The sequence below is a fragment of the Myxocyprinus asiaticus genome, chromosome 36 (assembly GCF_019703515.2).
Source record: "Myxocyprinus asiaticus isolate MX2 ecotype Aquarium Trade chromosome 36, UBuf_Myxa_2, whole genome shotgun sequence".
NCBI lineage: Eukaryota > Metazoa > Chordata > Actinopteri > Cypriniformes > Catostomidae > Myxocyprinus > Myxocyprinus asiaticus.
The window spans coordinates 11,529,402-11,650,496 of record NC_059379.1 but is presented as its reverse complement, the minus strand read 5'-3'; the positions used below and the strand labels follow the sequence as shown (position 1 = coordinate 11,650,496).

The window sequence follows — 121,095 nt, the reverse complement described above, 5'->3', positions numbered from 1 at the left end:
TTATCCCAAAAGCTTCCCATTTGTACAGCGTGGCATGGCTAGTCATAAATCAGACATGACTGGACACGTCATAAACCAGGCTTGAATGGATAATGTGGAGCACTAAACAACACGCTGTAGACCACAAAACATTAATTAAACCGAGACTTTTCTACTTTAAAGCCTTAAGGTCAAAAATCTCATAAGGCCAGACAGCCATGATATTCTAAACAGCACTGATGCAGAAAAGATAATGTTTGCCATTACTGCAGCATCACCAGTAACTGGAATGATTTGACAGAAATGATATAGATTCATTCATATTAGAACTATAAAAGTGGAAAGAGAAGTCTAGTTTGTTTTTATTATAGTAAAATCAGTTTTATAGATTTTAAATGTGTTTAGGCTACTGTTTTTTTTTTTTTTTTACATAAAATGCTATAGCTTTTGTATAGTAGTTATATTGACTGACAAGCCATCCATTGTCTAACCTACGGTAATTCTTACAAATGAAAAAGTTAAATCAAGGGCTTTAAAGCCTGGACCAAATTATGGACCAAGCTATCAGTTCCATCAGTTCCACATGTAGAAAATATGTTCTTTGTTCTCTGCTTTTAATTTTATTTGCCTTCAGATATTGTCGTGGCAGATTCTCCAAAACAGCCATCGAAGCACAGTCGAGTCAAAGATTTCTGATTCCAAAAATAGTCTTTATTATAAAAATAACAAAGCCGAGATGGTTCATGAAGCATCTGAAGTTACATTTTAGAACATGCCTTTTTATACAATTTCTGTTCTCTTTGAGGATGGCCTCTTTGTCCAAAAATTAACTCATGATATCATCCAATAATATCATCCAATAATATCATCCAATAAAATCTTACGCCTTGATTATTTATGTCATCACTCCTTCTAACAGGACATTCTGGCTTAACTTACTTCAGTGGTGGCAAAAGCATAACTATTTTATTTTATATGCATAAAACACACTGTAATCTCTTCATATGGTTACATATTTTATATTAACTAACAATCATTACTTTCTGCATTAATTTGATTAGTATATTAAATGATTTCCCTTATTTCAGTTTATTGATCACACACAACACATCCCTGTGAGAAGTGTGTGTGTGTGATGCCACAGGTGTTCCTTCTTTTTTTATCCTTGAGACTTCCTCTTGACGCATGCTTCTCGATTCACCCCAATACGCCCTATTTCTCTTGACGCATGCATCTCGATTCATCCCAACACTCCCAATTCCACAAATTGTCTGCATCAAATCATACATCGTCGGACTCTGTTCCATTAAAAGCATTAACTTATTATTCCTTGACACAGACAAATCATGCATTGTCTGACTCTGTTCTATTAAAAAAACATTCACAGAAAGGGCCTTACAAGGAGACACAAAGAGAGACTGTAACTCTCCCTAGAGAAGCTAAGCTGCATTTTTCCATTGATTTGCACTTTGATTATTAAACTGATTAAATGATAATTAAATCAATAAATTACTATTTAAGTATCTAACATATTGAATAACATTCATAGTGCAGTTATTCGTAGTACATTGATTACATATTATAATTTTTAGATCATTGCATGCTGTATACATGTTAATACAATTATCAAAATGGACTAACTGAATGATTAAATGAAAATATACAATAATATTTCAAGAGATTACTTAAATTAACATTTAAAACATAAAAATCCAATATTTCCATTAGAAACACAGTCCCAACTCACTAAAATGACATGAATTCATTTTATTTATACAGTATTTAGTACAATATTTCTATTAAATGCATTAAAGCTGCACTATGTAAGATTTTTTGGTTTAAAAATGAACAAATTGCCATTATTGATTATGTACATGAACAATCAGTGTTACCTTTCCCTGATTCACTATGGTAAGCCTATACAAATTATTTGTATTTTGAGCTGTTGGGTTGGATTTAGTGTGAAATCGCTGGCTTATGTCGTTCATCCTTGCGTCATTACGTCATGTCCCTAAACACAGTAAAGGAGTACTGGCTGTCATGTGTTCCGGCAAAAGAAACTGCTCCGGCTACAATTCAGTCTGTCACACAGTTCAGGACAGCATCACAGCAGTCTGGATGGATGTTTATCTGTTATCCATTTGGTGAAGTTGTTTACCTGCTATAATGCTTGGATATGTTTTCTGGTAGGGTTGTTGAAGCTAAGATTGCTTGTCATGCTTTTATGAATCGAACATTACTCATGTGTTAACCAATCACAATGTATCTATGTTGTTGGGGGAAATTACTGTGACATGTTTACTAATATTTATGACTTCTGAAATTGACTTCTTGTAATTGTTATATTCTGTATTTAAGCATATTATTTTCATGTTTAATAAAGTATATTTTATCCCCATCATCACTGAATCCTCGTTTTAGTTTACGCTGTTATAGTGTGCATTGCATAGACGTACTATTGTAGTATTACAGTTCACTTGCATTATCGACTGAGGCTGTAATATAAAAATAATAAAGTCTTCCACTGAACTTTTATTAGCCATATCATGAGTTTCACCTCTTAAATTGATAAGTGTAATACAATACAAACATTAATAGTAGATAAAACACTTGAATAGTCATATGAAAATATACTGGTAACTGTTGGTGATTGAGGAGATTCCCCTGTTCTCTATATAAAAGTGCTTTGAGTGTAGTGTCAAAAAAACACTATAAGTGTAAAATTCATTCATTCAAAACATGTAAATAAGAGTGTTGTTTATCTTCATCAAAGCAAGTAATATTTAAGTTTTAAATGTTTAATCATATAACATAATATCAACATGAAAATAGCACGTTTTGTCTCCAGCTCTGAATATCTCCCAGTCATGATCACACACTGGCGATGTCCAAGTAACCTCAAACCGTGAAATTCATCTGCTAGAATAGCAATGCCAAAACACAGCTGACGTAAAGTGTTCTTACGCAAATTGCTTGCAACTTTAAGTTTCAACCACAGATGTCGATAGAGAGCACAAAGTTACGTAGTGCAGCTTTAAGTTATTTTAATTAGCTTTTCAAACTTAAATTTGCAATCATGCTTATGTTCACATTTATTAATAATGATCATTTTTATGAGAAAAAAATGTTGTATAGGTTGCGATAAGATAGGGGTGCAGAGTGCAAAGTTGTAAGGGGGCCCCAAAAATCCTAACGGCCCCCCTGAGTGTAAAGATTGACATCATACAGTAGAAGTCTATCAACATATTGTCCAAGAAGAATAGTTCATCTAAAACTGGTCTAGTCATTGCATATTGAATTGAATCAATAAATACTAAAATATATGCACAAATTTACTAATCATGGATAGTGACATTTACCACTGGTTTTCCTGAGGTGGTTTTGATTTGACATTTTTCTGCATAGCTATACAAATGCCTAATTCTGAGCAATATGGACCCATCCCAAAGCTTAACATTTAAATACACATTCATTCTGATGTACTGTATAAACATTACAAAAGTACAGAAAATGTGTTAGTGCTGCTCCCATTCTGTCAGTATAAAATAAAGTGAAATAAAGCTCCCTTTTCCTCTCCTCTTTCATATTCTTTAAATCCAACCTCTTTCATTTAAACATCTTTTTACACTTATTGTGAACCATAATCCCACAATAAAAAACCTAATTTCCTACTCATATTAATACACAAAAGTACACTGGAGACGCTGAATGGGCTACATTAGCTGCTATCACATCTATAAGGAATTTGCTCTTGTAGTCATAAACCTACTGAATTCTCTTTATTGTTTCTCTTCCCACTCAGAAGAGCAGTAAAAGGCTCTCTTTGCTCCTGCGTCTGCCATGAGGCTGTGTATGCAGCTGGCACACTCTCATTGTTTCCACTCTGACTAGAGGGAAAAGCAAAAATCCACAATGTGCTGCTATGAGAGAGAATGAAGGAAAATAAATAAATTAACGCAATGGTTGGAAAATCTCATGGTAAGTTTGTTGGCAACGATTCCATCATTTTGATGACATCACCTCTCTGGCTGTGGCTGCGCAGTCCCTGTGGATTCATGAATTCAAATGTCTCAGTAGTTTATTTTATATATATATATATATATATATATATATATATATATATATATATATATATATATATATACTGTATAGCTCCTGTTTATAATTTATATGTATAAATGACCTCTTCTTAATGAAGATCATATAGTTTCTGGTAGAACCAGCTCAGTGTCTTGTTTTACCTTAAAGGTAATGTATGCAGACAGGGACAACCATGAGTAAGCCATTTATAGGTTGATACCCCCAAAAAGTGTAAACAAATTTGTTTAAGCATTCCAAAAATCCGGACATAGGAACACTGTCTTAGCCAATGGCTTGAGTTTGGGGCTGGAATATGTTTGCCAGATAAATAGCATGGGGGAAGTGTTCACGATTTTTGCAATTCTGTTTGGTGACAGTAGTGGCACAGAAATTACACACTTTACCTTCACGCAAGACACACTTCACACAAGACACACATCATACACAGGTATAAGACTTGTTATCTCTGCTGAACTATTTGGTTTCAACAAAAGTATCTCACCATATCTAACCAAAATCAAGCACAAGCTGCCTTTCAGTTGTTGTCATACAATGTCTGAGAAAGAAACTCGGCGTAAACAGTCCACTATCAGGGTAAATAGGGGGCAAATAGGTCACCACCTCCACCTCAAATGCTGTATGTAGGCCTACTGTTTGCATTAATAGCCTTGATCCTTCTCCATTAGACCACCACTAATAGCACTTTACTTAGTGATTGTAGATACTGTATAACTTGCATGTAATTAAAAGTAGGGTCTGCCTAGGTTTTTTCAGAGAGCAATACAAGAGAATATCCTGTTCATACTTTATTTCCATTTATTTCAGAAGTTGAAATAATTTAGCTAAAAGCTTGCTATTGATGGTGTGCATTTGAAGAAAAGAAACTTTGTGACTTAGTCTGCCTTTGTGTGAATGACGGTGTGCGGCACAGACAAAAGCAATTTAGTGTCTGTGGCAATACTTAACAAGGAAACTATGTAAAAAATGTGTAGCTATGCGGTCTCCAGAAGGAGTGTTTTTGTGATTTCAGCATTCCTTGAAAAATCTGCAAATGATCCGAGCAATACAAAGGAACACCAAACTTTCTTGTGATTGCCAATTTGTAAACAGTGGCCACTTTAATCTAAACTTTAAATCTTATGTGGAATATTTGGAAAAAGTTGCAGTTTACAATCTGACTTTCCTTAACAGAACACTACATGTTCCAAAAGAGATGTTCCTGAAGGAACATAGTAGGGTTATTATCTCAGTTTGACAGTTAGATCAACTATCACTGCTGTTGTTATTCTTTAATGATTTCCAATATTTAATTGACAGTGAGGGTACAAACATACAGTACAAGTGAGAAGGGAATATGCCAAAATCATGTTAAAAACATTCATTAACATGAACTAACAATGAACAATACTTTTTTAGCATTTATTCATCTTGATTAAATCATTTAATGCACCATGAACTAACATGAACTAACAATGAACAATTGTATTCTTATTAACTAACATTTATAAAGATTTATAAATGCTATAAAATATATTGATCAGTGTTTTTTCATGATACTGTATAATGCATTAACTAATGTTAACAAATGGAACCTTATTGTAAAGTGTTACGAGATAAGACTATCATAAGAGCTAAATATATTTATTCAATGATAATGTGGACTATTACTTTAAAAATAATTTGTAAACATTCTGAATCCTAAATATAGATGTAGCCTACTAAAAATAGGCAATAATAATTATGTATACCAGGTGAAAAGAAAAGGTTAAGTCTAATTATATCCTAAACAAAATAACGAGGTGCATAAATGGCATGTTTAAAAGCATTATTTCGGAGTATGCAAGTGTCTGAATAACAATTAAACAAAACATGTGGGAAGGAACAAAAAAATAAATAAAAATAAAATAAAAATAATCATGTATTTTTGGTTTCAGGTGGGTGAGAACAGCAAACCTGTAGCATTCCAGTCCAAATGCATTCATTTTATTTCTTTGCAATGAGAAGTGTCCAAGAATTACATATTTATTACCGTACTTGTTTCAGTCTCTCAAAAGGATGGGGAGACTCCTGCTGGACAGAATAATAAAAAATAAAAAAAATTAAAAAAAAAAAAATTTAAAAAGGGGGAAAAATTAAGAAAAGGAAACATGACCGATGAGATAGATACGCTACATAAAATATATATAATTGTAAAAGCGTCACACTTTTACCACACTTTTAGTTATGTAGTTCCATTATAGAATCCTTCCGCAGTTTTGAGTTCTTTTGATGCTCTTTTACAGCTTTAAAGACGATGGCTGTGTTTCAAAATCTACTAAGTTTCCTATATAGATTGCGGGTATCACGTATGCGCGCGCAGCATTTCTGGGCAATAATGGCGCGAGCCGATACTGTCTTGTTAGGCAGCACACTGAGTTTTCATACACAGCCAATGTGTGTGCAGAGTTTATCGTGAGTGGAGCATAAGTTACCTGGAGGTAAATAAACAGTGCAATGGTGCAACAGGCAAGTGATGTGGAGTGATATACTGTAGTAGTGGAAGACAATAGCGTGTTGCAGGATGGAGGCGGACGATTATGGTAAGATTCAGTTGCTTTCTTCATGACATGCCATTTGAGTTTCACAGAAAGTACGAGTGAAAAAATGTAATGCAATTACAGATTACGACAAAGTAATGTAAACATATGGTGAATGGTGACAGTGACATGACATAACACCATGTCCAGACAGTGTACAATAAGTTAGGACTCTTGTCTGTGAATTTTTTAAAACGTTTTTAATGAGCCAATTATTTTTTGGCATTTATATATGTCCCTGATTGTCTCTATTTGCTTGTTTTTTCTTTGCTAATGTGATTCTTTCAAAGTTATTGTGTGTGTCAAAGTGTGATTTGCTCTCTCCTTTTTTATACGTTATTTCGGTTTATTTGAGGCTGAAAGGACGCTTTAATTACCACAGAATTGTGATATCTCATTCACTATGCTTCTAGTTGTAGTGGATATGTCAAGGAGATTTAGTTTGACTTTATCAGCCATTTACGATAGCTACAAAAGGTTTTTATTTTAACCACAAATGCTTCAACATGTATACATTGTAGATTTTGTTTCTACAGTATGTGGTGCATATAGTGACATATTTTTTTCCTTTTTAATTATTTATTTTTTTTTTTTTGTTAAACGTCAGAGTAGCAGAAATGATGTTACAGGATTTCCTGTGTGAAAACAACAGACACCACAAATAGAGCTTGTAATAGGGTGGTTAAACGCAGGTGTCTGTTTTTGTACAAGGGTGAATTCTTAACGTAAACTGGGAAAAGTGACAACTGTATAAAAGCAATGAAATGTACAGTGCTCTTGATGTTTATACCAAACAGTTTTCTTGAAGTCTAAACTCATGGTAACCAGTAAATGAAATGAATTCTTGAGCAGCAGGAACTGCACCCCACCCACTTTAAATTCACAGTTGCAGAGTTCAACATTGTCTTTTCGAAGGTGGCTTGTGTCACATCAGAAATGACTACTTATCATTAGATTTTGTCAATGTCACCACTATGAGTTGACATTATATATATCATTACAGTCACTTTATGATTAGAAAACATTTGGTGGTCTTGATGGTGGTCGCTGTGTGAATAATTACAAGTATCACTCAGATTTCACTTTTCAGTCAATGGTATTTATTTCAGCGAATGTAAGGTGAGCCTCTTTTATCCCACTATCCACTGTGCCGGTCAGTTTATATAGATTTATATGTTTGAGATTGTGTACAGTCAGCAAATAACGACCCACTTACTGTACATTATCCTGCTTATTACAGGACTAGTTATCAAATAAGTACATAAATGGACTTGAAATATGAATCTGAGTTGATATTATTTAATTAGGGGAAGTGACCATATTAAGCCCACGTACCATATAATTCCATTTACTGTTTTATTTTGAAATATAAAAAGACAGAAAACAAGAGAAGAAATTGTTGTTAAAGAGGAAATGCAAAAAAATAAAAATTGAGGTGTTTATTTTGTAAATATGTGAGGCTTTTACATTTTTAAAAGCATAGTGGGCTTATTAAGAACACATGTGGGCTTAAATGGTACACATGTTTCTTATAAGCTTACTCCGGACTTTTCACGTTTGTAGTTAAATAATGTAACTTAATTTTGTCAGTTTATGACAAAACATAAAATGAGTGTCTAGATGAGAGATTAATCTTTGATTTAATATTCGCTTTATTGGAAGGCTGTTAACATTTACATAAGAAAACATGTAAAATTTAGATTTGGGTGGGCTTAATTGGGTCACTTCCCCTATTTAAGAAAAAAGACACCACAGAGTGTTATGTCATGAAACTAGCAAAGTTTAAGAAATTGGTTGCCAGGGACAGCAGTCAAATTTACAGTTTTGTGGTCATTATGCAAAAATATTTTACCGCAGAATGCCACGATTGTCCAGAACAATAGCAAAACACTTTATTACACGGGTCCCTAGTATACTTGATTCTGATTGGTCAATGGTGCCATCTAATGCCATCTAGAGTAAAAACTGCACATTCCAAATAGGTGTAGCTAGGTGTAGTAAATGGGGGCGGAATCTCCAAAAGAGGGCAGGGTTACTCCAGAAGGGGATTGGGCCAACTCCAAAAGGGGGCAACACTTTCAGACACGGTTAGGGTTAGGGGCTCTGTATTGACCTGTTTCAGTGACGTCACTTTTCCCTGCAGCCGCCATATTTGTGACCATCAACGGGAGGAAACAATGGCTGTGAATGGAAAAACACCCGAAAAATGATATCAAGAAAAACATCAAAAATTGCTTTTGATCCATGCCAAGTCCCAGGAAAAGTTCACACAGGTCTGAAGACAGCACAAATATTAGCAAATTAAACTTCCGCGGACATACAGTACTGAGCAAAGTCTTAGGCACATACGTTTCACAAAAGCATTTGTCTTAAGATGGCTATTTATATCTTCAGCTTTAGTGTGTCAATAGAAAATATAAATGTTAGACTCCCAAGCATTACTTTTACAAATAGAAATGATTAGAATAGAAGAACAGGGAGCCCTGCAACAGATGTCATGGCCCCCACAAAGCCCCCCACTGAACATCGTGTCAGTCTGAGATTACATAAATAAACAGAAGCAATTGAGACAGCCTAAATAGATAGAAGAACTGTGGTGAATTCTCCAAGAAGTTTTTTAACATCCTATCTGCCAACAACCAAGAACAACTGTGTCCAGGTGTACCTAGGAGAATTAGTGCTGTTTTAAAGGCAAAGGTGGTCACACCGAATATTGATTTAGCTTTTTTTATGTTTACTGGACTTTGTATGACATTAAGTGATAAATGAAAACTATTTACGTCATTATTTTTGAAGACATCCTCACTATGCAACATTTTTCACAAGTGCCTAAAACTTTTGCACAGTACTGTATAAAAATATTTTATCCACGATTCATCCACGGACGCAGGCGAGTCTGATGTGTGACCAGCAAGTACAAATGCCCATTGGCACATCATTGTAAACATCTCTCATTCAGAAGTTACAAATGTTTTTGTGTTGTTTTCTGGTCTGATTTTAGTCACAGTATTAAAAAATATCTGTGATGATCCCATCTGTATGAATGTAAGAGCTTCTTTTAACTCCTGAAGAAGGTATTTGTCGCATCTCACAGCGCAGCACAATATGGATATTGGTCACAAACATGGCGGCATGGTCATACAGTGATGTCACATGGAACAGGTCAATAGATTTTTCATTTGGAAAGTTGTGGAAACGTTAAAGTGGTGTTTTTCTTTTGATGTTGGAGCAAATGGGTAGGCAAAAATTATATTTGCCATGGTCTCCTTTTCACTGCTATCAAAATTTACACTGCAATAGTTTAATTCACACTGCAACGGCAACTTTTGTTTGAATAAATCCTCTCTACTTTTCTACAATTTAGCAACCTTGGTGTCTGATTACTAAAAAAAGCATTGTATAATATTAGTCTTAAATGGAAATCAATGTGTGATGCATGATTCAGACAGCATGTTGAGGCAGAGTTATCCTAACATCAGAAGAGGTGGCAACATGTACAGATTTATAGCAGTTGGCTTTTCAGTGATGTATTCTTAGTTAATTAAATGTAAAATGTACTTCTTCTCTTGTCACATCTCACTGCCACGGTCAGCTTCTAAAACAATCCTTTATCCACTGCCCAAACAAACCTTTGTATATGGACAGGTATGTGGGACTGGGATATGTCTGTCATTGCCACAGTTACTGCTGCAGACGTGGCAAAGTGTCACATCCAGGAAGGAGCAAAGCTGCACAGGAAACCTCTGAGTTTGTCCTCAGTTTACCTCTCAATGCAGTTTACTCCTCCCAGTCAGTCTGTTGCTCCAGTTAGAGATAGCGAGAGACTGAAGGGAGGTTTGTTTTTCTTGTAGTTCTTCCTGCAAGAGTTTTTGCTGTCTATGCATTTTTAGGTTTACTTGTTTACAATGGCAACTGCTTATTTTTAAATACATTTTAAGGCCGACCTGAGTTACTGTAAGGATAGTACTAAAAAGTACCACTTTTATGTGCCTTTCTGCCACCAATTGCAGGCTTGCATTAATACACAGATTAAATTAGTTTTATGATGTTGGCATAATGGTATGTTGAATCATTTAAAATGATGGAAAGAAAACAAAACATACTGATGTAGGCTGATTTAGTAATCCAGATTAAGTGCAAAAGAAATGACAGCTAGGTTGATGTTTTGGTTTGCCATCTTAAAGGTATAGTTCACACCAAAATTATGTCATCCTTTACTCACCCTCATGTTGTTTCAAACCTTAATGACTGTTTTTTCCTCTGTGTAGCACAAATGGAGATTTTAGGCAGAATGTTTGCCTCAATCACCATTCACTTTTATTGTATGGAATTAAAAATGCAATGAAATTGAATGGTGACTTAAGATAACATTCTTTTAAAATCTCCTGTTGTGTTCAGTGGAAGAAATAAAGTCATACAGGTTTGAAACAACATGAAGGGGAGTAAATGACAGAATTTCCATTTTTGGGTGAACTATCCCTTTAAAAACATATTGTGCGCTAACATAAAATGTCCATTAGGTGGCATCTAACTCCAAGGAATATCAAGTTACTCTTGTTCAACAGAAATGCAGATGTGCAATGCCAGATTTGTGGTCAACAAATACAGGTTTTTAAATAGCTAATTCATGAACCATTACTCCAAAATACAGTGTGTGGTTAAGGGGGAAAATTTCAGTGTTGAAACAGAAAGTGCAGGGACAAAGGAAAATTCTGCATTTCCTCAAACAATGCATAAAACATAGTAGAACCAGTGAAAACACAATATTTTAATTTCAATAAAAGCAAAATCAATGTAGACTTCAAATTTTGAATGATTTAAAACTCATAAAAAAACATAACAATTATGAATGGGGACTTGGCAGATATTCTGGTGAAAAACAAATTTAAAAAAAAATGAAATTCAGACAGAGTTGATCAAATTGTGTGACTGTTTAGAATCCTGTTAATTATGTCAGAAGTAAGTCACAGGGATAGCACACAAATGGCACAGTTTCCTTAGCCCAAAACACTTTATTTGATGAATGGATGGATTGGATGATGCATGGATTCATGACAGGATTAAAAAGAAAGGAAACTGAGAGTCAGACAGATATAATTATACCTGTGTATGCTGAATTTGTTCCTAGTTGGCATAGTGACCACTCTGTGGCATGATGCTTGGGGTTTGTTGGCCAGTAAGTGTGCTTTTAAGTGCTAAGGACCTCTCATGCTCAAGTGCAGACCATGTCACTCACAGCACTGAGTACACACAGCTCTCCAACAGAGGCTAGCTTGGGCTTATGGTACGTAGGCTGGTTTTTGAATATCATCTGGCATTCTGGCCTGCTGGCTTATCAGGGCACAACTCTAAGGATTTTTTGTACTGGCCTGATTGGGCCAGTGCTTCAGATTTTTACTGGCCCCGCCAAAATAGTTTAGTCATGCTGTCATACAGCTTTTGGCCATGTGTAGTGTTTTCACACACAGGATCAAAGATTTAGTCACTGAGTTAAAGATTTGATTATTGGCTGAGTGTAATAAACAGATGAATCCCTGAGAGAGGAGACTTGCTACTAAATTGGTTGTGACTGTATAATATACAGTAGGTAGATATGCCTAATCTATGAATTAAGAATGTGGATATAAACATAAAATCAGACAACCCAAACAAGACCAACACTGACTGATATACAAAGCACAAAAAAACAAAAAAAACAAAATAAAAAATAATTCCTGTATGGTCCAGAAATGAGACATGTAGCAGGTGTTTTATGAGGATGAAATGAAGTAGACTGTTTTAAATATTCATCTTCACCCTGCAGCTGAACAGCTCTGATAATAATATCAAATGCCATTATCATGTCGAATTAACATTTACGTTTTGAAACATCACCTAATTAAAGATATACTTACATTTTGGAAACTGAGCAGCTCGTGATTTTCAGGCACGTGTATAATCAGGGTTTAACAAAGTTTATTATGTCTCATTCTGTGCTTCATCTCTAAAGGCAAATGAATGAGAATATGTGTTTGTTTTTTAGTGGGAATAAAACTAGCGCTCTGTCCCTTTATGAGAGCACATGCACGTTAAACAGTCTACGCTGCACGGAGAGAGATGATGATGAGACATATGCACGGAGAGACATGGATTTTCAGTCCTATAGAAAGAAACTGTTGATTTCTTGTGTTCCAATTTGTGGATTACTACTTTTCACCAACATGTAAAAACAAACAATGTGGGGATTTCGTGCACTATGAACACGGAATGTGCGGGGACAGGCCTACTTAAAATGTTGCGCAAGACTATTTTCTTGACATTGGTAATAGCTGCTGCTAAGACAATTGGAAAAGAGCGAGGACAGTGCTAGGAGAGTGCGCTCAGTGTCTGCATGCTCTTATGCGTGCACGCAACTGTGCCTTGGTGCGTCCGGTATATTATGCTCTCATGCATCTTTTAGAGCTAAATAAATCGCACTTGCTCGCTTACAATACTTTGTTCGCTCAGTGTAATTTTTGTGCTCTCTCGCTTTTTGTTTGCTTGCACTAATTTTATAAATGCAGCACTGGCACGATCGGGCAAGTGAAAGTTCTAGCAACTGGCCCGAATCTCTCTCATACTGGCCCTGGGCCATCGGGCAGTCCTTATTGTCAAGCCCTGCTTATAGTCTTGCTTACCCACCTCCCATTCCGTAGGTTTGAGATTGAATTGTCAAAACATCACGCATGCCTTTCGTGCCACATCAAACAGAAAATCTGCATGCATTCTGTAGAAGAAAAAAAAGACTGAGTGCAAATATTACAACATAGGCTTAGGAAAGTCATTTTCATTAGCTCCTTTTGTATATTCTGTGTTTGTTATAATTTCCTGTGAAGAGAATTGATGAGGTTGCTGTTTCACTGTGGAAGTGAGAAATAAACAGATGTTTTATGGTGTGTCCCGAAATGACATGCTTTCCTTGGCTTTCACATTCTCACTCATAGTCTCTTGCAAACATCTTGGTTACTTTTGTAACCTCCGTTCCCTGATGGAGGGAACAAGATGTTGTGTTGATGTAGTGACACTAGGGGTCACTCTTGGAAGCCCCAAACACCTCTGCTTTTTTGAAAAAAGGCCAATGAGAATTGGCGAGTGGAATTTGCATGCCACTCCCCCAGACATACGGGTATAAAAGGAGCTGGTATGCAACCACTCATTCAGGTTTTGTGCTGAGGAGTCGAAACCAGGTCCCGGCCATTTCAGCGGGTAGTTCAGCGTTGTGGCAAGAGGGACACAACGTCTCGTTCCCTCCATCAGGAAAGTAACCAGGACATTCCCTATCTGTCACTCACTGGGGGGGGTGTAACTCCCAAGGGGAAGACACTGCGGAGACCACATCCTGCCCAGAGAAGGGGGGTGGGGGGGGTACTTCAAATGGAAATACATCACATGGTCTTACTGAGTTTTGTCGGAAGTATGTCATGTGGAGAGTCGCATGGTAGATCCTACCCAAGGGGGGAGGAGTTTCTACAAGTATGGCGACCGGAGCAGAGGGCCCTCTGCTCAAGGAATACGTAGTTTACCAAGAGGGAAACGATTTTACAGAAGATATAACACATGGGGTTACCTATGGGGAACCACCACATGCGGAGCACCTACCTCAGTACAGGGTCTTACCAGCGCACTTACTGAGCCGGCAGCAAGTTTCTCTGCAAACTCGACTGCCACAGGGCTAAGGAGGAAGTCATCCAGGGATCACAGTCTGTGAACACTACTGGGAGTCAAGAGCACACGTCTTCCCCTCAAGGTAGGGGAAAGGCGCTATACGCAAGCGGTACACCCGGCCAGCTGTCCCGGAACTTACCTTCTTGTGCCTGCCATTACACGGGACGAAACCTACTCAACCCGGAAATTGTAGAACCTCGCAAGGGTGTTGGGTGTTGCCCAGCCCGCTGCTCTGCAGATGTCTGCCAAAGAGGCGCCACTGGCCAGGGCCCAGGAGGCCGCCACACTCCTGGTAGAGTGCGCTCATAACCCCACAGGGGTGGCACGTCCTGAGGTTGATATGCCATAGCAATGGCGTCAATGACCCAGTGGGCGATCCTCTGTTTGGAGACAGCGCTTCCTTTCCGCTGTCCAACAAAGCAGACAAAGAGCTGCGATCCAAATAGATGCGTAAAGCTCGCACCGGACACAGCAGCGCCAAGGCTGGGTCTACCTCCTCCTGGGGCAGCGCTTGCAGGTTCACCACCTGATCCCTAAAAGGGGTCGTGGGAACCTTGGGCACATAGCCCGGTCGGGGTCTCAGGATCACGTGAGAGTAACCCGGACCGAACTCCAGGCACGATTCGCTGACAGAGAACGCTTGCAGGTCCCCTACCCTCTTGGGTGGAAGTGAGCGCAGTCAGGAGGGCAGCCTTCAAAGAGAGTGCCTTAAGCTCAGCTTACTCCAAGGGCTCAAAGGGAGCTCCCCATAGACCCTAAAGAACTACAGAGAGGTCCCACGGGGGAACGAGGCGCGGTCTAGAAGGTTTCAACCTCCTAACGCCTCTCAGGAACCTGATGATCAAGTCGTGCTTCTCCAAGTACTTACCATCTACTGCATTGTGATGAGCCGAAATAGCGGCTACATACACCTTCAAGGTGGAGGGGGACAGCCGCCCCTCCAACCTCTCCTGCAGGAAGGAAAGCACCGATCCGACTGCGCATCTCTGGGGGTCTTCCTGTCGGGAAGAACACCACTTAGCGAACAGACGCCACTTCAAGGCATACAGGCGTCTCGTAGAGGGAGCCCTAGCCTGAGTGATCGTGTCTACCATCGTGGGTGGTAGGGCACTTAAGTCCTCCACGTCCCGTCCAAGGGCCAGACATGGAGATTCCAGAGGTCTGGTCATGGGTACCAGATGGTGCCCCGTCAATGAGAAAGAAGGTCCTTCCTCAGGGGAATTTGCCGGGGGGGCTGTCACGAGGAGCGTGAGATCCGAAAACCATGTCTGGGTGGGCCAGTAGGGTGCTACTAGGATGACTTGCTCCCTGTCCTTCCTGACCTTGCACAGGGTCTGTGCAAGTAGGCTCACTGGGGGAAACGCATACTTGCATAGTCCAGGGGGCCAGCTGTGTGCCAACGTGTCTATACTGAGAGGTGCCTCGGTCAGGGCGTACCAAAGCGGGCAGTGGGAGGATTCCCAGGAAGCAAACAGGTCTACCTGTGCTCAACCGAATCGACTCCAAATCAGCTGGACCACCTAAGGGTGGAGTCTCCACTCTCCCCTGAGGATAACCTGATGTGACAGCACGTCCGCTGCGGTGTTGAGGTCGCCCGGGATGTGAGTGGCTCGTAGCGACTTGAGGTGCTGCTGACTCCAGAGGAGGAGACGGCGGGTGAGTTGTGACATGCAATGGGAGTGTAGACCGCCTTGGCGGTTGATGTAAGCTACTGTCGCTGTGTTGTCCGTCCGGAAGGCGAGCAGTACTGCCAACAACTCTAGGCAGTTGATGTGCCAACGCAGCCGCGGGCCAGTCCAAGAGCCGGCGGCTGTGTGCCCGTTGCATACGGCACCCCAGCCCGTCTTGGATGCATCTGTTGTAACCACAACGCGCCTGGAGACCTGCTCTAGGGGAACCCCTGCACATAGAAATTCCAGGTCGGTCCAAGGGCTGAAGAGGCGGCGACAGACCGGTATGATGGTCACGCGATGTGTCCCGCAGCGCCATGCCCATCTCTGGATTCGAGTCCGAAGCCAGTGCTAAAGCAGTCTCATATGCATCAACCCGAGCGGTGTGGCCGCCGCTGAGGATGCCATATGCCCCAGGAGCCTCAGAAAGTGTTTCAGTGGAACCGCTGTTCTCCATCTGAACGCATTCAGACAGTTCAGTACTGACTGTGTGCGCTCGTTCGTGAGGTGCGCTGTCATTGAGACTGAGTCCAACTCCAGACCGAGACAAGAGATGCTCTGAACCGGGGAGAGCTTGTTCTTTTCCCAGTTAACCCGAAGCCCCAGTTGGCTGAGGTGCCAGAGCACAAGGTCCCTGTGTGTGCATTGCAACTATCGAGAGTGAGCTAAGATCAGCCAGTCATCGAGATAGTTGAGAATGCAGATGCCCACTTCCCTTAGCAGGGCAAGGGCTGCCTCCGCGACCTTGGTGAAGACGCGATGGGACAAGGACAGGCCAAAGGGGAGGACCTTGTACTGGTACGCATGGCCCTCGAAGGCAAACCGCAGGAAGGGTCTGTGTCGAGGTAGGACCGAGATGTGGAAGTATGCGTCCTTCAGGTCTACCGCCGCGAACCAATCTAGATGTTAGATGCTTGCTAAAATGTGTTTTTGCGTCAGCATCTTGAACGGGAGTCTGTGAAAGGCCCGTACTCGCAGGTCCAGGATTGGTCGCAACCCACCGTCTTTCTTTGGTACAATGAAGTAAGTGCTGTAGAACCCTTTCCTCATCTCAGCTGGAGGGACAGGCTCTATCGCACCCTTGCGCAGAAGGGTCGCTATCTCCGCACGCAAGGTAGCGGTGTTCTCACCCTTCACCGAGGTGAAGCGGATGCCGTTGAACCTGGGCGGGCATCTGGCGAACTGAATCGTGTAGCTGAGTCAGATGGTCCGGGTCAGCCATCGCGACGAGTTGGAAAGCGCGAGCCATGCACCCAAACTCCGGGTGAAGGGGACCAAGGGAATGATCATGTTGGACGTACCGGTGGGTGGGACTTTGCAGCGGAGCGGAGCTCGAGGTGCCACGTCGAGGGGACTCGAGCCCCGTGGCCGTGCTGAGTCCAGCTCTGAACGAGAAGTCGAACTCGCGCTGAGATGAGCCGCCGGTCTCGTGCGAGAGCCCGATCGGGGCAAGCGAGTGTGCTGGGGAATGGGAGGTCCATTGGGGGATACCCGTGGTCCCATTGATGTCCCCAAATTGCCCCCAGTGCTAACCGACGCGGCCTCAAACCCTTAGATAGAAGGACCGGTGCGGGGAGCCGCTGGGGTGGCTTGATTAAGAAAGCCGCGACCGCAACGTTGCCATGGTCATGTTCTCTCAAAGAGGACATGACTCATCCATGAACGATGTCTCCGCATGGGCAGTGCCCAGACATGTAAGACAGTGATCGTGGACGTCGGAATCGGAGAGATAACGACCGCAACCAGGAATAACACACAAACGGAAAGGCATCTTTAAAAAGACGCATCTTTAAAAAGACGTTCCGTGTGTTTTGCACTTTCAGAAAGAAAATGTCCTACCGAAGTGCCCAGGGGCGTTCTCTGCAAACCACAGATGCAGAGGGGGAGAAGCCGCTGAAATGCGCTGTAAAATCCAGCAGAGAGAGGTGAATGAACTCGGCGGATGAATTCAGCTCAATGAATAGAACCGCTCGGCTCCGAAGAGAAAATCTGAATGAGTGGTTGCATACCAGCTCCTTTTATCCCCGACTGTCCAGGGGAGTGGCATGCAAATTCCACTTGCCAATTCTCATTGGCCTTTTTTCAAAAAAGCAGAGGTGTTTGGAGCTCCCAAGAGTGACCCCTAGTGTCACTACATCGATACAACGTCGAGTGAGTGACAGATAGGGAACAACAACATTATTGCAAATGTACTCCAACATACATGTGTGTGATTTGACTTTTGATTAGTGACCTAGAAATAGTACAGAATCATAAAAACGTATATTAATTTTATTTAATAAATTTACTTTGTTTTGTAATTTATCAAAATCCTGAAGCTTTCCAGGAGGGGCTGGGTATTGATACAGATTTCCCAATTTGATTTGATTCCGATTCACAAGCTCTCAATTAGATTACAATGTCCCTTTTGCTTTCATATAAAAGAAATTCAAGATGCTGGCTACCACCCGTGGGATCGCGAGTCTGAATCCAGGGCGTGCTGAGTGACTTCAGCCAGGTCTCATAAGCAACCAAACTGGCCCAGCTGCTAGGGAGGGTAGAGTCAGATGGGGTAACCTCCTCGTGGTCACTATAATGTGGTTCGCTCTCAGTGGGGCGCATGGTGAGATGTGCGTGGATGCCGCGGAGAATAGCGTGAAGCCTTCACACGTGCTATGTCTCTGCGGTAACGCGCTCAACAAGCTATGTGGTAAGATGCGTGGATTGATGGTCTCAGACGTGGAGGCAACTGAGATTCGTCCTCCGCCACCCGGATTGAGGCGAGTCACTAAGCCACCACGAGGACTTAGAGCGCATTGGGAATTGGGCATTCCAAATTGGGGAGAAAAAAAAAAGTCCTACATATAAAATAAATTCTTTTCCAGCTAATGCTGTTAATTATACAGGGGGCCTTCTAACTAGGTACATTCTGAAAATATAATTTTTTATTAAAATAATTTTAACTAATCAGTTTTTCATAATTTTGGTTACATTTTGGCTTTTTAAAAATGAACAAATCCATGTTTTCAATCAATAAATAACCTATTACATTTCATATATTAATTTTTGTGACATGTTTATTGTTTAATTTCATAATTTGTACTGTTTACATGTATTCACATTGATTTGTTGAACACATGCTAAAACCGGTACTGTCTCTTCAACAATGCTGCCATCTCTGTAGAGCATCTGCAAATGTGCGCATGTTAACGAGAGAAACTCTAACGGCATTCTCACCTGAGCTATGCATAATTAGAAACGTTTTTGTTGTTGTTGATCAAAAACTGACATTTTTCAATGACAAATTGGTCACGTAGATGTTGTCTTTGGACACGCATTACATAGAACAACTTTTACTCTCAACATGCAGTGAAAGGATTTAGCTGCTGAATACTCCACCACTGTACCACACAATCACTGGTGTGTGAAATCTAAACATTCACCAGCCAGTTGCCAAAGACACAGGCCTACAATTTTGCTGCATAGTGCAAAATTTGGTTGCAAATGCAAATGATTTCCTCACAATGTTGTGGAGGATTGCGCATAGAGTAATAGATTGACAGTGGGGTTTAAAAATCAATGTTGAGATCGTTCAAATGAAAATTGCAATACATCTAAAAATGTATATTTTTACCCACCCCTAATTTAAATGTTTAAATTAAATTTTCAACATGGTCTCAGATTTTTGCACCCCGCTGCATGTTTCAATATAGTAGGGATGCACTGAAATTTCAGCCACTGAAAGAGAAAAAAATCCCACCAAAAATCTTGACTATAAATATTTCCCAGAAACTGTTACTTTCACAGAATGGGTTAGAGAGGTGTGGACTTAACACAGGGTAAGGATGGGCTTGAATAATAATCACAAAATAAACAGAAACTACCCCGTAGGGGAAAAACACAATTCCACAGCTGGCAGGAATTCAGTGGCAGGGATGGAGAAGTGAAGCCTTGAGGTCCAGGCTCCAAACAGGAGCCTTCAGGAACACAAGACCGGCCGGCCAGGACCACTACAATCAACAAAAGAACTGGCATAGAATAGAAAACACAAGAAGATTAAATAGGGAAGGAAATCAGGAGGGTAACAAGGGAAGGTTGGTGAGGCAAATAAATTAATAACAAGGAGGCGGGGCCAAGACGTGAGACAGGAGAGCACATGGCAAACAATCCTGATGGAAGCCATGTGCTCACACTAAACACAAATGACAAGACAGAAGAGCAAATGGCAAATGAACACAATCATAAGCCATGTGCTCAACACAAACACAGAACATGGATGTCAGGATTCCGTCACCAACCAATAAACATGACTGACCAAGGTGACAGGATCCTGACAGTTACTTTAAAATCCAGTAACTGAAACCCTTGCAGGGAGAAAAAGCATTGTTGATGTTGCACATTAAAGTCCACATCCCCAGAAGTGAACTGATCACTCTCTTGGTCATTTGCACATTAAAGGGTTAGTTCACCCAAAAATGAAAACTATCTCATCATTTACTCACCCTCATGCCATCCCAGATGTGAATGACTTTCTTTTATCTGCTGAACACTAACAAAGATTTTTATAAATAATATCTCAGCTCTGTAGGTCCATACAATGCAAGTGAATGAATGCCAAAATGTTTAAGATCCAAAATCCACATAAGGGCAACATAAAATTACTCCAGACGACTTGTTAAACGACAGATGTTAAATGAAAGCTTTTATTGCTGCCATTTGAGCACCAATGCTGGTTGGCTGACAATCAGTGCTGTATTGAAAATGGCCTTTTATTGATGACTTATGGAGCTCCTCTAAACTTATCTTCCCTTGAAATTTATTTCAGTTGTCTGTCATCCAAAACTTATAAATGTTATCACTAATGTAACCTGTCCCCTAATGTAAAATGTTCCCAGAGGCTGTGGGGAACAAATCTATGACTAAAGTGTTAAGTGACTCATAAATTGATCATATAGGTGGTCACTGACAACTCAAAGTTCTTCTTTATTTTTGTATATGCTGGTATAAGGTTTGGCGATTTATATTGATTATTCACAATAAATGTATGATTTTTTTTAATGCCGATACAATTAAGCAACTTTGTAAATATTGCAATGATTTTAATGGTCTTGTTATTTGGACATTAATTTCACAAATTTCAAGATAGTCTCATGACAATCAACAAATAATTGATTACTTAATAAACAAATTTGATTACTCATTCAATATTTATTTATGTCATACAAATGACTGTATGTTCATAACCTGTAATACGCTTCCCTTGTCTCATTCCAAACCTGATGTTTTTCTTTCTTCTGTGGTTCACAAAAGTAATTGTCCTATTAAAATCATGCTTATGCTTAGGATTTGAGTAAGGATTTACACTTTAGGATAATGTTTGGATTAGGCATTAAACTTAGAAAAAATCATAATAACATTGTTCAGTGGTTTGTTTGTTTTTTTCTCTATGGGAGTAAAAGTCTAGTAACTCATACAATTTCACCATCTAAGACAGGTTGAGAATGGGTTGTAAGTTTCCTAAAGACTGAGTCATTGCCTTCCTTGTCTCATGACTCATGAGTATGAGAGCGATATTTTAATAGCATTTCTCATTTAAATATCAATATCAAAATCAGTGTTCATTGGTAAGTTCGATGCATTTCCGTTAATAATTTTAAACTGATTCAATGAATTGATTCATTATTCATTCATTTGATTAATTTGCGTCATTACTCAAAAATGTTTTTTAAATGTTTTAGCATAAAAAGTAGATCAATATTGCTACTTCTTACTGTAATGTACAGCTAAATATTTGTATATATAAATTACATTTATTAAATATTTCTTTAATTCTTCCTTACAGTCCATTTAGTGAGAAACAGTGTGGAAATACGGCATGACTATTTTTAAATACAAATATTGAGTTTTTTAAAATTTTTTATAGCTATATCGCTCAGTCCTGGTATATTTGTGTGATTCCATTCCCATCTTTGTTTTTAAAACTTGTGTAGTCTCAGTTAATTAACAGAACAACCAGACTTAATGCTGGAACATATGGTTTGAAAGAAAGTGTTTGTTGCAGAATTACGAAGCAGAAAATTTTCTTGGAATATTTTTTGACTGTAAACACAAGCATCTGACCATTATGGTTTTTCAACAGAATCCAGCCTTTCAGTTTCACAGTTCTTTATGCCAAATGAAAAGACAGAATGAAAGACACCAATGCTTACAGGACTGTGCTGATGCTGGGCAGGCATTTATCTGGCCGCTTGCTCTTCCATTGTGCAGACAAACAGATTCTTGCCAAAATCCTGACTTTGCACCTCCCTTCTACTGTTCCTCTTCTATCAAGGCATTTTCAGAACTACATGTGAGAAAAGGTAAACAACATAGTTGACAGTTGACAACGTTTTGGTCTGATTTTTCTGATGCATAAACCAGACTCATTCTGTATATTGACTGATTTCATTAGTGTCTAATAATGATGTTGGTTTGCTCTGTAACCGCCTTTGGTTTGGGTCAGTTATGTAGCTGTCAAAGAAAAGGACTTTTCATTGTTAGATCTTCTTATTCAGTATTAGCATGTCTGCAGACTTCTGCAGACTTGTCTTGGTAGATGGTTTTGGCATTGAAAAACGGTCTCAAGGTCTTGATTTTGGGGACTCAACTCACTAGGGAAACTCGCTGTTTTTTAAAAGTCCCTCTGACTAACCTTTCAAATACATGTTATTTTATTTTGCCCTTTTTTTCCTTGCAGCAAGCTGCACTCCATGTCTCAAATACACATTTAGAAAAGAACGAAAAGAAAGAATGGTTCTTTATTACTCTGTAGTCTCTCCAGTCACAGCAAAAGTACAAGAATGTGAATTGTTTGTTGATGAAGTTGTGGAGACGGAATGATCCTAATAGGCTCAGCTATGTTGCTCTTCCTGATCAAGAACATCCATTGGTGACCAAAGAATTTTTGGATGAAAAGAAGAGAAGAGAAAAAACAAAGTACAAAGTCTTGCTAATTTAATTAGTAATGGTGTAAATTCAGTCCTCATATGAATGATCCACATTGTGCCCTTGAGCAAGACACTTAGCCAAAGGTAGCTTCTGTAATGCATGTGCTGTAAATCACCTTGGATAAAAGCTTTAGCTAAATATCATATTAATCATTTAAATTTCATTTGTTAATTGTATGTTGTCCATTAACAAATTGCTGTTTTAAATGTCTCTCAAGATGTGTAAGCATCTGGAACAGCCAAAGAGATCAGCTGAGAACTGATTTAGTAACAATACTTTCTAGTAAATGTTACAATATTTTATCATTAAAAAAAAATGTGCTTCATGTGGTAATCTAGTTTTATTTCAGAAATTAATCTTAACTAGTTTTATTCCAGTCCAAAATATTGTTTATTATTGCTAAATCAATCAGACTACATTAGTTAAAACCAGAAGTCATTTTAAGGGTCAGGTCTGGTAGAAATTGTACCCAAATCAAAGTAACGTTCTGCTTTTATTTATTTATTTTTTACATTGTACTTTAAAGGAAAAGCACTTAACCAGGGAGAGAAACAGATTGTAAAAGAGTTTTAAATTATAGTGAAAGACTTTATTCATTTAGTTAATTATCCCTTTGTATTTTGGAAGTCTGATAGGGATGGTGTGATAAATGAATGGGTGGAAAGGAAGCCGAGGAAGGGTGTGAATCAGCATAAGAGTGACAGAAGATAAAAAAACAGAAAATTTAGGTGGGATCTGGAAAGTATTTGGTTTATACTTTCCAACAGGATCTCCTAAAAGTCTCCCCTCTGTTTAGGGAAGTTCCCAAATGGTTTTGTTGGTACAAAACATTGTCAAATCTAATGGTTTAATACTTACTGTTTGAAGAACAGAAAGTAGCAATTTGCACTGAAAGAGGGATTACTAAAAAGAACCTTTTTAGAAAAAGAACCAGCGTCACACTAGCAGACACCACTTGATTTTGGCAGAGGGTGTCACACATGCAGACTGTTTTGCTGAGATCTCGTTCTCTTCAGTTGGAGGTATGACACACTTGCGATTAAGAATGGTGGAGGGGTGACAGACATACTGACTCACCGTAGCTCTCTCTCTCGATTCCCTGTCACGTGGAGCTTGCTGAAATAACAACACGAGTACCACGTGAGCATAAACAATTGTAAAAGAGTGATTGAGGATGTGATTAGTGGAGTAATATTACCTATGGGAAAAATGCTTGGTGACAGAATCACTATATATTACAATCAGTGTGATGATATGCAACTGAGTGCAATGAAAACGTTCAGATCAGCTTGACGTCTTGTCAGTTCTTCAGTAAAAGAAGAAGCTCATTGTTCACTTGAAGAGAATACAAGAACCCACTCCGGCGGCAGAAAGATTTTTTTCTGTCATGTTAGATCCTTTTTTCCTGTTGCTGTAACCATTAACTCAGAAGGGAGTCCTCCTGATGGTCAAATGACTAATGACCTCCCACTGGCAGATGCTAATGCGTGCCTCGTCACCCTCTGCCTGGCCGGTGATTATGTTAATGAAGCTCACACCTGAAAATCACTGGAATAATCGGCTAGTGTGGTGCCGCTTAGAGGGAGTAAGAGACATGCAACAAAGGATCAGAATAGCCTACAATCTAGAAAAGCCTTACTTTTTGACAGTCTGAGACTTTTATTTTAGGGTAACATTCTGTTCCTGTTTCATAACTTGACACATGACCGGCAACAAGCTAGAAATTTTCATCAGTCTTAGGATTCAGCAGCCTTATCACACAAAAAGTGTGCTTATTTTAAGGAGAGAGTCAAGCATGTCTCCAAGAAACATTGTACTTGCAGTTCACATTCTTATTAAAGACATTTTCTCTTGCTTGCAAAGTTCTGCATGTTGTATACTGTATTTGTGTTACCTACCTAGTTATTTTCATATTGAAAGACTTTTCTCATCATATAAAATTGTTGCATCAAATGTCTACAAAAGCATTCCATGATGACTTTTACTTCTAGAGACAAGCAATTACTGTAGAGATAGCCACATGCACAATCACACTAAAAAACACCCATACAACACAGATTTGGAGATATTGAATGCAAACTGATGATGTATTTCAGAGAGTCCGAAATGAACACAGTCTAAACATTTCTGCAGGCATACATTTATAGTTTGGGGGTGGGTGATCTCATGATTCTCCATGAGTAAACATATACATGCCCTTGAAATCCACGCATGGCTTAGAAGCCCAAGATTGTTGAGCTCTGACTAAACTGCCCTCCGTTCTGTTTGTGGGAGTGAGTGGGGAGGTGTTTTGGGAGGTGTTAATGAGCTTGTGCTTATGTCTATGGAAATCATTCTATACCAAGCTATTTCAGTTCCACAGACTTAGAATAGAAATCAGAGATACTTATGGTGAGTGAAGGAGAAACACTGGGAGAGGTTAGAAAGAGAGGGAGGAGAGACAGAGTTCAGACGAGAGAGTGAGTAAGAGAGCTTGCGCACATCGTAGTGAAGAGATCAGTAGGAAGAGAGAGCAGCGCTGATGGATCTCTGTTGCAGTTTAAGGTTTTTGCTTTAGAATCTGTGACTTCTTGTTGGACAGTACAACACAAAGAAAAAACAAAAGAAAATTAATGATAAAGACTATCATTACATAAGTATTTACCCGAGTTTCTACTCAAGTTCTTCTTTCGGACAAAAAGGAAGCAGCTTTTTGTGTTTTCTCTGCATTCGCTCACAGACACTTCTCACATTTGCTCACTCTCACTCAAAGTGGAAGAGGGATAGGTTTTGTGCACAGTTTTACCGGTGAGCTATGGGGACGGTGAGTGAACTCTGTGCCTCCAGCTTCCAGGCATTCCTGTGTCCCACGGTTTGCCCGCCCGCTCCAGCAGGTGGGTCTGACTTTATGTGTGCATGTGTTTGTGAATTATAGTACGTCCATTTGTAAATGTCAAATCCTCTGTTTATTTTTTTATTTTATTGTTTTGCTTAGATGTGCTCATATTGCTAGGTCATGGTTTCATAATGAACCATCTGAGGTCTTTCTGACTTGGTTGTAGATCTACAGTAAAATCATTCTGTTATTGAATGTTTTATCTGCCTAGCATTGTTGCTGTGGTGATAAATAGTGTCCCTGGATCGTGGAAGTGTTTGAGTGAGAGAAACTGCCGTCAGAGCTCATGCAATGTGGCATGTGAAAAGAATCCTTTGTTTTGTTGATGGAAAGTTGTTGGTGGTTGCTGAGCTGTTAGAAATAGAGTTCTTGTAGACACAATTACAGCTGCAACACTTCAAAGTCAGACACAAGGACACAAGGATCCTTTAGGTCAGACCCCATTCTGGAAAAATCCACCTGTTACCCACTGAGCTTGTCATCTTCATAAATATCATCAGTGTAGGGCTGCTCGATTATAGCAAAAATCATAATTGTCGATTATTGCCCTTGATATTGTAATCGCGATTATTAATGTTGATATAAATATTAAATTACCGTGACATCACAAAGTAAGCAATCGTGTGGTTCCTCAGAGTAGCAGATTTCAATGGTGGATATGAGCTGCGCTCCAGTTTCTTTTAAGCATCTTTTAAGCATTAAATATTGTAATAATGTTTATTAATGTTAGGCCAAATGAAAATGATTTTAAATGGATATCTATAGTATAGAATAAATTAAATTATTGCTAAATTACTGCTTAAATTATTAGTCCACATACTGTAATTAATATGACATATTCAATATTCAAACATATTAACAGCCTATTTAAATTGACCAAGTTACTTACTGCGTTCAGTAAGCCCTTTGGTAGCAAGACGGGACCATTCATCCTGTTAGATCTTCAATGGTGATCTTGTTCATGTAAGATCATCGTTAGATAATTTTTGGCCTCAGTGGTTGCACTTTGGTAATTAAAAACAGTCATTTGTGATCGGAGTTTGTGCGATCGTGAAAATGTTAAATCTACTAATACCAGCTGCGTGGCAAATGGGTCTTATTACAGCAGACGCGATAACAATGACGGTGATTCCTGAAATATGCTATTCTTTATGTTGGCTACACCTCCAAAACAAACTTGGAACAGTTAAGCTGAATTACTTTATTGCTATTTTGTACTAATCAAATTCACATTGGCCTACTTATTAACATGACAAAACAAAACTGTTATTACATTTTTAATAAACTGTACACAGAAATCGAGCAACGTGACAAACTCTCCCATTACACTGACTGCTGTCACTCACTGCATCTTTACACTGTTTGAGACCTGCATTTCGATGCAAGCTCACTGACACTTCGCACGAAGTTCTGCACTCTCGCGAATGCTCTAATTAAAAACAAAGCTGTCTTATCAGCATTATAAATCAATTATTTACACCACGTCTATGCCTTGATTAGAACGGGAGTGTTTTAGTTTTGTCGTGTTGCTCATTTGCAGTGTATTTAACATCTACGTTCAAAGCGAGCGGTGCAATATGCAGTGAGTCCAAAATAATTCCAAAGTGCTTTTCGCTCTTGTTCTACAGCTTCTTTTCGAGTGTCAAGTGATGTTTCTTCAGTATTCATTTTCGTGTGCCACCGTGAACAGAGGTGGAACATAAAGCAAGGATCTGGGCATTCAGACAGTTGTCATCACTGATAGGATGGAGGACAAATTTAAGCGGCTCTTATTGGTCATTGCCGTTTCATTGGTCAACGGACATGTTAGTGATTGGTTAGAATACTCAACCGCTGCAAAAACACGTTGTAAATAGAAACCATTGATGCAACAGGAGCAGACTTCAATTGAACGCTGTAATCGTCTGTTTTCACGATTACATAATCGTGGCAGCCGTAATCGTAATCGCGATTAGTTTTTCAATTAATTGTGCAGCCCTACGTTAGTGGCATCATAATGACATCCTGGGCTTAGTCCATTTGTGCTATAACTTAATGCAATTGTTTAGTGCTGTAATACGCACATTGTCATCTAATTTTGTAGTTTTCTATTGTTGTTCCTTATAGTTAATTGATCCCTTTTAATTTTGTAGTCCACCTGCGCTGTTTCTTCATGTATATAGTCCTGCATTCCTCTGTTTGTGTGTGTGTGTTTGTTTATTTGTTTATTTTAACACATCTCTTAGTGTGTATACATGTTTGTTGCTCATCAGTGCTTGGTGTGAATTAAGTGATAGAGCTGATAAGACAAGACAGTTACTAGGTGATGGGGGAATGAGGGGGAGAAACTCTGAAAGACAGAGTTTGAGAGAAAGATGGAGGGGGTGATGTAGATATGATTGAAACTTTATTTGTTTATTTTGCTCTTGACATCAAAACAATAATGACATCAAAACACAAATGCAATTAATAATGGAACTTATGAAAATTAGATATGTTTTGCTTTTTATGCAATACACAGTATTTTTCATCCCATTTGACAAAACTAAGTGAAATAAATCCAAGCAGTCAAATCACCCAGCAGCCATATCACTCTGTGGCTCGAGACTGGTTACCCACTGATGCTAAGCAGGGCTGAGCCTGGCTAGTACCTGGGTGGTAGTCCTCTGGGGGAAAACTAAGGTTGCTGCTGGAAAAGGTGTTAGTAAGGCCAGCAGGGGGTACTCACCCTGCGGTCTGAGTGGGTCCTAATACCCCAGTATAGTAATGGGGACACTATACTGTGAAGAGGCACTGTCCTTTGGATGAGACGTTAAACCGAGGTCCTGACTCTCTGTGGTCATTAAAAATCCCAGGACATTTCTCGTAAAGAGTAGGGGTGTAACCCTGGTGTCCTGGCCAAATTCCCCCCATTGGCCCCTTATCAATCATGGCTTCCTAATACAACACCAATTCCGAAAAATTTGGGACAGTATGAAAAATGCTAATAAAAACAAAAAGGAGTGATTTGTAAATTATATTCACCCTTTGCTATATTGAAAGCACTACAACTACACATTATATGATGTTTTACCCTGTGAATTTCATTGTTTTTTTTTTATGTACAGTAATTTCAAATAACACGCTCCAAAAAAGTTGAGACGGGCAATTTAAGACAAATAACAATTTGATGAGTTGAAATAACAAGGCAATGTGAAACAGGAGATGTTAAACAGGTGAGTCAATCGTGTCATAGTATAAAAGGAGCCTCCAAAAACAGTCTAGTCCATCAAGAGCAAGAATGGGTCAAGACTTGTCAATTTGCTAACAAATCCTTCAGCAAATAATCCAGCACTTTGAGAACAATGTTCCCCAAAGACAAATTGGAAGGATTTTGGCCATTTCACCCTCTACAGTGCACAATATAGTTAAAAGGTTCAAGGAATCTGGTCAAATCTCAGTGCGTAAAGGGCAAGACGAAAACCATTTCTGAATGCGCGTGATCTCTGATCCCTCAGACATTATTGTCTTAATGGATATCATGTACCATTTGCCGCTGCATCCTCAGACGCAAATTAAGACTTTACTATGCAAAGCAGAAGCCTTACATCAACACTGTCCAGAAGTGCTGCCGGCTTCTCTGGGCTCTGTCTCATCTTAGATTAAAAACAGAACAGTGGAACCGTGTTTTTTGGTCTGAAGAGTCCACATTTCAAAAAGTTTTTGAAAAACAAAGCCATCGTGTTATCCGGGCCAAAGAGGAAAAGGGCCATCCAAGCTGTTATCAGCATCAGGTCCAAAAGCCAGTGTCTGTATGGGCCAGGCGTGTGTCAGTGCCCATGGCATGGGTAACTCGCACATCTGTGAGAACACCATGAATTTTGGAGCAACATATACTGCCATCCAGCACCGTCTTTTTCAGGGATGTCCTGGAATATTCAGCAGGACAACTTCAAACCACATACTGCTACTACATAAGTGCATGGCTGTGTAAGCAGAGAGTGCGGGGCTAGATTGGCCTGCCTGCAGTCCTGACCTGTCTCCAATTGAGAATGTGTGGCGCATTATGAAGCACACCATACGGCAACGAAGACCCCGTACAATTGTATGGCTAAAGAGCTACATAATGGATGATTGGGGGAAAATTCCACTTTCTAAACTTAACAAACTTGTATCTTCAGCCCAAATGCTTAATAAGTGTTATTTGAAGAAATGGCAATGTTTCACAGTGGTAAACATTTGACTGTCCAAACTTTATTGGAGTGTGTTGCAATCATCTGATTTGAAATGACTGTACATAAAAAAAGAAATAAAAAAAATCACAAGTAAAAACATCATATAATGTGTAGTTGTAGTGCTTTCAATATAGCAAAGGGTGAAAATAATTTACAAATCACTCCTTTTTGTTTTAATTAGCATTTTTCATACTGTACCAACTTGTTTGGAATTGGGGTTGTAATTCCCACCCATTAATTGGCTGTATCACTCTACTCTCTCCTCTCCACAAACAGCTGGTGTATGGTGAGCATACTGGCGCACTATGGCTGCCGTCGCATCATCCATGTGGAGGTGGTTGAGGAGAGTCCCCTGTTCACTATTTAAAGCCCTTTGAGTTAAGTGTCAGAAAAGTGCTATATAAATGTAACATTCATTCATTCAAGAAGATGCACATCAGAAAAAAACAAAAGCCTCTGTGTACCGAAACACTTTTTATTTGCAGAGCTTAAATTATTTAAATATTTCGGTTAAATTGTCATTTAAATGGAAATTTTATTGATCAGAGTTTGCTCTTTCATAGCTCAGGAGACTTAATGAAGTTCTCAGTTGTGTAAGTGCCAAATTTGTCTCCGACATTTCTTTTAAAATTACGTAGGAGAAATAAAAGTTGACGCAAATGAGACTATACAATTAATTTGTATAGCATAGCTCAGATAAGTTGTTCTTGAAAGAATTCAGTAAGGGATGTTTGAGTTCAAACTGAAAAATCTGTTTTTGATTACAGATTTCTGTGTCTGGGCAAAATCTGAGCACAATTTGAGACTTTTTAGGAAACATGTTAGATTAATGAATTGTTTTTTGTTTTTTTTTGCTCAGGAAAAAACTCAGAGAGCAGGACACATAAACAAGTCTTCATTTGCTCTCAGTTTGATCTTATTGCTGTGTAGCAACCAATCATTGAGATCTTGCTAACATTTCTTTCCTATGGGCAAAAGCATTGACACAGTGGTTGGTGCATGTGCTTGTGGCAGCTGTTGCTTGTACAAAAGTAGTGAAAAGCCCATTAGTAATTGATTTTAAAAGGTCAAGCTCCTCTAAAGTACTACTTTTTTATTCTTTGTATTTATAAGTTTATCTTAATGTCAATCCTATGATTTTCATTGCACACACACACACACACACACACACACACATACACACACACACACACACAATGCGATTCAGAAGCCACAGGCTGGGTTCTGGGCTCAATGATTACCAATGCTAATTTTGATGAGTCAATAATTCAATCAACATTTCTCTGGATGAGTAGTGTTTATCATCACCTCCTCCACATTTCTGAGACTCTGTTTGCTGCTAATGAACAATACTTTTAAAGAGAGGATTTCATGTCTGTGTATTTGTGATGCAATTACCTTTGTTCATGTCCAGAAAGAGTGTTCTTGTAACACCTCTGTTACTCACTGTGAAGCAATAGTCTAGTCTAAGCAATTGCACAAATACAGACACGAATGGTTGTCTAGTGCATTACAAGGATCCTGTTATATCTGTAGCAGGAACAAACCTAGGTACATAAATCCCCTTTTCCACAGACATGGATCAGGGCTGGTTCATGGGCCTGTGCAAACTCTTGAACCATTCCGTTTAAGCAGGAATCAATTACGTCAGGGGGCATAATAATGTGTTATCACCAGGTACATTTTTCCAAACCACAACAGTTTGGCTAGCTACCATCCGCAGCACTTCTTCACTCTTTATTAACAAAAACGTAAGACATAAAAAACGTTTAGCAGTGGTCCATGGAGGAAACCAGCACTCTACTTGCAATAGGGTCTAGATATGGCAAGAAATTATGAATCGGACGATTGACCAAATCATGAACAAATTTTAAAAAACATAAACAGTTTTTATGCTTTTCTTTTTCTGTCTGTATGAATTTATTGAAAGACCTGGCTGCTTTAGTATCTGCTAAGATCTCTCTTTCACAAACCTTTAAACACATCACTGAAGATTTAGTGAGAATTACTAAATGTGGCTCCAGAAGTTATGTTCATTATTTGTCAGAGCAGAGTCATGCCTCCCACTTGACACCCATTCATATTGGTCACCTACTTCAAATGAGTTCAGAGATCTCTGCCCTGAGCATACAAGAATACAGAAGCAGATCAAAGTGATTTTCTGAAGTATTAACCCATTGCATATGTGAGCAACGACAACTGTAGCATAAACATTGAAAGAGAGATCATGTTATGTGTCATGGACAAACTAGATCTGTCTTTATATGACAAAATGAGTCAAATGTGGAATGAGAATTTAAAAGAATATTCCGGGTTTAATAGAAGTTAAGGTCTATCGACAGCATTTGTGAAATAATATTGATAACCCAAAAAAATTATTTTGATTTGTCCCTCCTTTTCTTTAGGAAAAGCAAAAATCTGGGTTACAGTGAGGCTCTTAAAATGGAAGTAAACGGAGGCCAATTCGTAAACGTTAAAATGCTTATTGTTTCAAAAGTAAAGCCACAAGACATAAACAATATGTGTTAACATGATTTTAGTGTGATTAATTCACTTACTTACTGTGGCAAGCAGGGCGGGGCCGAGAGCCGTGGGAATGGAGCGAGGCCGCTGGTGCGATTGCTAATGAGCGTGTCTCACGGAGGAGCTCCGGGAGGATAAAAGGAGGAGTGACAACAGTGAAGGACGTGAGAGGACCAGGCATGGACTATATACATTGTGTTTTGTTTATGTTTGTGCGGCAGTCGTCCGTGAGGGGTTCCCGCCTCCTTCTTCCCTGAACTACTAACCTTGTTACACTTACCTTTTCTGTGTAAAGTTATATCCAATTTTACAACTTCGTTGCTATGACGACATACAGTAACTCCATAAGCCCTAAAACTTCTGTAACTCAGTGTTTCCTAAATCTTTGTATTAATTTGTGTAATTTGTATTGAACCGGGAATATTCCTTTCATTTACTCGCCATCATGTCGGTCCAAATCTGCTACGACTTTCTTTATTCTGCGGAACACAACAGAAAAAAAAAATCAAGATCTCAAAATTAAAAACAATAACAGTTAATTGTGACTCACTTTAAATCTTATAACAGCAGCATCCAAAATTTAATCAAGCGCTTACATACATCAAAGATGGTGGCTATGAAGAAAACATCAAACCTCATTGGTCCTTGTGCATCTTGTGACCAAATGTCATGATGTCATGTTGTCATGTTGTGAGATAGTAATTGACATTTGGTCATGAGATGCACAAGGACCAATGAGGTTTAATTATATCAACGGAGACATCTTACTTAAGAAGATAACAAAAAACTTGACTAACATAATAAGTTAGCCTCAGGGAAGAAATATATGTATATGACCCCTTTAAGTAACATTAAGTAACCCATGTACATTTCTGTTAGACACTCTTGAGTTTGGATAGAGAGTATGAATACTTGAGAATAGTCAAAGAGGAGAGAAGAGAGAGGATACTGTAAAGTGGTGATGGAGAGGATTGTGTGAGAAGATAGAAGTGTGATATGAGTGAAGTGACTCATTTTTGGACTGTGAGCCCATGCCATCATGTTGGTGGCATGTCACGAATGCTGCCCACTCATGGAGCTCCCTTGATGCTGGTGTGGTGGCCCACTAGTTTATCTGAAGGAGTCACCGTCTGTGATAAGAAACAGTGAAGAACAAAACAAATCTTACTTACATCTTTCTCTTTCTTTACAAATATTTTCTATGTATTTAATTTTCTTACTAGTTGTCCAGAGCCTCATATCTATCTGTGTCTCTCCAAAGAGAATGACCTGTGCTCTTTTCTTTTTGCACCTGCTTGAGAAGGGATATTTCACCCAAAATTTTTTAATTCTCTCATTATTTACTAACCCTCATGCCATCCCAGATGTGTATGACTTTCTTTCTTCTGCAGAACACAAACAAAGATTTTTAGAAGAATATCTCAGCTCTGTAGACCCATACAATGCAAGTGAATTGTGGTGTAGGAATTGTGACGTAGTTAGTTTAGTCAGAGGCTGTTCGTTTTAGTGGGAGGGACATTCTTATTCTACAGAGCAGTTTATTGGAGAAAATATTGGATACGCCCATGAGTGCAAGATGAGTCATCAATATTTTTGTTCCATTTTCCAGGAAGAGACATTTAAATGCGTGCATCTCGGAAACATATATTTTGTCAACTTTTAGGAGTAAAAAGTTAACAGACATGGACAAAATGCCACAAAAATCTTAATTTTGTACTTGTGGGGGCTTTTGAGGGAGGTCTGTCTTTGACCATCCGACGGACCAGCGCTTTCCACCCTGACTGTGGTGCAGTTGTGCCCTAATATGTGGAATAGTTGACTTCTGAAGCTGCCTCTGCCATAGCAGTGAATAATTACATCACAAAAACAGAGGCAGCCTCCAGGGTTTCTGCCACTGTCTGTTGCTGTGCTCTGTTTCAGACATGGCCTTTATTGGAACAAACTGTCAACATCCCAACTTGTGCTACGACTATGTCTGAAATGAAGGTGGATACATTTCAACTCTCTCTTGTGTGTGCATATATCAGGAAGGCTCAACTTTGACAATAGCTATGCAGAATTACTGTTACATTTCTTGTGGGAAATGTTTTCAGCATCACTCTCAAGGATATATGCTCCTAATGGCAGTGCTGTCGTGTCAGACTCCTAGGGACGTTCAGATGGATTTGTTGCCATAATATCACAAATGATGTAACTTACTATTCATTTAACCTGCCCACTTCTGTTGGTCAGAATACATGTATTTGGTGTCTCAGTGTCATTATAGAATTTTAAAGGGACAGTTCACCAAAGAATTTAAGTTCTGTCATCATTTACTCACCCTCATGTGTTACCAAATATGCCTTTCTTTCTTGTGTGGAACACCAAAGGAGAGGTTTAGCAGAATGTCAGAGCTGCTCTCTTCCATACAATAGTAGAAAGTGGATGGGGACCAGGCAGACAGATCTCAAAGTGAATTCAGAAAGGTTAACTTTTCTTGAGCTAAAGTAGGTCTGTGCTTAGCAGAATTCAAAGCATTGCCCCCAGTAGACCAAAGCTTGTGGCACGAGTAAGCTCCAGTTTCCTGGGAAAAATGCCCACAGAGGGGCACCAAAAGTGTGTTGTTTTTAGCTTTAAATTATGTTATATTGTGAAGAAGAATGCATATTTTATTAACTCTACCCACAAACACTAAACTGTACCATCAGTGGAGTAAAAATGTAATGTTAGAGGGAAATTGGAACCTCAGAATCTCGTTCATCACTGATTATGTGTCTAGTTTCAACATGGGACAAGAACTGGAGTGTCCAGTCGGTCACATCACAGGAGAAGGTAAACTGCAAACCACTTGAACCAATGCAAAAATGTCTGATGGGAGATGGCGCTTGTCAGTAACTCGGCACAAAGAGACCAATATTAGGGAACTGATACTGAATTCAGAAGCAACATGATGCCTTTCCCATGTGGTCATGTTGGACCAGGGACTGTCAAACTAAAAAAGGACATAAAAGTACCATAACAGCATCACAACCAGCGGAAATTTTGAAGTAAATGTAAGCACTGCAGTTGTAAAAACCCTAAACAGACAGCAAGATAAATTCAGCAAATGTATTTGAGTAATTGACATGCAATACTTTTAAAAAGTTGACATGTTTGCAGTGTTAAATGCTATACTCCATCTAAAACTAAACAGCATTTTGCTAATTCTGTTTTTAAAGGAATTGTTCACCCCAGAATTATCCTCTCATCATTTACTCACCTTTATGCCATCTCAAACTCATTTGACTTTCTTTGAAAGATTATAAATTTGAGATTATATGAAGGATATACTGTATGATGTGTGTTTGTCCATACAATGCAAGTCCATGGGGTCCAAAATTTCCAAGATCCAGAAAGGACATAAAGACAGCATAAAGGTAATCCATACAACTCAAGAGGTTTAATCAATGTCTCCTGAACCCATACGATCGGTTTTGGATAATATACAGGCCAAAATGTAACCAAAATATTTTTGTCTATTTTAAGACCAAAATATTACACTTCCTCGCGCTTAACACATGCGCAGGCCACGTGTACATGCGTGTGTGCACTGCTCCGTGCATGTCAAATGCAAGGAAGTAGAATTGAGCTTTTTTCATGAATGCGCCAAGGAGACTGCAGATTTCAAGATTTATAGTGAGAATAATCAAGATTTCAAGATATATAATGGGTCCATTTCTCACCCAAAACCGATGGTATCGCTTCAGAGGACATAGATTAAACCACTAGAGAGACTACCTACTTTAAAAAATATATTTGTCACACCATTCATTTGCAGGACCATTGACATTAAATTAGTGAAAGCAAAAAGGTGATTAAAAATGTTGAAGAAACATTGTGACCACAGAACCTAAAATCTACATTTTCCCTTATTTAAACCTAATATATTATGGAGTTATATGTGTGCCATAATTTTGTGCATGCAGTATGATATTTTGAGAGCACAAAAATGTTCTGTGTGCACAAAATTATACTTTGAGCATGCAAGATTTTATTTTGAGCTGACAAAAATGTTCTGTGCGTGCAAGACACGGCCGTAACATACACTGAGGGGGACAAGTCCTCCCCAATAATCAGATATGGCCAGATTGTTCCCCCCAATAACTGATATCCTTGTTGCTGTTCTGCTGCAGTTCATTATGCACCACTGTCTAATTGTCATTAAGTTGTTGCAGGAATAACATAATGGTTTAAAAAAGTTTAATTTTTAGTGTGATGAGTAGTCTAATAGCACTTTTCCACTGCACGTTACGGTTCGACTCGACTCTGCTCGCTTTACGTTTCTGAGCTTGCTTTTCCACTGCAGTTTAGTGCCACCTCAACGTGTGTGAGGGTTATAGGCTGATCATCATAGTTGTGCCGCCTCTACTGCCGTGACATCATCTTAAACTTAACAAACATTACTGACCATAAACAATAACACGACCACTAGCTGTTAGCTACTAGCTCATTGTGCTGCATAAAGCAGTTGTTGCATAGTGATTTTACACAAGTTTAACAGTTAAATTGGCCTGGTTGTTTCAGAAGCAAGCTTTCCAGTAGCTGGTCAACTAAAAAAAGTGAAGATTTAAAGCAGAATATAGAATTAACGTAACAAAACTTACCATCCTCCATCGTGGACTCCAACAACGGCGAGTCCAGGGCACTCTCCCTCCCATTGCTAGCGTCCATTTGGTCGAACCACTTCCACTTTCTTCTGTTTGAACCACTCCGGCTGTTGTGGTCCTTGATGGTTCTGTAGTCACTTTTACGTTTTTTTTTTAACTTTTCCCTACACTGTTGGTAGGTCCAGTGGTAGCCGTGTGCGGCCAACAGCTGAAACTTTTTCATTTCGCATTGTTTCGTTCGTCGCTAACGAGAGGAACGTCTGTACCTCATTTATTGACCACGGCGATTTCTTTTTACAATTCAAAAGTCGCGTGAACAAATGATATTGCTGTCGCTGTTGCTAACTTTAAAACTAGTGGGTTGATGTCCCATGTCGCAAATCCAGTGACGCTGGTAGTGACGATTCTCTCTGACCAATCAGTGATCTGCAGGGTTTTGACGTCACATTTAGTATCGGCTCGGCTCGCTTGGAACCTCGACCGAGGTGGTACTAAAAAAAGTATCAGGTACCAGGTACTATCCACCGTGGAAAACCCCCAAAAAGCGAGCAGAGTCGAGTTGAGTTGAGCTGTACCGTGCAGTGGAAAAGCCCCATAGCACCGCTCGTCAATGTCGTATCAGATCAATGAACGTGGGACTCAAATTTAAGAAGCTGAGTGGGAACCTCGTGGATTATTCCAGCGCTGTGCATCAGCAAGCAGTTCAGGTTAGTGTCATGTGAGATGTAACTAACTAAACATGCAATATTTGCCCACTATTTTATGATTGATATGTTGTACCGACCGACAGTAAATTCCAAGGGTGCAAAACCATTTGGCAAAATTCACCGTTTTGAATTGACAATATGTCATTTACAGTACGTGATTCGTATGTCATTCATAATTATGAATGTAAAAACATTAACGGTGTAATGTTTTCAGCAAATGTGTGTATATAGTAAAGGAATTGAATGAATGTGGTAATTTGGCAGGATTTTGAAGTAGCTTTTTAGAAAATTCACTTGACTTTGTCTAAAAAAATTATCTATAAAAAACAAAATAGAGCGTTATCACCATAAGATTAGAACTAGAACATTAGACCTGTGATTTGTGGCAAGTACAGAGACATATATTTTTAATGCAAATATTATTAGGTAATAATTTAAAATCAATGTAAGATTTTCTAAATAATTTCTATATGTCTTTAATTTATTCTGAATTTTGAACAGCATCTCCTAAGAGTTTTCTTTTAAATTATACAGTTTTTTGTAGTATGTCCTTGTCAGGCCTGTGCTCAAAAAAAGAGCCAGCAGTTAAAGTAGTTCACCTAAAAATGTACTTTTACTCACTCATTTACTCACCCTTATGTTGTTCAAAACCCATATGCGGTTACTTTTTATTGGAACTTACAAATAGATATTTTAAGCAGCTCTATTCCATAGAATAACAGTTTATAGTGAGCAGGAGCTGTCAAGCTTCATAAAGGGCAAATATTATAAATCGTTATTAAAGGTTCAGTATAAAGACATCATAACAGTAGTCCATATAACAAGTGCACTATATTCCAAGCTTTCTGGGGCCATACAACAGCTTTGTGCTGTATGGACTACTTTTATGGTATTTTAATAATGATTTTCATTTCTTCTGTTTGGACCTTGACAGCAGTGGTCAATATTAACTGTTTTTGTGTGGAAAAGAGCAGCGTTAGGATTCTTGAAGAAAATATTGTGTTAATATTCTACTGGGGGGAGAAACACCATGAGGGGCAACTTGTGGGCAGTAAATAATTTTGTGTATTTTATTTTTGCTAGCCAGCTGACATAGTCATGTCATTTTACAGATTCATCAGTGATGAAAAGAAATTCAAGTTATATTCATCTTTTCTTTAAGACAGCACAAAAAAGAAAGAAAAGATGACTGAAACAGGCAAATTGCTAGCAATGCAGACACAGTGTTTGTCTTGAACTGTGTGAACTTAAAAAAATACCTATATCTTTCAAAACCAAACATTATCAAATTTTGGACCTTTATCGCATTTAAAGCCTTTATTCAGAAACGTATTGCATTCGGTGCCTTTTCTATCTTAAAGGACCAGAGGCCAATTCAATCTGTGACCTCAAAACCTGTGAACCCCCACCCCTAAAATGGTTTGGTCCCCCCCAGTGTTCAAGACATGGTTACGGTCTTGGCGCAAGATGATATTTTGAGCACACAAAAAGGCATTTTGCACGTGTGAACTCAGTTTTGTGAAGCAATGTATCTTCTTGCAAAGATTAATTCACTTTGAACAAACAAAAATCAATTTTACACTTGAATAAAGTTTATTTGAATGTGAATTTGCACAGAATTCTGAAATGTACGTAACTCCACTGTTTTTTGCGTGTGCAAGATCTCACTCTCTCTCTCCTCCTACCCACTCTACATTCTCTCATAGCTTTGACTGCTTGTTTGCTACAACAATGTCACAGCATTATAATGTGCCAGAATTTCAGCCAATCAGAGATGAGGTGGTACATTTTGAATGGCTGGCTAGACCACAGATCATACCAGAGGTGGGAGCAAGTCACACATGTTCAAGTCACAAGCAAGTCTCAAGTTTTTTTCATCAAGTCTCGAGTCAAGTCTGAAGTGGAGTGCAGACAAATCAAGCACGTCAAGTCAAGTCAGTGACTCACCTCAAGCAAGTCAAGTCCAGTCCTGATGAGTTTCAAGTCAAGTCGAGTCAAACCACAGTACTAAAATAAATAGAGGTTCATTTTTGAAATAAATATTTATTTTTGCTCTGAAAATATGAACTAATATACATATCTTTACATTCATTTTTTTATATGAATTGTATATAGTAAATTGCATTAATGAACATGCACGGTATTTTTATCGTGGGCACTTAAAAATACTGTGAATACTACTAGATACTTTATTATCCGAATTGTTTAGATTTTTTGAATTAACCATTTAAAATGTATAACACTGCGTGTATGCTGTGTAAAAATGCGGTCAGATTTTCACATTAATCTAACAAAAACGGTCGACGGGCTGAATGAAAATGCAAATTCGCTCTCTGACAGTAGGTGGCGCTTATGGAACAGCAGAACTATAGCTGTTACCCTGGTAACGCCTGTACACAAAGCAGCCCTGCGCTTATAAACACTACTTTATTAGGCATTATACGGACAAAAGATGAAAAGAAAATGCCATCGAAACTTTTCTGAAGACAGTCAGTTCCCTTCAGAGATACATTTATATAAAATAGTCAAAAAGGTATTGCATTCAAGGGCTTTATTTAAAGTCTTCAGAAGTCATAATCACTATGAAAGCACATGGATTTCGTCACGAGACATTCTGTATATTTTATACTACTTGTCACGTTTTAAATAAAGTGTTGAGACTGCAAATCTGCCTGTTACGTTTTTATATTGCCAACAAATGGTTATGGTATATTGTTGACTGTTGAGAAGGTTTAGAAAAGGCACACACATTTAGAGGCAATGTTGGGTAATTTCAAACTTGTTGCGCTACAAAACATGAGATTAATCGTGAATCATTTTAATTTACTGACAACCCTCAAACATTTGAACAGTAATTTTACATATTAATCTTTCTGGATAATGATTTACTTACCTTTCCTTGTGGTTTTTGAAATGTCTGGTGAAATTCGAGGTTGTGGTGGTTGTATTGGATATTTTTGCGTTGCATATTGTGCATCTGGCAAATCTTTTTTTATTCACATCGTCCAATTCGAAATCTTTATATCCAAAGGAGATTATTTTGGGAACTCGAAAATCCTCTGTCATTTTGGCGTGTTGTGAGCGCAGCGTTAACCTCGCAGATGCAGATCAGTGGTGCTGGCCTGCTTACAATTTTGCATATTAATTAATTGATGTCGCAATATTATTTTAAACACATTTCATTACTGTTTATAATAAGTTATTGAAAATAATAATAATAAAAAACATTCAAGTCATTGTCGAGTCATGCAGTTCAAGTCAAGTCTCGAGTCGCTGGTTCTCAAGTCAAAGTCAAATCAAGTCATTTTCTTCATTTAGTCAAGCAAGTCACACGTCCTTAAATTTGTGACTCGAGTCAGACTCGAGTCAAGTCATGTAACTCGAGTCCCCCATCTCTGGATCATACTGCTAATAAAAACAAGAAGAGGAGAAGTGGATAGTTTTTTTTCAAGAAAGGAAATGTGTAACACACTATGACCACATGAAAGCAGCTCTTTTGTTGACTTAACTGTTTCTATTTTAACTTTATGTCATATATTTTTTAGACTGTACACTGCTAGTAGGCTTACTAGCTAGCTAACTACCTGGCTAGCTCTCTTAGTATGGTTCTCTTGGCTAGTATGCTGTTTTTATGAAGTTTAGGCATTCTACCACAACCCTTCTGGCAAAACTGATGAAGGAGAAGAAAGGGAAGAAAAGGAAAAGAGGCTAATTATGTCTCCTGTCATAGTTTGGGGTTGTACAGTATATTGAACCTCAATTGTTTGAGACTGCAAAAAGTTTTAAAAAATAGAAAGAAATCCTTAGCATTGCATGATCCCAGGATACTATATTTTGAAAAACTTACATTACAGTAAATTAAGCCTTACAGTATTCCTGGTATGTCTATAATCCATGGGGTAAATATCTTTTGTAATGAAATAAAGTGTGTACTGAACTTGGAGCATTCTGCCTGCTGGCTCTTCTGCTACATTTACACTGAGATGTTCATGGTTAATGTAGCTACCACAACTGTCCAATCGCAGAGTGCTTGTAAGCAGCTTCTAATAGCCAATCCTAACGTAGGAGGCGGGACTTGTCGAAATATAGTTGGAAAAGCAAACGAGCCGTCTAAAATTCTGAGCGCACACAGAAGGCATACGAGGAGAAAGAACAAGTGAGATCTTGCACATGCAAAAAAAAATATTAATCTTTGAAAGAAGATACATTGCTTTACAAAACTTGAGTTCAAGCGCGTACAAAATAACTTTTTGTGTGCTCAAAATATCATCTTGTATGTGCAAAACATTTGTGCGCTCAAAATATAATCTTGTGCACGCAAAAAAATTTTGTGAGCTCAAAAAATAATAATGCGCGTGCAGAATTACTTTTTTGCGCTCAAAATATCAACTTGCACGCTCAAAATATCATCTTGCGCGCACAGAACATTTTTGCATGATAAAAATATTATTTTGCATGCTCCAAATACAATTTTGCATGAGCAGAATTATAATATACTTATATCTATACATATATAATGCCATTATATGCTAATCAGAGGTGGGTAGTAATGCGGTACATTTACATGTTACTTGAGTAACTTTTGGTGAAAAATTTACTTTTATGAGTATGTTTTATGGTGGGTACTTTTCACTCTTACTCAAGTACATTTCGGATCCTGTCGTTACATTACTGGTTTTAATTTAATAAGTGTTAATAAATGCGTAATTTGAGATTTTTGAATGGGATTCACAGCTGCACGCTGTCACTGGAGTCGCATTCAACACTACAGAAGCAAGCGTGCAAAACAAACATTTCTTCACTCCATACAATGCCTTCATTTTACACCAAGACAAGGATATAATCAAAGATTAAAATTGCAGCTCAATTTGTACTGCACATTTGTTCAGTCATTTATGCTATTGTTATTTCCTTTCAAATACAGTGTCCATGGAAATGTTTTTTTGCTCTTAATCTTTCTCCATGGCACAAATGTGAGGAGGGATATCTCAACAGGTTTCTTATTTTATCGTGCAGCTGCTGTGTTTGGTCTGACTTTTAGTTCTGTGCTGAAAACAGAACAGCCCATCAGGGCAGGACCTCGTGATGCAAATTCTCTGACCTCAGTCATCAGTGGACAATTCTGAGGGATGATGTCACACACAGACGTCTTAAATGCTGCTGATAGGTTGCCTGGCCAATGCCATTCGTTCTCAGTTGCTAGTGGCACAGAATGCTGGTTTCTTATGCGATACTGGCAGTTTAATGGGATAGTTTACCCAAATATGAAAATTCTGTCATCATTTACTCACCCTTAAGTTGTTCAAAACTCTCTTTCTTTCATGGAACACAAAAGGAGATGTTTGGCAGAATGTTCATTTCAGTCACCATTCACTTTAATTGCATCTTGTTTTCCATATAATAGTACGAAGTGAATGGTACGATAACCTTCACAAAAAATACTGTGGTATCACGGTGCCTTGCTAAAAATTATTAGAAAAATACAGCAACGAGCCGTCTGACTGGATGATGGCCCAGGATGTGATGTTGGGGCATTTTTCTGGATGAATAAATAAATATATTTGAAATCTTTATAGTTTGTTAATGCAGTCCCTAACATATTTTTGAAATGCAGGCAACATTATAAATTATAATGCATAGGCCTATATTAAAATATGAAAAAAAAAAAATTCTGGTACTTCCCATTAGTTGCATCTTGTGAATGAAGAAAAAACAAAGAGAAGTGAAATGGATAAAATTATGCATACGTTTTTTTTTTTTTTTTGTACTGTTTTTAAATATAATAATAATGTTGCTTTCCAGATGAAAAGATCTAAAACAGACATCTCGGAGACATACGTGTGCTATCTGGGGTACAATACGTTAGAAGCGCTCTCTGAATCATTTGGAGCGGTTTCTCACACAGGAAAACTGTATTGGGATATTTACAGAACGCAGAACAAACAGCGCTGGATACAGTGGAAATTTGCTTACAATCAACTGAAACAAAAGGCTGCATTTTTGAGAGGTAACTTTGAGAAACTTCAGCTAGTGCTGTGTCATGTGAACAAGGGGTTGTTCAAACCAAATGTCTTTTTGTGGCACTTGTGCTGTTTTTCAGTCGTATTCCATGTAAACATTCGCTAGATCTCTCACGGAAGCGCTGCTTTTTTTAGAAGCCGAGTCAAGTTAAAAAGAGCTTCTTCAATTGATAAAAATGCATCTCGAGAATGCACCTGCATTCTTCTCTATTTGTTGAGGTGTGTTTGGCTTTTTTGTAGCGCACTGGTGTGCTTTAGCCAGTAGTTGCAAAAATGCTTCTCTCAAAGTCACCAGAATTGATAAATGGTTGTATTAGGCAGATTTCTGTGCGTACCAAAATCCTGCAGGTGCCCATGGTCAAGGCAGTTTTTTAAAATGTCAAATAATGTTCATCTTTCTCATCTTTTTTCTGTTAATTGTCACCACAACGTTAGGCTACATGTCTCTTTTTCTTAAATGCTCCAACACAGAGTGCCTAATGTTAGTTTGATTGCTTGTGTGATGTGAGAAAATAAAAAATTTTTGTCTACCTGATGTAGTAGATCTGTTTTAATGTGGGTGCGGTTCGGATAACGGTCATTATGTTAAACGGGTCGGGTCGGGTACGGAATTAAATTAGTGCTGCTGTCGGATAATAGGTTGGGTGTTCTGTTAAGTACTGCTGGTGCAGGGCGGGTGCGGGTTTACAAAACAGAACCCGAGCAGGACTCTGCCTTGAATTATTAATGTCAACAGTTTGATAACTGTCTCTTTTTAAAACCATGGTACACCGTGAAACCGTGACACCGTTACATCCCTAGTTGGCATTAAAAAAAGCATTTAAGTGGTCCTAATTAAACGGTACTTGAAATGTCAAATTTTGGAATCATAACTCAAATATTCGTTCTTTAAACTTATGCTTCGTGTGTAGAGTGTAGAAAAATAATAACTGTCTTTTAAAAATGTATACAGTTTTAATTCTTAGGATTGTTGTTGTTTTGTTGTAGCAGGTCACCATTAGGGTGAATAGTGTTCTCTATGGTGAACTTTAATTTAATTTAAGCCATTCTTCTTTACTCAATTTTACTCAATTACATTACAAAAGTGCAGATTTATGTGCACTTAGAAGTACTGCAGAGAATCCAATGTGCCACATTGCTAACTGAGATTCCAGTCATAATTTCCCTCATACTGCATAAGATGTGCTAAATCTCAATTTAAATAATTAAATAAAAACTTGATTATAAATAATTATAATCAAAGATTAAATAGCTAGTTATAACTAGTTACAAGTTACTTAAAAAAGTAAGTTTGGATTACTTGAGCATGCAAACCGATTGCCTTAAAAAAATCTAAGTAAGTTCAACTAATCAGATTTTACAGGGTACATTTATGCCACACTAGAACACCATCCCCACATCTCATCCACTCAATCACCAAAAACGAAGACTTTAGAAAACACTCTTACTTTGGAAAACGATGACGTTAGGAAATTGAAAAATTATCTTTCAAACAAAAACGTATTAGTGTGGATGTCGCTTTACACCCTGTCTACACCAGGTGCGTCTGTCTACACTGGACGCGTTGACACGAATGTTCTAAACCATTTACTTGTGTTGTTGGCAGTAGTAGCAGCAGCGCGTGCAGTGCAAAATGGAATGGGACACCTGTTTACTGTTGGTGTGACGGATGCGCCGCAACCGATGCTTCCAGCGTAGACAGCATAATTGATTAGAATGGGTTCTATTGCTTTTGACGCACCGCTCGCCTCTGCTGTAGACAGGGTATTATACCTTGTCCTTGACGCGTAGAGGCAAATGTTCTAAAAAGATTAAGTGCATGGACAATCAGCTGTAAGCTGTAGTGTTGATGTGATGCAGTGTGGCATGACAGTCACAACCATTGTACAATGCAAAAAAAATCTGAAGTTGACAAAACTTTAAAAATTAAGGCAACCATGGGCCTGGGTAGCTCAGTGGTAAAAGTTCGCTAGTTCGAATCCCAGGGCATGCTGAGTGACTCCAGCTGGGTCTCCTAAGCAACCAAATTGGCCCAGTTGCTAGGGAGGGTAGGGTCACATGGGGTAACCTCCTCATGGTCACAATTAAGGGTTCTCGCTCTCAATGGGGTGCGTGGTAAGTTGTGCGTGGATCGCACGCGTGGACATGCTGTGAGTCTCTGCCACCTGGATTGAGGTGAGTCACTATGCCACCACGAGGATTTAGAGCACATTGGGAATTGGGCATTCCAAATTGGAAAAAAATAAATAAATTAAGGCAACTAGCTTTGGGGCTTATTAAGTTTTCTCAACTTCAGGTCAAATTAGTTATATTGAGCCCAACAAACTCAGAAACAAAAGTGATGTCTACACAATGTCCAAGTTCAACTAGCTTGCATTTTTAAGTTTAGCTGAGCATAAATAGTGTTTTCCAGGTTCAGAAAATTGAGTGTTTGGGACAAGATATTCTTTGTTAAGCAAACCTCCATTTCTACAAAAGGCCATGTGTCAGCCCCACTAGAATACCTCTTAATTGAGCTACCTTAAAAAGTAGTGTAGGTGATCATTGCTAAAACATTCAAAGAGACAAGTCAACCTAAATTTGAAGAAACTTGACCAAAGCGAACACTAATCACCCTAATGGTGACTTCAAATAAAATCACAACTTTTTACACCAATACATCATTAAAAACACTAAATAAAGCAAAAACCATCTATTAATTCTAAACAATAACTAGTTGCATGTCCTCATAAGTTGCCATGCTTTGACCAAATGCACATAAATAAATTCAACCGCAAAAGATTATGGGTATTGCCTTCAGACAAATTGCTTCTCCAGTTGTCAAGCTCAGTAGCAGATGCAACAATATGAAGTTCATAGTGCTTAGCCTAATAGGGTTCCCACATTAATTTTCAGGACCTTTCAATGACTTTAACAGATGCTCATTTTGGAGAAGAATTATTCTGCCACAAATGGCTACATCAGGGATCAAACTGAGCATGCTCAAAAGCCTTTGTATGTCAAGTTGATCACACTGAATCGCATAAAAGTTGACGTAATTGATTTTTTTTTTAAAGTAATCTAATTTTTTTTAAATTATTATTATTATTGTTTTTACATTAGATAGTTCAATAAACTTTTAAAATTAAGTTTGTCTGACAAAATGAAAGTTGGATTTTTTTACAGCATCGATTACATTGGAATCTATTTGCTTTATTTATTTATTTTTTATCCCCTTTTCTCCCAATTTGGAATGCCCAATTCCCACTACTTAGTAGGTCCTCGTGGTGGCGCGGTTACTCACATCAATCCTGGTGGTGGAGGACAAGTCTCAGTTGCCTCTGCTTCTGAGACAGTAAATCTTATCAAGTGGCTCGCTGTGCATGACACCGCAGAGACTCACAGCATGTCCACGCGTGCGATCCACGCACAGCTTACCACGCACCCCATTGAGAGCGAGAACCCTTAATTGTGACCATGAGGAGGTTACCTCATGTGACCCTACCCTCCCTAGCAACTGGGCCAATTTGGTTGCTTAGGAGACCTGGCTGGAGTCACTCAGCATGCCCTGGATTTTAACTCGCGACTCCAGGGGTGGTCGTCAGTGTCAATACTCGCTGAGCTACCCAGGCCTCCAATCTATTTGCTTTTGACAATGCGTGTAGCGTTGTCGCCCAGTGGATTGAACTCAAGGTCTACATTTTAAGACAGGTGGAGACAGACCAAAATAAACAGTCATTATACTGTCTCACCACTCTCTATCTCTCTCTCTCTCTCTCTCTCTGTCTCTTCTCTCTCTCTCTCTGAATCTCTCTCTTCTTTCCTCATTTCTTCTCTCGCTTCTTTTTCTAAGAACACCCTGTACTATGCAAAGGATACTCATTACCATTGCACACCTGTTCCAAAGCTAAGAGAGGGAGAGGGAACAGGTGAGGCAGTGCTTTAGTTTAGAGGGCAAGGATCAGAACGTTTAACTACTTCATGAAAGAAAAAAAAAAAAAAAAAGAACTAGCAGAAAGAAAAGTGCAGACTTGGGAAAAACACATTCATAGAGTAAAGTGTTGGTTGGAAATGCCATTTTCCTAATCTCTGTATATAATCGTTGATTATAATGGTCAACTGATTGGGTTTTTAATGAATGATGGTAAACACTATAGATAGCAGGGTGGCTGATATAATGCAGATATATGTTAAATAATACAATTTAATGATGACACATGAGACATACACACAACTGTTGAAATTAAATGAACATTTCTTTCAAACAACATTTACTAAAAATTAAATTCAAAAATATTTAAATTCAGAAAGTGGATTCATGGTTCCTCCAACTTTAGGGTTTAGAGTTACAGTAACTTAAAACTAGTAAGAATAGTAAATACAATTTGAGATAACTATAAGCATTTACAGTGTAGCAAAGTCAATGCGATTTCAAATAATAACATATTACTGTAGATGTGGCCTAAAAGGCAGCTGCCTATAAAGGCAGTTGAGAGCTCACTATGTTTTGGAACAGAGCCATTGTCTAAGTTTAGGATAATTTACAGTCCGCCAGTCATTATCTCAACAACAAAAAAGTCCCAACAGGGTGGTATTACTGTACATACTTTAATAAGTATGTATTTAAACTTATTTCTGTTTACTAAGATGAACTTCACCTTGGTACATAATTTACTTTTGTCTCCCTGTATGAATGAATGACTCTTCTAGGATTTTGTCAGGATGTTTACTCTGTATAACTTTAAAATCCACTACTGTGTCATTTTCACAGAGCACAGTTCTCTTTCTTAATCAGAGTACAGTGTAATCAGTACTATTGTAGTCACTCAAAGGTACCCAAGGGATGGACTGAACTTTTTTCCTCACCACAGTCTTGGCAACTCTTCCTCTGTATAAGAACCTGCAGTAAAAGCTGAAAGGATAGGATAAAAAAAAAAAGTAAAGGAAGTATTTATATGTAGTCTTGCTGACTATCAGAAAAGCTATTGTTGATGGTGTATGCTCAAAGCCAGAAGACAATGGGAAGGCTGCTTGTGTATAAAAGATATACAGTATATCAATTATATCATATATATATCGTTAATTATCTTAATTATCTCAAGACATTTTCTGGTTTTCGTCCCTAAAACGCTCTTGTGAGTGGAACTACTTTCTTCCGCCACGGATTCAGCGTCTTGCTCTGATACAGCTCAAGCCTTCATTGCTAGTTCGAAAACGTCACTTCAGAACTAGAAACGGAGGATTGCGATGCTTGCGCTGCTTTACTGGAGCACTTACTGGAGTAACAAGTTAGTGTGTTTGTGCATGTGTGAGAGTTTGTGTGTAAGTTTGTTTTTGATGGATCAAAAGAGAGAAGCTCAGAAACTGAGCGAGATCGCCTGTGGGATTACCTTTATTTGTTGCAGCTCTCGTCAGAAGTAACATCACTTCAAAATCGCCAAGTTAAGCACTTCTCAGCAGAAGCGAGTGTCGCCATATTTCCGATGTAAACCTTAACAACTGTTTTCAACCCTACTGAAATGCCAGTGACTGACATGATGGCTCTATTTCTCACTCTCGAGTAAGTGTGTGTGCTTAATGCGTATATGTATGTGTGTCCACGTGTGTTGGAGTGTGTAAAGAGATTGGGAGGTGGAGCCTGAAGGTGTTTCCCACAGATATTTCAGATAATATAGAAACTGTTGTATTGATAAAGTGTATCTTGCTTTGACACAGCTCAAGCATTCGTTGCTAGTTTGAAAACGTCACGTTAGAACTAGCAACGTAGACGCTGCTTTTCAGCATTGGAGTAACAAGGTAGTGTGTGTGTGTGCGTGAGCGAGCGAGCGAGTGCAAGAGAGGGGGAGAGGTAGCGTGGTGCTTTCCATTATAGCTTTTTGTTTAGGGCGAAATACACTGAAACATAAAAAGTTTCACATATTAAAAGTTATTTTTGGATAATAGAAACTGTTGTATTGAACAAGTCGCGGGGATGCGGCTCTATTGGTTTGTCGTGCAACAAGTCTCAATGTGTGTGTGTGTGTGTGTGCATGCGCATGCATATGTATGTGTGCGGGGGAGACGAGGGAGTTTTCAACCGAAATTGAAATAAATATAGGGTATTATAGACATTGTTTGACGTTCTTAACCAATTTACTTTAACTAATGTCTTTGTTTTATTTGGTTATTTTGTTGTGGTAGTCTGTAGGCTTTTTGAAATAACTGAAATTCCAGTGCGTTTACTGGAAAATAATTGCACACCTTAGAACGTCCATCAACCAATCAGGATCAAGCATTCAACAGACCTGTGGTATAAATTCTGACAATTGTTTCTCTTATTTTCGTGTGTGTGTGTGTGTGTGTGTATGTGGGTGAGACGAGAGCGAAAGAGAGAAAGAGAGGGAGCCCAAGGACGCTTTTCAATCGAAATTGAAATAGATTTAGGATATTATATACATTTTTTTGTCATTCTTATCCGATGTACAGTACTTAACCAATGTCTTTGTTTTATTTGGTTATTTTGTTGTGGTAGTCTGTAGGCTTTTTGAAATAACTGAAATAATTTGGCGAAGTGATATGGAACCGTTATGTGGTCAAGACCTGGAACTACTTCATCGCCGTGCGTTTACTGGAAAATAACTGCACACCTTAGAACGTCCATCAACCAATCAGGATCAAGCATTCAACAGACCTGTGGTATAAATTCTGACAATTGTTTCTCTTATTTTCGTATTGTGTGTATTTGAAAGTTATTCAGTCTCAGCTCTGGGATGTTTGTGGGCTAAAGTTACAGGACTATGGAGTTAGCCTGGGGGATTTGAGTAGTGTGATTATGACAGGGGAGTAGGTGGAAATGATATTTAAATGTATTCAGGCTGTCTCGCTAAGGATTGTGATTAAGTCTCACATCTGCTTTGCCTTTAACAGACGACTCTCTGTGTTAACACTGGCTTATGCTGGTCTGGGAACACACACCTGTTGTACTGAACTCTTCCTCTCTCTGATCTCATTCGAGTTAAAGTCACCACTATGTCTTCTTTGTAGGGTCTTTATTTTTGTTAATTGCAATCTATAAATCTTTAACAGCATACGCTTGACTGGGTGAATCTCACAAACTCTTTGAATAACAAATTAAGATCGAAGAAACTATATTTTTCTTGAAGAAAATGAAGCCTAGTTTTAGGACCTTAAGCATATTTATTTATTAGGAGCATCAGCATTTTTACAAGCATTAAATCATGAAAGTATTTGTTGTACTGCCTTTAATTTATGCTGATAAAACAAAACAAAAAACATTGTTCTGCAGTAATAAAAATCAAATGAAAAACACCACTGAGAAAAGGAGTGGCACCTGTTTGTTGCCATTTATTTCAGACATAAAGGATAGACCAGCAAAGGATACAAGGTGACAGAAAATTACAGAGAAAAAGATAATTTTCCCAATATGCTGGAAATGCCAGGCCTTTGTAAAATTGCATAGTGCGAGCACTTATGTTACCACGGGGTTGGTTATTGTGCTATTTTTGTGTTTGCTACTGTTCTTTGTTTTTTTGCCCTACTTCCCTGGATGAATCCTGCTGTTTTATTTCTGCTGCGAGTCCAAAACTCAGCACTCAGATCTGTGAGGGAAGGTGTGTTATTAAACAAGTGCAGGGAGTGCAGAGAGGGAGGGAGAGAACATTACTGTTTCTATTGTGATTGAGCAGCTGTCTCTCTCTTGCCTTCTTTTATACAGAAATAACTTTAATAGAGTATAATAGAGCCCAGATAGAGATTATTATGAACCCATTAGCCACTATAAAAAATCATGGAAAGCCACTGAATTCAGTAATATGTTCATTATATTGTAAACCAGTGCTAATTTTGTAGTGCGTAATTAAAGTTTTCCCATAATACAACACTTTCAGCCCCATCTACAGCATATAGAATACAACAATATTTTATTTGAAATTTAAGCAATGGCAATGTATTAAAACTTTTTTGGGGTTAAAGTTGCAGTAGAAATAATTTTTCCCAGTGCTCAGTCATTATGTTTTGCATAACTGCAGCGCCTGTTAGTGGACTGAATATGACACTGCAGAATCTTACATTTTACATTAGGGATGTTTGTTATATTTAACAGCAGGCCTACTTTACACTACACCAGTGGTGAGATGATCTTGTAACTCATCTTGAAAACATTATCCCTGTCCTCTCATCCAGCAGGCATTTGAATTCTCCTTCATTTGAGATGAAAGTGATTGTGTAATTGGCCCTTTGTGTCATCTGCTCATGTGACCAAGATTGTGTCTTCTCAATCAGTCTTTTGTGTGTCAGTATTCAGAATAAATGTGTGTTTGTGTGTGGTTTTGTAAGTTCTGAAAATTCTTAAAAGAATCCATAAATGAAAATTCTGTCGTCATTTACTTACCCACATGTTGTTTCAAACTCGTATGCTGTGATAATTTTTCTTTGGAACACAAGGAGAATTTTCATTTTTGGGTGAACTATTCCTTTAACACTTTCTCCATCAGTGTGTATCAAGGGGACATTACAGGAGTTGCTGCAGTGAAACCTTGCAACGTCATAATGAGTGTTGGACTTTAAACTTGGTTTTGTATGTGGTTCAAGACCAGTCAAGTACGCAAGCTGCATGTGAGATGAGAGTGTCATAGAACTGACACAAAATGATGTGGTTGCTTCAGAAAATGTGCTTTTCATTTCTCATTTTGTTTTTGGACACTATCGGTTAGATTTAGGTGTTGGTTAAGGATGTCTGATTTGTTAACTAGTTTAGGTTAGGGAGGTACATTGCACTTATTAAAACTAATCTAATATTCACCTTAAAAATCTTGTCTGATTATAACACCATTTTACTCTCTTTTGGTGCCACCTGCTGGACAGTTCACTGGGAAACTACAGCCAAACGTGTGAAAAGGCAAGTCATTTTGTATCGCAAAAATACTAATGTTCATGAGACTGGTTCAAATATTAGTCCAATTTTAATTAGATTATTATTATTTTTAAAGGCTGACATAAATTATAGTGCACTCATAAGAGTTATGAGATCCTAAACGTTTGACACTAAATATGCTGCAAGTTAGTAAAGCCGGGCGGACACGGTGCGAGTTCTGACACTCTGGAAGTCGTGAGCCCCTGCACACGTTATGAGTCAGTTTATCTGATAATCGTACAGATGCAGTAGTACACGACACGACTTAATGACCTGGCGAATTCTGAAGCAATCGCACTAATTTTTATGCTATTTATCATTATAAGACATAAAGCCAGAGGAGGACATTGCTTTCATTCCTTGTAGCTTGGGACTTAGAAATAAAAAAGAAGACTGGCATGGCCAGGGGCTGCATTATCTAAAAACTATATATATATATATATATAATTATTACAAATACTGTCCGACATTTGACAGATTCAGATTTCGTAGGGAGGCTGTGTGATTTCATGACAGCATACATCAATCATTGTATGAAAATTTTTTAATTATAAAAATACTTTTCTCTTTCTGCTACTCCATCTGCTCTGAGAACTTAGCAGCTTCATACATTATAACGGGAGTGATACAGTTGTGCTCAAAAGTTTGCAAACTCTTGGAGAACTGGTAATATATGTACCATTTTTAAAGAAAACATGAGTGAGCAGGCAAAACACTTTTCTTTTATTTCTTATGGGATTCATATTCAACTGTAGGTTATAACAGAATGGCACAATCATAAAACAAAACATGGCAACAAAGAAAAAAATGAAATGACCCCTGTTCAAAAGTCTGCATACCCTTAGTTCTTAATACTGTGTATTGCCCCCTTTAGCATCAATGACGGTGTGCAGTCTTTTGTAATAGTTGTCTATGAGGCCCCTAATTTTTGCAGCTGGTATAGCTGCCCATTTGTCTTGGCAAAATGCCTCCAGGTCATGCAAAGTCTTTGGTCGTCTTGCATGAACTGCACGTTTGAGATCTCCCCAGAGTGGCTTGATGATATTAAGGTCAGGAGACTGTGATGGCCACTCCAGAACCTTCACCTTTTTCTGCTGTAACCACTGGAGGGTCAACTTGGCCTTGTGCTTAGGGTCACTGTCGTGCTGGAAAGTCCAAGAGCGTCCCATGCGCAGCTTTCGTGCAGAAGAATGCAAATTGTCTGCCAGTATTTTCTGATAACATGCTGCATTCATCTTGCCATCAATTTTCACAAGATTCCCTGTGCCTTTAGAGCTCACACACCCCCAAAACATCAGTGAGCCACCACCATGCATAAATTTAGTTCTACTAGAAATAAGATGCATGCTACAGTTGTTAGTACTGAACATATCCGGCCGTCTCGTTTCATTGCAGTGGTTCTACATCCATTTGTGGTTGCAGGGAGCATCCAGCCACCGAACAACATGGTCCACATTTTAATAATGACATTTTATGACATTCGTGTTACTGTTAGTATCTTCAATCATGTTAACTCACTATAAATGAAATGCCTTCCGCTGTTGTTTTGAATGAGTTTGACAACTAGTCGGAAATGGTCAAGGGACAAAGACGTCACTTCCTTAAACCAACGAATAGTGCTTGTAATGGTTTATATTGTATGTGGCAGACATTTGTCTTGGAATAGTCACTTTTTTTTCTATTATACACCAAAACATGTTGTTATGTTATTGTTCTTGTCAAAAAGAAAATGCCACTCGATAACCCGAAGTTCTTTAGAAAAGTGTTTTCTTTCATTCCAAATGTATCACAGACTGATTTAATTAATCAGTTACAAATTATAAAAGTTGAATTGGAAAAAATTACACTATTTCAGAATCTCTTGGTACAGGATCCTTTTGCTTTAATGACAGCCTTCATTTGAGCCAGCATGAATTTGTTCAAAACACTGATGGTTCCTTGTTATCTCAGAATGGATTAAGAGTGTTTCAATGAGCATTTTATGTGCTTCAATGGAAGCAACAAAATCTGACCATTTGTACAAAGTTAACATGGTCAATTTCACAAATTGTCTTACATTTAATCATTTAACATTAATGACTTAGAAATTGTGCATTATCTTATATATTCTTTTTCTTTTTTTTTTTTTGATTTTTTACTTTATTATCATTTCTAGGATTATATTAATTAAAAAAAAAAAAAAACAACAAAAAAAAAAAACAGATTTTCAGTGTGGTCTCTCAGACACCACTGTATATAAAAAATTATTATTTATTTTTTTTTACTTGAACATTAAAGATTGGTTACACCAAAGTCACAGAAGTTAACCATCACCATCAGAGGCTGACAAATAATCAATACTGTTCTTTTATTCACGTTGAGTTGTGTGTCTAGGTACACCAAAGCAAACACAAGGGGGTTTAGTTATGGCAGGTACAGAACTTGAGAACAGCATGAATAGGTATCACTTTGTCACAGTAAATCTCAGCTACATATTTTAAAATCTCAGAAACAGCAAAATCTTACAGGGAGCTTTAATCTAGATGGAGCCAGTCAGAAAATCTGCCCTAGCCAGGTGTGCTGCAGTATAGGAGACAAGTGGAGCCAGTGTGTGTTGTTGTAGCACCAGTAGTCATTTTGCCTTGACAAAACTGTTACCTTTTATACTAAATCACTTTATTGTTTATAAGTTTTTGTGCTCATCTTCACTTTAACCTGCTGACTGACTGATGCTCTAACGATGCTCTAACTCAGTGGTTCCCAACCTAGGGGTCGCGACACCCTATAGGGGTCACAAAAGCTTCATAGGGGGTTGCCAAGCTCTCTCTATTTGAGGGTTACAAGAAGAAAAAAAAATTTAATGTATGAAAAAGTTACAATTATTTTTGTAATAAAGTTCAAATAGGGCCATTTTTGAGTATTTTAATAATATTTAATTGTTTATGAGATATACTGTATGAAAAGACAAGATGTCCTGTATGTCTAACATAGGCTGTTTTTTTTTAAGAAATAGTAGGTAAGGACACAGGGGTTTGTTTTTTTTAAGACCCGGCAAAATTGCTTGTTCTATGTGTGAGCAATGAATTAAGATTAATTAACTAATCAAAAGAGAAGAACAACTATGGCAAAGTGACAGGGTGAAGATAAATACATAAGTGGTAAAAAGAAAATGAGGGTTTATTCAGTTATATTTATTTATATATTTATTTGGATTTATTAGTATTTATTTGTATTGACTTTGGTTTAATTGAGGCAATGGACAAAGTGTGAATAGAACGTGTGATTTGTGGTGAAAGACTTGCAAATAAAACATGAATGAATAGACTGGGCACGCGATTGTGTGTGATATAGCAGCATATATTCTCCATTTATTTTCAACATTAACAGATTGGCCTATTACAAGAGATGTGACACATTTCAGTAAATTGTACTGTACTCTTTTAATTTAACCTCTGATATTCATATATGTTTTTTTCATGCTACGATGGAGAGGAGAGGAGGTCGTTCAGGATTTTGAGTGTTAAAATAGGGATCCCATGGCAAAAAGGTTGTGAACCACTGCTCTAACGAGTTAATTAACTAACTAACTAACTAACTGACTTCTAACTGATGCTCCCTGCAGGACAATCACAAGTCATTCTTGCAATTTCGACAAAACCTTATCTATGTCAGCAAGCTAGATAATGTTAACTTGGTGACATATTTACAGAATTCAGCAGAATTCATGAAACAAATGTTTCTGTTTGCAAGGCATATAAACACATGTACTTGGTCAATAAATGTAACATGATAGGGCAAGTGACCGTAACCTGGCATGAAACTCACTCAAACTGGGCCCTTATTGTTGAGCCCTGATTTATTGGATGATTATCTTTAAAGAAGATGTCTTGTCTGTTTTATGTGTAAGTGCTGTTTTTAGTCTGCTTTATGACATTTGTCAGCCCACACTGCTCAAACTCAGTGTTTATTTTACTGGTAAATACCAGGCTAGGCTGTCATAGGGGAGCATCTGGCGTTGTACTGTCCCTACTCTCTTTTGCACACACTAACAGACACTAATTGTCATATGCATGATGTATTCAGTTTCAGAAATTGAGGTTTTTGAGAAATGCATGCAGTTTCCTATGGTACGTTGAAAACAGAATCAGTTTCACAACCCCAGGTGCTGCCTGCACAGGTTCAGGTTCATTTTGAATTCACATACAGTATATAAAACTTCTGATGAGTTTCTGTTGGAACTTACCTGTCTCAAATTGGTTCCACTTTGTTCTTTAGCAGTCTTAAGGGGTCAGTAAACAGCCAAACAAAGGACTTGTTCACATAGTTCTCTGTCAACCAGTCCTGAGGATAATCAGCCATTAGTCATGGTTTAGATCTTAGCACTATCCTGTCTGGGGGCACAAGAAGAAAACAAACCTCTACTTATAAGAATAGTTGAAAAGTTGATTTTAAGGCCCCTTAAACATCCTGAAGCTGTGAATGTCTTTCTTTCTTTCATTCTTTCTTTCTTCAAATTAGGTTTGTAAGGTTGTACAAGTTTATATTTGTTTATCTGTTTATTATTTGAAGAACTGTAAAAACCCATATTCAACTGGTTCGTACAGTTATTTCTGTAATTATTTTCTCTATAGAACAAAATTAGCCTTTGACCTGTTTTCATTTTCACCACAGTGACATGCATTATACACTATATACACAGTTGCTTATACAGTACCTTTACATTCAGTTTCTTAGCAGGTGTTTTCTCACCAGAGCAATGTAAGATTGAATGAAAGAAAATGCATGTATTTTGAACATTACCTCAGTTGGTAGCACATATAGAATACAAATCCAAAACCAAGCAGTGCCAATTAAGAAGTCATACTGATATGAATACTGTGCTATATATAGAAAAGGGGAAGTGATTTTACTGTTAGTTAGAATCATCAAAGTTTAAGGGGTTGTACAATATTTTTTTTCTGATGCATAAAACCTTCCACATGTCGTCAAGCTGGCCTACCACCCTGAGTCATATACTCTCGAATGGATTAAAAAAAAAAAAAAGCTTCACACTGATTTTTTTTTTTTTTTTTTTTGCCTATTTTTATGATTTACACATTTAAATTTCATAGCAAAATTCCATCAAACTGAACTGTGTACTTTTAAACAAAATTAAATTAATAAAACCTAAAATATTTTGTTTTTTTATTGTATGAAATTAAAGATTAGTCTAATTTAATTTGATGGGGTTTTGGTATGAATTTGAGGTGCCTGAGTGGTCCTTATATTGATGCTAACATACTTTTCTGTTCAGAGGACTTTTAACTTCAGGTCCCATAAACTTTATTAGCTTCTGTTCAAATTACATTAAATCTAATGAAAGGTTTGCCCCCCCTTTTTTAAGAGATATAAATTATAATGCTGGTCTACCTCTGTCTGTCTGTCTTCCATTCTCTATCTTCCATATCTGTTATTGAAAGTTATTGAAAACTCTTAATAAGAGGAAAAGGTAAAGCTTGTAGTTGATGTTTGGTCAAGGGGATTGGACTGCAGTTAGTGTACTTGTTTCATCACACTTGAGAGGCCAAATGTTTGAAAAGTTCTCACAGATATTGTTGAAAACCCCTATAAAAATATAGAGTGAACAATGAGAATTGATTCATGGACCAGTATAGTCTTTATTTTAAATCTAAAAATGCTTAAAAATGTATGCAAGGGGTAGGTTTAAGATGTATTATAATTAACTTAATTTAAGAACAACAGACGTCTACAACTCTCACAACACAAGTTTGGGAAAATTTTGTGTAGGTGAATATCTGGACTCACACCAAAAACACAAAGGCTTGCGAGAATCAAAGCTGGACGCTGATTGGCTGCTCGTCATCACTTGGCCACGCCCCATTTTTAGAGCATGAGGGTTTCACACAGTGATATCCGGTCTCTGCTGTTACTGCGAATACTTTCAATCACATTTTTCAGCAGAAGTTTGGGGTTTCGGTGCAGATCAAAACAGTGAGTTTGCAGGTTAAAGTGCGAGGAATTTTAAACCACCAGTAGGTATTTGCCCCGAGTTGGAAGATTCGTCTATTTGCTCGCGTGAAGCGCTGTTATCATGGTACTGAAATCTGAAGATGGAATCGGTGAGTGGAAGTTTTCATTTAAACCTCACATCTCTGATGATATTGCTGTGGCCAACATGGTTGAAATATCATTATTGTTGTAGATTGAGTTTAATCGGCTACCGTTTGGGTTGTTGTCGATAGGTGATATGCAACAGGTCAGTCCGTGCTTTCTTCTGCGAAACGACGCGACAAAATGCCAGATTTGTCGTGTTGCGTCACGGGATAGATGCGTTTTAAATTACAGTATACAAATAAAATTTTTATCTAGATAAAATGTATATATATATAATTTCCTGCAACAAGACTTTTTTGGTCTTTAATTTGAAGTATATCTTGGGACAAAGCAGAGACCAAATTTATCTTGTTTTATAAATAACTTTGAATCATATATATATATAAACCTTTTGGAGAAAAAACATAATTATCACTGAAAAAATGTAAAGTTTTAAAAGAACTGTAATTTATGTTAAAGGATTTTGTCTGACAACATTAAGTAGCCTATGTTATCACTGTGACTGTACAGCTGCAGACCTTTTGTTCTTGTGACATTGAGAAAAATAAATAAATAAAAAATGAATAAAAATAAAAAAAGTTTTCAAACTGTGCAGACCCAGGGACCCTAGTATAAAAAGCTAGAATAAATAACATTTTATAATAAGAGGACATTAAATGACATTATGAAATGCTTATATCAATAGTTAAAAAGTTAAAAATTAGTTAGACATGCCATGAAAATGCAGCACAATTATATCTGTGTTCTTTATCTTTTCTGCAGAGCCCTGGTTGTAAAATTTGGTCTTATACAGTATGATTGATTATGATTGATTATGACTGATTTGAGAAAAATCTGTTTTGTGCAACAAGGACTCTAAAGAGCAAATTCAAACAGTTCCAAATAAACTGAGCTGACCTCTGCCATGTGAGGGTTAACTTTAATGACCCAGCGATTGGGTCATACTTGTCCCAAAGTGAAGATCTGATGCCAGTGGGTCTATTTTCATTGATCCTAAACATAGCCTAGCCTAATTCATATCAAATTGAGCACACTGTACTCACTATCTATCATAAATCAATCAGTTGGTCTGACAGGTGGAATTATTGAAAATATTTTTTACTCTTTGTTAGAGTAAATATTTTTCTCCATATGGAAATTGTTACCATGGTGTTTATGAGAGTCAGTGGGAGGCATTTCCCAGCCCCTACATAAAAGGATTACAGTGATGCTCCCTATTGAAACATAATTAGAGAAATTACGCAATTAATGGATGAGTTGTTTCTGCAATTTATTTCTCAATGTTGTTTCAAATAGGAACAAAAAGTGCAAGGGAGAGGTTACGGCTTGATTAAATGTGTTTGATAGGACACCCCCCCCCCCTTTTAAATTCACACCCTTTTAAATTCACACCCTTTTTTGCCTATTCAGCTCAGAGTAATGCATGAGACAGAGCCCCTCAGTCTAATATCAGACAAGCAGGACTCTCTGTTCTAAAATAGCAGACAGTGACTCTAGTGTCTGATAGGGCAGAAGACCCATTAGAGATGGAAAATGAAAACTGGCCTTTTATATTGGCCCCAAAAGACAATTTGTTAAAGAATATTTGAGTATTAAAATAGTTTTAATTTGAGCTTTGTAATCTTGATAAAACATTTTGTCTACATCTTAAATTCCTCTCCAACAATACTTCCATATAAGTCAGAAGTAATTGCCATTCTTTTAGCTGCAGTGATGACAGCGTTTTGTTTTTCACTTGGTACTGCCCTGAGGAATCATTTTGTCTTAAGATATTTACTTATAGACCATTCCACAAGACAGCATTATAACTGATGTTACACAAATAATCTTGTTCAAAAATGTACACACCCTTATTTCTTAACATAATGTAACCTTTTCTAATATGTAAACTTTTGAAAGGTATAATTTGTCTCATTGCAGTTATTGTGTCTTGTGGAATGAATCTGTTGTGCAGCTTCTTCAGGGTATATCTAAATGAACAAAATAACATTTTTAGGCTATAGTCTGTCTTAATAATATATAATAATAATACATAAAAATCTCACAGATTCTGCAAGCGGTGTATGAGTGCTAAACTGTATCAACAAAATCACTTTTTCCTATTATGGAAAAATTATTTCTTAATTTCTTCAAATTGTCTAACTTTGTTTCTTTTTCTTCTGGAACTATTTGGCCAAGAATCAAATGTGAATGGTTGGTATAATATTGCTCAGTTGGGAAACTGTTTTGTGAACTTAATTTAATGTATTTAAAGGCCTAAACTTCTGTTACTTCAAGACAGAAGGCTACAGCTGGACTCTGCAAAAAGCCACTATAGCTTGATTATTACTGCACATACGAATTGACTAATTGACTACAAAATACACTTATATTTAAGATACATTCTCTTAAAGCAAGTCTTAATATCTTATATGTTGCTTCTCAAGTAGATGTATCTTGTTTTAATGATTTTTAGACAATTTTAAATGGAAAACAAGACAAAAACACTTGATAACAATAGGGTTTTTTACAGTTAAATTTTTACTGAATTAAACTTAATAAAAAGTATTTCCTTTAATTCAGTGAATGTCATTTAGAGATATTTTTAAAAGATGATTTTGTCCTCTTTATTGTTAGTAAGCATGTTTACTACAACCTTTTAAATCGGGGCACAAGCTGAATAATCGGTTAAGGGCTAATGATTAATCATTGCAATAATCGCCGAATAGTCAAATAATCGTACGATTAATCGATTATCAAAATAATTGTTAGTTGCCTACCTATGACGTTGGTGACATCAGTCATCATTGATTTTCGTGTAAGTTAATTGAATGAAAAAGAACTGCATTAAGATTCTTAAAAAATTCAGTTTGTAATACACAGGAAACAAAACAACCTACAAGTTGGAAACAATATGAGGTTGAAATGTATGCCTAAATAATGACATAAATTTCCCTTTTGGCTGAACTATTTCTTTAAATGCATGTTTGTTTGCTTGGTCTAAGAGTCCGTATGGCATTTGGAAATATCAGACCACCTGTGTCATGAGAGATCACTCGTGGCTAAAACAAGCCCTTTCATCTCAGTAGCACATTTTCAATCCTTTAGTTATTTGATCCAAAAATAGAGAGGAAGGGTTTTGAGAGAGATATTTAAGTGCATTATTACAAGATTTCAATCACATCATAAGCTAGTTTAATGGTGTAGTGTTATGTTAATTAAATTACATTTTCATTGTGACTGTAATGACATTCATATATACATTAAGGAAATGGGTGGATGAGACCAATCCTCTTCCGTACCCTCCTTACCCTAGATATCCAGGTCAGCAGTAACTTTACTTAGTCCAACCACAAATCAAGTCCTCAAGAGAAAGCAATTCCTATCTCGGCTCTCTTTTAGGGTATGGAGCTGTTTAAGTGGTATTTTAGCTGAGGTCTGGTGCAAGTAGAAGCATTTTTTGGCTGCATTCAGGTCATGTCTAGATCAGCTGAATTTATTTGGAGAAGTTACCAAAGCTTATGTGTGGCTGGGATTGCACGTTATTTGTGCTTTGAGCTACGAAAATAGGTTGGCAGAGATTTACAATAGAAAACAGACCAGATCAGACTTTTGTGCTTGTGCTTTTTTTGCATCTGTATTTGGGAGCCACATTCAATTTTTCCTACTGTGGAGGGAGAAAAGGAGAGGATAGGACTGCAACCACACCAAACATATCCATAAGGGAGAGGCATGTTTGCTCTCTGTCTCTCATTGTGAATGGAATTATAAGAATGAGACAAAGCACATCAGAGGAAGAAAGAATTGGATACATCTGCTCTGCTACATTATCCTCTGTTACCAACAGTGATGACATATTGCAGTATTTACATACGGAATTGAGATTAATCTTCTTCCTTATGTCTATTTGGAAACTGAATAATGAATGGTTTCGTCTTTTTTGCATCTATTTAACTATTTATAACCATATTTTTTTGCAAAGAAGGTGTCACGTTGTGTTTTTATTCCGAGTGCCATGATAACATCGGCAAGATGGCATATTATTTTACACAGAACCAAAGCGTAAAGCCTAAGCTTACCTAAAACTTAAAAACTGATAATTTCCCTTTCTGGTATTTCCTTCAGGAAATGCTACTCAAGTTGGCTTTTGATCTTCCAATTTTCATTTACCCTTCCATCATTTATTGTTGTCTCAAATCTGTCATCATTGGAATTATAAAAATACAATGGGGCAAAAATCTGTACAACCACAAGGTGGAGCTCTTGAGTGTGCTGAAATCATATTTGTGCCGGGGGAGGAGACAAATGGAGAGGGTTATAGAGAGAGATAAAGAGAAAGAACTTGAGGAGGAGAGGAGGGGGTCAATTCTAGATACAGCAGAGTTTGAGAGGAGAGCAGAGCAGTGGAGATATCGTTCAGCTGTGTGGAGGCTGGACTTCCAACCTGCCCTCAATCTGACAGACACACCTGCCGTAGCATCACTTCTGCTCTACACATGGAGTACTGGAGATTACTGGAAGATCCCAGGAGTTAGGTTTTGCTGCTAGTTCAGTGCACCAGTAGCAAATTAGGGTTTCTTTATCCGGCTAAATGGATCAAAAGCACTGGGAAACTGGAATTGTGAAGGTATAGAACTCACTGCTGGGACATTCAGTGGTCAACAGGTAAATTGTGAAATATTTTTGATTATTATACTTGTTGAAGGCTTGTGCATGCATTTGTGTATGATATGTGCCTTTACAACTGAAGTGCGTGGTGTGTGTGTGTAATTTTTTCGATTTTAAAATTCTTTCTCTTATCCAAGCTTAATATAAGTGAGTCATTTGTAGGTTGATTTCAGAAGTGTTAACTCTGTGGCTCTGTGGCTGAATCAACACATTGCTGATCATCCTGACCAGCCTGAACTGGCAACATTGGCTCAACCAATGGCTTGAGTTTGGGGCAGTACTACCTGTTTGGGTGACCAATGTAAGACTGAGAGTGTTCAGGGAGACCTATTTGAAAACAATATTTTTGCGATTCCGTTTGGTGACGATTGTAGTGTAGAAATTACACAATTCAGCTTTATAGACATGCCATCTTAAAAATTGTGCTTACACTTTGACAGACACATTGACAGTTCGTATCTGTCAACCACTAGTTGAAGAGTCATAGAATGAGAGTCAGTATGACATCAGGAAACTCGTGGCAACCACTGGACATGTTGCCTGTTTAGATGGAGGCTTTGTGTATGCTTCTGGAATGACTTGATTATGAGTTTATTCTGATCTGTGGCTCCTGTTCTTTTACTGTTTTCTTATCAGTGGGTTTGCAGAGACAATGTTTAGAAGGAGAAAGCAGTTGATGTTCTTTATCAACTGATGTGTTGGTTTAAAGAACTTGGCTTTTAGCCTCTGAAATAGAAACTTATACGCAACTGAATTGGCATGCACGCCTCACAGTTAGCTCTCCTCACAAGAACGGCATGGGAAAGTATACTTATTATTGATTCCAATACAATTAGATGTTAGCATGTTGCTAAGCTAACTATAAATCAGCAATACAATTTGGATAACAATCGTATTATAAATTGTCCATCTTTAGCTCACGAAAAAAAAAAACTGCTACTTTTTCTGGCTGGTCCTGCTAAAGCGCAAGCACATTCTCGATTAAAAATAACAGGCGATCTCTATCAAAAAGGTGGTTGGCTCTTTTAAATGTAGAATGTCTCATTCTATACAAGCATAAAAAGCTCAAATATTGCACAAAATAGTTTTTAACTTGATTAGTAGTCGATAGTGAAATGTATTTGATATTTCCAACCTAGTCTCATAGAATCAACGTTTCTATAACTACATTTTTGCAAACTGACTTTTACATGCCATGTTCTACCTTTCATCGCAGTTTCCTGGTGAAATTAACTCTATAGAGGCACTACAACAACTGTTTTTTTTAATTCACTTTTCACTTTATTCACTATTTTACACATCACGACTACAACGGCTGATTCTGACTTTATAAACACTTATTTTTCGCAGTATTATTCGCACACTGCAATGTTATGATATCGAAACACTTGTACTATAACGCATCATTTGAAAAAGATACATTTTAACACTTGTATTACAGACCCACCTACATTTACACACTTATTCCAACATTATTAGCTTCCTTGGTAGCTCGCATTGGTTAAGGTTTTGTTTTCCTCTCATTTGCTTTCAGAACATTATTGGCTAGGTTTAAGGTAATGTTTTAGGTTAGGGAGGTACATTTTTCTCATTAAAACCTCCATCTAATATTAATTAATTAACATTGTTTGATCACGATTTCACTCGCTTTTAGCGTCCCCCGCTGGACATTTCACAGAGAAAGTGCAGCGAAACGAGTAATGAACCACAATTTCATTTTGGAAAAATGTTGTCATTGTCACGTAATGTTCATGAGATCTGGCTGGATATTTCTCTGACTGCATCCACCCATATTGTTTTTTGTTTTGTTTTTTTTTTTGCAAATTGCGATGCATTCTGGGATCGCCTTGGAAACCAAAGGATACATGTGATGCTGCCTTAAAATCTTGCCAAAACAAGGTATCTTAGATGGCAGCACAAGGTTGCTGCCTACCTTTTTAAAACAGCCTTCACATTGTGACAGAACATATGATGCTTTAAAATTCTTTCTGTGTAAGCAGCTAACTAGGTATAGGAATAGAGCCATTACTATTATTATTTTAAGACTGACAGTGAAAGTTTCATTCAATTTTTGAGGAAAACAATATGTTGTATCTCCCTCTGTTCTTTTACTTTGTTCTTCTCCTCTCATCTTTAATGCATTGATCAGTCTGATCAACCATGGATAAAAAGAAATGTGTGGTTGGAGTTTTCTCTGGAAAACAACATTAGCGTTCTGCATGAATGTTTTCTTGATCCCTTTGCGATTGATCAAATTTTCATGTACTACTGACATCACATAGCCAGTGACTTGATTAATGACAGCGCATTCCTCTGCCCCTGTGGTGTGTGTTTACAGGGGTGACACGTCTGGTATTTAGTGAGTGTGCTGAACTGACCTGGTGAGCAAAGAGTGTACATTAGGCATGGTGTCCTGGCTCTTGCTGTGGGTTGGTGTGTCAGAGTTACTGGAGTATTAAAAATTCTTTGCATTGCAGCTTATTCTGACTGACTGACAGTCTGACCAAAATGTAAAGCAACCAACCAAAGTTTTTCTTGCTTTACGTAGCATTTTGTGTGGGTAAATCTGAAATGGAGGAAACCAAAATAATAGACCGTAGTAGAAAAACTACACAAATGGTTGTACCGAAAACATTGAAGAAATTAGTGGAAAAGTGCATAGACTTAGTGATTCAGAATTTGTGCCCATCCAAAAGCAATTATTATTTCACAGATAGAAAAAAATGCGGTGCCTCAAACGCAACTCTGAATATCTTCACAAGATTTGAAGCAATGATCCTGGTAAAATTCAGCACATACAGTGGTTAGTTCACCAAGCACTCCTTATTTCCTCTAAATTCTGGAAATATTTTAGAGCTAAAACTTGATTATCTTCCCCGTAGCATGAAGCATTATTTTTGATATTAGCTTGGTAAGTTTGTTTACGTTTGTTCTGCATTTACTGACCTGTGCGATTTTTACTTTCCTCGTTACACGTATTGCAGCAGCTTTCTAGTGAAATGAACACTAGGGACGCTAAAAAAAACACGTATTTATTTTCACACAGATACACGCTGAGTAAAAGGACAAATTATCAGTTCATTAACACTTTTCACTCTGTTCCTCACACAATGCTACTTTATGACATCTAAACATTTTACCATAGTACATCACTTGTAAGGCGACACATTTTAATATTTGTACTACATAACCAACTACATTTATAAACTTGTTCAAGTGTGATCAAATTGCGCAGTAGCTCAACTGATAAGCACGTTGTACTTGCTATGCAAAGGACCAGGGTGCGAGTCCTGGAGAGCATACATCGAAAGTGTCTTAGAAGCAGCACAAAATGACGTGGTTGCTTCAGCAATTGTGTTTTTCATGTAACATTTGCTTTTTATGTCAACGTTTAAGGTTTAGGGTAGGCTTTGTAGGTTTTTTTAGGAGGTAGGTTTGTTGATTTAACTCAATAGAGCATTTACCTTAAAACCCTTCATCTGCTTGGGAGAAAATGTAACTCGCTTTCAGTGTCACTCAGTGAACGTTTCACCTTGGAAGCAGCCACATAATATCATTTTGCAAAAAATGTCACCACAGTCATGTAATTTTCATGATGTCAGGCTCCTATTCTTATAAAAGATATGTGTTTCCACAAAGGAAGACATTTAAAAGTAGCATTTAAACTACAGAACATAAGTCGGTTAGTGGCTACATGCACACAAGCGATGGTTGGCGTGATTATGGCCTGCCAAATCCTCTGACAGTCACATGGTTGTGCTGTGAAAGAACTGCAGTGTGATGCTCTGCTCTGAGTGTGCCCAGAGAGGTGCTAGACCTGGATCACATTACCCATGAGAGCTCTCCCCAGTTTAATTCATTTTGGAATTAGAAGGGGCACTTTGAAGCTTTGATACAGTGATTCCACAAAGAATCTTTTTAGTTATTTTGTGGCTTTTAATTTGTGAGAAGTTCTAATATATACTTTGAGTAAATAAATACGGATTTTTTATTAGGCTGAATCCAAAAGTATATTATGGTGCACTATCCCACTATTGTTTTCAAAATTGAACTAATGTCTTATTCAGTTGTAGGTTAATATTGGGGTACAAATGCATTGAAGAGGTCATATAATCAGGACTGGGTAAAAATATAGATTTTCATATGAATAGTAATCTTCATTTGAACAATCTCTATCGATTCTTAAATCCCAAGATCAATCTTTTACTCCATGCGCAACCCTCTCTATACAATGCTACACTCGCATTTGCAACCATATTTCGCACTATGCGACTAAAAATGTCTATGATTGTGTAGTATATTGGGGAAGAAGTTCAGCGGCGAGGTTTTTTCACTGCGTGTTATGAGTAAGTTACATTGACTCATTCCGTGTAATGTGTGTCCAAAGTCGAGATCCACGCAATCCATTTGTCATTGATTAATGTTACTTTCAATACCCCTTTCTGTTCTGTATAGTCAGTTGTTGATCAAAAACAACAAAAACATTTATTTAAATCTAAACACGTATAGCACGGATGAGGTAAAGCAATTTGAGTACACTCTCGTTAATATGCTTTCATTTACAGACGCTCTTTACAGAAATGCCTGTTCTTAAAGACACAGTACCTTTTTTTTTTAGCATGTGTTCAACAAATCAATGTAAATACTTGTAAATAGTACAAATTATGCATGTAAATGATAAAGATGTAACAAAATATCATATGCAATATAATTTCATATTTAGTATAGGGATGGGCATTTTGTCAACTCGAGTACTTGAGGGGCAATGACATGTCTGACAAACTTCTTTGGCTTCATCTTGTTGTTCCAGTGTATTGTCTATTCATTAATATAGGCTGTTATAAAATAATCTGTTACAAAATGTACAAAAGCTTGCAGTGTCAAAATATAATGCATCGTATTTTGTCATTATGTGAAGATTCGCTGCCCAGCTTAATGAAAGAATGTGCACAATGCACGTCTGTCTGTTCTTCCTTCAGGTTACCATAGTAATCATAGTAAGTGCGCACCAGTTTTTTTAGTGACTGTCTGAACCATCTGTTTTCAAATCACAGTTGGCTTAACAGGAGACGCCATAACCATCGAGTTTTTAATATGTGTGCTAAGTCGAAGTTTAGTTTTGAAGACGCTGCGTTCTGTTCCATTCAGCTGCGCTGAGTCCACTTCCACACGCCTGGTGTGTGCGTGTGTGTCTCCCCAAGTGGGGAAAGCCGCGATGCTCCGTATTGTTGTTGCTGTGATGATTCATGAAGCATTCCATTCAACTCGGAGAGTCGGAATTTCCACCTTTCAACTGGGGAAAGTGCTACAGACTCTTTGTCTGACTTCTAACTTGGAAACTCGTGCGGAAATCGTCAACTCCCATTTCGTCGAGATGCAGGTGTGTGTTGCATCACGCAAACATTTCGGCACCCAGGGCAGGGAGGTTACAGTCAGTGACAAACATTCACTTTTATTAAATAATATCCATTAACGAGTCAAAGTTCTTACATTAATTGATAATAAAACATGTTTAGCAAACATTTTGCAGAGACATGTGTTCAAAACACAGTTAAATACACTCTCTTTTGATTATCAAAATGATAGCATTGCAGCGTCATATATCAGTTTGGTTGCTATAAGACCTCTCTGACAATCAGTGTACCCCTCAAAATCACAACGTAATCAATCTCAAAATTAAAAATAAGCTCCCTCTTTGACATGTTTGTATTTAGTTGTCAGGTAATTGTCACTAAATTTCGAATTAAGTGAAAAGTCACATGCATGATCACCATCGATCATCGTTTTCATGAACGATCATTGCTGTCATGTCCGAGTACCCAAGTACTCGAGTACTCTTGCCCATGAATTTTAAAGGCTAAGTCAGTTAAAGGTTAATTGTGTCAACTTTAGGAGTAAACTAGCATGTAGAGGTGACTTCAGAGCAAACAGACATGGACTAAAAGCCTCAAAACTCCAACTAATTCCTTTAATAGTCCTTTAATCGGAATCGAATCAGGAAATCTGTATCAGTAACCAGCCCTACATTTAACACATTTTTGTATCATTGAATTTTTCTGTTTGTCAAGGGTGTTTTTTTTTTTTTGTTTTTTTTTTATGCACCAAAAACAGCCATAAATTTGTTACATGACCATTTTCCACTCTCTCTATTACCAGTCTTGTACTTGTCTCATATGAAAGAAGTTCACCAAGCTTATGATGTAAATTATTTACATTATCATTTACATTAAGAAAATATACATTTTACTATATTTTAAATATAGTCTTTATCTTTATCTTTGTCTTTATCATTTTGACTTTCTTTTTTTTTTTTTGCTGCTGTGCCTTTAAGACTTCAATGTTAATGACCTCTTTTCAAGTTACAGTATGTATTTATAGTACATATAAAACTCAAATATTGTATTTCCTTTGAGATTTGATAAAACCCTTTTAAAATGTGTCATGCATTTTTACCTGCAACATCATAGAGTAAGACCCGTACTAAGAAACAAAATGCTCTTAATGAAAAGTTACAATATCACTGTACCTTTCCATTTAGACATAATACTGTAAAGAGGTCTTTGACCACACACATAAGCAATAAAGCCCACAAGAGATGCCCCGCCTCCCCTCCACTCCCAGAAGACTGTAGCCACGTGGCTGGCAGATGCTTGACATCAATTTAGAGCAACTCCCTAAAGATATGCTCATATCAGTGTCAAAGGCAGACGTGTGTATGTCTGAGGTAGTGCAACAAAACGTATTTCGTATGTGCGATGAACAACAGCCGGCAGAGTTTCTGTTGCCCCCTTTAGGGTAAGATGGTGCCCCTGTAGGGATACTACACAGAATGCGTAATATGCGTATAGGGAGTCACAGTTTTAGCAATAAATGCTTTGTGAGTTAATAATAAAAAGTGTATATCCTTTCTTATATGGTGAGAACTTTACTGACCTATGACATAAAAATAATTAAAAAAAATAAATAAATAAATAAATAAATAAATAAATAAATAAAAAAAATATATATATATAATTTTTATTTTTTTATTTCTTTGATTATTTCTCTATCTCATTTATGTATACATCTGTGTTGGTTTATATGTACAGTGTGTGTGTGTGTATATATATATATATATATTTTACATTTATGCATTTGGCAAACACTTTTATCCAAAGCGACTTACAGTGCACTTATTACAGGGACAATCCCCTCGGAGCAACCTGGAGTTAAGTGTCTTGCTCAAGGACACAACGGTGGTTGTGATCATTTGGTGATTACCAGTTATGTGCTTTAGCCCACTACGCCACCACCACTCATATAAATATATTGGTGTAATTATGTACATCTTATTGAACATTTATATTGAACCTTCTATTTTTCAATAAAAAAATCTAATTTTAGCTAAATGTATGGACTTTTCAGATGGTGTCTTACCACATCCTCCACAGTATTAGCACATTTCAGTACAACGTGTGGACTTTTCAGACGGCCCCTTACACACCGTATGAAAAATTTCCAACTTGTATCAATGTTAAATTAACGTTCTGGAACGATTTCGCTGTGACGCCATCTGACCAGCTTACGGGACAAATCTCGTCTCGTATTGATGAATGATTTGAGTTGAGAGCGAATAACGACTTGAATTCCGATTTGTTCACTCAATCACACAAAGTTTGCCTAATGCTCTAAGATGAACTGGTCACTATATACAGCATATGTATGGAACACAGAGTTGTGAAAAATAAAATAGTGACATACTTTTCATGTTGGGGTGAACTGTGATGGAATTGTGCAAATTGTGATCTTTGTGTCCACAAGCATTAGCCAGGATCTTTAATTATCTTGTTTTCTCAGTACACTTGAATATTAAACCAAGATTTATTTACACCAGAGATACTGTTTGGGCACTGGGAGAAGCTTTTAAATGATAACTTGCTAACATAGCGGTCATTAAAAACCCAATGATATGGCTTGAAGATCGTGGTTTTCTTTGTTGATGTATATCTTATTGAAACAGTAAGTTTGGACAGAGACATCCCTTTCTTTTTTTCTTTTTTTTTTTTTTTAAATTGCCAATAGGCTGTAGTTATGTTACAGCCAAAAACTATGATTTGCTAATTGCAAGTAGGTGGTGGTAGTGGGTGGGGCAGTCTCATTCTAGAGACCATCTGATTGGACAAAACTTTTGTTGTGCAGGATATCATCAATATTTTTGGTTAATTTTCCCACAAAAGAGAGGCTGAATTTTAAAGGGTAAGTCAGTTAAAGGTTAATTGTGTCAACTTTAGGAGTAAACTAGCATATAGAGGTGACTTCAGAGCAAACAGACATGGACTAAAAGCCTCAAAACTCCAACTAATTCCTTTAATAGTGCCGCAGGCTACTTTTCTATGGATGTAAATCCATATCCAAACAAACGATTCCCATAGATTATAGAAAAAATGCTGTTCTTACAATACAAATTTGGCTTATGAAATGCTGCACTTGGCTGTGGAAACTGGCCGGTAATGGAGTTACAGTCCACGTGATTGATGTTTGTGACTGTAAAGTCTTACCAGTCTCCTTCTGAAATTACACTTAATGGAGATCCATTAATACAGCTGCCCACACTTGCTCCCTACCTGACTGGCCTTTTCCTCACATGTGATGTTTGATTTAGAAACACATGTACTGCGTGTAAACTCCAGTGGTGAAACAAATGGAAGTCTGCAGGAGGTTGTGCTACCAATTTCTGTGAAATGTTGCTTGGGGGATGGGCTGGTTTTGGACAGGATTTCTGCTCAGCCTGCCTGTCAAGCATCCCAGCAGGAGTTCAGGAGGGAAATACATGCAAAGCGTTGCCATGGCAATGAGCACTCACTTAGAAACATGGCTATCCATGTGATCGGGAAAGATTAATTCAGATCAGTGGGACAGTTTAAGTATCTTAGAGGTAACTTGTAATGGAAGGTGCTATATCGGTGTTTCTCAACTGGAGACCCAAAAATAGGCCTGTTCTGATAGGGTCACGAACAGCAGGGGAAAAAACAATGCTAAACTGAAATAATAAAATGCAACTATATAATTGTGAATATTTAGGATAGTAAATAGGTTAATGGACTTTTAAATGGGAGGAAAAATGCTTCCAATTTCTTCAAAGGAATTGTCAAATCTTTTTGCCGTAGAATCTGAAGCCAAACCAGAAGAGGATCACTATGCTATATTTTGAGGAGGTTGTGTCTTTATAACAGTGGTGCCGTTCTCATCAGTTAATGTTGCCTTAACGTCAGGGTCTGATGGTTTGTGATCTGTTGCTATGGTTGCAGCAAGAGATATCAATGGCGACGTCGCCTTTGTGATAGTGTGAATGGATCAAGGAATCAATTAGTCATCCAGATAACTACAGGCCACTAGTAGGGTCTCGCTAGGACTTGGGCAAGGTCAAACTGCAGTTCAGGCCACCAGGAAGGGCTTTAATGAGGTCACATGAAAGGTGAGGGTCATCATATCATATGACTTGTTGTCTTTGTTTTTATTTGGAGGTCAGCTGATCATATGGCTTGAAAAGGTTAGGGTAGAGTTTAGATGCCTTTTGTCTTAACACACTTCTTTATGAGTGTTTCAGTTAATGCGAAACCAAAGGAATCTGCCTTGTTTTTTTTTGTTTTTTTTAGTTCTGATCAGAATCAGCTTTATTGCCAAGTATGCTTACACATACAAGGAATTTGTCTGGGTGACAGGAGCTTCCAGTGTACAACAATACAAAAACAGCAGCAAGACATAGATAATAATAAAAAATAAAAAATAAAACTAATTATACACATATGTACAGACACACACATACATACATACACACATACACGTGGGTAGTGCAAATTTAATACAATCTGTTATGTACAGTGCAAATACAAATCTGTTATGTACAGTGCAAATGTTTTTTTTTTTTTTTTCTCTCAGAGGAATGAAATGGCAGAAGAGGTTGGATGTGTTGGATAAATATAAGAAAGACTAAACTGTGTATTGCACATAGTTATCGCTCGATGGGGCAGTTTAATTGTTCCTGTGCCTGACAGTTCTGGTGCTCAGAGCTCTGAAGTGTCGGCCAGAAGGCAACATTTCAAAAAGGTAGTGGGCAGGGTGAGTGGGGTCCAGATTGATTTTTCCAGCCTTTTTCCTCACTCTGGAAGTGTATAGTTTTTGAAGGCGGGGGCAGGGGGCAACCAATAATCTTCTCAGCAGTCTGAACTGTCCTTTGTAGTCTTCTGATGTCTAATTTCGTAGCTGAACCAAACCAGACAGTTATTGAAGTGCAGAGGACAGACTCAGTGACTGCTGAGTAAAACTGTATCAGCAGCGCCTGTGGCAGGTTGAATTTCCTCAGCTGGCGAAGGAAGTACAACCTCTGCTGGGCCTTTTTCACAATGGATGAACGTCTCCCACTTCAGATTCTGTGAGATGGTAGTGCCCAGGAACTTGAATGACTCCACTGCTGCCACAGTGCTGTTTAGAATGGTGAGGGGGGTCAGTGTTGGGGTGTTTCTCCTAAAGTCCACAATGATCTCCACCGTTTTGAGTGTGTTCAGCTCAGTGTTGTTTTGACTGCACCAGACAGCCAGCTGTTCAACCTCCCTTCTGTATGCAGATTCATCGTCATCTCGGATGAGGCCGATGACAGTGGTGTCATCTGCAAACTTCAGGAGCTTGACAGAGGGGTCCTTGGCGATGCAGTCATTGGTGTAGAGGGAGAAGAGTAGTGGGGAGAGCACACATCCCTGGGGGGCACCAGTGCTGATTGTACAGGTGCTAGAAGTGAGTTTTCCCTGTCTCACAAGCTGCTGCCTGTCCGTCAGAAAGCTGGTAATCCACTGACAGATAGACATGGGAACAGAGAGTTGGTGTAATTTATTCTGGAGTATAGCTGGGATGATGGTGTTGAAAGCTGAACTGAAGTCCACAAAAAGGATCTTTGCATATGTCCCTGGTCTGTCCAGATGTTGCAGGATATGATGCAATACTATGTTGACTGCATAGTGATCTAGAAAGGGTCCAGCGATGTTCTTCAGGTGGGCCAACACCAGTCTCTCAAATGATTTCATGACCACAGATGTCAGGGCGATAGGTCTGTAGTCATTAAGTCCTGTGATTTTTGGTTTCTTTGGGACAGGAATAATGATAGAGCGTTTGAAGCAGCATGGGACTTCACACTGCACCAGTGATCTATTGAAGATCTGTGTGAAGATGGGGACCAGCTGGTTAGCACAGGATTGAAGACACGCTGGTGAGACCCCATCTGGGCCTGAAGCCTTCCTCGTCTTTTGTTTCCGAAAGACGCGGCTCACATCATCTTCACAGATCTTAAGTGCAGGTTGAGTAGCAGGAGGGGGGAGGAGGGGGGTTGCAGGAGGTGTTGGTGTTTGTGTGGAGTGAAGGTCAGAGCGGGTGTGGGGTGTGAGATTGGGCCTTTCAAATCTGCAGTAGAACACATTAAGGTTGTCAGCCAGTTGTCAGCCTACAGGGTTGGGGGTAGGAGTCCTGTAATTTGTGAGTTGTTTCATGCCACTCCACACTGATGCAGGGTCGTTAGCTGAAAACGTGTTTTTCAGCTTCTCAGAGTATCTTTTTTTAGCCACTCTGATTTCCCTGTTCAGTGTGTTCCTGGCCTGATTGTACAAGACTTTATCCCCACCCCTGTAAGCATCTTCTTTGGCCTGACGAAGCTGCCTGAGCTCTGCTGTAAACCACGGTTTGTCATTGTTGAACTTTAAATAAGTCCTAGTTGGAATGCACATATCCTCACAGAAACTGATATATGATGTAACAGTATCTGTGAGCTCGTCCAGGTCTGTGGCTGCAGCCTCAAAAACACTCCAAACCGTGCAATCGAAGTAGGCTTGTAGTTCCCGCTCTGCTTCATTGGTCCATCTCTTTACAGTCCTTACTACTTGGCTTGGTTGATTTTAATTTCTGCCTGTAGGTTGGAAGAAGATGAACCAGACAGTGATCAGAGAGTCCCAAAGCTGCTCTAAGGACAGAGTGATATGCATCCTTTATTGTTGTGTAACAATGATCCAGTATATTCCTGTCTCTGGTGGGGCATGTGATGTGCTGTTTGTATTTGGGCAGTTCACATTTGAGATTTGCTTTGTTAAAATCCCCAAGAATAATAATAACTGAGTCCGGGTATTGTTGTTCCATGTCTGTGATTTGATCAGCCAGCTGTCGCAGCGCTGTTCAAACACACGTTTGCTGCGATATACACACTCACCAGAATAAACGAGGAAAACTCCCACGGCGAGTAGAAAGGCTTACAGTTAATAAAGAGCGCTTCCAAATTAGGACAGCACATCCTCTTTAATGTTGTTGCATCTGTACACCAACTTTCATTGATATAAAAGCATGTTCCACCACCTCTCGTTTTCCCCGTTAACTCTGTGATGCGATCCACTCTGAACAGCTGGAAGCCCGGCAGATGTAATGCGCTGTCCGGAATGGCTTCACTCAGCCAGGTTTCTGTGAAGCTCAAGCCAGCAGAGGTTGAAAAGTCCTTGTTTGTGCGGGTGAGGAGATGTAGTTTGTCTGTTTTGTTAGGAAGAGAGCAGAGTAAATACTCGGCAGCGCTGTACGAAATCCGTGCCGACAGAGTTTGAACAGCGCACCGGCTCGTCTCCCTCGCTTGCATCTCTTGAACAGCAGAGCTGCGCCTCCAACTAAAATGTCTAGCAAAACGTCTGAATATTACAAAACCGGGAAAAGATTGTCTGGTACATGCTGTCGAATGTTCAGCTGTTCGTCTCTGTTAAAACTGACTGGAAAAAATTACTAAACACAGGACAAACAAACAAAAACAACAAAAGAACTGAGGAGCTCCACACCGAGGCAGCCATCATGATTTTGGCCATCTGATGGACCGTTACCTCAAATACCCCTTGTTGTTTTAGACCACTGATCCATTAAAGAGACAAGTGACCCCTGTCATGACCACTGCCAATCATGTTTTGAACACATATTCTGCTATAAGGTCATTTTAGACCTTCAAGGGCCAAAGCAAAGCACAATCTGTGAATTTTTTAAAATGTCAATATCATCAATGGTTTTCCTGAGATGCTTTGTCCAAATAGCCAATACATATCTTTTGAAAAGTTCTCCATTAAGATTATCGATTATGGGTGGGTAAAAATATTGATTTTCCAATGCATCGCCATACTCATTTGAATGATTCCGATATCAATTCTTAAATCCTAAAATCTATTAGAGTAAAGCACAACCTAATTTGCGCTGTCAGGGTTTTCCTGCATTGAAAATTTTCGAACCCAAAATTAATACTCGGGCCTCCGAAGCTGATGTCCGGCGCTTTTAACTCATTTGCACAGTGCAATTGAAGCCTGGTTTTCACGTGAGTGTGGCCCGAGACATCATGGAAACTCACGCAAGTGATGCGCTCTTCTCTATTCTAGTGTAATTTTGGAGCGCAAGCTTTAACTGAGCTTCCCTCGCTATCAACGCTCCGGAGATAGAACAAGCTGATATCTTGATATTGCGGTGGCTTCTCTTGATAATCACAAGGCTTACCTTGATATCGTTACTTAAGACCCATAGTATTATAGAAAAAGGCATTAATTAAATTTAGTTTGAATTCAAATAGGAAGTAAAAATTCAGTCTCAAATTTAAAAGGTTCCAGATGCTTAGATTATGCAAATAGTACAAATTATATGCAATTTATCATATATTAAGACATCATATTTATTGATGGAATGCATGGAATTTGTGAATTTTTAAAAAGCTAAAATGTGACCAAAATGATGAAAAACTAATGATGATATGACATTTTTAAAATTCATAATTTCATAATGTACCAAGTTAGAATGTCAGTTGTATAATTGACAGCATGAGCTGAGAGAGAATTAATTTAATATGTCAGCAAAGTGGACATTGTAAGAGAAATTTACCCATATAAATCAATACTGAATTGGAATTGAATCATACGAATTGAGAGCTTCTAAATTGGAATCGAATCAGGAAATCTGTATTAATACCCAGTCATATTACTGATATACAAGCTAAAATACACAAAGTCTGAAACACATCCTATGTTCACACACTACATGGCTAAAAATAAACTCAGCATAAAAAGAAACATCCTCTCACTTTCAACTGCTTTTATTTTCAGCAAACTTAACGTGTAAATATTTGTATGAACATAAAAAGATTCAACAATTAAGACATAAACTGAACAAGTTTCACAGACAAGTTGCCAGTTTTTGCTGTGAGATGTTACCCCACTCTTCCACCAAGGCACTTGCAAGTTCCTGGACATTTCTGGGGGGAACGGCCCTAGCCCTCACCCTCCGATCCAACAGGTCCCAGATGTGGGCTCTTCGCTGGCCATGGCAGAACACTGACATTCCTGTCTTGCAGGAAATCATGCACAGAATGAGCAGTATGGCTAGTGGCATTGTCATACTGGAGGGTCATGTCAGGATGAGCCAACAGGAAGGGTACCACATGAGGGAGGAGGATGTCTTCCCTATAACGCACAGCGTTGAGATTGCCTGAAATGACAACAAGCTCAGTCCGGTGATGCTGCGACACACCGCCCCAGACCATGACGGACCCTCCACCTCCAAATCGATCCCGCTCCAGAGTACAGGCCTCGGTGTAACGCTCATTCCTTCGAAGATAAACGCGAGTCCGACCATCACCCCTGGTGAGACAAAACCGCGACTCGTCAGTGAAGAGCACTTTTTGTCAGTCCTGTCTGGTCCAGCGAAGGTGGGTTTGTGCCCATAGGCGACGTTGTTGCCGGTGATGTCTGGTAAGGACCTGCCTTTTAACAGGCCTACAAGCCCTCAGTCCAGCCTCTCTCAGCCTATTGCAGACAGTCTGAGCACTGATGGAGGGATTGTGCGTTCCTGGTGTAACTCGGGCAGTTGTTGCCATCCTGTAACTGTCCCGCAGGTGTGATATTCAGATGTACCGATCCTGTGCAGGTGTTGTTACATGTGGTTTGCCACTGCGAGGACGATCAGCTGTCCTTCCTGTCTCCCTGTAGCGCTGTCTTAGGTGTCTCACAGTACGTACATTGCAGTTTATTGCCCTGGCCACATCTGCAGTCCTCATGCCTCCATGCAGCATGCCTAAGGCACATTCACATAGATGAGCAGGGACCTGGGCATCTTTCTTTTGGTGTTTTTCAGAGTCAGTAGAAAAGTCTCTTTAGTGTCCTAAGTTTTTATAACTGTGACCTTAATTGCCTACCGTCTGTAAGTTGTTAGTGTCTTAACGACCGTTCCACAGGTGCATGTTTATTAATTGTTTATGGTTCATTGAACAAGCATGGAAAACATTGTTTAAACCCTTTACAATAAAGATCTGTAAAGTTATTTGGATTTTTACAAAATAATCTTTAAAATACAGTGTCCTAAAAAAGGGATGTTTCTTTTTTTTTGCTGAGTTTATGTGGACACCTGAACACCACTCCATATGTGCTTGTTGAAAATGTTATTTCAAAATCATGTCATTAATCGGCAGTTGATCCTGCCTTTGCTGCTCTAACAGCTTCCACTCTTTTGGGAAAACCTTTGACATGATGGAACATTACTGTAGGGATAAACCATTTTAGCCATGACACCATTTTTAATGGACCTCGCTTTGTGTATAGGAGCATTGTCAGAAAAATGTCCCATTCTGCTAAAAATGTTTGTTTAAGGAGTTGCATGTCTGTTGATTTTAATTTGCGCCTGCAAGTAATGGGTGTGGCTGAAATAGCCAAACCTATTTATTAGAAAGGGGTGTCCACATACTTTTGGCAAGTGTTGTCACGATACCAATATTTCAGTAGTCGGTACCGATATCAGTGAAATTTCACAGTTTTCGATACCAAATTCGATACCACTGCAAAAATATGCATATATGGTAATATGTTATTAAACACACTCCTTTAAAGTTAAATTTCAATGTAAATAATAATAATAATAAAAAATGCATATTTCCTGTTTATTTAATAAAACATCTGTATTTTTAATCTAATGCACAAATGCTAGTAAGCAGCTTTCTCTGACTGGCATCAGCCAAAGCAAGCAGAATCCTGGGGATGCTGGCACTCAGCCCTGTATTGAACAGAATCTAGTGCTCTTGAAAAAAAGCGATTAAACTGAATTGCTTCACTGTAATCTTTGAGCTTATGGATTGAAGGGCCTTATAAATGATTTGTGGTTTTTAAACTCCTGATTCAGACTTCTACAGAGCACATGAGAACTACTGAGCTCAATGGTTGGCTTTGACTGACTTTGGCTGGTTTGCCAAAATTAATTGTTGAATTAAAATGAATTTCTCTAGTTTTTAAATAAACCATATAACGGTAAAAATTCCATTAATTTTCTCGATAGCAAATTTTTTTTTAACAGTAACTTAAACCTTAACAGCCCTACCATGAGCTCATTCTGGGTTGTATATGCTTCTGTTGAAGTCATTAGTTTATATTATTCTAACTTAATTTAAAACGACAAATTGTGTTTAGTAGCACAAATTTTGTAAAACTATACACCAATCAGAGAATTGCGGCAAACAATGCACACCAAACAAGCACTGCAGCACACACTTTCATGATGCACAGTGAATAACGTAATCAAGTCAGTCTCCCTACAATCTCAAATTACTTATATATTTGTATATTTTGGAATATCTTGTAATAAACTAAAAATATATGTTTCTATGCTTATAATCAGCAACTTTTAATCATTAGTTTTCTATTTTTCCATATTTTTTAATTATGTCATTTGCAGTGCTTCATGGGATTGTAGTTCATGCCCTCTTAACAGACGTTAAGGACACAGTCTTATACCTTTTGTCTTTCTATCCAGTTTTGAAAGTTACAATACAAAGTTTGTAATGTTGACGTGATCTCACCAAGTAGCCCTGCCCACTGTGAAATATCATTGGCCCAAATTCTTGCTCCTCAACGCGGTGTATTAAACATCACTTATCTTCTGATTTGTTGCGATTGTGTCACGTTGCACAGTGTGGACAAACAAATTGCTTGTTGCTGAAAACTTTACACATGCCTAGTTAGGACATGGCATTGTGCTAGTTTGGGTGATGTTGTCCTTGGCCAGGCACTACAAATTCTCAGATAGCTGCTATCTTAAGAGAAAAACATTTGATGAAATCAACTACTTTTTGCTTTGCTCTGGGAACTGTGCTGATGCTCTCAATCAGATGCCCACATAAACAACACTGATGTGTTTTTCTATTGATTGCTGAGTTGCATTGCATCTCAAAGGCTTTGCATTGCCTCAGGCAATGTACTTCTTATTTTCTGCTACCCAGCTCCTTTTTTTGCTGTCTAACCTTTGTTCCATTACACATCCCTTCTTACTCTTAACATCAGTTGTTTTCCTCTAACTATACTGTGAGCCCATGTAACTTCTTAAAAAGTGTTTGAAAATGCTAGAAAAACATACAGTATGTTTGGGTCAAGAGGCCACAGCTTGGCTGTTTGCATATTTTTTTGTGCTTGTGTGTCTGAATGCTTATTGTTTGCTTTTGTTTGTTTCCACACAAAGTGCCGGATGACCTGACGCCAGAGGAGAAGCAAGAGCTGGAGAACATCAGGAGACGTAAACAGGAGCTGCTCGAGGACATACAGGTATATCTCCAGCTCATTCCTCATTGTGCACACGTTAATCTGACCACAGTCAATACTTCTGCTTCTGCTGACAAGACTGTTTCATAATTCTGCACTTTTTCTGCCCCAAAGCTCCAGGTATTCACACCTTAGATAATCTTCAAACTAAGAACAACTTCAGCCAGTGTTGCTAGTTTTGACTGAGTTTGCGCTTTGAGTTCAGCCATTGATTTGGTCACATTTTATAAAGCCAAATGCATTTAAAAATTCAGTAACCATATGTCTCCACAGATCACATTAATTCACCAAAAGGAATCTGATAAATACACCAATGTTCAGTAAATAGTTATTTTTATTTACATGAATAACCGGAATAAACAGTTTGTCCAGCAAGTAATATAGTATTTTCCTAACTACAGGCTGCTTACTGTTGCCATGCAATGTAGCAATTTACCACATTAATATAGAATGTGCGGTCACAGGTTTGAGTTTATCTGCATTTTACAACAACTTCGATTGCACTCATTCAATCATAACTTAGACTCAGAACTATCCATTTTATAAAAATGCATTTGTCATGTTTTTATAAGAGAGCCTTTAATTCAACCTTTAGGCTACACTGATAAACTAGATTGATGTCAAATGTCTCTACGGATTAAGGCCCAACTATGATGGTTCTGATGGTAGTGTTGTGTTTATATGTTATAACCCAACAATTTGGGCTGAACGACAGCTCATCTGGGAATTGCCCATGTGGGGAGAGTGGAAAAAAACTTGCTCTTCCTTCTCTTTTGAACCGCCAGATGTCTATTAATTATACTAATTAATATCACCAAATCAACTTTATGCCCATCTATCCCTCTCTTTCGTTGCCCTGAGCAAGGCAGATGGAATAAGGTGGAGAATGGGAATGGGATCAGGGTTGGTGGTTTCTTGGTGACTGCTTTCTGTGACCCTGGCAGTACAGGTTCAGTACAGGATTGATGGGATGTTCCACACTGGGACAGACACTGTAACAGCTGAGCTGTGGATGGGACGGAATGCTTTGAAGCACATGGTCCAAGCCAAGTCCAGAAAATTCAATTATGCTAATTCTATTATGCAATTGGAATGTCAAACATTAATGTCTCTCCTGCCAACCACTGCCCCCCACTCGTCCCTTAAATTACTTAATCAATTGAGTAAATCTTCAAATGAAGTTTGGTGGCATGTCTTCAGCTTTAATCCCTGTCACTAACTCCCAGACCTATTCAAATCTCTTGTTTTCCCTTGATTGCCCTCTGCATAAATGCCAGATGCAAAGGATAACAGTCCTATGCCTAATGACCTTCTTTAAATTAGGTGTTTTTAATGCATTTACGGTGTTATTTATACCTCTAAACACCTTTAAATATTGATTGGGTTGCCAGTAGGGCTGGGTATATATTATTATTATTTTTTTATTTTTTTATTCCGATCTGATTCACAAGCTCTTGAATCGATTTGATTCCAAATTCAGTACAATTCAATTTGATTCATTTGGGTATATTCCGTTATAATGTCCATTTTGCTTGCACATGAGAGACAATTTCTCTCAGTTATTGCTGTAAATCAGGGGTACCCAATAGGCGTACTCCAGTCGGGATCCAGACCGAAGGACAATTTAATCTGGACAAGTTTTTGTGCTAGTTATCTGACACTTGGGAATAAAGCGCATTCAGCGCTAGAGAGAAAAATGTATCTAGAGCGGGAATAAGCACGTTCAGTTCTAGGTGCTTTATTCCCTAGCACTGAACGTGCTTTATTCCCGCTTCACGCGCGTTGCCTCTTTCCCCGCTATAAACATGAGGTGCTGCATAAAGCCTGATTTACTGTATGTAGAGTTGCATGCGCGGTTATTTTAACAACAGTAGCGGAGATACTGCTTTAGATTCTGGCATTTTAAACTTAAACACGCTGCAGAAAACAAAAATGAAGCAAAATGAAATCTTCATCTGTCTGATATGTGAATCAGATGGTTCAACTACTGTAAGCCAGGTTTGTGTCAGGACAAGTTAACGTGGTGCCTTTAGACTATAACTTTAGACTATATTTTCCCTAAATTTAGCTTTATTAATGAGCATGTTATGAGACTTTCATAATAAACAGATTTTTGTTCTAATTTTGTGAAAATGAATCAGAGATGCCCTCATGGCATGGATGGCAAGGAAAGCCTATTTATAATTAAATTAGGCCCAAGCAAACAGTATTTTAATGCTTCACTGTTGTTATGTACCTATATTGTTTAGTTGATGTTAGTAGATTTTCACTTTAAGGAAAATATAAAAATGGTCCATTCAGACTTTTACATTTGTATAAATTTTCTCTCAGGGGACACCCTTGAACCCCCATACAGTATTTTTTTAGCTGTCAAATAGTCTCCTATGTCCCATACATATTCTGAATGTAAAAATATTTAAACACAAAAACTGGACTGCTGTCATTTAGCTTTAAAATGACCTGTTGATCTTATCTCCTTTTCATGAGTAGGGTCTAAATTCCTCTACAGTGTCCCCTGGAGTGAGTTATTTTGCACTTGATATTGCACAGCCGGTAGAGCCCTTTACACAGCAGAGTGTTGACGAGTATTTATTTTTGTATGTTTTTTTATTTTTTATTTCTTGTAAAAAAAAAAATTTAAAAAACTGTATATAATATAGGAAACATGTGAACAAATGGGTTATGTCTGCTGTACTGTTTGTTTTATTTATATAGTTTTTATAGCTGTAAAAAACATAAGAACAAATAATATCAGCAGTCCAGTTTGCCTGTATGCAGTGTTTGACTTCTCAGGCTGTGTGTGTGTGACAAGCGCTAATGTAAACGGACTTGGTTGCGTTCATGGATAATTGCGCTCAATCAGCATGTTTTCAACAGTTGTCGTAGTGCTTTTGTGATAATTTAAGTCTCTTTCAGAAAACAAATTTATTATATGCCTGAAAAGACAGTTTGAGTTGCTGTTTTTGTTAATGAATACCACAGCTGCACCTAATCAGCAGATGTGGCTCCGTGCATGGGAAGTTTGCGTTTATATGATGGCTGTGCATATACAAGCTGTTAACTGTTATCGTGGTACATTGGTGACAATCTGGCTGTTTGTTATATTAAATAAACATATTATGTGCTTGAAAAGATTCTTTGAGTAGCTGTTTGTTTGACTAATGACAGCCGCTACTATTGTAAACAAATGGCAGCTCGCATAGGAGGAAGATTGCGTTTGATGTATTGACTGTGCTTGTAAGAGCTGTAAACTTTTTATCGTGGTACTTTGGTGAGGAGTTGTATGTACAGTTGAAGTCAGAAGTTTACATAACACCTTAGCCAAATACATTTAAACTTAGTTTTCACATTTCCTGACATTTAATCGTAGAAAACATTCCCTGTCTTAGGTCAGTTAGAATCATTATTTTAAGAATGTGAAATGTCAGAATTAATAGTAGAGAGAATGATTTATTTCAGCTTTTATTTCTTTCATCACATTCCCAGTGGGTCAGTAGTTTACATACACTACCGGTCAAAAGTTTAGGGTCACTTACTCATTCTTTATTATTATTAGTTTTCACATTTAAGGATAATACTGAAGTCATCAAAACTATGGAACAACAGAAATGGAACTATAGGAATTGTGTTGTGACTAAAAAATTCCAAAATAAATCAAAACTGTGTTATATTTTAGCATCTTCAAAGTAGCCACCCTTTGCATAGAACTTGCAGAAACATACTCTTGACATTTTCTCAACCAGCTTCTTGAGGTATCACCCTGGGATGCTTTTTAAACAGTATTGAAGGAGTTCCCATCAATACTGGGCACTTATTAGCTGATTTTCTTTATTATTCAGTCCAAGTCATCCATTTCAAAAATGTTTTATTTTTTTTAATAAAATGTTAGTTTTGTGATGAAATAAATTAATATGTTGGCACAATTATATTTTTGTCTACAAAACTAATTTCAAACATTTAAGCATACGCCTTCAAATCAAAAGGTTTTTAAGATCATGAGAAACATTTCAGCCAAGTGACCCCAAACTTTTGAATGGCAGTGTACACGTTGTTATTATTATTATTTGGTAGCATTGCCTTTAAATTATTTAACTTGGGTCAAACGTTTTGGGTAGCCTTCCACAAGCTTCTCGCAATAAGTTGCTGGAATTTTGGCCCATTCCTCCAGACAGAACTGGTGTAACTGAGTCAGGTTTGTAGGCCTCCTTGCTCACACATGCACTTTCAGTTCTGCCCACAAATTTTCTATCTGATTGAGGTCAGGGCTTTGTGATGGCCACTCCAATACCTTGACTTTGTTGTCCTTAAGCCATTTTGCCACAACTTTGGAGGTATGCTTTGGGTCATTGTCCATTTGGAAGACCCATATGTGACCGAGCTTTAACTTTCTGGCTGATGCCTTGAGATGTTGCTTCAATATATCCACATCATTTTCCTTCCTCATGATGTCATCTATTTTGTGAAGTGCACCAGTCCCTTCTGCAGCAAAGCACCCCCACAACATCACAACATGATGCTGCCACCCCCATGCTTCACAGTTGGGATGGTGTTCTTCGGCATGCAAGCCTCACCCTTTTAACTCCAAACATAATGATGGTCATTATGGCCAATTTTTGTTTATCAGACCAGAGGACATTTCTCCAAAGAGTAAGTTCTTTGTCCCCATGTGTACTTGTAAACTGTAGTCTGGCTTTTTTATGGTGGTTTTGGAGCAGTGGCTTCTTCCGTGATGAGCAGCCTTTCAGGTTATGTCAATATAGGACTCGTTTTACTGTGGATATAGATACTTGTCTAACTGTTTCCTCCAGCATCTTCACAAGGTCCTTTGCTGAAATTCTGGGATTGATTTGCACTTTTCGCACCAAACTACGTTCATCTCTAGGAGACAGAATGCGGCTGTGTGGTCCCATGGTGTTTATACTTGCGTACTATTGTTTGTACAGATGAACGTGTTACCTTCAGGTGTTTGGAAATTGAGGTCTTGGCTTATTTCTTTGAATATTCCCATGATGTCAAGCAAAGAGTCACTGAGTTTGAAAGTAGGCCTTAAAATACATCCACAGGTACACCTCCAATTGACCCCAATTAGCCTATCAGAAGCTAATTGGGTAATTGTCTTAAAGCTTGACATGATTTTCTGGAATTTTCCAAGCTGCTTAAAGGCACAGTTAACTTAGTGTATGTAAATGTCTGACCCACTGGAATTGTGATATAGTCAATTAAAAGTGAAACAATCTGTCTTTAAACATTTGATTAATTTTTTTGTTGATTTTTTTTTTCTCCCCCTTTTTCTTCCAATTTGGAATGCCCAGTTCCCAATGTGCTTTTTAAGTCCTCATGGTCGCGTAGTGAATCGCCTCAGTCCGGGTGGCAGAGGACGAATCCCTGTTGCCTCCACGTCTGAGACCGTCAACCCGCGCATCTTATCATGTGGCTTGTTGAGCGCGTTGCCACGGAGACATAGCGCATGTGGAGGCTTCACGCCATCCACCGAAGCAACCACGCTCAACTCACCACGCGCCCCACCGAGAATGAACCACATTATAGCGACCACGAGGAGGTTACCCCATGTGACTCTACCCTCCCTAGCAGCCGGGCCAATTTGGTTGCTTAGGAGACCTGGCTGGAGTCACTCAGCATGCCCTGGGATAGCAAACTCCAGGGGTGGTAGCCAGCCCCTGGAAAAAATGAGTTTTAATGATTTCAACCTAATGGTGTGTTCACATACAACGCAAAGAAAATTTTCATCTCGCATTGCTTGCGCGAGTTTGACCGCTGGATTATTTTAAAACCACGAGTTTAACACGAACCCGCGAGTATTCCCCCTTCTCTTCCGGAAAAGGACAGGAGGAGGGGCTTCTACGACAACTTATCTTTCCGCCATCAACCATGGCCGATATCACAACGATTGCTGCTCTGTATCTGTTGTGGAAGTCCCAGATACATCAGAAAACCATTTGGGTGCATGATATCATCCGGAGGCGCATACAGCTCGGTGAATTTCACCGGCTTCTCCAGGAACTGTGTCTGGATGATTGCCGCTTCGTCCGGTCTCTGTACATGTATGACGTTGTGTCATACAATTCCGGGTGCCAACACAATGCTACAACAATTATTTCATCCATTTTTCCAGATTTCTTCTGCTACTACGTCAGTACGTACTACGTCAGTACGTCAGTGACATCTGGACAATCTCAATGCTGATAGGCTTTTGCGACAATGCGTCATGCGAATTTCTAGCTCGAGTTGAAAAATTTCAACTTGTGCGAACACGCCAATGAAGCGATTTTGCTTGTTCGAGTCGCGTCATTCGCTTCATTTGCGCTGCCCAGCATACATATACACACATACATACTTCAACTGTATGTATGTGGGTGTGTGTGTGTGTGTGTGTGTGTGTGTGTGTGTGTATATATATATATATATATATATATATATATATATATATATATATATATAAAATAAACTTATTCTGTGGTTTAAAAGATTTTGAGCAATTGTTTGAGCGAATATAAATAACAGATGCTTGACCAGCGCAGCCTGTGTCGGCGCGAAATCCAATTTGAATGTGGCAGCTTGTAACGTAACTGGCTGTTGCAGAAACACATATGTGAGACGCTACTCTGTGGGGCCCAGTTATTAACTGTGACGTGTGACAGTACGTATGAAAGGGTTAATATTCATATCCAAATATCCTTGACTGATGAAGTCTTGATGAAATAGTTTAATCTTTTGGTAGAAGATCCCTCAGACCCCACTACTTTGGCTGTGTCTGGGCCCCCAATTTCCTTATCCCTGCCCTGATTTGAAGAGACTATTTTGACTGTTTAGGAATTTATTTATTTATTTTTACAAAGTACTATTGCTGCAAACATGGCAAGTTATAAAAACTATTCAAAAAAGATATATCTTTTCCTAGCCATATGACTACTGACACTATGCAAGCTACATAATATTATCCGGACCTTTGCTGGGAAGGAAATGTAGAGACCGGACCTCTTGGAACTTTAATTGAATACCCCTGCTGTAAATTATTCAAGGAACCTTCAAACTTGGAACATTGTGAAAATATTGATTTTATATAACCAAAACTGAGGTAAACTTAAAAGTAAAACGTTAATCTTGGGTTTTCAAGTATTTGCCAAATTAATTTGTTTATATTTTGCTAGCCAGTACAGTAGTGGTCTTTGACTCATTCTGTTGTTGCTGGTCACACTGCAGGACCATTTTAAAGAACTTAGTGGCAGCAAAACCGAGGAATACTCTTTGTCTTACACTCTGTATATATGGAGAGACAGACAGGAGAAGAATTTCTCTTTGTCTTGCTGACAGACAGTAGAAGATAAGTCAACTGGAGCATTATAAAACCTCTGTCTCTCCTTCATATGAATGGAAGATGTGATGGGTGGGTACTTAGGTCATGATCAGAGAGAACTGATCGGATCAGCTCGTTTATGCAGACCACCGTCTCTAGACCCTCATAAGGCCTTTTTACACAAAACGTAAATCCTCACCGCGATGTAACATTTTGAATCGAAACAATAGATTCCTAATAAGCCATTCTCACCTGGAGCGAATATTTGTGCCGAGTCGTGCGGTGACAGCTGTGTTTTTTTTTATTTTATTTTTTATGGTGAGTGTGTCGAGTTGTTTTTTCTTTGCCTGCCGCTAAAATGACGTGACCAATAAATGATAAGCTTTGGAACACGTGTCAGGAGCCACTGCAGTCACCAAAACCATTGCAACTGGTGGCGCTAAAGCACAGAAAGCTGTTATGACCTCCAACATTTAAGGCTGAAGGAACTCTAGAAAGAAATCCTGATCCAGCAGTGAGGATGTGTATTTCATTTGCATCAGATGTTTTAAAAATATAAACAGTTTTTCTCATATGGGTTCTGTTAACATATAAATGATATTGCTGCATCTTTGCATGCCCTTTAAAAAACTCTCTGATCTTATGTGGATTGTCTTCATAATGTATTCCATATTGCTTTATTTTTTTGCATTTGCATTTAATCTCATGTGAGTTCTCTTATATCTCTAATAAAATGTGTCGCAGCATCTTTGCCTTTGTATCACCTTTTTTAATAAACAACTTTACGGATATTAAGTGTTTTTCTTCACCAAATATTAATAATATTGCTGTGACTTGCGCACTTTGAATAGGCTAAATGTCTTTATCATAAATGCCATTATATACTAAAAACGCAGTGATTTCTCCACAAAATTATGTAATCGTTATTGCTGTGCTGTCATTTACAGCCATTGACAGCAGTTAAGTTTTAAAGTATCTAATAATGGGTCAGACTGAAGATGGGTTTTGTTGGTTGGAATTTGTTTTATTGTGTGCATTATATAGAATCTTATAGTGTTTAAATGGTGTCAAGTTTAATTAGAGAGAGAAAACTAGAAGAGGTCTTTAGAAGGCCTACAAAGTAGTCAGATTAGCATTTCTCGAATTGCCATTGCTGTTTTTGTACAGAATACAGTGGGCTCAAATCTGAGACCACATTGAAAATCTGTGATTCAAAATCTAATTTAAACCTGGAAAAAAAAAACGTTTTAGAATTTCGAAAAATTAGAAACAAATAAACGTCATGATGTAAAATTATTGCAAAATATTTAAGGATCTGCACTATTTCTAGGTCACTAATCAAATAAGCAAACCCTTTTCACAAAAGATCAGATTTATTTGCTTCAATTGAAGCACACAAGATGCTCTTTGAAACAGCCTCAGATCATGCTGGGATAACATGAATCATCATGTTTTGCACAAACTGCCAGCTAGAGTGCATGCTGTCATAAATGAAAAATTAATTATGCTGATAATATTAAAGAATTTGTGATGAAAAATAGAAAGCAATTTATGTTGTGGTCTCAGACCTATGGACCCCACTGTCAGCATACATATTCATACACAGCAACTCATAGTCTGACCTGAAACAGGTCAGCTATGCAGTAATGTTATTCCTTTCAAGTACAAGAGACTAGACAGAACTTTAACTCTCATGTATAAGTAAACATCTGTCATTTCCCAGAGTGCTTCTCTGAGTTTCACTATAATAATTGCAGACCTTGCTCAGTTATCGATGATACCATCACCGCTGTCATTCCAAATAGGGTTAGTTGGAGCTGATGGATGCTTTGTGTGTGAAAGAACGTCTCTGGACCATTAGTTGATCTTTAGATAGTTATTCAGTGAGTTAGTGAGGTCACTGATCTGAAAGTATGAAATATTGGCGCAAATGTCTGGCATTTGCAGCCACAGAGTTCTGGGAAATACAGACTGTTTAGGAATGAAGTTGACCGATATGGGTTTTCAGTGGCTAATTTCAGTAACTGAAGAGCAGAATGGCCAGTGTAATGCAATAAATAGATCAAATAGCTTAATGTTGAATGAAATTCTATTTTACAGAATATTTACTCAAAATTCACTAAAATTTGGGAAAACAGAAAAGGAGCCGTCTGAAGTTCAAAGTGTCAGTCTGTATATCGGCTTGCTGCCTGGCCCATTAATGATCTCAAAACGGCCGAATATCAACCAATTATTAGACCTGGCAAATGTATCAGTCTGTCCTTAGAAAGGAGTAAAATATTAAAGCATTTATACTAGGACTGGGTATTGATACAGATTTCCTGATTCGATTCCGATTCACAAGCTCTCGATTCGATTCAGATTCATTTGGGATTATTTCAGTTGTTTTATATATTTTGCTTACATATAAAAAAATAAATAATCTCCCAGCCAATGCTGTTAATTATACAGGGGACCTTTTAACTAGGTTCATTAGGAAAATATACATTTTATTAATTAGATTTTATTACTTTTTCGTCATTTTGGTCACATTTTGGCTTTTTAAAAATGAACAAATTTATTCAATCAATAAATAAGATATTATATTTCATATATTATTTTTGTTACATATTTATTGTACTATTTTACAAGTATTTACATTGATTTGTTGAATACGTGCTAAAAACGGTACAGTCTTACCGTCATTTCTTTAAATGAGCGCATGTTAACTAGAGAGGACTCAAATGGCTTTACATCATCTGTGTGATGCATGGTTGGAATTAAATGTTTTTTTTATTTTGTTTGATCAACAACTGACTGTAAAGAACAGAAAGGGTATTAAAAGAGACGGTATTCAATGACAAATGGGTTACGTGGATTTCGTCCTTGAACACAAATTACACGGAACATTTACTCTCAACATGCTGTGATAGGATCTCGCTGCTGAACACCACGACTAAACTACACAATTACTGGTGAGTGAAATGTAAATATATATATGGCCTATATATTCACTTAAGTCGCATAGCGTGAAATTTGGTTGCAAATGCGAGTGATTTCTTCTCATTGTAGTGGAGGGTTGCGCATTGAGTGAAAGATCGATCTTGGGATTTAAGGATCGATATCGAGATTGTTCAAATGAAGATCGCGATGCATTGGGAAAAGAATATTTTTACCCACCTCTAATTTACACCCACTTTCTTTGCAAATAATGCTGATATAATGTGCTATTCGGTTTAATTATGTTCTGTTTATCATTTTTATTTGAATGGATTGTACATTACAATTTTATTTATATAATACAGTTTGGCTCAGTTAAAGCCATGGTGATCTTGAAATTGGTTCATCAATACTGAGGAAATAGTAAGTGATAATTAGGTATACATTTACCACATTGAAAATATGTGATTCAAAATATAATTTAAACCTGGAAATTAACAAAGTTTTAAAGTTGTAGAATTTCTAGAACAGATAAACATTGAAGTAAAATTATTAAAAAAATATTTAAGAAACTGCCGTTTGTGTGCTATTCGGTTGAATTATATTCTGTTTATCTATCATTTGCAATTGTTATTTGAATATTTTGTACATATTTTTTTTTTTTCTGGTGATCTTAAGGAAATTGGTTCATCTATTCTGTGGAAATGGGAAGTGATAATTAGGTATACATTTCATAAACGGTACTAAACATTAACTCCATGTACCCGTTTTGATACTGGTGGGGCGATGGTTGTTTTCTCATGTTATTTTTGACTAATGGAGACAAAGTGCCCGATTATAATGACTGAACTGTCAAGCTCAACCAATCAGTCTCTTTAGAGCCCTGCTGGACACTTCTGGTTCCCTCTCTTTCTGACTGGGAAATTCTGTCTGTTGCCAGGAGACAAAGGAAGACATTAAGATATATTGCATAAGGATAAAACAAATAGAAAAGTGTGGGCTGAAAACTTGTAGCATTTGTTTACATGTTACCTTTATGAGGCAGGTATTGCCTAGCAATGCTCAGATAGAACATCATTATCTTGACCACTTTATTCCAGCAGACATCAGTCTTTCACAGCCAACTTCCCCTTCTCAGAGGGGAATTCTGTGAAATTCTTGAGTCGGCTTGACTGGACTGGCTTCCACTCATTCCTCATTTCATCTTGCAACGATTGGTTTCACATAGCTAGACTTTTGACGATCAGCATAAAGTCTGGTACACATTTCAGCTTACATGCATTAATGTAAGAGTTTCATTTATAAGATCGATATTATGAAGCACCGCCACATGGATGTGTGTATGCCAGGGTAAATAGCATGGATTTCTCATCCACATTTTCTCTGACTCTTCTGCTTATCGTTATGCACTGGTATAAGCAGCCCGTCAGGTCTATACAGACCTCAGGGATTAGCCTCTCTATAACATATTGATCTCTTTAACGCACTGCTTTATAGAGCACTGAGAGAACTTGTTCGGGTCAGGCTTTTACGGCTGCACTGCAATCCTGTAGTGAGGCATCTGGGTCATGGACACACAGGGAAAACATATAGCAGAGGAGGTCAGGTGTTAAAAGGGTACGTATTTGACCTTTCCAGGTGACATAGCTTCAAAAGTGTGTGTGTCCGTGCATGCGCGCATATCCTTTGTAGATTGGTAATGTGAGTCGTATCGATCTGTGCCTGAGCTTCTTCAGGATGATGGATTGCAGGGAGGATTGTTATGACACACACATGACGACTATACACACTTGCAGTACACACAGTTGCATAGCAGGCTGCAAGCAGTCTTGCGTGCAGATTGTTAAATATAGTTCACTTTATGTAGACCAAAAAAAATAAGTTCACAGTAATAGAACTACCACTCACTCACTTGCTCTCATTTGCTCACGTTTTGCTCACCTGTATCGAAAACGCTGAATGCATTAGTAAGTGGTATGTATATTGACACCTGTATATAAATGTGAATGTATGCATTTTACTTATACACTCAACATTAAAATACACACATTCTCACTGTCACACATCATATTATGGTTGTCAAGATACCAACATTTCAGTAGTCAAGACCAATACTAGTAACGATTTTCAAATACAAATTCTGATAAAACAACCAAACCTAATATGCTAATGAAAACGCTCATTTAAACTTAAATGTAAAATTTTTTTTTTTTTTTTTTACACCAAATACATAAAGTATTGAACTAATTTTGACTCTGGACTGTATTGACAGCTTTCAGATCAGCGGATTGCAGCATTTTGTCTTTGCTTTGCTCTTTTTCTAATCTCTTTGCTCTAGTTCTCTAGTCCTTAAAGGAGTAGTTCACCCAAAAATTATAATTATTAAAAAATTATAAATGGTTCACAACAGTATCAGTAGCGCACAATTATCAAGATGAAAGCATTTCTTAGTAATTCTCTATTGAAATCACTTTGAATTTCTTTTTTCATGCATAGACACACCCACCAATGTACACTTGTTCTTTGACTCTTTCTCTCTTTGTGTCCCGTCCTCGTTCCTTCCCCCTCTCTCCCCCAAATGCATGCTACTTCATCTTGATATCTCATGCAGGTGCCACACTGTGCCATGACTGAATGTTTCATACTGTTAATAATCATATTTGATATTTGTGATCCTCTGTTAATTTTATTAGTCATGGCTCTCCATCACTCCATGTGACAGGCTGACTTTGAGAAGGACAGTAGAGGGGAGTCCCACCCTCAGTTGTCCTTTTGGTAAACTCATAAAAAAAAAAATTCCTTTTCTCCAATTGTTTTTTTCTTTTTCTTTTTTTACAGCGGCTAAAGGATGAGATAGCAAAGGTGACGAATGAGATCGAAAGTCTTGGCTCCACTCAAGAAAGGTAAGATGGGTGGTTTAGGAATTAAAAAAAAAAAAAATTCTGGTGACTTTGTTGTTGATTCTCAATCCAAACCAAATTTAAACAGCCATGTTTAATTCTCTATTTTAGTCCAAATTAGGGATGTCAGTTTTCAGATATTTTCATAATTGATCGTCGTGGAAATTAACGATCAATTAATCGATTAATCGTTAACGTTAAAATTGCAAAAATCACTTATGTATCACATATATTTATTCACGTTGTGTATCATTGGATATTTCGGACCTTTGGACCTAATTTTTTATTTGAAATTAAGTCAAATCAAAACACGCTACGTAAACATAGTACTTAACATACCGTTTCTAAGGTGACGATGGTGAGATGTCAGCTGAATGTACCTTTGTGCTTTCCCGCCGATAGCTGATGTAATTGTAGGTTGAGATGAAACAAGGAGATCAACAGTGCTTGTTGCCATGTACCTTAACACACTATCACAGTGTTTGCAGAAAACATTCATGTTAATTTAAAGAGAAACGCTTCCAACACTGTCTACATTGAGCCCGCTTCATCTCGCATTTGTGCGTCTTTTTCTGTGAACTGGATAATAACATGCAGCTTGCAAGCACCCTCTAGCGGCGGGTGACTGTATAGACAACCTTATCAACGTATGCTGAACACATTTATCCTGAAATTAATTAATCGACGATTGATAAGCTTAATCGATCAACTTATTAACAACAGTTAATACATTTTCGATCAATCATTAACATCCCTAGTCCAAATGAAATAAAAATTGACCCTATTTGTGTTCTTAATACATGTTATTGGTCTTATTGTGAATAATTAATTGTTTGCACATTATTCCAAAGTGAAAATGTCTGTCTTCAATCTTTCACCAAAAGCCGAATAGCTAGTTAGACATTGTTTTAGCAAACACTCATTCAGATTTGGCTCCATTTCGGTATGGGATACTTACTTTTCACGATCCAATCAATTCATAATGGGTGTAATCAAGTCGTCCACCCTACATTTCACTCTGAAATCTGTCACATTAGGGAAGTAAAATAGGCTGCGAATGCTGTTTCGTGTTGACTTCAAAAAATAAAAAATAATGTTCAGTCTGCCATACTCACACACTCACACACACAATACACAAACACACATTCTCCACTACTTATAAACACACATTGAATGAATCGCAGACATGCTCAAAGTTTGAATATTTCACAACAGTGCCCCTTGCGGGAGCGGAATCTAGTGAATTATGCATGGGTGTTTTGGGTAAATTGACTGAAAGGGTGTGCAGGATTTTGGGGGAATGTCTGAAGAGTACATTATGGTACATATGTTCTGTCCCTGCTTGGCCTGTTAATTTTATGTAAGAAAAGGGTTCCAAGCAAAAATGGATTTGAAAGATGTAGCATAATGTTGAATTTTAACAGCTCGTTTTAGTGCAGTCTGATACTGTCTGACTGTAGTGACCCATATTCCCAGACCAAACAGAATGACTCTCAGTATATACATCAAACTGAATCAACCTATCAGACTCATTCATTATACATGATATGTGATCCCTCTGGAACCCACTGAACACTTCACAAGAATGCCCACTCAGATTTACTTGAGGGCCATTTAAATGGAAGAAAGCCATTTTGGAAAATGTTCCATGTTGTTGTTAACTTCCTTTTTATGGAATTCTTTTGTCATTCTTTGTTGCTTGGCCCCCCTTTCCATCTTTTTCTCCACTTTGAGTGAGGTCATGTGGTCATAGTGAAAGGTACAGTACAGTAATGTTTGGCCCCTTTTACAGGCTGGGGCTTTTAACATTACATGTGCATTTGGCTGAGTGGATATTGAAGATGTCATAATGGAGACTCCAACTGGCATTTGAGTCTTGCAAACTGTAGATGATGATCTTCATCAGGTTGCTGATGTTGTAAACCTCAGTTCCTTGCTCTATTTGTATCTTTAGAGGTGTCTTTCAGAATTGCCTAAGATCTAGGCCTAGTTGCACGAAGCCCCCTATGTTAAGAAAATCTTAATGTAATTGTAAGGCTATTATTTCTAAGGGGTTTTATTGCAGTGACTACTAACCTATATTAATGAAGCCCTTGTCTTCCTTGTTTACAGAATAAACATGCAGCGGAGTAAACAGATGGCCATGGGCCGCAAAAAATTTAACATGGATCCCAAAAAGGTAAGCAAGCTTGTATTTCGTAGGGGTGTAATAAAAGAAGCCCGGTCATTTGTACAAAGTTTTCTACCTCCATAGCAATTCTCTGCCAAGCTTATAATGCATTGGCAATAAAATGATCTCCATTACATAAAAAACGGCTTGCCTTTTTGCATTTTAAAACCTTTGATCATGTGTGGGTGGACACATTATCATAAGAAGACTGTTACTTTGCATCATGCAGCCACACCATTTTCAATTCATTTGCATAGATCAAACATAATCCAAACACACAGGTTAAAATTCAAAAAGCAGGAAAAGAGGAAAGAAATTGTAGGTTTAGATAGACTCTGTTTATGTTGGCTGTTTTTAAAGTTCTGTAACACTTTACAGTGAGGTTATGTACTTTAAGTAAGGTATCAGCTGGTCGTTATCGCAAAAAATCCCAAACAGGGTGATCAGGATGCTGACGCAGAGCAGAAGAGTTGTGTATCACCCTGAAGGGGTTTACTTTTCTATAATTACCAACTGTACATTATTATAACCGCTTATTACATAGCTACCTACCAAACAAATAAATATTAATTTGCATTGAAATTATGTTATTATGCGAAAATAAATCTTTAGAGTCTTTAGAAACAGATGAATTCCACCTCCGGTTTGTGTCTGTTGGTGTTTATTTTGCAAAAATGACCGCTTGTCTGCTCATTAGCCTGTTAATTACAAGACTACTTGTCTTAATAAGTAGTCTAAATAAATAAATAAATGTACATGAAACATTGATTTGAGTTGAAATAATTACATTAGCTTACTTGAAGTGATCACAGGGTTATATGATAAGTAGGAAAGATAACTTGCAATACCCGGATGAGTGGTCTGATACGTGGATGTGCGGTTGTTATTAAAAAATGTCCAATCACAATCGATTATTCGAGAGACGTCTAATAATGATTGATTAATGTGTAATCATGAACTACCAATCATTTTTACAGCATTCATTAATTTTAATCCACGTCAGTTTATAAATATGCTACTGCTTATTGTTAGTTTTATAGAGGCAGCTATAAGATATCTTTGCCTTTGTAGTCTGACTTCCCTGAAAATTGGGGGAGTGTTGCAGAAACCTGTTTGAAAACAGTCATTATTTTTGCAATTCCATTTGCTGACACTTGATGCGTAGAAAATGCACACTTCAGCTTAAACTATTACTTTAACTAATATTAATGTATACAACCTTATTGTAAAGAGTTACCAGAAGTTCTACATGCTGAATGTTTTCTCAGGGGATTCAGTTCCTTATGGAGAACGAATTGCTGAAGAAAACATGTGAAGATATTGCTCAATTCCTCTACAAGGGTGAGGGCCTCAACAAGACAGCCATCGGAGATTATCTGGGTGAAAGGTAAGAATGACAGAGTCATTCTGCTGATGAGCTTTGCTGAAGATGAGAGATAACCTCACTGGTTGATATTAGGGCTGAAACGATTAGTCGACGTTATCGACAACGTCACCAATAAAAAAGTGTTGACAAAAATTTTCGTTGCCGAATAGTCATTTGATCTCGTTTAACGTAACATGAGATCATATGAAACTAACGATGACACATGAGAGCAGCACTGCAGCTCGCGCCTGACTGAGGAAGAAAATAGCTCACAGTCCAGATGCACTCTACACTTTCCAAACAGCTTCAGGTGCTTATTTCACAACGAGAGTGCTTCTGTATTTACTTATTTTGTATTATTCCCTCATACTTTGTGTAGATCACAAAGTATGAGGGAATAATACAAAATAAGTAAATACAGAAGCACTCTCGTTGTGAAATAAGCAGAGCTGAAGCTGCTGCTCCACTGAAGCAAAACTTGTCGTGTTGAGCATCTTTAAAGGAAACACCCCGGCATTACATCTTTAATGCAGTTATATTTAATGTGTTACAGCTTTATTAAAGTTCAAATAATAAGGAAGCAGGTTATGTAAATAAGTACAAACTCCGAAACTGTAATTTCTCTGTGCGGTCAGCGACTCTTCTATGAGTTGCGTGAAGTGTCCCGATCTAAGGGGGAGAGATTGAAACTGCACCCGGCTTATGCACACACTGTCACGGGGGCGCTCATCCCTCGACCATGCACGCTTGCTGCAGCTAGATCATAACGTGATGGCTCGTGACTTATTGAATCATAATATATGTGTCACTGTGCATTTCTTATCGTGAAGAAAATTGGCAATACGCAGCTTTATTAATAAGAGAGAGTTTCTTTTTTTTTTGTGAGTTAAAGATGGATTGAAGTGAACAGAAAGGTGAGAGAGGGTTGTCTTCGCCCCATTACTCACTGCAACAAAATAAGTTTTTGATTTGTTTTTGTTTTGGCTTGTTTTCCAAAAATAATATCAAACTCATTTAAAACAACGGACATTTACTTTAGCAGCTATACTGCAGAATACAAATTTGTTATCTGAGAATGTTGAATATAATATTATAAATACAAATATTTTTAAATATCTAAAAATCCTTTTTAAAAAAAAAAAAAAGATGCATTCACCTGAGAAGCAATATATAAGGTATTTAGACTTGCTTTTAGAGAATAGATCTTGAATATAAGTACATTTTGTCTTTACTGCACTCACAGAAGTATAACCAAGTGAAAAAATACACTTATATACAAAATACACTTATATTTAAGATACTTTCTCTTAAAGCAAGTCTAAATGTCTTATATGTTGCTTCTCAAGTAAATGTATCTTGTTTTAAGGATTTTTTGACGATTTTAAATAGAAAACAAGACAAAAACACTCGATAACAATAGGATTTTTTGCAGTGAATTTTCTTTTACTAAATTAAACTCTTTTTTTTTCTTTTAATTCAGTGAATGTCATTTAAAGGTATTTTTAAAAGATGATTTGTCCTTTTTATTATTAGTAAGTACGTTTAATACAACCTTTTAAGTCGGGCACAAGCTGAATATTCAGTTAAGAGCTAATGATTAATCGTTGCAATAATCGCAGTATAGTCGAATAATCGTTCAAATAATCGTTAGATTAGTCGATTATCAAAATAATAGTTAGTTTCAGCCCTAATTGATAAAAACAGTGCTATAGCAGATACGCACCTTTGTTCTTTAAAAGAATGGAGACTGCTGAATCAATGTACCGCTGATGACTTACATGCAAGCTGAAAGGCCCATAAACAACAGATTAGTTGAAGTTAAACAGATTTTGTCCTTTTATGATTTCTGTATTCGCTATATCTGGAATCAGAGCTCAAGGGAGGATGACATCACCGATCATGAGCTTGTCCTCACTGAAAGCTCTTCTCTATGCCAAAGGCCATTATCTGCTGCATCAGAATGGCCTGTGCCTATATGAAAGTGCTGTGTTTTGCATTAAGGGTCAGCTTACACATGTATTGATTTTAACTGAAATTCAATATCAGTGCCAGGCCACCAGGGACCTATCAGAGCAGGAAGGAAAAGTATAATTGTGTTTCTGCGTATGCTGGATTAATTTTCCTCCCAAAGTGTAATAATAGTGAATGCACTGCGGTACTCACATTAAAGGAATAGTTCACCCAAAAATCAAATGTCATTCTTCACTCTACATATTCAAATTGGCATGCCCTTGTTTGTTCACAACACATGTGAGAACCAATGGCATTTGCTGTCAATAGCCTAGTTTCCATCCACTTTTCACGCTATTTTGTTATCGACAAAGTGAAAATGCGTAAACATTTAAAAATAGGCTTCTGCCTGTTTCCATTCAAATGGCCTTTTATCGATAAAAATGGTGTGCGTGATGACGTCATGCCTTAAACACTTTGTTGCATAAGTTTTGGTTTAGCATAAAAGAAATCTGCCCTGAAACCGTTTCCATACAGTAATGTGTGTTTATCGCTAATTCGACACCCAGATGTCCCTATTTTTTTTTTCCTCTGAAGTTTTGGTAAAATGGGGAGAGTATTGAGACAATTCATTGAAATTAGCCGGCTTACTGTCATTTTAATTTCACAAATAAAAGCAATCAGAAGATGAGGAATTGCAATCAAAAGGGAACAGTTGCCCTTCTGATAGGACTGTAATATTGGTCCTGATGTTGCGCCTATCGCAGGTTGCCACCGGTTCTGACCCGAAAGCGAATCGTCATGGCCCTGTTCAAGCTGGCAACTTGCACCAAGTGGGGGGGAAACTTTCGGTCTTAGTATAAGGACCATCCATCGATGTGTATATGCTGTGTGCACAGCTATTAAAGAAAAAAATTATGCGGTGTAATATCAGAGTTTACATAAGATACATTCCTGATATTCAATAGGCTATTTTGAACAGTCATCTAATCCAGAGGGGACTGGGTTTTGGACCATTGCTACTCTCCCTTCCGGGATGGCTACAAATCCCTCTCCCGCCCACCATTTGGCAAATCGGACCACTCTTCCATTCTGCTTCTGCCCGCTTACAGGCAGAAACTGAAACAGGAAGCACCCACCCTCAGAACGATCCAGTGCTGGTCGGCTCTACGCTACAAGACTGTTTTGATCACACGGACTGGAGATGTTCCGGTCCGCCTCTGATGACGACATCGAGCTTTACGCTGATAGCGTAATGTTTCATCAGAAAGTGCGTAGAGGACGTTGTTCCGACCAGAACAATACGGATCTATCCGAACCAGAAGCCATGGATTAATAGCCATGTTCGCGCGGCACTTAATGTGCGGACCTCCGCTTTTAATTCCGGGAACGCGGAGGAGCATAAACAAGCCAGTTATGCACAGCAAAAATGTCAGTACAGGAACAAGAATGAAGGACAGTTTAACACCACCAACTCTAGAAGCATGTGGCAGAGAATTAACATCATCACTGACTTTAAAGGGAATAAAAACTCCGCCATGAACACTGCTGCATCTCTCCCGGATGAGCTAAACACTTTTTATGCTCGTTTTGAGGGAAATAACACCGCCCTCGCGGAGAGAGCTCTCGCGGCCGAAGCTACAGAGGTTAGTTCACACTCCGTCTCTGTGGCGGATGTAACCCGATCCTTCCGACGGGTGAATATCCGCAAAGCCGCAGGTCCAGACGGCATTCCGGGCCGCGTCATCAGAGCGTGCGTGAACCAACTGGCTGGTGTTTTTATGGATATTTTCAACCTTTCCCTCTCTTTGTCTGTAGTCCCCACATGCTTTAAAACGTCCACCATTGTGCCTGTTCCAAAGCAATCCAAAATCACTTGCTTAAATGACTGGCGTCCTGTTGCTCTGACCCCCATCATCAGCAAATGCTTTGAGAGACTAATCAGAGATTACATCTGCTCTGTGCTGCCTCTCTCTCTAGACCCATTGCAGCTTACCGCAACAACCGCTCCACTGATGATGCCATTGCATCTACAATACACACTACTCTCTCCCACCTGGAAAAAAAAGAACACTTATGTGAGAATGTTATTTGTAGACTACAGCTCAGCATTCAACACCATAGTGCCCTCCAAGCTTGATGAGAAACTCCGGGCTCTGGGCTTAGACAGCTCGCTGTGCAGCTGGATCCTGGACTTCCTGTTAAGCAGATGCCAGGTGGTTAGAATAGGCAGCAACATCTCCTCATCACTGACCCTCAACACTGGAGCCCCACAGGGCTGTGTTCTCAGCCCACTCTTGTATTCCTTGTACACACATGACTGTGTGGCAACACATAGCTCCAATGCCATCATTAAGTTTGCTGATGACACGACGGTGGTAGGTCTGATCACTGAAAATGATGAAACAGCCTACAGAGAGGAGGTGCACACTCTGACACACTGGTGTCAGGAGCACAACCTCTCCCTCAGCGTCAGTAAGACAAAGGAGCTTGTGGTGGACTTCAGAAGAAAAGACAGAGAACGCAGTCCCATCACCATCAATGGAGCACCAGTGGAGAGAGTCAGCAGCTTCAAGTTCCTGGGTGTCCACATCACTGAGGAACTCACATGGTCCATCCACACTGAAGTCGTTGTGAAGAAGGCTCATCAGCGCCTCTTCTTCCTGAGACGGCTGAGGAAGTTTGGAATGAACCGCCACATCCTCACACGGTTCTACACCTGCACTGTGGAGAGCATCCTGACTGGCTGCATCTCCTCCTGATACGGCAATAGCACCACCCACAACCGCAAAGCACTGCAAAGGGTGGTGCGAACTGCCAGACACATCATCGGAGGTGAGCTTCCCTCCCTCCAGGACATATATACCAGGCGGTGTGTGAAAAAAGCTCGGAGGATCATCAGAGACTCCAGCCACCCGAGCCATGGGCTGTTCTCACTGCTACAATCAGGCAGGCGGTATCGCAGCATCAGGACCCGCACCAGCCGACTTCATGATAGCTTCTTCCCCCAAGCAATCAGACTTTTGAACTCTTGATCTCCCACGATCAAAATACATCAGCACTACACTTTATTACTCTTACTCTTATATCTCACACCGGACTGTCATAAATTATATTACTATTATATTATAGTCTCTCTTAACAATTTACTATCAACCGGCAGCCTGAATGTCAATACAGTACAATACAACCTACTGTACATTATATATATATATACTTTTTTTTTTATGAATAATGTGTATCTATATTGTGTGTATTATATACTGTACAGTCCATGTTATTATTTATATATTGTGTTGTGTGTAATTGTGTGTATATTAGACTTTAAATTGTGTTGTGTTAATCTGATGTTTATTGTAAATTGGTATATGTCTCATCACTGTCACGACTGCTGTGTTGCTCGGAACTGCACCCAAGAATTTCACACACCATTGCACTTGTGTATATGGTTGTGTGACAATAAAAGTGATTTGATTTGATTTGATCTAAAGCATCCTGCATATTTGTCCAGCGACTTTTAACGACCAACTGAATTTGATTGTCATCTAAAATAAATTTTAGTGCCATAATGCAACTTACATTTTCTGAAGAAGCTCAGCAAATGTGATCTAAATAAATAGATTTAAAATATTTAAATGTTTTAAAATGTTCAAAAGCTTGTTTTCTAAATGTGAACTCATTGGACAAATAGTTCTGATAGTTTATAGTCTTGAAAAAAGTGTAGAACATTCTGAGAATGTCATTCAGCCGACTTTTTTCATCTACAGAACAGGGTAAGGCTAATTTAAGTTTGTGTAAAGAAAAGGCATATATAGGTCTAAAAATATTATTTTTTTTCATTTGGTAATTTCTTTTATAATTTAATGCTTTTTTCGTTTGGTAATTTATTTAATTTAATACAGGGAATTTTGCCGGCATTTTTCCAAAAGTAAACTAAACAATAATTGAATATAATTGGGCTATATGTTAGTGTTCCAAAAAAGCACACTGATGCTTTTCTTCTAGTATTGTGTATTTATTTTTAATTTAAAACATCTTTGTGCACAGAAATATGTTTTTTGTATTATGGGCTAATTCCATGACTGCCGTCTATTATTTTGAATGGTGTGGAAAAGCAACTTCAATAAATAAACGGATGTCTACCGCGATTAAATTAATCACAAACAGTGGCCATTAATTTGTTCTCCGTGCACTTGTCCATGTGCATGATATGAGATATTTGTGTTGACCCTCCTGGAAGTGTCATGTTTGCAGCATCGGATCTTTGCTATGCCATTTAAATCAATCCATAATCACGTACAATATATTGACTTTCAAGGATGTATACTGTCATCATGATTAACACAGGCTAACGATTGGGGCAAATTCTGTCATGTGACACTACATTTTTGCGTTAATGCCAATTTTCTCAACAAAAAGTTTCCAAAACAGTTTTTCGCGATATTTGAAGTATCGACATAGTTTATGCACTAGAGTTAAATGGAAAAATATTATGTCGACAGAAATTTTAGTGATAATTTGCGTTTCCATCAGCTTCATTTTGATGCGCTAAAACTTTTTTTGCAAAAAATCCTTGGATGGAAACGTAGTTAATGACATCAGCAAAGCACCATTTTTTTAATCTAAATTTGTACCTAAGTAGGATTTCAGAGCTTTTTAGTAGGGCAAGATTATCAATGAATAGAGACTTAAATTTCGGTTTGTTTTTGACACTGTCGAATAGCTTCAGAAGACTTGGAAGAAAGTGTTATTTAGACTACTTTTATGGTATTTATTTGTCCTTTTTGGACAAAAACGTATAACGATCATTGTATGTAAAAGAGTTGTGTGAAAATTTCTCATTTTATTTTATATGGAAAAAAATTACAGTATACAAGTTTAAAGCGAATTAAGGGTGAGTAAATAATTAAAGAGGTTTTTTTTTATTTTTGGATAAACGATTCCTTTTATTTGCCTGTAGAATTAAAGTCATGGCAAATTGAGGTGAAAGGTTAACAAGTCACTTTTAATCTCGTAAGAAGAAAATGAAACAAGGTAAGTTCAATTTTAACTTAAATTGATTCAACTTTATTTACATAAATAATCATCTGTCTTGCAGGCTGTTTATTTCTGATTGCAATAGCCTTAAATCAGTCAATAGCACTCCCAGCTTCCAAACGCACACCCACATAAATACAAACACATTATCTTCAGTCACCTGAAGAAAATCAATAGTAAATTCTGACATCATTTGCTCTCTCTCTCTCTCAGTTACACATGCCGAAGTGTAGTGACGGGAGTGCCTGGCTAGATGAAGAAGCGTAAGAGTGTAGGGCTTAATGGACGAACCCCTAAAGTGGGTTAATGCATTCACAGCTCATTGATATTATCGACATGCCCCATTTCCTCACTGAAGAAAGGGCTAGTTACACATGGACAGAAATTTCAGCCATAATCCACCCCATGGGATTTAATGCCCATTGGAGACGTCTGAGAAGAGGATCACAGCCGTAATTCGCAAGTTTTTATAACAGTAGACGTGCCATTCAATGGCACACAATATTGGGTTGCAAGCTTTTTATAGTACTTGCAAGCCTCCTGACATACAGACTCCATTCAAACTTTTTGTAGATTTCAGTCATAGATGTTCTATTTGTGGTTTTTATACACTTTATTCCTTTTTACAAATTTAAGATTTAAGTTTGATGTCTTCGTTGGCTGCACACAAAAACATACATACAGGGCAACCAGTGTTACCTAAAACGGACACTTATTTTGTTGCCATGCAAGCACTAATATTTCCTTCTGGAAAAGCAAGTCTTGTCATATCAAAATTGACTATAACATCATTGCTTTTAATCTAAGAATAAATCACCTGATGATTTCTTATTCTTTATCTTTTTTCCAGGGATGAGTTCAATATTCAGGTTCTTCATGCCTTTGTGGAGCTTCATGAATTTACAGACCTCAACCTTGTTCAGGCCCTCAGGTAAAAATATAGATCTTCTCATTAACAATTGTTTAAGCAAATGCAAGCGCCATCATTTCACTTGATATTCCACTGATTTCAATTAAATTAATTTCTCCCCATTTAGACAGTTCTTATGGAGTTTCCGGTTACCGGGCGAGGCTCAGAAGATTGATCGTATGATGGAAGCCTTTGCCCAGCGTTACTGTCAGTGTAATCCTGGCGTCTTTCAATCCACAGGTGTGTGTATGTGAGTGTATGATAATATCTATGCTTTGCAAAAGTAGGTCTAATTATCTTATTGATCTCAATACCCAGAGCCCTATTCCTGCTGTAATCTCACTACACCCACTTCCACTCTTAAATGTACTTGTGTTTTTCTCTCTTTATAAATGTCCCTTGCTTTTAGTCATGCGATTATGAATGTGTAAAGAGTGTCGTGGATGTCGAACTCTTCTTTGACGGCCACATAAAACTCTAAAGAATGCACATGGCTTATCATGACCACAAAGCTCCATTTTATAATAAAACAATTCAGAGTTGGACATACTGTAAATATACAGTTTGCCTTGGTTGCTGAGTAGGTCTGAAATCAAATTAGCTCTTTCCTCATTTCATTTAATGAATGTAAAGTAAAGAGGTGTTGCAGGTGTAATGATCATATTCAACTTTTTTGGACAAACTAGCAATGCTCACCCAAACTAGCAATACTCACCCTTGTGTCGTTTCAAACAATGACTTCTTTCTTATGTGAAAGAGGATAGGTTTAATGAAGAAAGCCCTCCGTCATTTCAGTACAATGGCAGTTGATCGTGTATCACTTTAAAGCATAAAAAGGAGCCAAAACTATCAAAAAAGTAGAAAAGTCCTAGAAAAGTAGTGAAAGTTATTCAGAGGCATTTTCAGCAACATTTTGTTGTTTGTTTCCGCGTTCGTTAGCATTGTGAGAGAAGCTTCTCAAAACAAGCTTTTCTCATAGCGCTTATGACTGCACAACGGACCTCAAGATTTCCGTCAATGCAAAGGGTTATCTTCATTAAAATGTCTCTTTTTGTGTTTCGCATAAGACAGAAAGTCATACGAGTTTGAAACTACATGAATGTGAGTGAATTATGACAGAATTTTCCTTTTTGGATCAACCATTCCTTTAAAGTTTTGCTCATCAGTTGATTTTCCGTTCATTTCTTTGCAGATACATGTTACGTCCTCTCGTTCGCAATTATCATGTTGAACACAAGCCTTCACAACCCTAATGTGAAGGACAAGCCATCCGCAGAGCGATTCATAGGCATGAACAGGGGCATCAATGATGGTGGAGATCTGCCAGAAGACCTACTCAGGGTTAGTGTCACATACCAATATTAAAGATATGTCTACATTTTAAGATCATTTTTATTCTGTTCGGTACTTCAGTTTGCAGTGCATACTGTAGCCTTTTTTTGTTTTTTGGAAGACATAAGAACTCACTGGCAAACACTCCCACAGAACCTGTACGAGAGCATTAAGAATGAACCCTTCAAAATACCCGAAGATGATGGCAACGACCTCACGCACACCTTCTTTAACCCAGATCGTGAGGGCTGGCTGCTCAAACTGGGTAAGTTAGCGTTTCTCTGTTTGAAGGATAAAAGAATATGCCTTTGTCCCTCAGTAGGCCTAAAATATGTCACCCATGCCCATGCCAACATGGAATCTGCACCAACAAAAATCTGCAGAATTGGAACATTGGTCATTCACAAAGAATTACTAATTTCCAGCCACTTGCATATTCGTTTATTAAAAAAATAATTTGATGAATGTTATCAACTGCCAATAAAAATGTATACTGCAAAAATGTATTTTCTTACTGTGTATTTTCATATTGTTTTCCAGTAAAACATATCCTTAACAATCCATTTAATTGAGAAGCAAAATGACTTAATATTGGTCTTGTTTTTGGAGAAGTCTAACGAATATTAGTGAGGTTGGCAATACTTTTTTTTTATTTATTTTTTTTATAATAATTTAATAATCAATAGATTTCACCAACATGTTTACAAACAAAAGGCAATGACCAAAAAACAGTGTGTCCAAACTATCGACTAGTAGAGTATATCTGATGCAGGTTTTGTTGACCGTAATCGCAGCAGTATTATTAGACATAAGATTGTGAACTACTGGACAAACAGCGTTATTTTAACATTAATTATTGCTGCAATTCAGACAGATCACTGCAGACAATTATGCAAAATATAGATGCAAAAAACATTACATCATCTAAGACATTAGAGTGTTGACAGACAGCTTTTCCAAAGAGATATTTGTGGTTACATCAGTATGATTGACCAATAGGGCTATTGCAAGCCCTTTTGACATTTAATCACATGCAGGATATGAATTCTACAATTATTTTCACAATTATGTGTCAATCCTGTTCATAACACAATAACAGGTATCTATAATTAATTTCTTGTACTAGTTGAAATTGCAATTTCACATATCAGCAATGTACAACTATGGAGGGCCAATTTTCTCTAGATTAAATCATGAATAAAATGGGATATAACTTAGCAGAGGTTAGTAAGTGGTTTTATCACAGTAAAATCATGTTAACACGCATATTGTTTACATCTTGTGACTATGCTTTTGAAACAGTATTTTAACCCTCAGGGGTCGACGGATGCACTGGCGCGTCCTTCTGGATTATTTCCTAATAACAGCAGAAACAACTTAAAATATGCCATCATTTTTGGGCATACAGATAAGTGTAAGACATCATTAGAAACTATAAAGGGTCTACTTTTATTTATGTACACTCACAATAACAACAAAACCTTGTGCTTTTGTAAAATAAAAAAATAATCAGGGTGCGCTTTCAGCCGTCTCTGTCTCCCCGAGCATCTTTCTGAAACACGTCACAAAAATGAACTGAAACTCAGCGAATACTTATAACACAAACATGAAACATATGTCTAAAGAAAGCTAAAAATGTCTATTTTTAAATAAAACAATTCAAATTTTAAATTTTTCTGCAATGTAATCTGTATGAAACAAAGCGATGTACAGTTTCTCCTGGCTCAGCTAATTATTCCTAATGTGATCCCACCCACGCGCAGAGGGCGCTGTTCATACGGTAATGTGCTGAAACTATCTATGCGAATGGTAAACGCCCCCGAGGCAAGTTTTTGTTTTATATATATATATATATATATATATATATATATATATATATATATATATATATATATATATATATATATATATTTTTTTTTTTTTTTTTTAATTCAATTTATTCTTGTGATTTAAAGCTGAATTTTCAGCATCATTACTCCAGTCTTCAGTGTCACATGATCTTTCAGAAATCATTCTAATATGCTGATTTGCTGCTCAAGAAACATTTATTATTATAATCAATGTTGAAAACAGTTGTGTACAATTTTTTTCAAGATTCTTTGATGAATAGAAGTTCAAAATAACAGCATTTATCTGAAATGGAAAGCTTTTGTAACATTATACACTACCGTTCAAAAGTTTGGGGTCAGTAAGAATTATTTTATTTTTTTTGGAAAGAAATTAATACTTGTATTAAGCAAGGATGCATTATATTGATCAAAAGTGACAGTAAAGACATTTATAATGTTACAAAAGCTTTCTATTTCAGATAAATGCTGTTATTTTGAACTTTCTATTCATCAAAGAATCCTGAAAAAAAAATTATATATTGTGTATATGCCCTATATCAGATATTACATTTTATTCTGTTCTCAGGGGAGGGGTCTTTGTCTCCTCAGGTGTGAATCACATCAATATTCATGATCATCCACGCCTCCTCGCATATGGCCTTTCTAACACTAAAAGTGTCTTATAAAAGTTAAATGACTATATTGTTTTGTATGAATGAGTGATCAGGATGGTTTTCACATCAATTTGTAGCAAAAACTCTAGGCTACAAGATCCAGTCCTCAAAAGTCTTGTGAACAAATGTTTAGTTTATGTTATATGGCCTTATTTCAGTGACTTAAAATTTACGTTAAACGCATAAACGTTTTTTTCTCATGTACATACATATTACTCACATATTATTGTAGCCCAGTTTGTGCTGAATACAGTGTTATCAAACTTAAGCCATTAATATGGTTTTAAACAACTGAAAAAAGCACAAATGTCAAGGCATGTCAAAACTTCTCCAGGGCCCAAAACACCCTCAGACCCCAGAGGGTTAACATTCAAAAACTGGACCCTACTCACTTCCATTGTAAGTGCCTCACTGTAACTCAGATTTTTGCATTTTTTAAAGAAAAGGAGGGTATAATCTGCTTAATGTAGCATACATTATGTAAACTCGGGATAATACAGGAAGTTTTATCATTGTTGAATTGAAAATTATGTACAAATGTGTGCATAACACTACATGGAAACTCAACAGTAGATGTTATATTTTAAGAGTACATTCAGATTCAGTCAAGACAATCATGTGTATCTGCAGTGATGCAGTGTGTAACTTAATAGTCTAGAAGCCTATATACCAAAGCTAATTTGAAATGGCTGATACAGTCTACTTATTTATCCTTAAGCTGCTCATATTTCAGCTCAGCTTCGGCTTTATACCAGGCTCGCACACTTACACTGACACTGTATTTTACTACAGCCTTTGTTGCAGTATCTTTCAGATTTTAATGGTTTATTTAATTATGTTTTCTTTCTTCCATATATGTTTGTTTTTGTTGTCTTTCTTCAGGAGGTATGTACACTGGTTTTCCTTAGCTAGCCCATTAAGCTATGCTTTTAGGTGCTTTGTGCTTCCATCATTTATCATTTTCTTTTGGCTTTTTTTTTGTTTTTGTTTAATTTAACAGATATTTCATTTCATGAAAATGAAATTGGTCTGCGTTTAAATCTGCTCCCTTGTTTGTCTCATTTTGTTTGAGTTTTGACTGTTGTGCTGTGCTCATAATGAGCTGGCTTTCTTGTCACCATTATGATGGCCCTTTTAGTCAAACCTTTGGACATTTATTACTCTCTGCTGCACCCATGTGCTCAGTCTAAATAATGGCTGCTCTCCATGCCTTACATGCTATTGTGTTATCAGACACACATAAACATACACATGAAGAATACATTTGATTAGACTGTCTCTATTAGACTGCTTGTATGAGTGTACACGTTTGCATTTTAAAAGCTTGCGTCAATAGGATAGGATATTAGTAATGGAAGAAACTTTTCCTTCTTCAAGAAAGTGGAAGAAAGTAAAGTAGTTTCTAACGCCTGTTAAGGTTAGCCAATATGGCCTCCATACAGAGTTCACATTATGGATCAGTTACTTGACTTAATTCTTTATTGCGATTTGCCAATTGTAGCATTCTGCAGTCAAATATTCTATGTAATGATTTTTTTTATATTATAATATTTAATGTGAACCCATTTTCGAAAATATACGAACCTTGGTTGTTAGCGAGGGGCATACCGTTGACAAATCTTAAACCGTGTGCACCAGCTATGGCTGTAGAGGAGTGAGATTTTATTGATTTTTACATTTCTTATTTTTACATCCAATCAGATGAGGCTGATTTGAACCTTGCTCCCTTACTAACTTTGGTCACTAACGCCTTAAACTTGTGCTTGACACAGTAGGTTTCTCATAACATACTGAGTGGGCCAGTTAGGAATCTTGGTGCATTATAAGTCATTTTAGCTGTCCATCTGCTAATGTGAGTTATCATACGTGTCTGTCTGCTGCATCAGTTTTCACCTTGCAACATGTCTCTGCTGCTGTTGTCGGCTCTCCAGATTCATCACATTTATTCTCTGCCGAATACTAATACACTTCATGAGTGATGGCGTCTTGATTCTTTAATATACTTGTATCTATCTGATCCACAGGTGGACGGGTCAAAACATGGAAGAGGAGATGGTTCATCTTGACGGACAACTGCCTCTATTACTTTGAGTACACCACTGTATGTAAAACCATTTTGGTGATGTTAAATGAATGAATGGAGTTTTGGGTTTGACTGATGCGAGCTCTAAGCAAATATACTTCTTCCTTGGTGTTTTACTACTGTCACATGTTGTCTCTTCTGCTTCTACTTCAAGGATAAAGAGCCAAGAGGGATCATTCCTCTAGAAAATCTCAGTATTAGGGAAGTGGAAGACTCCAAAAAGCCAGTAAGCGTTCTGTCTTTTCGATCTTTTTACGCTCACATTAAACAGAATAGTTCACCTCAAAATGAAAATTTTGTAAATTTTGGAAAACCATCATGTTGTTCCAAACCCGTATGCTTTTCTTTCTTCTACGGAACACAAAAATAAATATTTTGAAGAATCTTCATGTAGCTATTTTCCTTCAACGACAGTTTATATTAGGGTCAATGATGCTAAATTTTTTTTATCCAGATCTATTAAATTATTCAAAAATACATTAAAATGCATAATTTACTAAAAGTAAATTTAATGTCATTACATGTTTGTGTTTTTGTTTTTGAAAATGCAGCAAATTATTTAAAAAAATTTGTGCAACCAACTTGGGGACACAGATGAAATATCTATGAACTTGACACGTGTTTCAAACTGTATATTTTTTTTTAAAGATTTCTCAATTTTTTATCACATCTGACGACCTTATTTAAAGGGTTAGTTCACCCAAAAATGAAAAGTCTCTCATCATTTACTCACCCTCATGCCATCCCAGATGCAAATGACTTTCATCTGCTGAACACAAAAATTTTTAGAAGAATATCTCAGCTCTTTAGGTCCATATAATGCAAGTGAATGGGTGTCAAAATTTTGAAGCTCCAAAATCCACATAAGGGCAACATAAAAGTACTCCAAACTCTTTTTTGGGTTAACTATACCTTTAACAATGACCCAGTAATTACATCTGTCGAGCTTTAAAAGAAGAAGAAAAAAACACCAAAACGTACCAATAAAATAAGGACTTTTGGTCTATATTCAAAGTCTTCTGCAGCAATATGATAGGTTTGTGTGAGGAACAGACCAAAATTTAAGTCATTGTTCACTGATATTCTTAGCCTAAGCTTTAGTAATTTCTAGGTTAAGGGTTTGGGTTTCAAGAACAAAGGTTGGGGCTTCTTATCAAAGCAGATGTAACCAATGAACTGTAAGAGATCCTTCTCGAACACTACCAAAATTCTTCTCCTAAGCCCAGGCTGCTCTGTGGAAATGTCTTTGTGATTATTGTACTGTAAGTTGGATAAAAGCCTCTCCTTACAGACATTTAACTCTTTACACAGAATTGCTTTGAACTCTTCATCCCAGATAATAAGGATCAGGTCATTAAGGCATGTAAGACTGAAGCAGATGGACGGGTTGTGGAAGGCAACCATACATTCTACCGCATCTCAGCCCCAACAACAGAAGAGAAAGAGGAGTGGATTAAAAGCATCAAGTAAGTACTTACCTTACCTTGCCTTGGAACTCATTTTAAATATGCATATGGTCATTGTTCTGACACAGATTACGCCTAAACCTAAGCTAAAAACTTTTGAAGATTCATAAATGACTGAATGATGACTAATTCAAAATATTTCGCCAAGGACTCGGGGGAGTGTTTCTCATATATTATGCCCTTTTGATCCAGTTTCCTAGATAGGAAGTTTCATAGTTCAAGAGTGAACAGGCTAGAAATGAGCATTATGATTATTATTGAGTTTTAAAAGAAATATATGTTTCTACCTTAATGTTCTCTCTAGGGCTGCCATAAGCAGAGACCCTTTCTATGAAATGCTAACTGCCAGGAAGAAGAAAGCATCATCTATGAAGAGACAGTAGAATATTTAAATGTCAGGCTGCATGGATATTTGCTTCAAGGCTGTGAAAAGGATGTTTGTACATGGACCTGGAAAAGGGGGATGAGGTCTGGGAAAGGGACGAATTTAAAACGAAAGCCATAACGCTGGATTGGACTGATTTTTCTCAGGAATGCCCTCGAATTTTGAACATTTTCAGTGCAGTTGGTAGTCGGGGAACTTGTCTGACATTTATGTAATTTTTGGAGAGAACATTATCGAATACTCACATAATCATCTCAAATCAGCAGGTCTGACTGAATGTGGCATCTCATTCACCTTTTTTAAGCTTGCTAATATGACCGTTCCTTTTTGTGCTTTGATACATGTAAAAATGCTAAATGTGCAACTATTTTTACACAGCTATGTAAATATCTGGGAGGGGTTGTTCCCTGGTTTGTTAGATTTATCTGACAATATAATTTCAGTGACCTTTGCTCTGTTTATTATTTTTCTGATCTGGCATGATGTTTGTAGTTTTTCCTGTCTTTTCTTTTGCTAGACTTCTTTCACATTTTACTGTCAAATTTGCCAGAGTTTGTCTTTTTGTTTCACCCTGTTTTCTTCTCTGTCCTTGATATAGTTGACTCAATGTTAGATGGTCATGAACATTGCTGACGCAATTAAGTGTATTTTGATTGCTTGTCCGATTCATGCAATGAAAATATTTTATTTTGCTACTGTTTATTTGGCCTAAAAAAAAAAAAAATTTAAGTATTAATTTGCAATATACACTCATCTCATATGTGGCCTTGAAAGACTGAAGAGAGAGAGAGAGAGAGAGAGAGAGAGAAAAAATCCAAATACATTTAATTAAGTTTGATTTATATTTATGGTGTAATGTTAAAGCTGTTACATGTCAAATATTAAACTACTGATTTAAGAGTTTATTTTTCCTATGTTCTATATTTTTTTTTACTACAAACTATGCGTGTTAAATTGTTAACATCACATAAAAGCACCCCCAAACACAACTTTTCTTTAAATGCACTGATAATTAAGAGAAAATTCTCAAATATGAATTTATCAATCCTGTACATATATGTAGGTTTTTTGTTTTGTTTTTGTCAAAATTTACTTTGTGCAAAAGTAAATGGGGTGAAGAAAAGTTTTTGACCTATTAAGTTTTATTCACCATTGCGATGTAATCTTGTTCTTAAAATAAAAAATGTGATAAAAACAAATATGATTGAGTTTTACCAAATAAAAAAAGCTTCGAGTTTGTTATTTAGGATTTTTCCCCCTAAAGCCTTTACAGTCCAAGGTAGGGAAATTGTACATTTCACCACACTTCTCATTTATTCAGGTTGTAAGTTTATAGTCATTTTCTTTGGAGTTTGTCGTAGAGAGAACTAACATAATGCATCTGCCATGTTGTGCGTAAGAGCGGGAACTTTTAAATCAAAGCACGAGATTTAAAACGAATAACAGTTTAAACGGTTTTCCGAGCGGTTGAAAGAGGTGGGCTGCAGTGTACTTCACTTGCTCAAATATTTATTTTAACATTTTTGTCAGTTGAAATATTCAACGCGGAAATTTAATACATAATAGAAAGCAACCATATAAAACCATCCTGGATGGCTGTTGATGTAAATAGAGGGTCAGATCAAGAAATGTTGATGTCACTGGAGAGCCCGTTTTGCCAACAGGTAGGCCTACAAGTTATACGTAACCAAAACCATAAAAGGAGGTGAAGTAAAAATGAAAATAAGAGCAATCATTTTTCTCACCTCATGTCGTCCAATACTTTTTCCGTGAAACACAAAAGGTGTTAAGCACCGTATCACTACAATTAATGGTGTTTCATTAAAAATGACGACTTGTTTTACTCAAACACAGTCACTAACTTTTTGATGCCAAGAACCCCCATATATGTTGATTCCCACCTGCGTGGGACCCTCATCCTAAAATATAAAGGCAGCTGTAAATTTTAATATATATAAAAACCCATTGATCCTGAGTGAGAGAAACAGTAAGCGTGGGATAAAGACATCAAGTTGTTCGTAAAATTAAATAATTTTTATATTATCATTGTACTAAAGCCAAAATAAATTATTAAAACATTGTCATATACTGTACATTTTTACTTTGTATTTTGTTTTTTTTTATCTACCCAAAATTAATGTTGGATGTATACACCGATCAGCCACAAAATTAAAACCACCTGCCTAATATCGTTTAGATCCCACTCGTGCCGCCTAAACAGCTCTGACCCGTCAAGTCCTCTGACCTCCACAAGGCCTCTGAAGGTGTCCTTTGGTATCTGGCACCAAGACGTTAGCAGTTGCCAGTCCTTCAAGTTGCGAGGTGGGGCCTCCATGGATCCGACTTGTTGGTCCAGCACATCCCATAGATGCTCAATCGGATTGAGATCTGGGGAATTTGGAGGCCAAGTCAACACCTTGAACTCTGTCATGTTCCTCAAACCATTCCTGAACAATTTTTGCAGTTTGGCAGGGCGCATTATCCTGCTGGAAGATGTCACTGCCATCAGGGAATACCGTTGCCATGAAGGGGCATAGATGGTCTGCAACAGTCTTTAGGCAGGTGGTACGTGTCAAAGTAACATCCACATGAATGCCAGGACCTATGGTTTCTCAGCAGAACATTGCCCAGAGCATCACACTGCCTCCGCCGGCCTGCCTTCTTCCCATGGTGCATCCTGCTGCCATCTCTTCCCCAGGTAAACAGTGCACATGCACCCGATCATCCACATGATCTAAAAGAAAACGTGATTCATCAGACCAGGCCACCTTCTTCCAGTGCTCCATGGTCCAGTTTAGACACGTGCCCATTGTAGGTAGCATGGGCACTCTGACCGGTCAGCGGCTACACAGCCCCATACGCAGCAAGCTGCAATGCACTGTGTTCTGATACCTTTCTATTATGGCCAGCATTAAGTTTTAGCAATTTGTGCAACAGTAGCTCTTCTGTGGGATCAGACCAGACAGGCTAGCCTTCGCTCCCCACGTGCATCAGTGAGCCTTGGGCGCCCACAACCCTGTTGCCAGTTCACTGGTTGTACTTCCTTGGACCACTTTTGGTAGGTACTAACCACTGCATACCGGGAACACCCCACAAGACCTGCCGTTTTGGAGATGCTCTGACCCAGTCATCTAGCCATCACAATTTGGCCCTTGTCAAAGTAGCTCAGATCCTCAGATTCCAGACATGAAATTCAAGAACTGCTATTCACTTGCTCCCTAATATATCCCACCCCTTGACAGGTGCCATTGTAACAAGATAATAAATGTTATTCACTTCACCTGTCTGTGGTTTTGGTTTTGATGTTGTGGCCGATCAGTGTAAATCTCAGTAAAAATTTCAGTTCAATGCAAATGTATTTGAATAGCACTTTTCACCAAAAATATCATCCCAAAACAGCTTTACAGAGATTACAGTATTGTCTTGCAACCCCACTGAGAAAGGTTAAGGCAACAGTGGTGAGGAGAAACTATAGCTGTCAATAGAATAAAAAGATCAAAATTAATCTCATGATTTTCAACAAGTCTTTAGAAAGCATATGTAAAAAGTAATAATGTCAAATATGTACCGTATATGTTAACTTTTTTAAAATGTTAAAAATATTTTTGACAATTTTTACCCTGAAATTTTTCACGGGCCCCTTAGCACCCCCTCGCGGACCCTTGGAGGTCCCTGGACCCCAGTTTGAAACCCCTGGGCTATAGGGTCACTGACCAAATCATTTTGGTTAACAGATTTCGAGTCCCCACCATTAATGCAGTTGTGGAGCTACTGGCTAGCAAAGGCAGTTGTTGCCAGCTCTATAAAAATATTAACCATATTCGCATCGCTTTTTTAAACAATTTAAGCTATAGGTCTTGGTTTTTGTTTTCATAATATATGTTTTTATATATTGTGTGTGTATATATATATATATATATATATATATATATATATATATATACATATACATACACACACACGCACACAGTACAAAGTCCAGTAAACATAAAAAGCTAAATCAATATTCGGTGTGACCACCTTTGCCTTTAAAACAGCACCAATTCTCCTAGGTACACCTGGACACAGTTTTTCTTGGTTGTAGGCAGAAAGGAGTTCCAAACTTCTTGGAGAATTCAATTGCTTCTGTCTCATTATGTAATCTCAGACTGACACGATGTTCAGTGGGAGGCTTTGTGGGGGCCATGACATCTGTTGCAGGGCTCCCTCTTCTTCTATTCTAAACGTTTCTATTTGCAAAAGTAATGTTTGGGAGTCTAACATTTATATTTCCTATTGACACACTAAAGCTGAAGATATAAATAACCATATGTGCCTAAGGCTTTTGCACAGTACAGTTGTGCTCAAAAGTTTGCATACCCTGGCAGAAATTGTGAAATTTTGGCATTGATTTTGAAAATTTGACTGATCATGCAAAAAAACTTTTATTTTTTATTTAAGGATAGTGATCATATGAAGTTTTTTGGCTCCTTTTTAAATCATAATGATAACAGAAATCACCCAAATGGCCCTGATCAAAAGTTTACATACCCTTGAATGTTTGGCCTTGTTGCAGACACACACAGGTTTAAATAGCAATTAAAGGTTAATTTCCCACACCTGTGACTTTTTAAATTGCAATTAGTGTCTGTGTATAAATAGTCAATGAGTTTGTTAGCTCTCATGTGGATGCACTGAGCAGGCTAGATACTGAACCATGGGGAGCAGAAAAGAACTGTCAAAAGACCTGCGTAACAAGGTAATGAAACTTTATAAAGATGGAAAAGGATATAAAAAGATATCCAAAGCCTTGAAAATGCCAGTCAGTACTGTTCAATCACTTATTAAGAAGTGGAAAATTCGGGGATCTCTTGATACCAAGCCAAGGTCAGGTAGACCAAGAAAGATTTCAGCCACAACTGCCAGAAGAATTGTTCAGGATACAAAGAAAAACCCACAGGTAACCTCAGGAGAAATACAGGCTGCTCTGGAAAAAGAAGGTGTGTTTGTTTCAAGGAGCACAATACGACGATACTTGAACAAAAATGAGCTGCATGGTCGCATTGCCAGAAAGAAGCCTTTACTGCGCCAATGCCACAAAAAAGCCCGGTTACAATATGCCCGACAACACCTTGACACGCCTCACAGCTTCTGGCACACCTTAATTTGGAGTGACGAGACCAAAATAGGGCTTTATGGTCACAACCATAAGTGCTATGTTTGGAGAGGGGTCAACAAGGCCTATAGTGAAAAGAATACCATCCCCACTGTGAAGCACTGATGTACTGGTGGGGTGTGAGCTCTAAAGGCACGGGGAATCTTGTGAAAATTGATGGCAAGATGAATGCAGCATGTTATCAGAAAATACTGGCAGACAATTTGCATTCTTCTGCACGAAAGCTGCGCATGGGACACTCTTGGACTTTCCAGCACGAAAATGACCCTAAGCACAAGGACAAATTGACCCTCCAGTGGTTACAGCAGAAAAAGGTGAAGGTTCTGGAGTGGCCATCACAGTCTCCTGACCTTAATATCATCGAGCCACTCTGGGGAGATCTCAAACGTGCGGTTCATGCAAGACGACCAAAGACTTTGCATGACCTGGAGGCATTTTGCCAAGACGAATGGGCAGCTATAACACCTGCAAGAATTTGGGGCCTCATAGACAACTATTACAAAAGACTGCAAGATGCCACTGATGCTAAAGGGGGCAATACACAGTTTTAAGAATTAAGGGTATGCAGACTTTTGATCAGGGGTCATTTCATTTTTTTCTTTGTTGCCATGTTTTGTTTTGTGATTGTGCCATTCTGTTATAACCTACAGTTGAATATGAATCCCATAAGAAATAAAAGAAATGTGTTTTGCCTGCTCACTCATGTTTTCTTCAAAAATGGTACATATATTACCAATTCTCCAAGGGTATGCAAACTTTTGAGCACAACTGTGTGTGTGTATATATATATATATATATATATATATAGTGTAAAGATCCAAAGCTGAATTTGAGAGTTGTGATTTTTGTTTAATTCCTGATTAAATGGGTTTAATATTATTTAATAACATTCATCTTGTGCAAAAGTAGCTGAGCAAGTTGGATAAAGAGTTGAAGTACAGCACTGGGAGTCACGAGGACTACTAACATCACAAACTTTTAGAAGGGCGATTCCGCAATTGTGGTGCCAGTACATATCTCAGGACATTCTTTTTTTTTTTTTTTTTTTTTTTAATGGCTGCATGTTTCTCAATGTGTTCAATTGTTTGAATATTTTTTAATGTTTATAAAATAAAGTAGCTGCATATTTTTTCACAATAAACTTTTATTTTTTAGGAGATTAATAGTTGAAGGTGCAATATGTAATATATTTACTGTACTAAAGCATAAAATTATCATAATATGTTATCAGAGATTTAGGAAACATGCTAAGTTGAAATACTGGCTTCTCTGAAAACAATTTTTACAGCCGGTATATTCTACTTTGAAATGTTGGTCCGGTGCTGGAATTTCTGTTTGTGTTTGGACTGTGTGATCCCACCCACTCTCCATTTCCCAATAGTATTTCGACACCCCGGGTTGCCAGATTTGAAACAAGTTAGCAGACAAACAGCGCACAGCAGCCATGGAAGCCAGCAATACATCTAGCTAACATTGACAGAGTTATAAAAAATCCACATGAGCTGGTTTATAATTTGCAAACAATAAAAACATTGCAAACTTATACATTAGCTGATCAACTTAGAGTGTAAGGCACCACGCTTGCCATTGTCAGTTTGCTCGTTACTGTTGCGTGTCCTCAACCTGGCAAGTTGCAACCCGGGTGAGCTTCCAGTCTGGGGAGGAGGAGGGGGCGGGGGAGACTACTCTCTCCAATATTTTGAATTTGGACTACAGCACCCATTTTAAACGCTTGATTTCAATGTTACATATTGCTCCTTTAAATGTCAATGTTTTTCTTTTTTTTTTTTTTTTTTTACATTTGTTCAAAAATAATGACCATATTCATTTAATTAGTATTTTTCACTTCAATAACAGAGTCACATGTATGTTGTCATGAACGTAATTTACCTTAATTCTAAAATGGGGTTTAAAATGATTTAAGATGCATACTGGCAAATGTAAAGTCACTGGGAAGCAATTGGCACCGCAATTGTGAAATCACCCAGAAATCACTATAAAAATTACCAGCGAGCCTCACAGTGGCATGCAAGCCTTAAAAATATACAGTACATTATAGAATAATGTTTTGGATGAAGTTGGCCTACCCTCTCCACATGGTCCTCACTGAGAGCCATCCAGAAAGGCCAAATACGTCCCTTTTCTTACCATACGTATCTATTTTGCCAAGCTGTTTATATGACATCTTTTCAAATGCTGCCACCCTACCCAGTTCAGTGAACCATTCTTGAAATGAGGGAGCACCAGTTGACTTCCATCCTCTAAGAATTATCAGTGTGCCAGTCTTTACAGTTTGGACCCAGCTTTAAGTATATTTATCACTTACTTTTATGACCGCCCCATCATCCAATATACATAGTCAGAGGCAGAATGAAATTTGAGTATTTAAAACCTCACAGATAAAATTCTGGACTCCCAGAATTCTTGAATCTAACCACAGAGCATGGGCTATGTCTCCATCCTCCAACTGACAA

General features: G+C 37.9%; 1 protein-coding gene across 7 annotated transcripts; it reads left to right on the top strand.

Annotated features, from left to right (window-relative positions):
- Positions 1-6,458: 6,458 nt before the first annotated feature.
- On the top strand, positions 6,459-114,675 carry LOC127427449 (cytohesin-1-like). 7 transcript variants are annotated; one of them, XM_051675063.1, is made up of 14 exons: positions 6,459-6,638; positions 32,597-32,722; positions 81,051-81,133; positions 94,203-94,267; positions 96,377-96,443; positions 97,703-97,821; positions 105,638-105,718; positions 105,825-105,937; positions 106,890-107,038; positions 107,183-107,295; positions 111,555-111,633; positions 111,770-111,841; positions 112,927-113,081; positions 113,386-114,675. In XM_051675063.1, the coding sequence occupies exons 1-14, from the start codon at positions 6,620-6,622 to the stop codon at positions 113,462-113,464; spliced, it is 1,320 nt and encodes a 439-aa protein (XP_051531023.1). In that variant the 5' UTR covers positions 6,459-6,619; the 3' UTR covers positions 113,465-114,675. The 7 variants fall into 7 exon arrangements, with proteins under 7 accessions (XP_051531023.1, XP_051531026.1, XP_051531024.1 ...); XM_051675062.1 differs by lacking the exon at positions 6,459-6,638 and adding an exon at positions 25,734-25,827; XM_051675066.1 differs by lacking the exon at positions 32,597-32,722 and having other exon boundaries at positions 6,463-6,638; positions 113,386-114,673.
- Positions 114,676-121,095: the final 6,420 nt, after the last annotated feature.

Bases quoted from the DNA above. Each gene is read 5' to 3' on its own strand.
- LOC127427449 (XM_051675062.1), top strand. From the start codon at position 25,749: ATGGGGACGGTGAGTGAACTCTGTGCCTCCAGCTTCCAGGCATTCCTG. The intron at 32,723-81,050 runs GCATGGACTATA...TTCCACACAAAG, and splicing joins GAAGGACGTGAGAGGACCAG to TGCCGGATGACCTGACGCCA. The intron at 113,082-113,385 runs GTAAGTACTTAC...TGTTCTCTCTAG, and splicing joins GAGTGGATTAAAAGCATCAA to GGCTGCCATAAGCAGAGACC.